Source organism: Rhinichthys klamathensis, unplaced genomic scaffold, assembly GCF_029890125.1.
Source record: "Rhinichthys klamathensis goyatoka isolate OS25496 unplaced genomic scaffold, OSU_Roscu_1.1 h1tg000040l_1, whole genome shotgun sequence".
Classification (NCBI taxonomy): domain Eukaryota; kingdom Metazoa; phylum Chordata; class Actinopteri; order Cypriniformes; family Leuciscidae; genus Rhinichthys; species Rhinichthys klamathensis.
The window spans coordinates 10,412,686-10,556,864 of record NW_026606587.1 but is presented as its reverse complement, the minus strand read 5'-3'; the positions used below and the strand labels follow the sequence as shown (position 1 = coordinate 10,556,864).

Here is a 144,179-nt window from a genome sequence, read left to right as displayed (position 1 = left end):
ATTTTTCACAAGTGGAGCCCCCTCTTAAATTCTCAATATGCTGTAGTCCCCATAGATATATAGTTGAAGTTGTTCAAATAATGCTAAGCAGCCGGAGTGTATTTGTAATATGATTTCAAAGCTCATGATTTGAAACAGCATGGGCTAGTTGTTGTTCTAGTTGTTGTTGGAGCCCTGAGGGCCGCTGTAGTCAGTGAGTTTGGGGCGTCTGCAGAGATTTGTCTCACCAGCTGTTGTGGAGCTTCCCAGTGACTCCCAGCGACACTTTTGCTCGATTTGCAAATCCATGTTGGCGTGTGTATCTCTCAGCTCAGCTGTATTCACTTCAGCACACACGCTTAGGCTCTTGAGCATGTATGTGTTTGTGAGCTTTGTGGGAATGCATGTCCTTAATTTGTGAGAGAACGCAAGATTTTCTCTTTGCGCGAGGGGCGGGGAGAGAAAAGAGAGGAGAACAAATCATTTGTCCTCATCATCATCATCTCGTTACATCATAAATGTAAAAGGACAGTTGTTTCGCATGATGAAGCGTGCCTCATGAGAATGCATGGGCTCATTTTGCCAACTGCTAACAAATTACTGACAACCTTTAACACTGTAAAATCCCATTGTTCATCATATTGTCAAATAATTGCAATTTTAAGAATATTTTCTGTATAATCGCAAAAAAGTAATGTGTGTTAATCTAATAACCTTAACAAAAAAACATAGCTTAAAGTTGCACGCATTATTTTGGTTACTTTGTTTCTATGGTCCACTTTAGACATTCTACTAAATATAACTATCTTTGAAACTACATGTCAAATAACTCTCAGAGTATTAGTACTCTGTAATAGACTGTTAGACTGTTAGGTCAGGGTTATGGTTAGTAAAGTCTCATATATATTCAAACTCCCTGAGCAATAGTAAAACAGATGGTTGCCTTAGCAAGCATCACTCATTACCCATAATACACTTAGGCTACTTAGAACACATTATTTCATATTTCAAGCTTTAATTTGTGCTCCATCCTAAAAGTTACTTCTGACATCCAATTATCCGTTTTCTGCGATAACCGTCAGCTAGCAGAATGCCTACACACTTCTTAAAGCAGCAGTTTAGGTGATTAAGTAGCTACTTGCTCTGATCTACGTTCCACATTCCATCCACTCAAAGCGCATTAAGAATCATGTGAAGGCAATATACGTTGCATTAGATGAACTATGACATGAGCTGAACATCTTGACGGCAAAAGTATTCCCTGTTTAACGTCTGGTGAATTAAAGAGTGATGAAGCAGCCAGAACATGAAATAGGGATTTAAGATTGAATTGCTTAATTATAGTGACATAGAACCATGAGTGTTTCATTGGCTATAGGTCAGACTGCTGTCATCTTCCCACATATCTAAAACTGAGGTGAATGAGTCAGACAGGCTTCATATTCCTCTCACGTTCACTTGTGTGGCATTGATTTATGGCCAGGGTCTTGGTGTGTGTGAGTGAAAGAGAGAGAGAGAAAGTATGATTATGTGTGCATGTGTGTGCGTGTGCTGCTTGTCAAAACTTTGAGTGACAGTCTCTATTAGCTGGCTGTAGAGAGATGTTGGACTCAGAAGATTTTCAGTCTGTAGTGAAGTCAGTCAGCTGTGACCATCAGCACCCTGAAACCACATCTGAAGACATCACCCACAGGTCTGCTTATCTCTCCCTCTTGGCCTCTCGTTCACATATTCTCTTTCTCTGCCTCTATGATTCCCTCCTTCATTGTCCAATTCATCCTTATTTTTCATTTTCTCATGTCTTTCAGTCTGTTGTACTCTCTTGTAATGCAATGTTTATAATGTTACTAGACCCAGAAATAATATAATTATTATACACTCACCTAAAGGATTATTAGGAACACCATACTAATACTGTGTTTGACCCCCTTTCGCCTTCAGAACTGCCTTAATTCTACGTGGCATTGATTCAACAAGGTGCTGAAAGCATTCTTTAGAAATGTTGGTCCATATTGATAGGATAGCATCTTGCAGTTAATGGAGATTTGTGGGATGCACATCCAGGGCACGAAGCTTCCGTTCCACCAAATCCCAAAGATGCTCTATTGGGTTGAGATCTGGTGACTGGGGGCCATTTTAGTACAGTGAACTCATTGTCATGTTCAAGAAACCAATTTGAAATGATTCGAGCTTTGTGACATGGTGCATTATCCTGCTGGAAGTAGTCATCAGAGGATGGGTACATGGTGGCCATAAAGGGATGGACATGGTCAGAAACAATGCTCAGGTAGGCCGTGGCATTTAAACGATGCCCAGTTGGCACTAAGGGGCCTAAAGTGTGCCAAGAAAACATCCCCCACACCATTACACCACCACCACCAGCCTGCACAGTGGTAACGAGGCATGATGGATCCATGTTCTCATTCTGTTTACGCCAAATTCTGACTCTACCATCTGAATGTCTCAACAGAAATCGAGACTCATCAGACCAGGCAACATTTTTCCAGTCTTCAACTGTCCAGTTTTGGTGAGCTCTTGCAAATTGTAGCCTCTTTTTCCTATTTGAAGTGGAGATGAGTGGTACCCGGTGGGGTCTTCTGCTGTTGTAGCCCATCCGCCTCAAGGTTGTGCGTGTTGTGGCTTCACAAATGCTTTGCTGCATACCTCGGTTGTAACGAGTGGTTATTTCAGTCAAAGTTGCTCTTCTATCAGCTTGAATCAGTCGGCCCATTCTCCTCTGACCTCTAGCATCAACAAGGCATTTTCGCCCACAGGACTGCCGCATACTGGATGTTTTTCCCTTTTCACACCATTCTTTGTAAACCCTAGAAATGGTTGTGTGTGAAATCCCAGTAACTGAGCAGATTGTGAAATACTCAGACCGGCCCGTCTGGCACCAACAACCATGCCACACTCAAAATTGCTTAAATCACCTTTCTTTCCCATTCTGACATTCAGTTTGGAGTTCAGGAGATTGTCTTGAGCAGGACCACACCCCTAAATGCATTGAAGCAACTGCCATGTGATTAGTTGATTAGATAATTGCATTAATGAGAAATTGAACAGGTGTTCCTAATAATCCTTTAGGTGAGTGTATATACATTATCAGTAGAAATGTTTGTAAAAAATAACCTGTTAACCATAAAAGTACATTTCACCTTACTGTATGTAGAACCTTTTTGGCATGATTCTATAGAAACCCATTGAACGTATTTTTCTGAGAGAGAGAGAGAGAGAGAGAGAGAGAGAGAGAGAGAGAGAGAGAGAGAGAGAGAGAGAGAGAGAGAGAGAGAGAGAGAGAGAGAGAGAGAGAGAGAGAGTAATAACTTGGCAAAGTTTTATAGGAACGTCTCATATTTCATGAATACTGTTCATTTGTTTTTGCTCTATTGGCCGGTGATATCTTCCCTACAGCACTCATTACATAAGTCCTGATGTCCCTTACAGAGGACATAAAAAATCCGGGAACTCAAAATGAATGTCCTCTGTAGAGGACAAAGGTGCATATGATCGGCGAAACAGTTCATTTCTAGTTTCCTTGCTCTTTATGGCCATTCCTTATTCCTCTTGAACCTAAAAATAGGTGAGCACATGGCATCCCTCCCCTACAAAGAGCATATTATGCCAAAATTATATTAGATTGTCACATTCTGATGCAATCAACCAGTGATGTAATGCATGTGATTTGTGTGTTGTGCAATAGTCTGGCAATTCTGTTCTTTACGTTAAAGTCAGTATGCATTCCCTTATTCACCTAAAAGTGTCCTGCACTTTTTGGCAGTGTTGAATTAATTACATCAATTATTTACTTGAAATAATACGCATACGGTTAGAATACTGCACCACATAACGATACATTAACAATATTGTTAAAAGCACTATATACTGTAAATGAAGGTGACTAAACGTTTATGTTCTGCGGTATTTACTCAATCAAATATATGCGAATAGAGATCAATTCGATTAGCATTTGCTCTATTGCTTTCTTCCTCTATTAAAGGTTTAGCTTCCTGTAATACAGCAGTTTACATGTTCTTTAACCTGTTGAAGTGAGTAGTTAAAAGCTTATGACTGGAATATTGTACTTGAATTTCCTTCAAGTGTGTGATCAAGTGTGATAAATCTGTCAAATCTTCCCAATGTTCAGCCAACACAGACATGAGAATATGTGTGTGTTTGTGTGTGTTCACACACATTTTTATGCGAACCAGTCTGGCCACCAGCTCCACAGAACAACTATCACTAACTGGGAAAGAAAAGCACAATTTATTACCTGTCTATATCACAGGTTCTCAACTGGCTTTGCTTCAGGATCCAAGCCAATACAGAATACAAAAGTAAACGAAAATGTTATTAAACTGCATGTGCCCAACAATATGGAACCTAACTAATTTGACTGGGGCTGAATAGGAAAATGTAGAATTTTGGAAATGCAAATAACAGCAATAACTGTTACAGATCAGCCAAGGCTCTCACACCAGGGGCCGGTTTCACAAAGATAGACTTTGACTATGGCTTAGATATAGTAGATAGTCAAGACTTCAGATAGACATCTAAATCAGACCGTTGCACAAAGCACTTAAGACTCTCACTCGCTATCTTAGGACTACACTGCAATGCATTCTGGGTAAAATAAGACACCTTTCAAAACAAAAAACATGGCGGATCGAGTAAGCGCATTCAACCGCTCAGTGCAGTTTACCCCAGCGGAAAATATGTGTTTGTTGGGGGAGTATAACAGTTACAAGGACATTTTACTTGGGAAATTTAGCAGAGAATGTAGTAACAAGAGGAAATGTTTAATTTGGAAAAAGATTGCTACGACAGTTAACAGTGTTAATCCGACCGTTGAGCGGAGCGTTAAAGACGTACTGAAAACATACAAAAACATGGTACAAGATGCCAAAAAAGAAATATTTAAGAGGAAATATCCAAAAACAGGAGGAGGACCCCAAGAGAAACTTAAAGACACTGAATTGGTGATGAATGTATACGGTGGACAGTTGCCTGTGTTTTCTTTCGGCTGTTTGTAATGTAACTGATTGTTACTGCTGGTTGCCAAGGTAACAGAGTCTTAGACCTAAGTTAGCCTGGGGGGAAGGTGACTCATTTTTTTGGTCTAAATTAAGTCAGTCTTTATCTTTGTGAAACAGTCTACATCTACTTTTAAACAGAACAATTCAAAACGAAAGAAAACAGACTACAGACTGCTCTCTGCTTATGTAATCCGTATGAAATGTGCATTTCTCGCGTGCATCCTGCGGAAGACGGAAGAGTTGCAGATGGTTCAGGATCGATATCGAAAAATCTATATTTTTGACAACACTAGATTGTAGGCTACTTAGTTTATTATTTCAGATGCCTTTATTATGCATTTAGTATTTTATTATTATTTATTATACTGTATTATGCTTATTTATTTAGCAATAACTGGATAAATGGAGATAATGCGCGCATCGCGCTGATGAGTCACTCAAAATTACCTCAATGGAAATTCCTTCACCATGACAGCCCTACTTATTGGCTATTGTGACAGTACTGACGTAATCACAATCTTGCTCATCCCGATAAATATCAAACATGTTTGATATGATCGGGGCGAGCCCGATTTGTGTAAGAGCAGATCGGGAGGTGCAAGATTCGATCTGTGAATGCCTCACATTACCAGATAATCTGTGCCGAACATCGGAACCGATCGAGGTCCTCGACAAGATTTTTTCTCCGATTCTCGGGAGGGGAAAATCGGGCATAAATCGGCCTAAAACTCCTGTAGTGTGAGCCAGGCTTAACTTGCATTAGACTAGTCTATGAGCACATTTTAGACTTGTCTAACACTATAGACCGGTCTAAGGCCCCGTTTACAAGAGGACGATTCCGGGTGAAAACGTAAAAATATTTGATCGGATGTGCCTTTCGTTTACACGGCAACGGCGTTTTGGGGACTTAAAAACGCAAAAAAGTGAAACCTCCCTCCAGAGTGGAAATCTTAAAAACGCTCCACCGTCGCGTTCCCGTCAAAACGATAAAAACGCAAATCTCCTCACGGTGGCTCTCGTCGCGTACGCGTTTGCGTCACATGCATGTGCCAGTACAGGAAAATAACAACCAACATGTCAGATTATTTCCATACGTCGGACCTTCAAGTTGCCCTAGCAGCTCTGAAAAACATACAAGAGTCTTTTCAGCAGTTGTACAAAATATTCTAAGATATTGGTGTTGTTTTGTGGCAGTGCTTCACATTGCCACCTAGCCACCTGGAGTGCATACTACATCGAATTTCACACACTTTTGCGTCACCATATGCACGCGGATTTCCCAACCATAACGCTCGTCTAAACGCAGAATAAAAAGTGACAACGCAACGCAACGCCACTTTTGCGTTTTCTCTTTAGATCGTTTCCGTGTAAACATAGCCTTAAATAGCTTTGTGAAACCGGCCCCAGCCAATCACAGCGCACTCCCTCACCTGAGTTCTAATCACACACACACCTGCACCTCATCATCACTATCATCACCAGTCCAGCACTATAAAGACACACTCTTCACCTCAGTTCACTGTCTGGTCTTGTTTAATCGAAGAGGACAACTTACCTTGCTATCACATACCTTGATCCTCCATTGTCTCGTCTCTCGTGTGTCTCCATTCCTGTAAGAACTATTCCAATCATCACCTGCATTCTGCTCTCCAACGTATAATTGTTCTATAATTGTAACAATTTGTTCATATCACTTACCTGCATCCTGTCTCCGCTCAGTGTTATCAAAAACTCCTGTTATTCGTCCATTAACCATCTCTTGAGTCTGCTTTCATAACAATAACGGTAGAAAGAAAATTTGCCAGCCTTTGTGAAATATTGTAGGCTATTAGTCATATTACCAAGTGACAGGGGAAGTTGTGCAAAATACCAAGAGGTAAAGCCTTTGTTGTCAATAAAACTTTCTTTTTAAACATCAAGCCTTAGTTTTTTTTGCTATTATAACAATGAATGATTATTTATTTGTATTTAGAATAGTTTTTTTTTTCCTCTGCTGTGTGTGACCCTATCAGGACAGACCTGTAACCCACCTTTTACCCAACCATAAGACTCTCCTTGAGGTATACAGCGCCCATCCTACTGCTGTTTCTCCTCATCCTCCGCTGGTTCGGTTCAGTTCATAGGACATTCCTGGCTCCATCCAGTCCCCCGGTCCTTCCTCCATACCAACTCTGCCAGACTTCCCCAGTCCTCCTTCGTCTATCATATATATTTCTCATCCTCTCCTCGGGTCATTTTCTTTTCTTTTTTAAATCGAGTGTTCATCGGAGTGAAACAAGACTTTGTGACTTTTGCCACACTTGAACTTGGGATACACAAAGAAAACGAGTTTTTGTGGTTGTAATAAAAATAGTAACCAATGTGAATGAAAGCATTTTTTTTTTATCTCAAAAATATTAAAAAAATCTGGCACAATCCAGAACAAACACACACACACACACACACACACACACACACACTCGAATGAAGGCATGCAGGGGTGTAGTACCAAATTTTGGGCCCTGGGTACAAACCATCTTGCTGGGCCCCCCGCGACGAACTTTTGACTTGAGCTCGGCGACTTGACATTTTTTCAAATAAAATCAATCAGTCACAATGCAGACTGCCCAAGATATTTACCATGCAGAACACAGGGGAATAGTTAATTTTCTCTATATAGAGCTATCACCCAAGACATCCAATGTGAGACTTTGAGCCCATTTAACATGTTTTTGCATACAGTTATTTTGTATTTAAGGTCCTTGTAGTCAATAATTTTATCCCTTAAAACTAATATTTTACCACCCAAAATAACATATTTAAACGGTTTTGTGTTTTCCTGTGAAAATGTTTTTATTCATACCTTAAAATAGCTTGAATGTAACTACACCCTTGCTTCATTTAGTATATGTTGATGCATGAATATGCAAATTATCCCCGCCTCCACTCACTCACAGCAGCTCAGAGATACACTCGGCCGGTCAACTTTACACTTGCTGCACAATGGAATCGCTCTGTACAACATCGGACACATAATGCCGAGTTCAGACTGCACGATTTTAGCCCCGATTTTGGCTCGCCGACAGGTTTTGAGAAATCGCCGACAAATGCCCGAAATCACAGGCAAATCGGTGCTCGTTCACGCGAGTGACAATCACGCAGTGTGAATGAGCAAAGATGCGATCTGAGAGAATCGCCGACGAGTCGCCGACGCCCGTGAGATATTTGGCATGCTAAATATCTGGACCTGTCGGCGATTCACAATCCTGCTGTGTGAATGTGTTCTGACTGAAAACTACATCGGCGATGACCGACAGCCAACGAGAGACCAAGATACAGGGAGGAGGAGGAGGAGTTATAGACCAGAATATCAGTATTTTAATAGATAGGCCTACATTTACAATTATATCAAAAAGGAAACAAAGCACAAACATTTGCATGACCAGCAGCAACAGCAGGACATTTGCAAAATTATTTATTTACCCCCAACTCTTTGCAAAACACAGTCCTTGCTCCCCTCGTCTTCCCAACCATTTCCTGCATAAACTGTTTATTATTTGTTTTTCATTTTTGCTACAAATCAGTGCACAGACAATTTGTAGGCTATCATTTTTAATAACAAATTCAGTGTCGCGCGAGAACTCCTGTCTCACGCACGCGTGATCTTCCGTTATTTCCTATCACTTCTCGCGTTTGTTTGGTTGTGAAACGTAGTTTGCGGACCAGGCAGAAGTTGTCGGCGATTCTTTCCTTTGTAAAGTCATACAGTGTGAAACCTCCTGTCGCCGATCCATCGTGCACTGTGAACACAGCAGCAACTGAACGTTACCCCAGATAGTCATGCAGTGTGAAAACAACTGTGACCCGATTATTTTGAAAATCGTGCAGTCTGAACTCGGCATTACGGTCGGTAATGAATATGATTAGCCTTTTGCTTGACGTTATCAAACAGCTAATAATGTTCAAACCATGTTCCTGTTCGCCATCTCAGTCAGACAGCTGCTTTCTAAAAATCAGCATCCTTAGAAACACTTTGAACAATAAAATAAAATAAAAACTTTAAAAAATCGCATTAAAAAAATAGAAACAATATCATCAAAATAAATTGATATAAGTTTTCTGGACAAAAAAAAAAAAAGTATAATTTGTGTGCGAGGGAAGGATTTGTTACAGATACGGGATGAGGGTTGAATTTCATGTATAAACCACTGAAATGATTGCCTTAGAGAAGCAAGAACAAGAGAGTTTAACCCAGAATATGAGTGAGCCAAGTACATGTAAGAAGGGGCACCTGCACCTTTAACCATAGACAAAACAGACACTAATTGCAAACGATATTTACAACAGATGTGTTCTGGGTCTTGTTGAGTGGTATTGCTAGTTCATTCCAAAATGTTCAAAATCACTTAGCTAACATTACAGCTGACAAAACTCCTTACCAAGAAAGGCAATACATCAGTAATGTTGAAAGAAAGCCCAGAAGCCTTTTCATCCGGTTCCAAAATTTGTTTCTTATGTGGAACAGAAAAGAAGATATTTAAAATTAAAGCTGCTAGCAGCATTTAGCGGTGTTCAAGCATTTAAGACAGTTAAGACAGTTAAGACAGTTAAGCTCAAAAGCATCAAAAGACATTAAGGTTTATGTAGCAAGCATTTAACCACTGACATCATAGATGGAATAGACCATGTTTTAGCATGATTTGCCATGATATACAACATTTCAGTGTGATTGTTAATGATTTACTATGTTACAGTATGATTTACCATAGTTTACTATGATATACCGAGTTCTAGTATGATTCACCATGGTTTACCCTGTTCTTGCATGATTTACCACAATTGAACACATTCTAGTAGCCTATGATGTAATATGATTCTAGCATGCTTTATCATAGTTTACCTTGATTTGTCTTAGTTTACCTTGATTTACCATGTTATAGGATGATTTACCAGGATTGTAACATGCTTTACCATGATTAATCACATTGCTAGCATGATTTACCATGATACACCATGTAATAATATTATTTACTGTGATTTACCATGTTTCTATCGTGATTTACCATGATTTACCACGTTGCTAGCAATTATGTGAAGCTTCAGAACAGTAAAGTGAATTGAAAGACAAAATATGATTGTGTTATTATAGTAATTGTCACATAAGGTTATTTTTTAGTGTCTAAATATATGAATGCAAAAGCACATGTGAAAAGACTATTAATAAGTATAATGTCCAGCAGAGGGTAGTAGAAGACCACTTATTGCTATAGTACCACTTTTATTTTGAACAACTTGGTTTAATCAGTATTGTGCACTAAAGCAAACCAGTCTTTCAATGTGAATTCCATTGTGCATGCTTACACACACACACACACACACACACACACACACACACACACACACACACACACACACACACACACACACACACACACACACACACACACACACAATTTTGGGTTATGATATTGTGAAAATCTCTTTTTGTGGTCCTTAAGCATTTCAGATATTTATTTGTGATGTAAAAATATTAAACTTTCTAATAAATCATTATTTAATATTATATTATTTATTATAAATATTATTTCCAACATAATAAATATCTTTAAGCATTTGTTTGTTAGCCATTGCTGAAAACTGGTTAAAAAGATTAAAAATATCTAATGCTGTTGCTCCCTCTAGTGGACAACAGCGGTTTTACAGCCTACATAAACGGTTGAAATGAATGACGGGAAATTCGTTTTTTTTTTTTTACTTATATCTCGGGAAGGAGAAAGTGAAAAAATCTGAAACTCAGAACTTAGATAGTGTTAGAGGAGCTCTGTTGATCAAGACCATCCCGGTGTTGCTGGGTGATTGGGGGCGGGAGTAATGTCCGTTTAAATGCATATCTTTGTGGGCTTATATCTCGGGAATGCCCAGGCCAAATCGCACCAAACTCGAATCGAAGCTAGATGAGGAAGGGCCCTTTCCAACAAGGATCTAGATGGTCTGGATCAAGAGTTACAGCCGTTTCAAGTTGGGGTTCTCACAGATTAGCGATCCGCGGGGGGGGGGGCGCTCCCAAGCCCCGCGACGATAGATTTGGATCAAGATCCCCGAGAGGACCTTACCATCAAAATTTGAGCGCGCAGAGACTTTCCGTTTTCGAGTTATGAGTGTATTTGTACTTGGGGGGCGTGGCCCAATGTTTTACTTTCGTTTTGAGGCTTCCTGTGACAATTAATTATAGAGGCAAATTTTGTCTGATTTGTCTGAAATTTTTCAATGCCGTTCAGAGTGATATTACACATGTTCTTGACCTTTTTAAAAGAAGATCTGAGCATTCATTTAAGAGATCAGCATTTACAGCCAATACAGGCAATTTACCATAGGAAATGTATGGTTTTAAAGCTTTTTGATAGTTATAGCGCCAACTATGGTCCGATCTCCATGAAACTTTGCATGCTTCTTCACCATGTTATGACACATATGCTCACCAATTTTTGTGAAGTTCTGAGTTTTTATTTATGATTTATAGGCTTTTGTGTGTATTTGACACACCCCTTTTCTAAATGACTCTGTTATAGCCATACGAAAAATGCAAAGGTTCATGATTTACCACAATTGAACATATTCTAGTATGATTTAATATGATTCTAGCATGATTTACCATGTTATAGGATGATTTACCATGATATACCACATTCTAGAACAGGGTATCTGCACACTTCTTAAAGCAGCGCTCAGTAAGAATTCCGTTTTTGTCAAACAGCGACCCCTAGAGTCGCTGTGGAGCACTTGTACTGTCGTGAATAGCACTCACGCAGAGATGGCTCGCACTCACGGCCGGATCCCCTCCCCCTGTTCACCGGTACCTGTTCAGTGGGATGGACGCTGTAACGAGTGGAAATAAGGTATGGCCCCTTTAAGAGCTGCGCGCGCCCAACACCACATGTATACGGCGCCGGGTTATTTCTGTTTGATGCTCATTTTATCAGAATTTTATCAGATCTGTTTTTTTGCCGTAAAGCAATTTGTTACCTCGCGAGACCTGATATCACACGATACTTCCTAACACTCAGGCCGGCGGCTCGCCGGCCCAAAGTTGCAAGGGTGGTTTTGCGGCTCACAGGCACCAGGGGGGTGCGAGACGACCACCATTCAACACGAAATCAGTAATATAAACATTACAATGACTCCAAAGCTGTTCGGTTAAGGTAAAAAAGTTACTTAGTTCACCTTTAAAGTTAAATTTAAGGCTTTTTAAGACCTTTTTAAGACCTGAAGAAATCAAAATTAATACCTTACATTAGGGGTGCGCAATATTTTAAAAAAAATGTCTCAATATTTTCAAAGTTTTGTTGATGATAATTAGATGATATTTTACTGATTGTGTTTGTGTACTGGTACCATGGCTGGTTTAGGCCTGTTGTTGACAGCTGACTCACGAAGATATTCATATTTTTCATATTCTATGCAGTGGTCAGTTCACAGCAGTGAAAGGAATTAACATTTTTTTATTAAAGGGCAATATTTGCAACCTTAAATTGAGTTCCAGGGGCATTTTCAGCCATATATGGACTTTCTATTTTTTTTTTTACTTAGAGGTATGCATCACCTTTTATGTCAAATTCTAACATTCAAATTAAATTATATTAGAATAATAACACAATACCACTGTTACCAGTTATATTAAATCATTAAATCAAAATCCATCTTTGCAGTGCAGAGGAGACACAGAAGCAGCATCAGAACTGGCATTAATATATTTATACTCCATTTACAATTGCATAAATAAAGCTATGATATATTCAATTCTTTCAATTATTAATTCAATATTTAAATATGAACTGATTTCTAATTGTAACATTTTAATTACAGGGTACTTTAAATGTGAAACTAAACCCGCCAGTAGGTGGCGGCAAGTCACTGTCTCAGGGAGTCATTCATACAAACGATTTGTTCAAACGGCTGATTCATTCAGGAACTGCAAGTGATTGTTCATTGAATCGTTAAAATGATTCGTTCAAAACGCGGATTTCAGTCAAGAAATCATCGCTGTCTTTTGCATTGAGTCTCTGCTACGGTTTCATTTTGAAATTCTCGTCAGCGAAATAAAGGGAAAACAAACAATATTGACAATATTGTTTATAAAATGTAACAATGTTAATTTAACTGTTATAAAATAAATATCATATTTGCTATTGTGCACGGGAAAACAGCCCTCTTGCTGATGTAATATTGATAACAACATATGATATATAAAATACAAAAACTTTATACGTCTATTAGGGAACATACCTATAACTGCACTGACACATCACGCAGTGAAAGCAAGCATGAGAGACAAATGCGATGTCAGCTCGCAGTGCGCCCTCGTACATAGTTAACGTTAAAGTAAAACAATGATTACAATATCATAATAGACAATACACATCGCACACCACTACGCACATAAAGAATGAACTTACAATTGAACTGAAATTAACCAGCTTTCTTCTCCTCTCCTGCTGTTTCGCGTGCAGGAGACAGACATAATGCTGGCGCGAATGTGACGCGAAATGTCACGTAAACGAGCAAATCCACAAAGAACGAATAGTAAATAAAAAAGTACGCTAATTAGATAGTTTTAATTTGGAAAACATTTAGATATGTCTAACTCAAATTGCCATTGAAAATTTAAGACCTTTCATAAGTCAAAATAAGACTTTTTAAGACTTTTTAAGGCCATAAATTTTTAAAATCTAATTTAAGACTTTAAGACTTTTTAAGGACCCGCGGATACCCTGTATGATTTACCGCAGGATTATAGCATGATTTGCCATGATACACCATGTAATACTATTGTTTACAATGATTTACCATGTTTCTTCTTCAGAACCGGTGCCCAGTTAACCAATTCCCTGGAACCGTTAGTATGCCTGCTTAACGATTCCGCTTATCGGTTCCGCTCGTTGCAAATGTGTCATGACGTCACACACGAGCTGCGTTATTTTGATTCAGAACGCATCAAACATAACATCGAGGCAGAATCGCTCGTTTGGTTATATTTCACGCGAAAAGACGACAATATATGAGGTGCCGTCTAGGGCTTAAATCAAACTTCATTCACGCACACAAATATGAAACACTTGCATATACACGTATACTAAGTAGTCAAACATACATGTATACTGCTGAATGCTCAAACAAATACATATGAAATGCACAACGACACACCTAAAGTCGCTCACGCATAGGCTACATGCAAACTCTACACACACGAGATGCGCAAAACTCTCCAGGCACATACTCATTTGAGACGCGCGCGCGCACACACAACTTAAACTGGAATGTCACTGTTTCTGTCACTGCGACTTCACGAACGGGTGAACACGCGCACACACACACACATCACTTTTGAAGTAAAATTGAGGATGCAGTGCATGTAGATGCATCGAGATATCAAATTGAACTGAATCGATAACATGATAATCGTAATCGAACCGAACCGTGAGACCATTGTAGGTTCACACCCCTAATAATCTGTGCTGTGTCAGCGAGTTAATAATAATTAACAAACAAAATAAGTTATAAGTTCAATAAGTTAATACAAACAAACAAATTTGTACTTATTCCCTCACCCAATGAGAATCGATAAGAGAATCGACAAGGAATCGAATCGATAAGCAATATCGATAATGGAATCGGAATTGTTAAATTCTTATCAATTCCCATCCCTAATCAAGTGTGTCAAAATGAAAGTGAGCCAATAAGTGGTCTTCTACTGCCCTCTGCTGGTCACACAAGAGCTTTTCCATTCATATGTAGACATATGCTTACACACACACACACGGGATATGTTATTGTGAAAATCTCTTTTAATGGTGTATAAGCATGCATTTAACATATTTCTTTGTGATGTAATAATATAAAACTATATTAAAACTAATAAAAAAATAGCTTTAAGCGTTTGTTTGTTAGCCAATGCTGAAAGCTGATAAGAAAGATTAAAAATGTCGGTAACACTTTACAATAAGGTTCATTTATTAAACAGTAGTTAATGTATTAATTAACATGAACCATGAGCAATACATTTGTTACTGTTTTTGTTCATCTTTGTTAACATTAGTTAATACAAATCCAGCTGTTCATTGTTAGTTCATGTTAGTTCACAGTGCATTAACTAATGTTAACAAGATTTTAATAAAGTATTTGTAAATGTTGAAATTAACATTAACAAAGATTAACAAATGCTGAAGGAGTATTGTTCATTCTTAGTTAATGTTAACTACATTAGTTAACATTAACTAAGAATTCGTCGCGGGGGGCGTTCCCGAGCCCCGCGACGATAGATTTGGATCAAGAACCCCGAGAGAACCTTACCTAGCGTGCAGAGACTTTCTGTTTTCGAGTTATGAGTGAATTTGTCCTTGGGGGGCGTGGCCCAACGTTATACTTTCGTATTTTAGCCTTCCTGTGACACAATTGTAAATAGTAATAAATAAAATAAATAAATGCAGTCCATAATACTCCAATAGATGAATTTGGACAAAATGTGATTGTAAATGTTAAAATAATGATTTAATAAAGTCTACATTTCAATTATATATAACAATATTAGGGAGTAGTATGATGAAATGACAGCAGGGGGCAGTAAAATACCACTTATTGGCTGTTATAGCCATCCAAAATGTTACAGCCATCCAATTTACACTATTATAGCCATTCAAATGAAGAAGTTCAACCTTTTCTGATAATTATTGATGTAGAGAGTCCAGAGAATTGTACTGCACTGGTTTTAAACATTAAGATTTTATGATCATAGATGGAAAAGGCCATTTACAACCAATACAGGCAATTTACCATAGGAAATGCATGGTTTTAAAGCTTTTCAACAGTTATAGCGCCACCTATTGTCCGATCTCCATGAAACTTTGCATGCTTCTTCACCATGGTATGACACATATGCTCATCATTTTTTGTCAAGTTCTAAGTTTTTTTTTATGATTTATAGGCTTTTGTGTGTATTTGACACGCCCTTTTCTAAATGACCCTGTTATAGCCATACGAAAAATGCAAAATTTCAACTTTTTTTCAATGATTATTGATCTAGAGAGTCCAGAGAATTGCCCTAGACTGGTCTGGTTCTGATCGGGCGAAAATCCAGGGACTAGTTCGCAAAAGTAGGTTTTTAACATATTCGTGAATATTTAATGAACGATTTGATTGACAGCAATGGTTCTAGAGGCAAAGTTGTTCAGCCTGAGGAGATCTATCAAATGATATGCATATTTTGGGGATGTGTGCAACACCACGTGATTACAGAGCCATAAAACTTGTTAGCGCCAACTAGTGGCCAATTTCTTTCAAAACTCTTACAGACCTCTTGGGCCATGAGTCAAACATGCCCATCGAGTTTCGTTCCGATTGGCCTCCGTTAACCTTGTCTAATAGGTGCTCAAATTCATTGGCCGATGGCGGCCATGTTTTTTGAGTTATGCCAATTTCCTCATACACATTCATGGCACCTTGGACCAAGACACTGCATACCAATTTTCAAGTCAATCTGACTAACGGTCAGGTGGTCATAGCCCTTTATATGTTGATTTAATGTTATAGCGCCACCTAGTGTTAGATCGACGCGGTTTTTTTACTGTGACCTCAGACTGTCCTCATACACATGTCTCTTGAGATTGGTGAAGATATCTCATTTACTTCTCGAGTTATAGCCATATTAGTAAAATAGGCTCCTCCCACAACGATCATTTTACTCCCCCTAGCAACCGTGAATCGAAAATTCAACGTTTTTTCAATGATTATTGATATTCAGACTCCAGAGAACATGTATGCATTTGTCTGGTTTTGATCGGGCGAAAAACCAGGGACTAGTTCGCAAAAGTAGGTTTTTGACAAAATTCAAAATGGCGGAAAAATTTGCATACCGGAAATGAAATCGGAGATATACGTTTTGTTCTTCAGGCCTCCAGCTTTCCAATGATATAAGACACTTGAGTCTACGACATACGGTTTAGGAGTTATGAGCAGTTTCGCGCAATTGATTGCTGTAGCGCCACCTATAGGCCAATCGGGGTCATACTTTCTGAGGCTCTCCTCGATTTTTGTACTACCATCTGACAAAGTTTCAGAGCTCCAGCACTTACGGTTTGTTCTGCACGATGCGTTTTACGGCAGAAGAATAATAATAATAATAATAATAATAATAATAATAAAAATCAGTACAAATACAATAGGTTTTCAGCACTTCGTGCTTGAACACCTAAAAAAAGAAAAAAAAGAAATGCAAGTCGATACACCTCTGCGCGTTCACTCTTTCTTCTTTCCAACGGCGAATTGACACACACCTCTTCACGGTGCTTGTTTAAAGGCACGGACTGGAGCCAGCGTTTTCAATTCATTACTAGCGTGAAGCTCAACTTCCAAAATTCAGCTTTGCATTACAGGAAGTACAATTTATTATAAATTACAAGCTATTGAACGTTTCCCCTGTTTTAGGGCATGCACAACCAGATAACGATAGCACATATTGGCATGTAGTGAGGCAAGTTGCCATTAAACAGCCGTTTAAACAGTAAAACAAAAATCAAACACAATTTATGAAACATCAAAAATGTAACAAACAAAAAAAAATCGAACATTTTTGAATGAAGAAATTTGGATAAATTAATAGCATTAATTATATATAGCCTACATACATATATACAAATAAAAAATACTCTGGTCCTGAGAATAGTTTTTCCTTTTCATTAAAATCTACTTTCATTAGATAGTTGACTCTTGTCTGAATGTAGGCCGGTGCCAGTGTGGTTTTATTGTGTTCACAGTACAGCCATACCAAACATAGGATAACGTTGTAATTTTATTTTAGAGGACAGAATTGACAAACATTATTTGAATGTCTGAGGGGTTTGAAACCACCATACAAAACATGAGATTAAACTCAAATCCTGATTATAGACCTTTCCCTTATGGCTTATGGCGTGATTTATTTCACGCTTATGGGTGCAATCGGTGCAATGCAAGGATACAAATGTCAATAATCCCGATGCTGATTGGACTCTCACTCAGTTTTTGAATGACCAGATGATTATTTCATCTGTTTGTGTAGTTCTCTAGCGCCCCCTGCAGGCGAGGACTGCAATAACACATACCTGTCCTAATATATTCATCTACTTCTGGTCATCTCAGTTCATAATCCAAATATATAATTGGACCTGTAGTATTATATAAAATTGGACACTCTAGCAATTATTGCAGTGAAGTTTTATAATAAATATTTGTATAATTTTTTTATTTAGGTTTCGATACAATGACTTTTTTCACAATGTCAAATCTACTCTTTTTCAGGCAAATGAAAACAAACAAAAAGGACAACAAATAAGGAAATAAATAAAAATCGATTATACTAGACTATCATGTTTCATAGTTATAGGCCTCAAAAAAAAAATTGGGGTTCAAAAAAAGTTAGAACGCCTGTGTACTACAAGATAATGTCTATTTTCTTTTTTTCTACATACATATTTTAACATACAATTATGCTACAAATACAAAACAGTTCCTAAATAATACAAATATCAAGTACACCCACATTTCTGTTCAAGCATTCTTTTAATAAGCAAATTCGATACTGTCTCTTGACATATCAGAATGTTGCTATGCAACAAAAATAACAATCCCCATATGGGAGCAGCAGTGATGTGCTTTCCACATTATAGTGACTGGAACACTGTTGACCAATCAGAAGTCAAAACCAGAACTTGGCTTAACATTTATTTATCATTCATATTTCCTGTTTTAGATTTCTTTTCTTTTTTTTATTAAATATTCACAAATTTGATCCTCTATAACAGGGTAGCCACAGACCAAATAGTGTCTACATGTAAATGTGTATATTAACATTTTTGAAGGGTGATTTTTATAGACCGTAATAAAAATGCCTTTAAAAATGTAGGTTTTTTTTATATTAACATAATTTACACTTATATTTATCAGATGATTTTATCTGAATGACAAACAAGCAAGTCATCTTTAATCGTGGTTCAACACCACTGACAAAAGAGCACTACAGCTAATGGTGAATGAAATGTATTTCTTATTTTTTCATTTATAGTGTATTATTCTATGAAACTGAATCTCTATTAAATAACTAATGAAACCATGATAAAATCCATATAGAATCCATTTAGCATGAAACCAGTAGATTTCTTATAAAAATATCTACACGTGTATTAAATTGCATGTAATTTATTCACATATACACAAAATTCGGATTTTTATTTTAACCAGTGCATTGAGAGACGATCTATAAAATATTATGGGCGACCAACCCAACCCAAAACCTGTAACGGCACCGTCCAAACACTGTCCAAACATGTAGGGTAAAAACACTGCACACCTTAATATGCCTCTAGCTAATATATGCGTTTACAGAGTGTGAGGACACACAGATTTGTCCTTACAGCGATGTAACTGTCTCTAGTAAACTCAAAGCTCCTTCTACATGATTGGACACTGAAGGGAAAGGGGGGTGCTGGGTAATTGATTATGGAGATAGGAATGCCATCAGATGGCACCCTTTTCAACATCCACATCCTCTTCTTTCACCTATAAGATTAAAGGGACAGCAGATTAGCTGAGAAACATTAACATATTCCCTAACTTGGTGTGAAGGAATTCATAGGGCGCATCTTTTTGTTTTAAAGTGCCCCTATTATGCTTTTTCAGATATAACCTTTCATGCATGCGGTGTGTTACAATAGCTGTTTGTGAATGTAAAAGTTCTGCAAAGTGCACGATAAATGGAGTTATTGCCTCCCAAAAGAAAGAATCGATTCTGAACTGCCTGAAACGAGTTGTCAGTAATTCCAGTCTCACTTCCTGCGTGAACCTACGTAGGTTTGTAACAAATTTGCATAATGGTCTTCATTGGCTGCCTGTGAACAACGACACCATTGTTATGGTTTGTATTACTCTGCATACAAGCGCTGAGAAAGATCTGGAGCTGAAATTCAGATATGGTAATGGCTGTTACGTTTCCGACATGTGCTGTAAATGGTAGACCAATCACAACAGACTGGGCCATCTGACCAATCAGAGCAGAGCAACTCTCTGAAAGAAGGGGTTAAGAGAGACTGAATCCTTCATCAAACCATTTCAGACACTGTGAGAAAGGAGCTGATGCTGCAGTGTATATTATGAGAAAGTGAAAGTGTTTTTTTTACCTTTGATGCATGTAAACCTATAGGAGACCTCCAAAATAGCATAATAGGGGCACTTTAAGAACATGTGTTGAGAATAGTCCTTAACTGCTCACCTGCTCAACTCCTTCCACCTCGGGGACATAGAACTGCAGCATGTTCTGGATGCCACTCTTCAGCGTGACGATGGAGCTGGGACAGCTAGTGCAGGAACCCTGCAGCTTCAGCTTCACAATACCGTCCTCAAAACCATGATACAACACGTCACCGCCGTCCTCCTGCACTGTGGGCCTGAGGAAGGACATGCAGACAGAGGAAAGAAAGTTGCTGAATTAAGAACAACATTATTAGTCTTACGACTTCTGTGTAATCAAAGAAGTGTTGATTACAACATTCCATTTAGTTTATTCCTGTTGAGTCCAAATGTACTATTTAGAATGAAACGGTTCAGAATAATTACACTGACGTTCAAAAGTGAGGGGTTTGTATGATTTCTTGGTCACACTTTAGATTAAGGTCCAATTCTCAATATTAACTAACTATTAACTACAACTTTTGCATCAATAAACTCATAATTACTGTTTATTAATAGTTAGTAAGGTAGGTAGTTGTTAAGTTTAGGTATTGGGTAGGATTAGGAATGTAGAATATGGTTATGCAGATTAAGGCATTAATATGTGCTTTAGAAGTACTAATAAACAGCATATATCCTAGTAATATGCATGCTAATAAGCAACTAGTTAAAGGTGCACTATGCAGGAATTCCGTTTTTGTCAAACAGCGACCCCTAGAGTCGCTGTGGAGTACTTGTACTGCCGTGAATAGCACTCACGCGTAGATGGCTCTGCACTCACGGCCGGATCCCCTCCCCCTGTACACCGGTACCTGTTCAGTAGGATGGACGCTGTAACGAGTAGAAATAAGGTATGGCCCCTTTAAGAGCTGCACGCGCCCTGTTTAACTGTCGGCAGTCTATATTGTATGTGCGCCTCGAACACCACATGTATACGGCGCCAGGTTATTTCTGTTTGATGCTTATTTTATCAGAATTTTATCAGATCTTTTTTGCTGTAAAGCAATTCGTAACATCGCGAGACCTGATATCACACGACACTTCCCGCCGGCTCAAAGTTGCAAGTGTGTTTTTTCCGCTCACATGCGATAGGGGGGTGCGAAACGACCACCATTCAACCCGAAAAGAGTAATATAACCATTCCAATGACTCCGAAGCTGTTCGGTTGAGGTAAAAAACCTGCATAGTTCACCTTTAATAGTGAGATTGGACCCTAAACTAAAGTGTTAATGATTTTTTAGTGTTTTTGAAAGTCTTTTATGCTCACCAATAGCCTGGGAAAACCCAGACAACTTCCGGCAAATTTAAATTTGCTCTGCAAGTTAGTCTGGCGAAGAGCTCATTCATGCCCATTTCCAATCCGTCGAAATCGAGGCACCAATCAGAAACGTTGGGGCGGGCTTTACACGATGACGACAGCGCTGGGATTTTGAAGCAGATTTTGTAGCCTACATTACAAAGATGGATGCCGCCGTCGAACATCACTCGTTCGAATCAGCTATCGCGTCTGTTTTAAGCGATTTGAACGTTTCCTTTTTGTTAAAAACCGAGCAAAGAACAACACTCGGAGATGTTTCTCCGCCGCTCTGCATACGTCATCTCCTTCATCGCTCTGATTGGGTTTAGGTCTATCCGTGACGTCCGTTGGTGACGCCCCTCTGGAAATGATTTGTCTATGACGCTTTTCCAGACCATAACTCAGTTACAACTGAGAATGGTCTGGTTTTAACCAGGCTAGCTCACCAAAGCTGCATTTATAAAATATAAAGTAAAAAAAAAGACTTGTGAAATATGAGTACAATTTAAAATGTTAAACAATATAGCATGTTAAAATTGAAAACTCTTTTTGGAAATAAATGTTGTGATGTTATTTCCAACAAGAGGCGCATCAATTTATGGTCAAGATCTTGTATTGTCAATGCAAGAGTCCAGCTCTCTGAAAAGTCTCCTCCAGCACATCCCAACGACTTTCAGTGAATTCAAGATCTGGACTCAGAGGAGCCGATTCATGTGTAAAAATTATTCTCCATGATCATCCCAATCATTCTTTCACAATCTGAGCCTGATGAGTTTTGACATTGTCATCCTGGAATATGGCCATGATGTGTCTTCCTACGCGGATGTTGAAGAATTGAAAAGCTACACACTCCATCAATTAGGATTAGAAGAACTTAACCAAACATATAACATGCTAGAAACATAATAATCACTGCAATAATGATCCAATCATAGACTCGTAAGCATTTGCCTATTTAAATCCAAATAGTGTCTTTTTTTTCTTCTTTTTTTTGGCCTGGCAGTGTATTTTAGCTGAATATTGCTGCCATATAGACATAACTTTGACACACTCATCTCTGGCTGATGACTGAATACTTTCTAAATTGTAACACTGAAAAAAGCATTTTCTGTAAAGCTGCTTTGAAACAATATGTATTGTGAATAGCGCTATAAAAATAAACTTGAACTGAATTGAATTTGAAGGCTGCATTGAATATAATACCAAAAGTTAGGGGTGTAACGATACACAAACCTGACGGTTCGGTTCGTCCCACGGTTTTGAGGTCTCGGTTCGGTTCGGTTCATTTCGGTGGGGTGGGGGGGTTTAGAAAGCTAAAATTGCTTTTATTTTTTATTAAACAGTGCTTTAATGAACAAATTGTGTCCTTGTCTTTAAATTAATTCAATTACAAGTAAACGTTTCTCAAGGATAACAAAATTATCTGCTAATGCTGTAAACTACAGCCCTTACTTGCACATTACTATAACATTAAAGCTTAACAACAGAGCCTAGACGTTTAGCCTAAATGATATAATAATAATCAACACTCAAATAACAAATTGTATGAAAACATGTAAACTGCACATAAGGCAATTTTTGCATTAACATGTTTTTACTCTAATTTGTTATTGTTATATAATAATTTACACAGTTGCTGTTAATTTCATGACAACTATTTTAAACATACATTAAATAATCAAGATATCATAAACAGGTTAAGTAAAATATAATATATAGGCTAATATATAGCATTTATTTAGTGAAAGTGTTAGCAAACCAGCAAGCTGTGGACACTGCATGACTTGCCTGAGGTAAATATAAAGCTATGTGAAAAACTAAGCGTTTTATTGACGTATTTCCGCTGTTGAAACACTGATTGAGTGTTTACACGAGTTATGATGCCTTTCATAAGTATACTGTATCTTTCAACATACCTTCGAGTGTCCATTCATGTTTATTCTGTAACTGAGGAAGAGATGACCGCGCTGCCGCATGCATACAGTGATATCTGTCACGCCACATCTAAGAGCGCCAAAACGGCATTTATTGTTTGCATTTCGTGATCAAATAGACATAATTTGAAAGATTACACCTTGCTTATTATCAAAAGTAACAAAACACTGAGCTTATTGCGATTATATGTGGTTAATGGTGGTTAGGCAACAGCCCTGTATTCGTTGTGTACACATAACACATGAGGTGCAATGAGCCGGGGCTGGGCGGGGCAGCAGGGGGCGGGGCGTGTTCGGTTCGCCATGAGAGTATCGCGATACGTATCGTGGGTGGTGTATCGCGGTTTTTCGGTTCGGTTCAAATATCGTTACACCCCTAAAGTACAGAAATTTACTGTAGTACCTTATGCGTGTGTCCAGTAATTCTTTAATCATGGCCACCACCTCGTCATCATCCTCCGAAGGAGCTGCAGGAGTACGACATGTACAACATGTGTAAAGATCTTGAATTTAGTGATGATGTCAAGAGAACAAGCATGAGGAGAAAAGAAGAGAACCTGTGTCGGCACGTGGAGCATCTTCTTCGTTGACAACAGGAAGTCCAGAGGTGAAGAAGTCCATAATGGTAGCGAAGACGTCTGGTTTGAGCACCTTCCACTGCGTTTCGCCATCAGCCTGAATGAAAAAAGACATTTAATGCCTAAAAGTTCAATTAAAATAGTGTTTAACAGGGCTGGTAGTTTACCTTAGTAATGGTTATGAAGTCAGGGCCGAAGAAGACACTCTTGACTCCTTCAATTCTGAACAACTGTCTGAGGAATGAAAGATTTGTAAGCATTTTTTTGGAAGACCACACATAAAATAAAGCCAACAGCCTGACACTCAAATAGGCGTCCTGAGAAATCAGTTATCAATCATTAGTTGTGTTTGCAAACTAAAAAGTCAAGCATCAATCTTACTATTGTTCATGTGTCATTCTCAATATAATTATATCATATGATAATTATATTTATTATAACTTTTTTTTTCAGAAGCATCATATTTTCTCCATTAAGGAAAAGCACATTATAATCTCACACAAATATTTGATGCACCCTGTGTTTCTGGGTCACTGTGATTTTGCCAAGTAAGACATGTTTCTGGATCAACTTATTTTGTTGATCCTAAAACAGCATTCCTGTCTGAATATTTAGTCCCAACCCTATTCCTAACCCTAACCCTACTAACCATAAACCTAACCCTCTTACCCCTAAAATCAGAGGGAAATGATAGGTGAACAGCACTGATGTAGAAGCACCTAACCCTGATTGTAAGTCTCAACTTCTAAACTTAAACTGTAAACTGAATTAATTCTGATTGGTTGATTGGAATGTTGTTCCAGAATCAGCAAAGATCCAGGAACAGAAATTACGTACTTCTATGTTTCTGTTTGCTTGAAATAGCCTTGATGTCCCATACATTACAGTTTTTGTAGTGTTTGTTTTTTAATTGAGTGAGTTTAGTATTCAAAACAATTTATTTATTTCTCAAATCTAAATACTTCAGAAAATGTAGATATTTTTTATATTTTAAACTAGATTTTGAGTTTAAAGTCAGCATGAAAGTTGCGTTCTTCTTTTCTTAATCTTTTCTTTTCATAATCAACCACAACTTTAAATTTAATTGATCTAAATCTAAATTAAATGTATCTAAATTTAAATCAAAATTTAAAAAAAGCTAAAATGATCACAACACCATGCAACCAGCATCATATTATGTTATTTTTATATCTGCTGGGCATTTTTGAACATTATTATAAGTGTCCTTTCTTTTTTTTTCTCTTTAAAAATCTGCAATAGCTTATTGTGAAGGGTACATATTAATTGATGGGTACATTGCTATGGTTTATAAAAAAATTTTTTAATTCAACTATATTTTTTTCAATTTGAGGTTAAGAATAATTTGAGGTTAAGATCAGGAAAAGAATATATGTGTTTGGCCAGACAAGGCGTTTCAAAAGTCAATTAATGGTCAATTTGTGAACTGTTACCTGCCAACTAAGTTACTCTGCAGAGCCAATAAGACCAGAATAACAGAGTTGAGAATAAATTGTTTGGATTTGGGACACTAAACCACAACATACAATATCCTAGCATCATGGCACAAACTTTTGAACTAATTGTATAAAATAGGCCCATATGATTTACTTTATTCCTATGAAAATTAATAATATTTGCATAATTAATTATTTATAATATAATATAATAAAAACAGTGTTTTTTTATATTCTATATTCTTTACTCTCTGTCTACCAAACTGGAAAAGGAGACACATAGAAATTCTCAAAGTGCTTGAATTTCCCAAATTTGGATGGCAAATGTGACTGAAATTTAATTTGCACAATTATTGCGGTTATCTAAAACAATGGCAATTAGAACGAATAACCACGATCAGGTGATTAATCAATAATCATGACAGGCGTACCGCTGACATACTCTTTAGAAAATGATTTTTTTTTTTTTACGTGATTTTGCAATGCCATAACTGGTGAAATCACTTATATTGACTTTAGCTTGTTTACTATTAAATAATAACTTATCCTATAGATTACTATGAATCGTGATTGATAGTAAATAGCATAAGCAATTAGCACAGTCTCCAGAAAATAAAATACAGTGAAAAACCACCTTGCCAAGGGTGAACAATAAGCCTCTCTGGGTCCAGCGAAATCCATAGTCCCTGATTCCATCACCATGCGACCAGGGAGAAACTTCAGGCTGTTTGGGTTTGGAGTGTCTTGGGTCTGAATAAACATGTTTCTGACTGATGAGATGAAAGAAGCGTTATGATCCATGTCAACCAAACACTTTATCACAACGTGCAAACCTGAATATTGGTAATACTTACTAAACATAGTGGTTGTTTGCTGTGGAATCTGCCTTCTGCCCACTTTGTGAAGAGAGGGTCTGTAGAGCCCTGCTCCATGGTAACTGCACACATGATGCCTTTGAGCACAGCAAATCATCGAATTATTGATTTTTACATTTTCCTGATAAGTCTATTAACTTTTCAGATTTTTGGAGCCAAGGTGTACCGACTTTTCCCCCTTTTTTTTTACATTTTCCTGATATGCCTTACTAAAATCAACAATAACATATAAAGTTCCCTCTCAAAAATTATTATTGTAATATTATAATAGCATAACACTATTATATAATATTAGTATTGTGTGATACCATATTAATATAATATAATATATTATTGTTGTTTGGTTTTGTTGTTAATGGTAGACAGTTTATGACCAATTACTACAGTTATTGTTAGTAGAATAAAACTATGGTAACTTGCATGAGAGCAAGGTTCTACGTTTGAAGAAGATATCGTTATTTCGGCGTTTTTTATGGTTTCAGCAATTGCTGTGGTAAAAATATATTTTGATGGCGGTTATGGTCACCGTGGTAACTTAATTGTGACGAGAGCATTGAAGTAACTAGCTTTTGCACTAACTATGCCATAAGTTAGTATCGAAAAGTACAAATATATATATAACCAAAAGTGAATAACAGTGGTGGTAACAATGTGTTAACTTATGAAAATTCATGACATTATTACTCCAATAAGTACCCTGCATCTGCGTCACTCAAGTCAGACCTTGTCAGTGACACTGAAAAATATTATGAAACTCTAAACCACTCAAACGCTTCGCCCGACTCTAAGCAATCTGAAAGACATCACTTATAACTCCTCACTGACATAGGAACGTATAGTAAAAAGCGTAGTACAGTAACGACTCACGATCTCGTTAAAAGAACAGCTAAATTCCTTCCAATCCCGAATCTCCTGTAAGCGGCCATGCTCGTGAGGGGCGGGCACGTAATCTCTGTTACGTCACTTCCTGGATTTAATGCGGGGCGGAAATCAGACGGGTTTTCTGTCCGCTTATAATACTATTTGTTCAAATATAAAACATATAAAAAAATACTTTTTAAATCGATGTATATATATATATATATATATATATATATATATATATATATATATATATATATATATATATATATATATATATATATATATATATATATATATAACACATTAGCATGTCCGTAAAATCTTGTTAAAAATGTAGTTAAAAACTCTTTGAAAATTCGTTGAGATATCCATATGGTTTTATATATTTTTGCTATTGAAAATAAATAGGCTACAATTTTCAATAACAAAAATATTGCTTAGGCCATTACGTTTTCTGTCTCAGCTGCCCCAAAGATTCTTGCCACAGGAACCTGTTATTTCATTTTAAAAAAACATTCATGTTTGGTTAATAAATATTTTTTAAGGGTGTTAAAATTGCTCTGGGTAGGGTAAATCAAGCAATCAAGGAGCCGGTGCAGAAAAAAACTATACTCAACTTTTTCATCAAATGTAGCCATTTAGAAATAAATAAATAAATAACTTATATTATTTAAGTGATTCATCTATTTCAAAATGTAATGCAAAATCATGTAATTATGCATACGATTAAAAGGCAGAATATTTTAAAATAAAAATACAATTTATAAAAAGTTCAAATGGACACCTTTAAAATAAATTAAATAAATTCTAGTTCTTTTGAGTTTTATTAACTTAAATCCCTTATTATTATTATTATTATTATTATTATGTTATATATGTTTATTTGTTATTTTTAAATGTATTATATGTATAATACACGATATTAACAAAAATATAAATCAAATACAAAAATGTTATATATATACAGTATATATATATATATGATTCATATTATTTATTGTGTTTTTGTTGCATGTCTAGTGGTACTTATTTGCGTTTGTGGAGCAATAAATGAATGAATGAATGAATGAATGAATGAATGAATGAATGATGGAAAAGACAAAAAAGTATATATATATATATATATATATATATATATATATATATATATATATATATATATATATAATATATTTAATTTATTATAATAAATAATTATTCATTATTGTTGTTATTTATTATTATATTTTGTTTCATTTATATATAAATTATTATTATTCATAATAATTAATTAATTCGTTATTGAATTATAACCCATTTTATTAAAGCAGTGCAGTGTGATAAGGAGTGCAGCTGTGAAAGAAGCACTTCCCTCAGACAGCATGGCTTGACCGACAGATGTATTGTATTATCCCGAGCGAGCGAGCGAGCGAGCGGGTGTCATCAGTGCTGTGACCCGGATGTCTCCTCTCGTCTGATCCTCTTATCAGCGACAAGGGGACCGAGATGGATGTTGTTAACCAGGTAAGGCATTCAATCACAGCTATTCACCTAATAAATACTCTGCACAGGCCTCACGCTTATTCGCGTATAGGCCTAAAGGCAAACTGTTATTTGACTGACTAACATTGATTTTAACTGGACAGATAAAACGGAGTTTAAATTAATGACTTAACGTTACAGGACAAGAATACCTAGAGACGACGTCTCGTTGAGTTTCAGGGAATCTCTGTTGGATGCAACCAAATAAAACACTACAGAAAACCGGTAGCAATTCAAGACAATTCGCGTAAAATAACAATAGGGTACAAGCAGTGCATTGCGACTGTGGTATTTTATACTGTGGGTCGGGATATATATTATTTAGTATGAATGACTGAACTGCGCAACTATTTTCAAACGGGAGAGTTGTATGATTCGGCTGATCAAATAACTTAAAGTCTTTATTTTCATGTTCCCTCTTTGAGATGAGACATAAAAGGACATGAGCCGTCCACTGGTTATCTGTATTTGCGTTGATTGTCCAATTTGCGAACGAATCGTCTTTTAAACCGGTTCTTTTTAGTGATTCGAACGAACCGATTCATATAACGGTCGTAAATCATTCGACTGTCTAAGGGATAACTTTGGTAGTAAAACCGTGAGGTGGGTGACATGTTGGAACCATAAACAATCTATATAGCCTAACCCAAACTACGTTTTAAAACCCAAATCTATATAACCCAAACGTATTAAATAAAACAGTCCGAGAGAACCGATTCGCTCCAATGAATCGGACTTCAGAATACTACGTTAATTATTCAGACAGTGTCTGTCACGTATTACATTATTATACTAGAACAGGGATATCACAATCTGGATTACTATAGATGGCAAATGGTTTGCATGGGCACTAAAGAGTAAAGTGAAAAAAGGATTGTGCTATTATCTGCAGTGGGCCGCATTCACTCGCGTGCTCTCTGGCCTTATGCCCGCTGTGCGAGTCAAATAAATCGGCCTGTAGCCTGCAAATGCTCGCCAGTTGCACTTTCATAAAGGAAACGTTGAGATAAGCAGCTTTTACTAATTCTAATGCTTGCAAAGTCTCCCTCTCCTCGCATGTGCGCTCTATTGGTCGCTTTGGACGCTGCTCTGTCGTCATCACTGACGTAGGTAGGGACTTATGACTCTGTGTTCAGAAGTAATAAGCTGAAATGACTCTACATTCTACAACAGAAAGGCAGACAGACAGGTATATACTAGACACAAAGATAGATACTCTTGTGAAAAAGCAGTGTGCATAATTGTGTTGAATGAGGACAAATCAGCTGTGAAAGCTGTAAAATCAAGGAAATATACCTTATGAATTAAGCAAAAAAAAAAGAAAAAAAGTAGAATGAATAACCACGTTTGATACCACGACAAGTCAAATTGAATAACTCAAATATTTAAGTAAGCCAATTTAAAAAACAATATTTATGAGTTATGTGAACTTATTTCATGTTGTGCTCACTAATATAATACTTTTAATATAAAGCAGCAAGCAGTTAGACAGTCTTTAAGTCTTATTGCCTCTTGGCCCGTCCTCAACCTAACCATCTTGTTAAAGAAATGTAACAAAAATAATGAGAATATCTTAAAATATAATTTGTTAATCAAATATTAATTTCTTTTCGTGAAGAAAACTTAAATAATGGATGTAATTTTTAGACCAAATATACTGTTGAATTTTTGGCATTTATTTTGGTATGTCCAACTCAAACCATCACATAAGTGATATTCAGAGATTTTACTAAAGGGATAGTTCACACAAAAATGAAAATTCTGTCATCATTTACTCGCCCTCATGTTGTTCCAAACACGTAAGACATTCGTTCATCTTCAGAACACAAATGAAGATCTTTTTAATGAAATCTGAGAGATTTCTGTCCCTCCATTGACAGTCTACGCAACTACTAGAATGTAGTTTTTATTACTATATCTTAACACACTTAAATAAAGCAGGCGTGGTGGATATAATCACAGCCATATTAACTTTATTATCCAAAACCAAAACAATAATCCAGGATAACAAGAACAAACGCAGCATCTTTTTAAACAGTGGTTAAGCTGGACAAAAACTAGAACCAAACTGAGAGTTTAAATACAAAGGATATAATGAGGAGGGGCAGGTAAACATAATTGGTTACCATGGTAACACTTGAGTGGTAGGAAACATAGGGAACAAAGGAAACAAGAACAAAAACACAGGAAACAATGAAAACCAACATAAACCTAACAAACTGATTGCATTTAATATTATTTTAAACTATAAAACATTTACATTTAATTGCAATCGCAATTACATTCGTTCCTGTTTACACCTGGTATTAAGATGGGTTTTGGCCAATCGTATCACAAGTAGACGAGGGAGACACATTCCCGTTTACACCTGGTGTTTTAATCCGTCCACTTTCAAACACTTCTATCTGATGTCTTAGAGGGGAGGCTCTATGGGCGGGTGAATGAAAATGAATGGGTTTATTCAGATCTTTTGATCTAATGGACAAAATAGCCCGTCTGGCTAGCGCGCTTCCCATAATGAATGCATTAAGTCAGTAGGCGGAGAGAAGACGGTCTATTGTGGCTGTTCGAACACATTCGACCACATGAGCGTTTACATTACGAAAGCAATCCGGTCGAATGCGTTTTCGACTACCTCTGGAAGTGGTTTTTAGAAACCGTTTACTCCTGTATTTAGGGTCGTCAACTTGTGATGGGATTGACCAAAACTCATCTTAATACCAGTTGTAAACTGGGCCTCAGTTTGCTATTATATCCATAATAGGTTCTCCTAAAAGTATGCCAAGTTGTACTTCTTTTTCACATATCAGGTTTGATGGTCTTTATAGCAGTAGTTTTTGCATTGACATTATCTGTTGTTTATTTGTTTTTCAGTTGGTCGCCACAGGGCAGTTCACAATCATCAAGCAGCCATTAGGATTCATTAAAATCTTACAATGGGTGAGTAACTATAGTTCATGCAGTGTGTTGTTTTTATCTTGCAATCCATAACTCCTTTTCTTTCCTCTTTCCTTCATATTATTTCCTTCTAAAAACTGTAATCTCTTTAAATATGTGGGGTTGCAACTTTTAAAACTGTATTTTACCAAAAGCACTGGTATTTCCTACAGCCAGTGCGAATCTAGTTCAGTTTCTCTTAATTATAGCTGGCAGTAAACACAACACACACACACACACACACATGGTATTGTGCACAGCTTGTGTGGGTGGCTGTGAACAGTCACTGCTGTTGCTTACATAATGAGAGGAGCCTGACGGTATAGTTTACAAGACAAGTGATGGTAAATCAAGACTGTCATTTACAAATCTTTAGATTCTAAGAGTTCAAGTGCCCCAGTATCTTTAGAAAATGTATTTGCAAATATGTGTGTTTTTGTGCATGTTTAAAGTTGTAAAATAGATTTGTAGGTAGATAGGTGTAAGCAGGGCTTGACATGAACTGTTTTGCTCAGCAGCCACTGTGGCTATAGTGGTTTTCGAAAGTTACAAGCCACTCAGCATTTTCACTAGCCACAATTCTGACATCGATACCATGGGAAAAAACTGCCATATAGATCTTTTTAATATTATCTCATAATTTGGCAGCAGGTTTATCAGGCTGATGTCACTTTAAGACCTGACGCACGGATCCATTACACGTGCGTTTTCTTTCTCAACTGTTTACATTCACTTAATACATAACTGACTGTTTACATGAATACTCGCCAAGTCTGGCATTTTGATATTATTTTGTGTGTATTTGTCTGTTTAAGCAGGGAAAAAGAACTCAATTTAGTGCTGAGAGGCGGCTTTATGTGCGCGCACTTTGGGTGTGAGAACAAAATCTGTGGGAATAAGTCAAATTATGCACAATCCCATGCTGAAATTCAAGCCCTGTTACACCAACAATATTCATCTGGAGTAAATGAAAGGAGTGAGTGAGGAGAGCCGGGTTTGTGTGTCACTCGCTGTCGGAGAAATTTTTAACAACACTACATTGCACTTAGTTTATTATTTCAGATGCCTTTTTAAAAGACTACAATTGAAAAATGTATTCTATATACAATTCAACCCTCCAAAGTGGCCAGTAGTGACTGCGTTACACGCCACTGCTGAAATACACCCACATTTCGAGGTTTGACGGTTGTTAATGTCAAGCCCTGTGTGTAAGTATTGAGATATTGTTTATTTTATTAATTATTTTAAAATCGTAGATTTTACTGAGAGAACATTTTTATTATATATAGTATGATATGAAATTGTGATAGTAAGTTACAGTATGTAAGTTATTGTGCTTCAGTGCAACGGTAAATTTCTTCTGAAATGTTTCCATTTAAGAAATAAAACAGTAGTCACTTTATGGGTCCTTTTGAAAAATAAGAGACATTGATATTGTAATGTTGAGGCAGGAGTGAAGCGGAGAGAATCCAAGTGCAAGCATTAATTTAATAAATAGGTAATCCAGGGCAAAACAACAGAACATGAACTCAGGACAGAACAAGAAACAGCTACAAACAATAACGACCGACAACCAACAACTGAAGCACAGAGGTTTGAATACACAGACAAACAAGCTTAACAACATAACAAGGGGGCGGGGCTAATTAGAAACACCTGGAGAGACTAATAAACAAGAAAAACTACAAAGGACTACAAAACTGTGCCATGGCACAGAACAGGAAATAACAAAAGTTCACACAAGACAAGGAAAACACAAGACAGGAATCATGACAGATATCTAATCTGTCACATCTGTAGATTTAACAGCCTGCGCTTTGGTTAAATGTGATATGTCATGAATTTGTGCCCATTTCTGTCTAATTTTCTCTTTAAAGCTTGCTCTAATTAATTGCTCAGAATTAGAGAGAAGTGTATAGTCACTGGGCCGGAGCTGGCCTGCATCCTCAGTTAACATATGGTCTCAGTTCTTCTCCAGCAAAAAAAGAAAAAGGCCAATATTTAGTGGATGTTATGATGCCTTTATTGCACAAATACATTTACTTGCTATTAAAAACGTAAATCCCATTTGCCAGGCGCTGTGTAGGCTGTAGTGCACGATCACAAAGGATAACAAAAGGAGTCTTTAATATTAGATTCCACTAGGAACATTTTGTCCCATTGCCAAAAAATCCAGGTCTGAACCCAGGTTTGGAACGAAATAAAAAATTAAACTTGAAGTCACATAATTCCTTATGACTTTCTTTCACCATTCTTCATTCATTTATTCCATAATAGTTGAAAATCCTTAAGGAATGCCTACAAGAAATTTGAAACCCATCCTAAATGGCAATTATCTTACAGCAATTAATTCAATTCAATTCACATTTATCGCATAGCGCTTTTTATACATATCGTTTTAAAGCAGCTTTACAGAAAATGCACATGTCTACATTACAATTAAGAGTGATCTGTTATCAGAGAAGTTATATATTTCAGAAATGTACACACAGTTAGCTAACAATGTATTAATTTAAGGCAGAAACAATGAGCTTGTTAAAGTAAAGAATACATGTTGGTAACAAATGATTAGGATCTATAGAAAATTTTAAATCTACAGCATCACAAAGCAAAAGCCTAGATGGGAACACATAATTCCCAACCGGACCAGCAGGATAAAATGCTGCCGTTTCAAAAGGAATTGAAAGAAAATGTGTGGGGATTTTAAAACTCTTAAAACTCCCTCTGGGATTTCCTTGAGCAGATCCGCAAGACATTATTCCAATACAACCCAAGCAGCTTTCTGTTAAAGATTACACAATATCCAGTAGGATTCTAGGAATCAAATAAGATCCTGCTGGATCTTAAATTCCTATCGGATGTTTTGATTCGTTTGATTTTTGGAATTTACGAGTTATTTTCAACATCCGTCAAGCTAAAGTAGCCCTGACTTTATTAAAGTAAAAGTGTTTTTTTTTACTTTCTGTTGTATTTTTGTATCTTTCTGATTATCTGCCATGTTGCCTTCTCACGAATATAATCACTCAGTGCAAGTAATAACCCATTTCCTGAGACACAATGAAGTTTTGTGTTTATTTGATCTGGTTGTCCCATAATACATCAGTAACTATATGTGTGCTGAGCTTCACAAGCTGCCTAGAAAATGTAGGGACATTTACCGTATGCTGCATTGCAATTAAAAATGCACAGGGTCAATACTAAAAAATATTGTTCAAATTTGGTCAATGTAATTTAAAAATTGAGCAAGTGACCAAACGTATGATTGTGATTGAAATAATAACAGTGGTTGTTTCAATGTTGACAAAAATGTTCAAACAACATTTAACGAGGAACGGTTAAGGTTAAACAAAACACTAATAAATCAATGGTAACATTTTAACTCTCATATGTTGAAAGTAAAGTGTTGAAACATCGCATTTTTCAATTTGATTTGAAAAGTAAAAACGTGCATTCGATCTTTATCCATGTTGCTGATAAATTTTGGATATAGTTCAACTAAGAATTCTGTCATTGTTTACTCGCCCTCATGTCGTTCCAAACTTGTGTGAATTTCTTGATTCTGCAAAACACAGAAGAAGATATTAAAAAACTGTGGGGGTTTTTGTCCATACAGTCCAGGTCAATGGGGACCAATGTTGTGTTCTTTAATGCTTATTAGTGTCACGCCATTAGCTTAGCAACATGCTAATACCAAACTCCACTGAAATAAACGGAGGGCTATTTGTGGCACGCAGAGATGCTGCCTTTGGAGAGCGTTCCTAATCGTCACTTATTCAATGGTGGCTAGGAGGCAGCTAGGCAGCTCACTGTGTTTTGGAACAGAGCTTATTTGTGTGTATGTGTGTAAATGTGCGTGTGTAGAGTGATGTGTAGTAGATCAGCACAGTGTGTGTAGTGACAGATGGTAAAGCACCTCAGTGAGATTAATAGCCGGATTTTCTATTCAATCGGATCTTCCTGCAGTGAAGGGAGGGTGTGGTAAAAATACTCTGACTAACTAATCTGTGTTTGTGTGTGTGTGTGTGTGTGTGTGTGTGTGTGTGTGTGTTTGTTTGTTTGTTTGTTTGTGTGTGTGTGTGTGTGTGTGTGTGTGTGTGTGTGTGTGTGTGTGTGTGTGTGTGTGTGTGTGTGTGTGTGTGTGTGTGTGTGTGTGTGTGTGTGTGTGTGTGTGTGTGTGTGTGTGTGTGTGTGTGTGTGTGTGTGTGTGTGTATGTGTGTGAGCATGTGCCTGCATCATTGTGACACCAGTGCTAGTAGGTGTTATTGTGTTAATTGTGATAATTTGTTAACGCCTCTTGTTTGTCACCTCAAGTTTCCATGACAACAGGTGCAACAGTGACCTGGATGCAGCTGCATTTCTTTGAACTGTGTATGCTTGTGTCAGCAGCGATTGGGTTAGCAGATATTGTATTTTATATTTTATATTGTGTGTTATACAACAGATGGTGAATTAACACATAATTATATTTCAAATTACATTTGATATGAAACTCCCATATTTTTATTGACATTATTAAGTGAAATGTCTGAAACCATGTTTTTTATTTAAATGTTTTTACCTTCATGTGATGGTAAACAACACTATTCAAAAATTGGGTTCTGTAAGAAATGAATACTTTTATTCAGCAAGGATGTATTCATTTGATCAAAAGTGACAAAGATATTTATATTGCTATATATTTATATTGTCAGAAATGTTTCTTGAGCAACAAATCAGCATATTAGAATGATTTCTGAAGGATCATGTGACACTTTTAAAATATATTCAAACAGTAAACAGGTCTTTTAATTTGTAGTAATATTTTGTAGTCTACATATTTGCATATTACTGTGATGTCTTTTAATATGATCAAAAAAGCTTTTCCTAACCAGTTCGCACTGTGCTATAGGCTAAACTATATTGCGTGACACTAGAATTATAGTTAAAAGCTCATATCCGGCCTGGAATAGAGTTTGGTTTATGGTTAATGGTTAGGGTTAGGGTTTGGAGACACCATTTTGGAAATAAATGTAGTAGCCTTGATCTGCCAGTCGTGGGTCTTTCATTCAGAGACTCGCCCATTGTGTTTGCAATTGCAATGATGCATTTAAAAGTCAATGACCAAATGTAGTATCTATACAAAAGTTCACAATCCTGTTGCAGATGAACTATAATGTGGATAACATTGAATAAATATATTTTCGTCAAGTTAGACAGTGATTATTAATCACTCAGATCACCCCTTTATCTAAACCTCTTAACCTTGGGACTCACACATCCGCCATGTTTGTAGTTTTTAATAATTTTCATGTGTTTGTAGTTCTAATTGAATCCTTGTCCAACACGCAATGGGTTTGTTGGCAATATTAGCTGTTAGAGGTTGCACGGATCTGCCATCCGAGTATCTTTTATCAACATTTCAACATACTACGATTTGGGACACACACTAATTCTAATTTTGAATACTATTTAGGACGGACACTATGCGAATTGGGACACAGCAAATTAAGTACTTATGAGAGAGTCATTGAATCATTAATTCAAACTATTTTTTTTTATATATATATATAATGCATTCAGATTCATTAAACATGTTAAATAGATTGCACCAATTACCATTTTGACAAAACCTCCAGTAAATTACATGTTATTTTGTTTAGTTGTCTGCTCAGAATCACGGGAGAAATTATGATCTCTTTTTAAAAACAAAAAAAAATTGTGATTCTCAATTTATCCAGAATTGTGCACCTCTAGCTGACAGGAAAAAACAAGTCTATTTATGCTAATATAAAAAATGTTTACGATTTATTTGTTGGAAAATAGGATATTTATTATATAGATTGTACGTTGTATATGGGCGTTTTCAGTACACCCGTTTCATGCTAATTGCTATTCTTCACTTACACATACACACTTATTTATTATAACAACTGACTCTTTCTTTCTCCTTCTCAGTTCTTCGCCATCTTTGCGTTCTCCACCTGTGGCGGTTACTCTGGAGTGTTTCGTCTGAGCGTGGAGTGTAAGAACCGCACAGAAAGTGACCTGAACATTGAGGTTGAGTTTGAGTACCCGTTCAGGTCAGTGTTCCACTGCCATTCCTGCCATATCAGATCACAGTATGATATGCATATCGTATCCTCAATACATATCCTCAATACATATCGACAGAGTTCCATTCTTTAATTGATGTGTTTGATTCACCTAGTTGTAAAGAAAGATTATATCATTTCATTTTTATAGTTTTTTTCTCTATTTTTTAATGCAATGCTTTTGGAGATTTTTTTATTTATTTATTTACCTGTAAATTACTAGATTTTATCATTAATTTAATTTAATAATATAATTTAAGCACATTCTTTCCCTTAAATACAAAATAACCAGTCCCTCCAGAAAAACGCGATTATGCGATCGCTGAATTCAATGCATAATCAGCCAAAGTCCCCATATTTATGCAGGGGTCGCATTTTTTCAAATACTCCACAATTTCGCCGCATAAATTGCTGATTTTTGCGCAAAATATGCGGTGCTTGCTTGATTTCATAATCCCCGCATTTTCGTCGCAAAAAAGTCACATATATCTTAGCAGAAAGTTGGAAAATGTTGCGTTTGCTTCACACAAGAGCAGCCGTTTCCTCCTGTTGCCATGGGAAAGTTGTGAAGTGACGTAATTACGCGACGTGAACATCATCGAAAAGCTGTAAAACAGGAGCACACTTTATTTTTAAATATTTAATTTATTAATTTTTACTGAAGTTGTAGCATATTGCTCTAGTGAAGCTACAGAACTTGTTTGACTCATCAATGTTTTGTAAGTTTGATGTGTTTATTAAGGTCTTGTAACGCGTTGTGTCGGGAAGAAAAATAGGGATAGCTCACAGCTAAAGTTATTGCAGAGGCCAGACAGACTCACGGAGGCGATTGGCATCTCACAACTCGCACTTTATTCCCAAATCGAACTCGTATAACTGTCTGTTACACGTTCTACCGTCCACATCGTTACTTAATAAACAAAATAAGATAAAAGAAGCAGCATCCAACAGAAATTACCCGCACACACATGGGGTGTTCGAGGCGCATGGCACATACAATATAATAACGTTACTGCAGACAGTTCAACAGGGAGCGCGCAGCTCTTAAAGGGGCCACACCTTATTTCCACTCGTTACAGTCTGAAATAAAACAAGATGAGAAATTAAATATTTCCAGCACTTTCTGTGATGTAGTATGCCTGCTTATCATAGGAAGTAATAAGAAATGACTCTTTACATTAAGGTAGTAGCCTAGTGAGAACAGGGTGTTGGGGGAATCACTTTTCTTTTCCCTTTTTCATCAAACCGCAGTTTTTGCAAGTTCCCGCAATTTTTGCAAGTTCCCGCAATTTTATCGCATAAAATTGCATAAATATCCCGCATATTCCATCGCATTTTTAAAGAAAATGGGCCGCATAATCAAGGATTTTTGCCCGCAACAATCACAAAAAAAACCCGTGTTTTTCTGGAAGAACTGAATAATGCTTCATTACATGCAAAAACTTGTTAAAACAGCTCAAAAAGTCTCATATTGGGTGTCTTTGCTGACCTCTTGTGCAAAGAAATATAATTATTGCCACTAGATGGCCTTATTGCTCTCTATGGAGCAAATTAACTGTTCCCCTGGGTCCTAAAGTCAGTTTCTCTTATAATATTAACATTTTTACCATTTATTTTGCATTTGTGTGCGTGTTCTGCATTGTAAATGTGTTCAAATTTAACCACGGGATTGTGCCATTCTTTATGTGATTTTTTGATAAATAATAAAGAAAATTCCCCATTTCCCATTCATTCCTTTGGGGGTCAAATTGACCCAAGAGGGAAGGATTTGTTTTTATTACAACCACATATACTCCTCGAATCCAGTAAAAAAATTGTGTGTGTTCCAAGTCCAAGTGCGACAAAAGTCCTACGGTCTTAGACCACTCCAATGAACACTACATTTTTATTACAACCTGCCATAGTCTAGTTTTATTTTGTGTGAAACGCGTCGAGATCCACCAATAGCAAACCTCAACCACCCAACAATCCAATTAATTCATAATGGACAAAATCAAGTCCCGCACTACATTTTTTCTTCTTCAAGAAACCGTTTCACTCGGATATACAATAGGAAAGAAAAGACTATCGCAACCTTCGTTTTAAATACCCGACTAAAATCCATGGGTGATAGGGCCTTCTCGTCGAATGCTCCAAAACTTTGGAATTCCCTGCCTATTGAGATTAGGCAAGCCAAATCTCTTAGTGTTTTTAAAACATCACTTAAAACTTATTTGTTTAGGGTAGCTTTTACATAATTGTTTATAATTGTCTTATTATTATTATTAATCCTATATTTTCATAATGTTTTTTTTTTTGTATTTTATTACGTTTTTCTGTCAGAAATGCATAGTTTGTTTAATTGTATGTTTTATGTTTTTATTCTTGTGAAGCGCTTTGAGATACTTTTTAAAGGCGCTATATAAAATAAAGTTTATTATTATTATTATTATTATTATTCGTTTTACACCGACTTTAAATAATGTCTATAGGGGCTTTCGCATCGGAGATACCTTTTCATAGTTCCCAGAACTAATGGTGGAAGTACCTGCTTTTTGGCGTTTTCGCACCGCAGGAACTGTGAATGATTTTAGTTCTAGGAACGCCTTTTGGGGGAACTAATTTAGCTCCTACTTCAGAGTAGGGACTAAACCAGCACTATAGGAACTACCAGTGACGTTAGTGTACGCTGATTGGCCGAACACACGCGAAACACCAGCACCCGCCATTTTAAAAAAAGCTGTGTAAACACACACAGATTATAGCCTATATATTTACTCCACAAACTAACTCTACGAACATGGAAAACAGTGATAGATGGACCTCTTAACCTTTACGCTAAGGATAAAATTCAACGCAACTTTGAGGGGACCAAGCGAAACATGAATGTATTTCTCCTCAGATAGCGACATGGGGCATTAACCACACGGCAAACGCTAATACTTAGATAGGATTTTTAAACAGATCAAAATAAAAGTCACACCAACAAGCATGGCTTACGTCACTTGAGAGTTTCTACTGCCGATGTGAATGCAACAAAGAAAATGGCCCTAGGGGAACCGAACATTTATTTCTCAGGGAACCACGGTGGCTAGTTCCTAGTTCCTACATCTACCGTATTTTCCGCAATATAAGGCGCACTTAAAAGGCTTTAATTTTCTCAAAAAACGACAGTGCGCCTTATAATCCGGAGCGCCTTATATATGGATCAATTGGTTAGTTGGATCAATTGGTTAATAACGCTCCGCGTTATTAAATTCGCCCGCGAACTCGCCCTCGTGTCCATCTTATGCCCGCTCTGTCACACGGCCAGTTCAACCTCGTATAAATCAGGTTATGTGTGTAAGTCACGTGCCCGCTCACGAGCGCTCACTCTTACTAACAGACACACTGTCCCTGGCGCTGCTCGCGCATCACAGAATGTTCATAAAGCGCTCCCCGTTCACAGTAACCGGGTCGTCTCATTCAAAACAGCCAGCTGTTGCTGTCAGCGAGCCGCCGCACATGAATACTCATATGAGTCAGGCTGCGAATGTAAGTTACGTGCCCGCCCCAGCGCGCTCACGCTTACTAATAAACGCCTCGCCTCCGGCGCCGCGCACTCGCTACATTCCCTTTAGCACATCTAGTGGATGCATAACGCAAACCCAGTCAAACGTTTGACTGCAGTATCGTATGTGCCTTATAATCCGGTGCGCCCTATATATGAAAAATGTTCTAAAATAGGTCATTCATTGAAGGTGCGCCTTATAATCCTTAAAAAAAATATATATAAGAAAATACGGTAAGTTCCTAGAACTACCCAGTGCGAAAGGGGCTTATGATTACATAGGAGAACCTTTTAAATTGTTTCACGTGAATGCGCACACACTCTCACACATTGGTCAAGCGATTTAAACTTCTGACAGACATTTACCAAGTGTCTTTCTCCACAGACTGCACCAGGTATGGTTTGATGCTCCTTCATGTAAAGGACCGGAACCTGAACGTCTCTTTCTGGTGGGAGACAACTCTTCCTCTGCTGAGTTCTTTGTCACCATTGGTGTCTTTTCCTTCCTTTATACAATGGCAGCCATGTCCGTGTACATCTTCCTCCTGGAGAAGTACCACGAGGGAAACAAAGGAGCTCAGGCTGTGAGTCTTCTTGCAGTCTCTTTCTTGTGAAAATTGAAATTTCAGCTGGTATACATTTTCTTTGAGCATAATCAGCATAAAACTGAATGACTTAAATGAGAGAAGAAAAAAACAAACAAAACCCTGCAAATTAGGTTCATTGGCAAAATTTGCAGACTTTCAGCTGTTTGCAATGAACAAATCAAACAAAAGTAAATAGCTCAGCACAACAAATCAGCACAAAAAAGGCTACCAAGCCTTGGTAGAATTTGAGGTATGATTTGGATCATTGTCCTGATGGAAGGTCCAATAACGCTCAAGCTTCAGCTTCCTCACTGCCGGCATGGCGTTTTCTCCCAGGATTTCCTGATACTTCAATGAATCCATCTTGCCTTCCACACGCTGCATGTTTCCAGTGCCAGAGGATGCAAAGCAGCTCCAGAGCATCACCGTGCCACAACATGCTCAACTGTAGAGAGTGTTATTTTCAGTATATGCTGCAATATATATTCTTCTTCCTGCAGACATACTGCTGATCCATAGGGCTGAAGAGTTCTAAGGCTTATTTAAATTATTTTGAGCACTTTTCTTGTTCTTTTGGGTCAGTAGTGGTGTACGTTCATATATTTAATGTGTTCTAGCTCAAGCACACCTGGTGCAAGTAATGAAGCCCTTGATTAGTTGCATCAGGAGTGCTTGAGACAACATCTGTTTTGCAGAGTTGTGCTGTTGTGAGGGGTTCTATTCAGGTGGATGAATCATTTTGAGACTGCAGAAGTCATTAAAAGTTGCATTTTCAGTTGAAAGTTCAATTACTTTTGTTTGATTTGTTCATTGCAAACAGCTGAAAGTACATTTTGCCAATAAACCTGATTTGCAATGGGGGTTGAATGATTTTGATAACAACTGTATATCTTTCTTAATGTTAGTTTATAAAAATACAACTGTTCTTTGTTAATGTTAACAGATACAACTTTTGATTTTAATAGTGTTTCAGTAAATGTTGAAATTAACATTAACTAAGATTAACAAAATGCTCTTAGGCCCATTCAAGACTATAACGATAAGGATAAAGATTATGGGTCTCATTCACTAAGCATGCATACTCACAAATTTGTGTGTGAAATCTGTGTGTGAACAATTTCACGAACAAATCATGATTCTCCAAAAATGTTCGTACTAAAATTAATGAAAGATGTAGGAACAACTGAAACCACACGTACTTTAAAAAAAAGCACGTTCTCTCTCCGGCCTTATAACTGTGTTAACAAGTTATATTTCATCTTAACACCACTATAATTATATTATTAATAAATAATGCCATTTAATTTCATCTTAAATACATTTCATCATATACCATGAAAGAGTTAGAAAAGCTGCGTTATAGCTTTAGCTGCGAGGTTTCTCTGAATAACACAGATATATGCGAATGTACAGCTGGCTAATGAGAGCTCTGTAATCTTGGTCTGTATAAAAGGTGTTTATTGTGTTTGAACTGGTTATGAGAATTACACACTTGGCATTGCTCGAGGATCTGGCAAGAGCGCGTCTACAGAGAGCGCCATATGTTTGACGAGAGTGACGAAAGGCTGTAAAGGAAAGGTTGTGCGGAACGCCCTTTTTTGGAGATAGTATGGGCGTGTTTTATGCTAATGACTAACCTTGTGCACAAGGCTGCTCATTTAGAATACTCAAAATTTGCTAACATTATAACGAGATTAAAAATAAATGTATGTGCGTACGCATATGTTGGGAATTAGGCACAGATTTTTTCGTGAGAAGTTTTCCTGTGTTTTAAAAAATACGTAATAATCCATGCAATTATTAGTAAATGAGACCAATTGTTTTGAATTGTTCTAAATCTAAAAGTATCAGTATCAGCCATTCAGAATCTATCCTGCTTTAACTTCTTAACCCGCATCGGCCCGCGAGCGGGCCGTCGAGGGCGTGGCTATACTTTTATTACCTTTTTTAAGCTTTGTTTTATAACAAATATTCATCTGACTATCATAAACTATGCATCATTTGAAAGCTAAAACACTCAAGAACCATGTTCTAGACTTGTTTTTGCAATCAATACACCAGAGAGGAAAGGGTTAAATAAAATGCAAAAGGACTGCTCATTTGAAAATGAGCAAAATGAACCGCTATACTCATCTTTCATCTCGTATGGTTCAGATCAGTTCGGAAGAATCCAAGAAACAACAGCATACATTTCAATGTAAGGGTCCACTCTTCAAAATGCATCCCACTTTTTAATCCAAAACAACGAAAAATAGGGGAAAAAAATGAAATATCCTCCTTTGTTTTCATGAGCGTTTTCGAGATAGAGTTCGCATCATGTTCATTTTCAAAGAAATATCGATTCTAATCCATATTCCAACACTCAAAAGCCATCTCACCCCCGCAGTTTAGACTCTTCCGGATCGAATGATACATCCTATTTCTCTCTTGTTCAATCACAGGCTCTGTTACAGACCAAAACAGTAAGAGAGTCCCTGACAGGCTGAGCGCGCTGTCCATCGCGCAGCTGGGCTTTCGACTGGATAAAAGCCTGGATAATGCTATCCAATGTCCTTTGAGCTACGTTTTGATTGATGGGAGTATTAGCCAACTAAAATCGATTGCAGTGATAGACAGTTCATGCAAGCACATTCGTCAAATTCAACTGCGCAAAGTTTTCATTCACATGTGCGCTTTCGCCACGCGCGCAGCACGCACACATAGTTAGCCGACCAGAATGTAAACAGACACATAAACGCGATGTTTTGACACATGGAGCTTGCATAAATGCACGGATTTACTCTAAAGCTTATATCTGAGCATCTGTATCATGGATCGTCGACTACAGAAGAGATTTGAAGGTTTTTTTGCAGAAAATGACGAAGAGCAACAGGAAGTAATAGGATATTCATTATAAGTATCAGTTTATTGCAATTTATTTGGGTAAAAACCACGTTTGTAATTACAAATGTTCTAAAACATTTATGTTTTTCTTTTTATATATTTTATACATTAGTTGGAAAATGAACACTTCTGCAATGTCTATACATGTAGTGAGAAATCACTGTTTTTGCTATTAGAATTGTTCAAAATAAAGATAATTTTGGTAAAATGTTCAAATGTTGTGCTGAAATCGTTTTTTTCTTGTGTGGTTTGAAGGGCATAACAGTTCTGAATTGTTGTTGCAGACCTATAGTGTTTACTCCCTATGTAAAGTGTTTGGGTGCCAGGTGTCCATTTGGAGTCTCCAAATTGCATTTTGGAAAGGACGCCTATACTTTTCTTGAATAAAAGCTTACAGAAACTACATTTTTGGGAGTATCATCCTCAAATTTGAATCTAAACATGGTCAGACATTCAATTTTATCTTTATGGTGTTTTCAGGCCCTTAACATAAAAGTCTGATCATTTTTTCCCTAAGTGAAGTTAATTAAAAGAAATCGTGAGTCACATTCATGTAAATTTTACCTTGTTTTACTCTGTTCCTATGCTACTTTGAGTAATAATGACTCTTGGGTAACAAAGTTTCAAGTGTCTAGTTTAAAAAAAGATCAGAGTTATGAATGTGGACCATAGGGTTTAAGAGCTACAGACATTTGTATTTGGGTATGTCATTTTCAGAAAATTCTCAAAAAATGGGGCGCTGGTTAAGAGGTTAAAGAGCATGTGCATTTAAGGCGAAAGATGATAAAACTTCAGCATGCTTATAATAAACAGAACGTTAACCTGCGTGGGCGTGGACGCTAATATAGTTTATATAGTAATAGTATTTGTAATTTATTTTAGTTCACGACACGTTAATATAGTAAACTAATGTTAACAAATGTAAAAAGTGTTACCAACAATTTTAATAACCTATGATTTTGTTAACCCTTGTTGTATGTTTTGTTAACCGTGTTACATTCATAATATAATGTTGCAACACTGAAGATCAGTGGAAAGTGTCTAACATGCCTTAACTAACAAATCTGTTTGGATCATAAAGTCTATCCCTTTAAATATTAAAGATTTTAAAGGGGGAAATGTCACTGCATTATAGTGTGGCAGTAAACGCATAATATTTAATTTTTAAATATCATATAACCCATTCAAATATAATGGTGATTAGTATTCCAATGACATTTTTTTTTAAATAATTTGTTTGTGTTTTCTACAGGATTTTGTGGTGACAGCTATTTTTACCTTCATGTGGTTGGTAAGTTCAGCGGCGTGGGCCAAAGGTCTCTCGGATGTTAAGAGGGCAACTGACCCCGATGAGGTCATCAACCTCATCGATGCATGTGATCGTGAGGAAAACCGCTGCAAAGAAATCCATGAGCCTGTGGTTTCCGGCCTAAACACATCTGTGGTGGGTACAGTCACTATAAATAATGTTATTATGCGTATGTATTAAATGTATTTCTAGAATTTTATAATGACACGTGGGCCGGTGAGAAAGGTTGGACATTATGTTAATAAGCAATGACAAAATGATGTTACTCCTGTAAAATACTGTAGTCGAGCATTGATAATCAATCATTATGCTCCATTATACTCTGTTATATACAAACTCAGCCGGCAAGTGACCAACCTTCAATGTTGAAATGTGGGTAAATAATGTTATACATGTTTCAACATTTAAAGTACCCCTATTATGCTTTTTCAGTTATGACCTTTCATGTAGTGTGTGATATAACTGTTTATGAATGTAAAAGCTCTGCAAAGCTCAAAGTGCATGATAAATGGTCTGGGTTATTGTCCCCCAAAAGAAAGAACTGATTTTGAACTGCCTCAAACGAGTCGTCAGTAATTCCAATCTTACTTTCTGCAAGTGCCTCCGAAGCTTAAATGAATATATGGTAATGGGTGTTTTGTTTCCAAGGCGCTAAAAGTGGTAGACCTTCTGACCAATCAGAGTAGAGCAGGCTCTTGGACAGTTTTAGAGAAACCTTTATCAAACCGTGAGAAAAGAGGTAATTCTGCAATGTATATTTATAAATTAAAGTGTTTTTTTTTTTTTTTTTTTTGTAGATGCATGTAAATCTATTGGAGGATACCTCCAAAACAAAATTAGGAAACTTTAAAATAGCATAATAGGGGCACTTTAATGCTAAATAAAGGCAAAATATTTACCTGTACAAATCAACAATGACATTTTAATTCACCCATGTTAAAAATATCAACGTTGATCCATGTTTTGAACAATCATCTAAATTGTTTTCATTACTTGAAAAAAAAAAAAGAAATAAAATATATACATATATATATATATATATATATATATATATAGTTACGGTACACGGTGGTAGGAAGCACGAGGAGACGAAGAATAGAAGTAAACAGGATTTAATTCCAAACTCAGGACAACACTGTAACTTTACACACCAAACACAAACGAGAACGGACCAGGAATGAGGGAGAACGCAGGGTTTACATACACAGAGAACAGATAGGTGAAACAAGATACAGCTGGGGCAAATGAACAGATAATGACAGAATAACAGGTGAATAAACTAAACACTAACGAGGAGCGGGAAACTGGAAACAGGACTGAACCATATATATATATATATATTAGATAAAAAAAATAAAAATAAAAACTTAATGTAGATTTTGCGTAGGCAACTAACTGAAAATAAACCAAGATTAGTTTCAACTTCCAGTGATAAAAATCAGTATGTATGCTTAGTCTAATGAAACTGGCAGTATTTTCATCAGGTAAAACAGGGTGTAGATGTTTTTGGGCATACAAATGAATGCAAACAGTACGTGCAAGTAACCATTTGGCTGGTTTCTCTTATACCTGCAGGCGTTTGGGTTCTGTAATGTGGTGCTATGGGCAGGGAACCTGTGGTTCGTCTTTAAGGAAACCGGTTGGCTTACAGCCTTTGCTGGCACTTACGCAGCCTCTGGAGAGAAGCAGCCAGCACCAGACTCCTTCGGCCAGGGTGGGCACAACTAAAAGACTGAAAATTAAAGCATGGAATTCACATAAATTCTTATGCTCTCAGCGCATAAGTTCATATAAGCTTATCTATTATTACTATTACTACTAAGATTTTTGTTGCTGTTATAAACATTTATATGTAGGTTAATGTGAATCTCAAGAAGAAGTGAAGTCAGTATTTCAGTAATGAGGATAAAAGAATGTGATTTGATTAATATGCTTAATTGTCATTATAATAATGTCAGTGCAAAAATTTAATTAGAATGATCCTACAAATAGGCTTATCTTCTGTATCCAAAGTTTAATTTAAATTTTTAATTTCTGACACATATTCTTGACAAGTTTTATAAGATTCACCCTAATAAAACTTTCAGGATAATTGTCATTTGAAAATTTTGACATTTTAAGGCTTGCAAAGGTCATCATCCTATTTAATTATATTCTCTTTTAAATGTATTTTTCTAGGCTATGGACAAGAAGGTTATGGACAGGACCCTTACGCTGGCTCTCAGGGCGGTTACCAGCCCGAATACAGCCAACAGGGCGAAGGTGGCGGTTACAACCAAGGAGTGTATGGTCAGGGTGAGCCCACCTCCTTCTCCAATGAGATGTGAGCCCGGCTCTGCTGGCTGAAGCTCTGCACTGGTGAGTGAACAAGCTGTAAGTGTACAAGACGTTCCCTTTCAAAGTGGAACTTTGACGCTGCGTCATGTAGTTTACACTATAGGGAACATCTTGGTTAATATTGTAACGTCCGTTCCCTGATGGAGGAAATGAGACGTGGTGTCGATGACTGACACTAGGGGTTGCACTAGGGGTGGACATGCATTTTGAGCATAAACCGCCTTGGCAGTTTATATATGCTATACGAGTATGTAGCCAATGCTAAAGCAGTCTCATATGCATCAACCCGAGCAGCACGACCGAGGACACCATATGCCCCAGGAGCCTCTGAAATTGTTTCAGTGGAACCGCTGTTTTTACTCTGAATGTCTTTAGGGAGTTCAGAATTGTGAGACGTAAAGTCCACCTTAATCCTGAGAAAAGAGATGCTTTGCACTGGGGAGAGCTTGCTCTTTTCCCAGTTGACCTGAAGCCCCAAACGGTTAAAGTGTCTGAGCACCAACCCTAATCCTGATATGACACCATATTGCTCAGAAAATACAAACGGCTTGATTATTGAGAGTGTTTAGGCTTTTTGAGGATTAAAAAAAAGGAGTGAATTGATTTTTTTCATTGTATGGGCATACCTGTACAAGGTCCTCCCTTTTGGGCTGTCCCTGTCACCTGAGTCTTCACCAAAGTCGCAGAGGCTGCCCTTACCCCGTTATGACCAAAGCGAACCGAAGATGTTAGGATGTGCTTGTATGATAACATCTTGAATGAGAGCTTGTGCAGCAACTGATTCAAAAGTCGGAGGTCTAAGATTGGTCGTAACCAAGCGTGCCGCACAAGCCCTGAAAAGTGAAGCCAAAACGTTTCGATTGCCCCCCCGGTGGCCGGTCCTAGTATAGGTCATAAACCCCGCCTCCCCATGTTATTCAACGGCACGTGAGACCAACTAAACAATTCAATTACACTTCAAATACTTTTTTTCCCAAAGATGGTTTCTGTCATTTACTGTAGTTTTTAATCACGCTGATGTCATTTCAAGTGTTTGTTTTTAAAATAAGTTTGTTTTTAGTTAGTTATTAGATGCGGTGGTGGTGACGTCATGATTGACAGGTTCTCTGAGCGAAGTAGTCACTGAAGCACCAACAGACTTTTTTTCTGGATCTTCGGAGGACTGAGGAGATTGGAGCTTTAAATTTAATATCTAAATTTCTATAATTAATTTTAAAAAGTGCAGGAGCGTGTGCTTGCGATTGATTCTGCGAGAGTGAGGCCGGGCGTTGATTTCGCGGCTTTACTTCCTGCTCACGACTGCGCAGGTCTGGTCCCGAAATCACCTCTGCGCAGACTCAAGTACAAGATGTCAGCGCCATATCGGGACACTCGCGGCTTCACTTCTGACCAATGGAAGAGAGTGAAGGGGTGTCATCCATCTTTTTTTACAGTCTATGGTCGTAACCCACCGGCTTTCTTTGGTACGATGAAGTAAGGGTTATAGAAACCCTTCTTCATCTCGGATGGAGGGACAGGCTCTATTGCGTCCTTCGGCAGTAGGACTGCAGGTTCTGCACGCAGGACAAGGGCATCTTTGCCTGCCACTGAGGTGAAGAGAGCTCTAAACCTGGATGGGGGCCTGGCGAACTGAATCGCATAGCCAATTCTGAGCCAGTACAACCGATTGGAAAGTGCTAACTAGGCCTCCGAACTTTGTGGCTGTGGGTGTGGGTGTGGCTGTGGGTGCTCCGTAAGTTCCAACTGGAACCGGCCTGTGACGGTTGAGGAAGCTGCCTCTGAATGTGCTACACTGACCTGTGCAGTGATTTGGGTAATTCGCATCCACACATGAGTAGGCAGTAAGTCTGTCTATCATGTCCGGGCTGCGAACTATGTGACCCAGAGAATGGAGAAGTTGCTCTTTCTTTGAAAATGTGGGTACCGCTGCAACTTGGGTGAGTGGCGGAACAAAAAGAAAATGAAACCAAAGATTCTCCACCTTGTCCTCCACTGGGGGAAGGAGTTGTGCGTGCACATCATCCTGGGCAAGAGTAGCTTCTCTCATCTCTGCAGGCAGCTCGACGAGCAACTGAGGTGACTCTATCTCTTACAAGAAAAGAGAGTCGCCATCCCGATCATATTCTCGCAATAATAATATGAGCCACCCACGAAAGCTGTCTCAGCATGTTTTTGACCCAGACACATGAGACAAAGATTGTTGCCATCCGAGGCCAAGAGATATTGGCCACACCCAGAAACACTCAGGCGGAAAGACATCTTTACAAAGATGCTCTTCGTCTGTGCTTGCTCTTTTAGCGGAAAAGCTCTTTTAGAGGAAACTGCTCATTTATGCTTGCTCATTTATGCTTATGAAGCGTCCAAGTAGAACTTTCTCTGCACTTATCCATGCCCTTTTCCACAAGAAAGTCCACTGCAATGCGCTGTAACACCAGCAATTTGCTTCCTTTTCAGAGGATGAATGGATTGAGCTTGTGTATAGATGACACCCACTCGGCTCCAAAAAACAAATCTGAATGAGTGCTGTGAATATGCACAAACATAAAGGGCATAGCATAAACTGACTCCACGGATTACTTGTCAAGAGTTAGAGTACATTAACCCCAAGGGATCATCCAAAATGTAGACTGTATAGTGGTGGCATTCCCTAAGCCAATATCTTCCAATAGTAAGAGAAGATACCCAAGCTTCTAATCTCTATAGCAAGGTAAGACCTGGTAAGTCTAATAAAGGGAGTATATCAACTACAACCTTTGATATTACCACTACTTCCAAGGGGAGAATGCAAACTTCATGAGAAGGTATGCTGCGACAATGCTCCAGTTCAGGGAAGAAGGAGGTGGGAACGAGTGAACATTCAACGTAAAACTTTAATCACAAAATAAACAAACAACAAAACAAAACGACTGTTGGTCTCACGGACAACCGTCACATATAAACGCAATAAAACACAACATAAAGTCCAGGTCTGGTCCACTCTCATCCTTCACTGTCGTTACTCCTCCTTTTATCCTTCCGGAGCTCCTCCGTGGGACTCGAGCACTGCTCAGCAATATGAAACAAGCGACAGAAAGAGCGATTTCAGATTCCTGATTTTCCTAACCGAAAAAACGCAAACTAAGCGGCTCCTGAAGACAAAAAGGCTGATGACATGTATTACAGGTACCCTTTAATACTCACAGGCGCTCCACATGACATCGTGGACTGGCGTCTGCCAATGATTATTGGCTTTTGTTTACACATGCTTCAGACATGGGTCATACTAATGGTGTCAACCATAGTGTCAACTCCATGACGCAGCGCCGAAGTTCCACTTCGAAAGGGAACAACATATCAAACAAGTAACATTTTGGTATTTGATCTACTTTCAACATTTTTACTGCATACAGACGTACATGCATACCATACAGTGTGGTCCAAACATCTTTGTCCAATACTAAAGATGCATGCAACATTTTTTTTTAATATAATTTAATAAAATGTCTTACATTTTTTTTAATTATATTATCAGCATAAATATTTGAGTAAAAAGTATAATTGAAAAATCAACATGTATTTGTTATTTGACCTTTTTTAATGATGGCAGCTTTGAGCTGCATGCCTGAACTCCAAATATCTATTTTTTTTACTTTACAATCAACATTTTATAGGGGTCATATTCTAAATTTTACATTGTACACTACCGATCAAAGTTTTGGGTCAGTAAGATTTTTTTGTTTTTGATAGAAGTCTCTTATGCTCACCAATGCTGCATTTATTCGATCTAAGAAACAGCAAAACAGTAATAGTGTGAAATATTATTACAATTGAAAATAACTGTTTTCTATTTGAATATATTTTAAAATGTAGTTAATTCCTGTAATGGCAAAGCAAAACTTTCAGCATCATTACTGCAGTCTTCAGTGTCACATGATCCACATGATCAGAAGAAATCATTCTAATTGTTGCTCAAGAAACATTTCTTATCATAATCAATGTTGAAAACAGTTGTGTTGCTTCATATTTTTGTGGAAATCATAATACTTTTTTTCAGGATTCTTTGATGTTTAGAAAGGTCAAAAGAACAGCATTTAATTGAAACGTAATTTAATTGAAATTTTTGTAACATTATAAATGCCTTTACTGTCACTTTTGATCAATTTAATGTGTCCTTGCTGAATAAAGGTTTTGTTTAGCCATTATAACTTTTAAGAAAATGCCCAGTATGCTGAACCTTGTGTATATTGTACACTACACTGTGCACAGTACACAAAAAATAGTATGTATATAGTCATATATTTTTAAATTGAATACAATTATGATGTTTGTATTTTGTTGTTTTAACATAATTGATAAAAATTGTAAACATTTAAACGTGTTGTCTTTGCAGATCATAGCAAGAGGACGTCGTGTGATCAGCCAGCATGGAAACTACTAGCTATGTTTCCACTGTCTTCAGTTGGTTTAAAGGGAAGGGGGTGGGTGGTATTAAAGCACAAATAAGAAACATTTTCAGGGTTGATATTAACATCATAACCAAGAGGAAACAATTGGGACCCATGAGAAAGTGAGACCCTAATTTCAACATACTATTACATGGAATCCAGCTGGAGATTATCCATCCTATTATAATGAGGAAAAAAACTTGAATATGCTACCAAAAAAAATGAATGAAACCTATGATGTATATGTTATGAACGGGGAGCCGTTTGAATGAATTATAGTAATATTAAACTGAATGTGTTTTTCTGTGGTGTAAATATGAATTAATTAGATATACTGTATTGTGAATTTAACTTATTGTTACTTTTTTTGTGACTCCATTTGTAGTCCCCACATTTGTTTTTATTTCCCCTATATCTTACCACTTCACCACCTCAATCATTCAACCCATGGTAAGAGATCTGACCTTCAACCTCCTACTCAATGTTTTTTCTTTCTTTTTTTATTTGTGTGAAACATTTGAAAGGTTCGTAAGAACACAAAGTTTAAGTAGTATAAAATTTGGTCAAGTGTTAACAAAAGTCAGTAGTCTTAGATAAAACTGGTAGGGAGAGAAACCGAGTAACAGAAAACCTTAAAGTCCCCGTGAACCGGAAGTTGCAAACGAATTTTCTCCAGTGTTGTGACGTATTTCCGAGAAAAACGGAATACTAAATGAGGCAAAATAGTGGGCGTGGCTTTGTTCCAACTAGCACCTGATTGGATGTAGAAAAGAAGGTGTTTTCATTCAGCCTGTCTACTGTCAGTTGGAGGGGCGTGGTTACGGATGTTAAGCAGACACCCAAACCGTCAAACCTACGTCATCAGGGAAGGTCCTCCAATGCGGAGGGGAGGGGAAATTTCAGATTTTGATTAAAGATTATGAAGCCAAAAAAATGTTTTTTTGTTGGATTGACTTGCATGGATGAATTGTTCACCACAAAACGATCAATTTAGGCAAACAAAGTAAGTATGGTCAATTTTGAATTCATGGGGGCTTTAAGAACAAAGTTAAACAAAGTACAGGCCACTATTTTTCAAAATTTGAACAAATAATGCACATGCACAAGATATATTTCCTTTTATGTTTTGGTCCAAACCTTTTTAAGCTAAAGCACAAATTGGTGCATAAAAACGGCTTGTAGGACAACAGTGAACACTTCACTTCAGTCATGGGTGCTTAAGTACTTGATTGTTTTGGTTTTCTAGTTGTGTGAAACGCCACTGATGCTCTTATTCAGACATGAGTGTGAATGACCCCTTTATTTTCTTTCTGAAAAGATTTCCATGTGTTTTGGCTTTTTGTTCACACTGATATGTATATGTTTTATGCTGTCTCTGTCTCTCTGCCTGTACATGAAGGCCCATATTGCTTTCTTTCTCTCCCTCATTATACCATCTGATAATGCAAAATAAAATAATGTTAGAGAATGACGAGTGATGACATTAATGCTCCAGTGTGTTTGTTTTTAGTAGCGCTTTTATGAATTCCAATGTCTTACATTTTTGTAGGACCAGTACATATATAAAGCTATTGTCATTTCACTATGGAGTTAGAGAGAAGTGACAAGAACAAGGATAACTTTTGGTTAAAATTATTATCTTAAGGTTGAAACAGTTCGTGAATGCAAGATATATCATATCATATTCCTGATCATACTACAGACATTGTCGACGCCTTTTACGACCAGAAGAGGGAGATGTTTAGTAAATTACATGACCTTAATGGAAATTTGGCTATGGAAACTGACAAAAATAAATATGCAAAACAAATTAAAAAGATTGCATGTTAGAAATTAAAATAGAAAGTTAGTAAATAAGCCTACTTTATCAATGCAGTTATTGTGCTTTTTTTATATAGTACATTGCCGTCTTTTTTTTTTCAGCTTGAACAAATTAAATTAGCCAAAAATTGCAGTAAATACATTTATAATGTTACAAAAGATTTTGATTTCAAATAAATGCTGTTCTTTTAAACTTTCAATTCATCAAAGAGAGTGTATTATGGCTTCCACAAAAATATAAAGCAGCACAACTATTTTCCACATTGATAATAATAAATGTTTCTTGAGCAGCAAATCATCGAATGATTTCTGAAGCATCATGTGACACTGAAGACTGTCACGAGTGAGTGATGATGCTGAAAATTCAGCTTTTAATCAGAATAAATTATATTTTAAATATATTCAAATAGAAAACAGTTCTGTTAAATTGTAATAATGTTTCACAATATTACTGTTCTACTGGATTTTTATTAAATGCGGTAGTGTGTGTACCATCTGTGTTACTATTATTTGACTGTTTATATTCACTGTAAACCTGAATTAGTGTTTCTTTTAGATTAGTGTATTTAATTAGGGAACTTTAAGGAAAAGTTTATCTAAAAATAGCTTGCATGAATGTTAGAATTGCTACAGTATAGTATTTTTTATCCATTCAGTGAGGGAACAATGATTGATGTCTTGATGGTTTCTTCTTATATTTTCTATGCATGTGTGTTTTATTTGATCATTTCTGAAATAGACCTTAAACCAGAAAAGTGTGGTTCCCTGCAGCCTACCCTTCCTGCAAAACATTTGTTATGATCACTCACTTGTGTTGCCAAAACAAAGCCCTCTGTGTATGTGTACGTGTGTGTGTGTGTGTGTGTGTGTGTGTGTGTGTGTGTGTGTGTGTGTGTGTGTGTGTGTGTGTGTGTGTGTGTGTGTGTGTGTGTGTGTGTGTGTGTGTGTGTGCCCACATGGTGATCTGCTAGGGAGAGCCGTCAAAAGTGACCCAAAGTTCTTATGGCACAGAATATTTCCACATTGTTACCTATAAACTATAGTTTCCATGAGATCTCTCTCTCTCTCTCTCTCTCTCTCTCTCTCTCTCTCTCTCTCTCTCTCTCTCTCTCTCTCTCTCTCTCTCTCTCTCTCTCTCTCTCTCTCTCTCTCTCTCTCTCTCTCTCTCTCTCTCTCTCTCTCTCTCTCTCTCTCTCTCTCTCTCTCTCTCTCTCTCTCTCTCTAAATCATGTAAATCTACTCCCTGTAAATCATGAGAAACACATTCCAGATGTGAAGCATTATTTCCCCATTCAAACCCATTTGTCACAACTCTTCACTGCTCCTTCTCCCTCTGCTCTTAAACTGTAAACAAATGAGCAAGAAATGAAGGGGAGGAAAAATCTATCTATTTATTTATTTATGTGCCCTGGAAATAAATAAAATATATATTATATTATATTATATTGTATTGTATATACTGTAACCATAGTATTATTACCATAGTACCATATCCAAATAGCCATGGTAATACACACATATAGAAAAAGATAAACTAAACTTAACATAGGCCTAGTATACATAATATAATAGCCTATAATATATTATAATATAACATAATATAATATAATATATTTACAAAGGGGCAAATGTGGTTTCCTCTTTGAAAACGTAATTAGTTATGAACGTAAAACTGTCTTTCAAAGAAAGCTCAGCAGTCAGAACTGCTGAATGAAAATTTCCACAGCTCAGTCACAGCAATGAATTTTCCGGCTGTGTGTCAAAACCGGTCAAACCCTAGCGCGCTTTTTTACTTAGACAGCATTTGTGGGCAGTTCTAAGCCGGAATACTGTCAAACTGCTGTTTAGGTAGGAAGCTCACTAGCTTTTAAAACTAGGGTTGTAGAAACTCTCCCTCTAGTGGTTTTAATTTCCGTCTCCGTGATTTACCCTCAAGAAAGTGCTACTATACTAAAGCCTTAGCCAACGCCCCGCGCACTCACTCTTTCCTTTCGCAGTAACCGAGTCGCGCACTCGCAGGAAGTTCATGAAGAAGCTGAAAGCTGCGTCAGAGTTCACGGATTGAATCAATAACTACTCTTTCATTTTCACGCTTTCAACGTTTCAACGTTCACTGTTTGCTGATACGGACACTAGGCTTCCTAAGAAGGCGTTATTTCATAGGAATAACTTACATCTGCAGAATGGCAGAAACTGAGGGGAGTCCGTTCGGAGGCTGTTTGGAGAAACTGAAGAATTATGTGCGAACTCGGAAAGGAACGATACTGGCTGCTGAAATAGTAAGTTATTAACATGGCTGTGGCTTTAATTGTTCTACAATTTAATTTTTGTAAGACGCTAGCATAACATTGCGAGAAATAACGTCCGTTATTCATTTGCTTCATCGAAAGTGTGATACGCAAAATGCTGGGTATGATATAAATGAACTGTTGCTATTGCCATGGAGACGCTCCCACTCGTTAAGTAAAAATAATTCACCTGTTGATTCACACACTTGAGTCAGAGAAAGTGAGAGATTTTTTTTTTTAATAGACAAGACTTACTGTATGAATATTTACATTACTGCATTTGTTTTTATTTCATACATCCAGTGTTCTTCTGAGTCTGATGACTTAACGTTAGCTGCTACCCCCAAACAGGAGCAACGTTAGAATTGTTACGGAGCACTTTTGAAACATGCTATAGAAATAAACTCATGTTTATAATCAGTTCTCATAAAGTTACCAACCCGTTAGTCATATGTTAAGTATGTTTTTGAGCTATTAAAATGAGACCCCAAACAGAACATATGGGGTAAACATTGTTTAATATTGTTTAAAATATCTCAAATGTTCACTTAAAAAATGAAAATTGTGTCATTATTTACTCACACTCGTGTTGTTCCAAACCTGTATGAGTTTCTTTCTTCTGTTGAACACAAAAGAAGATCATTTAAAGAATGTTTGAACCAGACAGCTGACAGCACGCATCGACTTTCATACTATTTTTTCCTACTATGGAAGTCAATGGGTGCTGTTTAGTCACCAATATTCTTTAAAACATCTTCTTTTGTGTTCAACAGAAGAAAGAAACTCATACAGGTTTGGAACAACATGAGTGTGAGTAAATGATGAATTAAGTGAATTATCCTTTTAACTCTTAACCTTTGACCGTAAACCACATATACTTTCTACTTTTAAAGCTAAAAAAAATATGTGAAGGAAGTGTCATATTTGTCATCCAAGCAGCTGTGTCCAGTATAACAAAAAGTGACTAAGATGAAGTATGGAACGTAAATTCAATTATACAACTGCAGGAATTCAGTACATCGACCTCAAAACATTCAAGTATTTCTTATTGTGAGAATATGGCTACAAGTAACAGAAGTGGGTGAAAAGAGTATTAATAGTGCTGTTGAATGAAATACCTCCCACCACGGAGCCATTTGAAACTTCACACTGACACATAAGTGTGTGTTTCTGGGAGGAGGTGGCATGGAATGCAGACCATGTGCTTGATGGTGTGAGGTCAGAGGGCATGAGGTTTCACCCATCTGCTGGAAAGATAGAGGACAGCCTGGTGTGTCCGTTATCTTGTGTCAATCCTCAGAAAGGAGAAGTTGCGGATGATATGGCTAAAGATACAATGATTTTGGAACTTGGCTGACAAAATTCTATACCAAATAACTAAATTGAAAACAAACTCTATCTATCTATCTATCTATCTATCTATCTATCTATCTATCTATCTATCTATCTATCTATCTATCTATCTATCTATCTATCTATCTATCTATCTATCTATCTATATATTTAGTTCATTTAAATTCTACTTCCTTACATTCTAATTAAAATTGCTCTCCATCTTGTATGCTAGTTCAAATTGAATAATGGAATTTGAATTTAACATTCACAATTCTAAATCTAAATCAGAGTCTTGGAACAGATTGAAATTTAAACGATTATTCACTGAAATTCTCAAATCTCATTCGCACTAGTGCATAATAGTAATACTTGTCGGTCAAGACATCAAAATAGTGAAAAAAAATTGTGTCAAGTTGTCAACGTTTTTTTTTTTTTTGGAGCTTGACAGAACTTGGTCACTATATGCTTCCACTGTAATCTGTAAAACTTCCGTAGAATTATGAATGAAAGAACGCAAATAAAACAGGTCTAGAACGACATAAAGATGAATAAATGTTGACACAATTTTAATTTTGGTTTGAACTAACTAACCTATAGCTGGTAGCGGGACACTCAATGTGCTTTTTTATTGCCTTATTGCCCTCACATATCACATATTTTAGTAATAATCATAAATTAGGTATCATTCGAAAGCTTAAACACTCAAATATTTATTCTGTGAAAACCATTTTGTTAAACCAAAATTGGACAATAAGTTACCATGCATGTAAACAGTACTTTAAATTCTTTTAGCTGGCTCAATTTTATTTATTTTTTTGGGAACAAACTTGGTTAGACATATGGCTTTGATTTTCTAGCCGTTTTACAGTCCAGATTATTTTGTAAAATATATATTTTGTATGAAATATAAATAGCTTAAGAGTAAACTTAAACCTATAGCTAACTTTTTTACGCTTTCACATTTTTGAAGTGCTTTCCCTTCTGCAATAATCTGCTGACGAGTGTCTTCTTTAAAAAGCCAAACCAACCTTATGTCTGTATTTGCAAGCATTCATGAATCACAACCGTTGAAGTTCAGATCTGCTCAAATTGGGGGTGACAGTAAACAGGTTAAACTAAAACAGGCATTTCTGTAATAGGTCTTAGTATTCTAAAAACTTTTACAGCAAATTAATAACATGGCTATGAAATTAGCAAATTTGTTCTGGGTGAATGATTCAAGCAGGAGCTGACAGAGGGATTTTAGAGACATAAACTCACCATGTCTTTGCATACAATACATAAACTATTAGAGAAAACAGTAATAAAGGCCTGAATGATAAACCAGCACCCCTCTATAATTTATTATTATAATGAATCTTATATGCCCAACTTACTGTCTCCTGCATAAATATGACATCCGCATCTTATCAAAGCAATCTGAATTTGTTGCTTGGCTATATCTCCCGATCAGACGATGGAATGACGGCCTTCCTTGAGAAGCCATTGACTATTAACTAACACAGAGTACTGTGGTTCCAGGAGCAATAATAGCATGTTATATAACTAATTGCTGGTTAAGGTCATGGACGTTGGACACTCATGATACACTCATTTTCAAGAGTTTAGTTTTGTCATGCAGACACACCCACAGCTAAACATGTAGAGTCACGGACTCACAGTCACTTAAAATGACACGCCTAGCGTCTTACAGTAAAGGTGATGATATACAGGGCAACTTTTTGAGCAATGTTGCTGGGCAATGTTGCCGTCAACGGGCAACCAGATGAGACACAGGGCCCACGACCTATCTAAATAATCCAGATAGAAATGTATTCCCCATTTTCAATGTTGTTGTCCCAAACAACAATCGCTCGGCAAGATTGCCCAGCAACATTGCTCAAAAAGTTGCCCTGTGTATCATCACCTTAAGAAACCATGCATGCTGGGACTTTTACTGATGTACTGTATAGCTCTATTATATTTTGCTGTTTTGGACCGAAACAAACACATGCAAGAATGTGTGCTCTAGTGTGACGTGAACAAGCTGTAGGTGCCTTGCCATCACTAAGTGTGTCTTTGTGCGCCTTTGCCAAATGATCAGTGTTTGGGTGTTGAATATTCTTCATTGGAAAGTGGTTTGTATATTTCACTCGTGTTTTATTATTATGTGTATGCTGTATTGTTAAGATGTTAGTTGATGTTTTTCGTGTATGTGCTTTTACAGTAGGTATTTTGTATTTCTGGTGTTTCCTCATTTCTCTGTTCCCCACGTGACCCTGTTCAGCTCGAGCCCTCAGTAGTGGGTGTTCTTAAAGGGGCAGCGCCGCATCCTTGAATAGAGCTTCATTGTGCGCTGGCTGGAGTTCAGTCTGCATGTGTGAGGCTCATAGAGGCAGTTTGTGCCAGTCCCCACAACTCATAAAGCTCTGATACATATGTGCATGAAGGAGGAGTGCCTGATGACATCATGCTGCCCGCTCCTCCTCGCCGCCCACAGGCGTAAAGACTCGCCTCTAGTTCAGTCAAGTAGATTTCATGATTAGTACATTACTTTGTAGTGCTCTAGGAAAACTTTTCAGCGTAAGATTAAAAAAAATTTTTTTTTTAGATAATATAATTAAGTCTGTAAAGCTACTGCTTTTCTTTAGGCATGTTCATGCATACTTTATATATAAAATAGTGTAATAAAATTTTTTTTTGCTTTAAAGCAGACCTATTATGCAAAATTCACTTTTACATGGTTTGAACATAAGTGTGTGTCTGCAATGTGTACACAACCACCCTATAATGGTAAAAATCCACCTACTCCTTTTTTCATAAACAGTGTCTCAAAGCGAGTCATTCTGGTTTTCTATACATTGTGACGTCACAGTGTAACAGGCTCCGCCCACGACAGGTGACAGATCTGGTCTATTTAGCTTAGCTCCTCCCCTGAGTGAGCTGTACAATCTCCTCGCTAGAGCAGCTAGTGTGGAAACACAAGAATGCCTCCACTAAACAGATCCGCTACAGATCTACATGTTCTGTTGTTGGCTGTATAAATGAAGACAGAAAGCGTTTTTCCATTCCACCGCGCTACTTTTCCATTGTGCTAGATTAACGTGTTTGATCGTTGCGCTCCCGTCTCGCTTCTTTTACAGCGTCTCGCACAGGAAACTGCGTTCTCAAAATGCTGCTCTCAAGTTAAAAGAAGTTTAAAAGAAGAGGGGCGGGGAGCATCAACATATTTGCATTTAAAGATATACACACTAAAACAACTTGTATTTGCTTCCAGCCAAAAAGGGGCATTTTGGGCATGGACCTATATAGATAATAAATGATCTGTGGGGTAATTTGAGCTGATACTTCACAGACACATTCTGGGGACAGCTAAGACTTATATTAGTGTAACGAATAGGCAGGGACGAAGCAGAGAGAGAATCCACATGCAAGCACAACTTTAAAGGTCCCATGACATGGGGTTATTTTATTATTTTATAATGCTTCCTGGGTTGCCCTTATAATGTTAGTATGTTTTTTAGATCAAAAATAGTCATAATTTAGAAATAAAAGGCATTTTTCCTAGCCTGATTTTAGCCTCTGATTTGAACGCTCTGTTTGAAGGGGCGTGTCTGCTGTGGGATTCAGTGTAACAGCCACTGCTGTGATTGGCTGACATGCTTGCATATGAAATAGCTACATATTACATGTGAAACTCTCTCAAATACTTTTACTACAGCTATTGTACGTTTTTACTATTACAGCTATCGAGATTAACGAATCGTGAGAAGTTTTTTAAGTATTTAGATCTATTCCCAATCCATCACATAAAATGTTGCCATGATGAGCATTGAGGAAACAGATGACAGTCTGTTGATCGCGAGAATGAAGATCTTATCATTGCAACGCAGTTTCTGCACTCTCTCTAATGCTTTCACCAATGCAAACACGATGATGTACATACAGTAAGAGCTTCGTTGTGCAGTGTAACGTGCGTCATTGATTTCTTAACGAGTTGTCCAGATAAACTCGCGCTGTGTGGAAAGATTGTTCTTTGATCGCTTTCTGTATAATTTGTTCACAATTTAAATAAGATTATTTTCATCCTACTAAAAGAAACGATGTGAAGTTGATATTTTAGTCACTGGCTTGACTTACTGATGCATAAACAGTATTGAACGATTTTGAGAGAAAGATTACCTGTCTGAACTCGAACAATTACACATCAGAAATTGTTGCTTGGTAGCTCGATGATTTATTTTCAGACGTTCATCGAGGCCAGCTCTGTATTGGCCCAAGTTGAGGAAACAGTCGTCGGTGAAATGTTTGGACCATACAAAACTTTGGGAAGTTGTGTCGGCGCATTTCCAGAAAAAATAAAATTAACCCATTGTTTCTTCAGAGGCTCAAATGAAGGAACTAAAAAATACTTTTGTGTTCATTTGTACATCCGAACACTGATCAACTGCCATGCTTCGCTCATTTGCAAGCCATGATATCTCTCAAGGAAAAACTCAAATCGCGTCCGTACTTCCTTGCTCATTTTCTCATTGGCGAGCCAAGTTCTCTGGGCGGGCAAAGCAGAGAAAGCAGAGGTTACCTTTCCTCCGTATGACGTCATACGGAGGAGATTCAAGATCAGCCCGTCTGAGCTTTCATTTTCTCAAAGGCAGAGAAAGATAGCCAAAGCTTGGTTTACACTGATTGAAATTTATAGCCACTGGGGGACCATATACAGGCTAGGGGAACTCATATTAATGTTAAAAAACCTCGGAAAGTGAGGTGGCTCAGGAACAGACACCGGCTCAGGAACAGACACCGGCTCAGGAACACACACCGGCTCAGGAACACACACCGGCTCAGGAACACACACCGGCTCAGGAACACACACCGGTTCCGGCTCAGGAACACACACCGGCTCAGGAAAACACACCGGCTCAGGAACACACACCGGCTCAGGAACACACACCGGCTCAGGAACACACACCGGCTCAGGAAAACACACCGGCTCAGGAACACACACCGGCTCAGGAACACACACCGGCTCAGGAACACACACCGGCTCAGGAACAGACACCGGCTCAGGAACACACACCGGTGTCTGTTCCACACCGGCTCAGGAACACACACCGGCTCAGGAACACACACCGGCTCAGGAACACACACCGGCTCAGGAACACACACCGGTTCCGGCTCAGGAACACACACCGGCTCAGGAAAACACACCGGCTCAGGAAAACACACCGGCTCAGGAACAGACACCGGCTCAGGAACAGACACCGGCTCAGGAACACACACCGGCTCAGGAACACACACCGGCTCAGGAAAACACACCGGCTCAGGAACACACACCGGCTCAGGAACACACACCGGCTCAGGAACAGACACCGGCTCAGGAACACACCTACTCAGGAACACACACCGGCTCAGGAACACACACCGGCTCAGGAACAGACACCTGCTCAGGAACAGACACCGGCCCAGGAACAGACACCGGCTCAGGAACACACCGGCCCAGGAACAGACACCGGCTCAGGAACACACACCGGCTCAGGAACACACCGGCTCAGGAACAGACACCGGCTCAGGAACAGACACCGGCTCAGGAACACACACCGGCTCAGGAACACACACCGGCTCAGGAACACACACCGGCTCAGGAACACACACCGGCTCAGGAACACACACCGGCTCAGGAACACACACCGGCTCAGGAACAGACACCGGCTCAGGAACACACCGGCTCAGGAACACACCGGCTCAGGAACACACACCGGCTCAGGAACACACACCGGCTCAGGAACACACACCGGCTCAGGAACACACACCGGCTCAGGAAAACACACCGGCTCAGGAACACACACCGGCTCAGGAACACACACCGGCTCAGGAACAGACACCGGCTCAGGAACACACCGGCTCAGGAACACACACCGGCTCAGGAAAACACACCGGCTCAGGAACACACACCGGCTCAGGAACAGACACCGGCTCAGGAACACACCTACTCAGGAACACACACCGGCTCAGGAACACACACCGGCTCAGGAACAGACACCGGCTCAGGAACACACACCGGTGTCTGTTCCACACCGGCTCAGGAACACACACCGGTGTCTGTTCCACACCGGCTCAGGAACACACACCGGTGTCTGTTCCACACCGGCTCAGGAACACACACCGGTGTCTGTTCCACACCGGCTCAGGAACACACACCGGCTCAGGAACACACACCGGCTCAGGAACAGACACCTGCTCAGGAACAGACACCGGCCCAGGAACAGACACCGGCTCAGGAACACACCGGCCCAGGAACAGACACCGGCTCAGGAACACACCGGCTCAGGAACAGACACCGGCTCAGGAACAGACACCGGCTCAGGAACACACACCGGCTCAGGAACACACACCGGCTCAGGAACAGACACCGGCTTGGCGGCGGCCATCTCGGGCCGAGACGAACTCTCAGGCATTGCTGACCGGGCGTGAACAGTCTCTGGCTGGGCAGGCATGACGTGAACAGTCTCTTGTGCGGCGGGACCGACGTGAAGCAGCCCAGGCTCGGCAGGGCCGACGTGAAGCAGCCCAGGCTCGGCAGGGCCGACGTGAAGACACTCAGGCTCGGCAGGGCCGACGTGAAGACACTCAGGCTCTGCAGGGCCGACGTGAAGCAGCCCAGGCTCGGCAGGGCCGACGCGAAGACACTGAGGCTCGGCAGGGCCGACGTGGAGCGCTGGCATGACGTGAAGATCAGGCTGGCCAGGCGTGACGTGAAGATCAGGCTGGCCAGGCGTGACGTGAAGAAGCTCAGGTTCGGCAGCGGCCATGACAGGATGAGACTCTGGCTTGAATGCGCTGGCGATTGGTGTAAGTACGGGAGTTGCCAACATTAGAGTGGTCATGACAGACATGCTACATTCAACCTCTGCGACTCCCACAGTGAAATCAGAGCTGCTCAGCTGTAATGCTAAATCAATGAAATGTTCAAGAGTCCAGCAAGGGTCATGCAATGGCATTAAGGAGCTGAGCGGCTCCTCATAGACAGGGGGCTGATGAGAGACAGGTGTTGGTGATATGTTATGGCAACTAATAAGGGTAACTATGGTGACAAACAAGGTACGATGCAAAACAGGAATCAAACACAGGAAGTGAACACAGAAACAAAGGGGAACTAAGAATATACTTCAACGTAAAAGTCCTACAAAATACAAGACAGTACAGGGATCGTGACAATTAGGCTACATCTTGTAAAAATGTTGAACATCTTGAACAAAGTTCATCTATAACTCATCTATAATGCTACAGCATTTCATACTGCATGTACATAATGCATGAAATCGTGATTTAAAAAATGTTTTTTTGTGTGTGTAAATGAACTATAATAATCTGATATGAATTGCAATCTTGGATCTATTAATTAGCAGAAGTTAATACTCCACCAACTGCATGTGATGTTATAAACAATATATTGTCGAACCAATGTGGTTCAAATAGAGGTTCGCCATGTTGGTTTTTGGAAAGAGTCGCAACTAGCTTGTCAATTTGTCCAACAATTCATTGCACTATGGTAGTAAACCTGTGATTTACGTTGTTGTACAGGAAATGCACCCCAGATTAGTGATCAACTAATATGGATTTTCCTTTGGCTGATTCTTAAACTATCACCGGCAAATGTAAATATGGGTTACTAAACCAACACTGAACCCTAAAAAGCTGCATTATTTCAAGGCCACCACAGGAAGTTAGAATTTAAATGGATAACAGAGTAAATTCTGGTCACTTAGTTTGTGTGTCTTGAATAGAAAAAATAAATATCCTATGTTTCAAAACCTTCAGCAATGATGCATTACATTGATCAAAAGTCATTTCAAATACATGTGCCATACCTCTTCAACCCTGTTACATTCAAAATGTTTTAAGGTCACCATGCAGATTTGCTGCTATGTAAAAAATAAAATGAATTAAAACTTAAAGTTCGGGACAGTTAATATTTGCAGAGGTTGTAGTCATGTAGCATGGGCACATCTGTGTAGAACTGTGAATGTAGTGTTACACGCTTGTCAAACTAAGTACAGTGTGTTGAAGCCAAACAGCAGTCGTTCTGCTGGCAGGAATATATGTGCCCCATGCTGGCTTCTTTTCAAAGGCATGGAGAGATAAGATTGTGCATGTTTTCAACTGGCTTCCCTAATGGAAAAAATGCCTTTCTCGGCTCTTTCTCTGGTATTTTGACATTTTGAGCTTAGCTGAAAATGAAAAGTGTGTTAGAAATAGTTTAAATTTATGTTCTAGCCTGGGTAGCATTAGGCCAGAACTAACCTTTTGCACTTTTGACTGGATCTGATATGCAATATGTAAACGCACTAGTAGTTGTTTTCTCTTTTGTATATAAAATAAGGCCAGTAAGGGTCACCTCAGCAACATCACCTCAGGGTTCATTTCACGGCCCAGAATCTGGTTTCAAGGGGAAGGAGAGGTTAGCGTTTTTATTTGTTTATTTTGATTTATTATAGTTGATATTGAAGGTACATCTGTGTCCATCATGACACCTGCAGTGTTTACTGAGCTTTGATGACTGATTATTCCAAAATAACTATAAAAAACAGCTGAAATTAACAAATAAATATAGCCTAGCCTAAATGAAATATGAAATGTGTTACTGCGTTCTTGTAGTGATTATTGTGGAACAAATGTAACAATGATGAGAGAACTTCATGAGAAAAATAGTTCATCTTAATTAGAACAACAATTATAATGCAAAAATACCACAAAAAAATCACAATATTATGTATGGTAGATGGTGAAAATGTAGGGTATTTGCCTCTGTCACAACTTTTTTTGGAGAGAGTAGCAGCCATCAAAATCAAAAAAGTTGTTTAGAAATCTTTTCTTTGTACTTTTGTCAGTCAAATAAAGTTGAAAGACAATTAACAAATCACAGATTCTTGATTTCAGATTTTGGTTTGGATTGTTTTGGTAATGTTTATTTAACCTGAAAAATGTTAAGTGTAACTGGAACATGAATTTACATAAAAAAACAGTGAGGATCCCTTTCAGGGTTTCCTCATTTCATGGATAATGCAAATTCATTTTCCACAGCCATTGCTTTAGCTTGTGCTGTAGAAACCTCATCTTTTTCCAGGATTCTTTGATAACCAGAAAGAGTATCAGAAAAGTATCAATTTCTAAAAAAAGTCATGTACCAGAAACCCGTTCAAAAAGCCCATTGATTTCAGGACGATGGAACTGGAAGTGCTAAAATGTTAATGATGATTTTGCCTTGACTTTAAAATCACAATGAAACGCAAGTTGTGACAGACCTTTTCTTCCATATTGTTACGTACATCTGAGTGAAACAAATTATCGTAAAAGAAATCAAATGTGGGACTTAGATTTATGCATCGGCTGGTGATTGTATGGATGCAAATCAGCTGAATACAGGTTTGCAAGGGCCGGGGCTTTAGCCGACCTAATGGTTGGAGAAGCCCTGCATACACCCCTAGATAGAAGTCTGTCGTTTCACCGGATGATTGAGTTATGAGTAATTAAATAGGATGAATTTTTCATGTTTGTGCTTGATATTGCCATGGTAGCATAACTTTGTTTGCCCAAGTGATGATAAACAGGAAACTTGCCTCCTAACACATTGAGAATCTTCCTGTTTGAGAAGATAGTCTTCACACTTGTGTGTGTTTGAGCCGTTGTTACTGTGGAAGCAGCAGCACATTGCAAACACAAGGCACAGGTGTTTCAAGGTGGCATGTGGACAAGCCATTAGTACCACGACAAACCATGGCAACCTAAATAACACTTGAAGTGGAACTGCACCCTGTAAGAACATTAAATAACACCTGTACTGTCCTTGATACAAGTATTATGGAAATATGGGTATTAGTTGTGTTTGATAAGGCATACGTTTTTAGAAGAAATGACCAGAGCCATATCAAGCGACCAGAAGTGATGCAGTGGTTTTGGATGCAGTTTTGTATTATTGTAAAAAAAAAAAAAAAAAAAAACTTTCAAGACAAGTAAAAGCTTTTTTTTTTTAAACACAAGGGGGTATTACTGATGTATTTTATGTCATTAAAACAAAATGTGAAAATATCTTGAGCTTGTGTTAACCACAGACCTTATTTCAGACATTTAAAACCCATTCAAAAATACCCATTGACTTCAGGACGATGTTTTGTAGGTCTTTACCTGGAAATGAGTTAGCATCATGTTAGCACTTCCGAACTGGAAGTAAATGCTTACTCATTTCCAGGTTAAGGCCTACAAACACATGTCATCCCTTCAGTGCTCTATGTAATGTACTGATTTGACAGCAAGTAACCGCCTAGCAACCACTCAGAACACCTTAACAACTCAGCAGCCCAGAAATTCCTAACATTGTGTCAGTGAGTGTCGCACCACTCACATTTCCTACATTTCTAGCCACCAAAATTAAGTCTGGTTACTTTTTCTTTTCTTTTTAAAATTATTTTAATGTTTTGTTAGATTTAAAATTTTGAGCATGTTGAAATCTTAAGGTCAATAATTTTTTGTCAAACTGTATACTTGCTTTTCTTTTATCGTTCTTTAAAAACAAACCATAGTCATAGATTATATGCTACAATCTGAGTTCTTGAGGAAACAAACCTTTCTTAGTAGTAGTTGCTGGCAGTGTTTTTTTGGATATTTTGTTGCATGGCAGGTAGCAGGATCAGCAAACGCGCGTATCAAGTGTTTGACTTTAAGGGCTGATTTGATTACACATTCATAATATTTCTGTTCTCCCAAAGGTATTCTTATAATAGTTCTGTTTATAACCATATAAGGACCTCGTCTACTGCGCTCTGCATGAATTGCGCTGTGTTTACAGTTTACACCCATGCTGTATTCCTATCTTTTAGTCCTCACCACATGTTTTAGTAATCAAAGTTCAAAAAGCTTCACAAACTCCAGAGGGATGTGAGAAATTTAGAGCTCCACTGTTAACTGACACCTAGAGCAGATGGTGCGTTCAGATGAATTGTGGGTAGTGAACAGTAGTAGAAAGCTTTGGTGATTTGGCAGCAAACATGGGTGACGTACTTGCGCGGGGGAAATTTCCACACTAAAAAGCCAAGACATTTGGGAAAATAGTAAAGAAAACAACCATACACACTGACTCTTTAAGAAGCTTTAGGTTATGGATAGTTTTCAGTCTTTCATTGTTAGTTTTAGTGTGTTTTTTGTTTTTTTCATAGTCTCACTTTATAAAGTTTTTATTGTAGTTTTAGAATTTTATGCTGGTTTAATTGAAATTTCTTAGCACAGTTTAGTGTTATTCTGTCTAGTGGTATTTTCATGTTTAATGTAGGCCATTTGAAATGGTTTCAAGTTTTATAATAATGTATCAAATTACCATGTATCAAAAAGTTTCTTTAATTTGTGGCCATTTTTAAATAATTTTCAATTTCACAGTTGTTGTTTTTTCCAGTTAACAAAACACAAGTTTTATTTTAAATTCATCATCTATTTTTTTATAGATGTTATAAATCTTATTGTGAACAATTCATCCATATATGTTTTTCATGCTTGTAACAGTTTTTTTTTTTTACACCATAATGTTTAGCCTAACTGATCTTCCGATCCTGATCTTCCTTCTCCAATCAATCAGCTTAAACTCTTAATCCACAATTGACTGCAAAACTCCTAAAATTCAATCAATAACCGATGGATAGACCCAAGTCTTGCCCTAAAAATGATTCTTTTCGATAATCTGATTCACTCCGATGCATGTCACAATATGGAAGAATAGATTTGCCACTAGTTCAGCATCATCGCGACTTTAACAATAGCAACACTGCAATAGAAAAACAGGCTTTTTGTCTGCAGATTGGGGCCTAACTGCTAATGCTAACCAGCTAACACTTGACTTCCTGCTCAAAACCATGTTCACGTCCTTTCTCTACACATTCTACACTGATGTGATCAAGTTTTTGAAACTTTCTGTCTGTCTGTTTTCTTGTAGCTCATCAGCTTCATCATCCTTGTCTGTTACGCCGCATCGATGTATGGAGGCTATACAGCTGTCGCCATCTGTGAGATGGTCTTTGCCATCATCTTCTTCATTGTCTACATGATGGAACTGGACAAACAGTTCCTGGTGGTCAACTGGCTCTGGAGCGTAAGTATGAATACACACACACTTGCATCACGGTCCACCCTAGCATTGTGGTGGCGAGTTTTTCACGATCAAGTGCCATTCATATTTTCTCTATTTGCCCCGCCAGGATCTGTTCCGCGCTGCAATCGGTGCAGCGCTTTATCTCATCACCTCTCTCATCTGTGTGATCGGTGGAGCTGGGGACGGGGCTCGCATCGCTGGTGGGGTGAGACATCCAACGCTCAGCATCAAAACATACCATACTTTCATCTTTATGAACAAATCTGATTTATTAGGGCTATATATCCATCACTCTGCTCTGCTGACAGCTGTTTATAACAAAGCTCACCTTCTCTCTCATAGGTGTTCGGTCTGCTGGCTGGGATCTTGTTTGCTTATGATTCCTACACACTCTTCTTGGAAATCAAGAGCAGCAGACAGCATACAGCTGCTCCCACAGGTGCATGAACACACTCATTCATTTATTTAACATGTTAGAAAGTACAAAAGGCCTCAAAAGGTATTTAGACACTCAAACCACATTTAAAGGGGTCATGACATTGATTTTAAAATGGTTTTAATATGTTCCTTGAGGTTCACATACTTTTGCACAAAAGATTACTTTCAGCCTCTGTCTGAAATGATCCGTTTTTAAGGGGCGGCTCCTTTAAGGCTTGTCAGCAAACGGCCACTGTTATCAATGCATAGGAAACAGTATCAACGCCCACTCGCTATTGCATGTGTAAGCACTTAATACTGTAATTTACAGACAAAGCATTAATCATTTACGTATGGTTTGTGATGCAGCTGCTGTCAGATCAGTTGCTGCTTCATCTGTCAACAAAAGTTTCTTTGCGAACTCTCCATTACTCTGAGCCTTGTTTACAAAACAAAATGCTCCGAACAAACATATAAACCTCCGACGCGATCTGGGACGCCATTAAAATACACCATTCACTTATTTCCATTCGCTGAGATCCTTTACAGAGACACAAGCCAGCTGTTTAAACTGGACGCGTCAAAACAAACGTTCTTTCACTCTTCCATTTGTCCTGTTGTCGGCAGACTCAAGCACGGAGAGCATGTTAGAAACTGAACACGCATCTGTATACTGTATCCAGTGTAGACAGCGTCAGTGATTATAATGGGTTTTTTACTTTTGACACGATTTGACGCTCACATCCAGTGTAGGGAAATGTCAGCCGCTAATAAGCGACTGAATGCCAGTGGGCGGGGCCTATGGTGCGATGATGTGTGACTGTTCTTCAATGTCTTGCTCTGGAGGCAGTCATATGTAAATTAGACATGTGCCGGTATTCGGTAATGCGATAAATCGCGGAAATGAATATGCACGATATTGTTATCGCGGGCACTTCAAAATACCGTGAAAAATAGTAGATTCGAATTTAGACTTTTAGAACGCGCATTAGCTTATTTTCCATCAACCGCTTAAACACTGCGTGTATGCTGCGCAAAACACGTGCGCACTCTGATGTAAACAATCCCCACATGTACAAGCACTGTGTGCATGCGGCGGCAGTGCGCACTCTAGTCTAATGTAAACAATCCTCACATGGAGTAGAAGCATGGCGGAAGGAGGAACGCTGCCGACGATTTACCCCCCGCAGGGCTGCCAACTCTCACGCATTCAGCTTGAGACTCAAGCGCCTTTCAGACAGAACGCGGAATACGCGCAGGGACGTTTTGTTGCTGCGTCGACCAAAGCACGCCGGAGTCAAAGTTCAAAGTAGTTAAACTTTTTATTTGCAAAATAGCAAATCGCGTTTCGCGTCCTGTCTGAAAGGCGCTTTACGCACCGACAGACTAGACAGAGCAGGTTACTTTTGATATGAACAAAAAAATAAATAAATCAGCTCTTAGGTTCTGTCCATTGTGACAGATCGCTGCGCCTCAGTTCAAGTAAACCGATCATCTATTACTTTTTATTTAAAGACACAGTACAACTTACCGTAAGGTATATGCCTCATACATAATGTCGATCAATCAGTGTTTTTCAAACACGGAAAGAGGTCAATAAAACTGCAGGAGAACAGAACTTATGTCACAGAACGTTACATTTACCTCAGGAAAGCCATTTAATGACCAGCACATTAGTTGACTAGAAAAAATAGCGAGGAGTATTTTGCTAAATATGTGCACTATATTACATATTTATTATATGTTTACTTGTCATTACATAATTGTTATTATAATGAAAACCGCATTATATTTAATTTCTCTCTGTGTGTTTACAGCATTATGTGAGATATATTTTTTTCTTGAGAAAAATTAACATGCAGACTGTGGCCTACCTAATATTTATCCAAATGAGTCAATATTGAATTAAGATTAAAATCAAATCCTTAACCAGGTTTTTTTTTCCTGGTTAAATAAAGGATAAAAAATAATAATAATAATAAAAAAATCCAAGAATTTAATTGAATAATACAAACAGTAGCCTACCAGTCATTGTACCATGTAAACATTGTAACATGTTGTCACTAAATCAAATTCTGTTTAGTTACCATATGTTTTGAAAATCACATTGTGATGCAAGTTTTTTTTTTTTTTTTTATACCCACAATCCATCTGTTTCTCTTGAGCAATAGCTCCCGTGCTGTAGCCGGAAAAGGTAAACAATGTCCAGGTGGGAGGAGCCATTTCTTCTTCACTTGTAAGCAACTCTGATCATAACATCATAACTCGTCGCACATGATCAACGCTCCTCCCACCTGGACATTGTTTACCTTTTCCGGCTACAGCACGGGACTGCAGCGCGAGACTACAGCTTGCCGTCTAAAAGACTATTTAGGTGAGTTGAAACAATGGCTAAGTTGCTAAACGCATCTTGTTCACATGTAGGGTCCCTGTTCATGTTGGACAGACATTTTAATTGCATTTTGTGTCTGTTAAGAGGCTTAAAAACGCTCTTTATGTCGATGCCCCCATAGCTGCCGTTTTAGCTGGGTGGGAGCTCTGGGCATTCGCGGTCGCAGCTCCGCGTAGCAAGCACCAATCCGGTTCGTTTTTTTTCCTATAGTCAGTACTCACAAAGGTCTAACGATCAAGATTAACTTAAAAATTGCCCGGAGTTCTCCTTTAAGTGTGACGTCACCGATCCCGCAATATCAAAACGAGCTGTTTTTATAATAAGTAGGACGTTTTAAGCTATGAAACCTGCAGGATTTTTTAATGGTACAAAGACCTCTTATATGTCAAAAGATCAAGGATAATTTGATTTCTCATGTCATGACCTCTTTAAAAGTCATTGCATTAGACAAAATATCAAACTTAGTGTCACCAAATGCTGCAGTATCATTCAGTGGAGGGACAGAAATCTCATTAAAGATATCATGATCTGTGTTTCGAAGATGAACAAAAGTTTAAAGGGTTTTGAATGACATGAGGGTGCTTTTCCTTTTTGGTTGAACTGTCCCTTTAAATCTGTTCCCCCAGCAGCCTTTATTCCAGTTGTTTGACGATGAAGGCCGAGGTTTAAGCCTCTCCCTAGATTTGAACTAAAGGTGACACATGTTGTAACTCTCTTTGAACAGGTCGCTGACGGCTTCTGTGGGATGTTTACAACTGACATTTGGCATTTGAGCCAAACAGTTATTCTGGTAGAGACGCCAGTGGCAACACTGGTTTCTAACCTAAAGCTATGCCGTTTTACATGCCCGCTCTTCGTTTCGTGTAACTATAACAACTTAACCTAACTAACTATTCCCCAGTTATTTATTTTGCGTCTCCCTTTTTGTTTTCTCTTTGTTTTCTTAACAGATGACACAGTTTGAAAGCTACTTTCCTCACTACAACATTAACAGCAAACCAAAACATGGAGAACGATTCTAAAAATGGCAAAAGGAGGGACATTCCTGAGAGTTATCGCAAAGTTACCATGACAGATGAAGACCAGAGGAATGCAAAAGGGTTGAAACCATTGCACAGAAAAGAAGTGTAAGCACAAAAGGGATTGAAAAGTGAACTGTAAGATTAATGAACAGCTGTTAAAGAAGCCACAATATATGAAAGCTGTTGGCATCCAAAGATTCATTACCGTCGTTTTGGTTAGGTGGCTTTTGTTACCACAAATACTTTGTCAGATTGGTTGGTTACTATTACAAAAGCATCATCACAACATTTAGTAGGAGATGGGGCTAATAAACATGTCAGATAAAACTGACAGCTGCAAAACTATTATCAAAAGAGTTGTCTTCCCATTCTTTACTAGAGAAAGACCCAGTGAAGTCATTTTATTATTATTACGTTGTGTTGGAAAACTGGATCCAATTCAGTCTGGTGCTGTTGTGTTTTTTTTTCTGAACCTTTTTATGGTGTAAAACTTCACCATATCTTGTAACTGTAACTAAATTCTAATTACTATTGATTGTCCTTGTGTTTTGTGTCTAAAATAAGTTAATTGTATACGTTTTTAGTGATTTCAAACAGGATTTGTGTCAGTCTAACCATATTCTACTCAGGTGCATGCAGTCTAGAAAAAGTTTTCAGTCAATTTAAAGGGATTTTCTCATTGAAAAAGAAGGAATCTCAACCCTAATATCTTCTAAGGTGGGACAAATTTGTACTATAACAAGATGAGATGTCATTGTGTTGGTATTAGGGGTGTAACAATATATCGTGTCACAATATATCAATGCAACAATATGTATTGTAGATAGTGACAATATGTATTGTGTATACAGTAATGACTCAAAATAAAAATTACTGTGCGTGAAAAAAATCAAGTTTTAGCATCAGTACTACAATAAACTACTATACATAATGTTGAATATAATGTATAATAATACAATGGGGGAATATTTGTGGGTCCAGATAATGCCAAATGTCCGATGTTGCCAGTAAAAAGTGGCCTACATTATTTTAAATATATCTAGTCAGTGAAAGAGTGCAAGCATATTCGTCTAAAAATAATTCTTTATTTTCAGCTTCAGAATCATGAATATTTTTATTCTGGTGTCACTATTGTCCTGTGCATTGGGGTTACCAGCACTAAGTCCAAGCCTATTCATTTACACACACAATGTAATATCAAATTTAGCATTTTAATCAACAGTTAATTTTTTGTTAACCTTTTACCATGTGTCTTGGAGTATCGCAATAATATCATATCGTGAGTTCAGCATCGTGACATGAGGGTATCGTTACACCCCTAGTTGGTACAATATGTTCATTTTTATTCATCTTTCTTACATTTTGCCATTTAACTGGTTACCTCAAAGGTTGCTCACTATCTCAATGCCATAAGTGTGCTCTTTTTTATTCTAATAATAAACGATTCATATATTAGACATGCCTTCATTTACAGCGTCTAAGTCCATTCAACCCTATTGAGTAATGTAGAGTAAGAAATACTAAAACAGCTCTAACAGTTTGTCATCATTTTCAGGAAATATCATGAATAAAAACTGTTTACTCAACTGTGTAATAAGAAATGATTGTTTTGACGTGCCTTGAAAGAGATCATTGAGGAGTATTTGGACTGCCAGCTACTTCAGTTATTCTAATATGCAGTTGGTCGTCTTCACGCTTAAATAAGCAGCACTTCTGGAACAGGAAACTATCATTCTCACCTCACCTGATTGTTGTAATGCCATATGCACAACAGTTGTAATTTTACTGTAAAACATGGGGAGCTTGTCTAAGTCAGAGATTCATAAATCGTACATTTTTGTAAAACCATAATCTAGAGAGTAAGCAAGTGTTTTTTCTTTACCATTTATAGCATGTATCAATTGTTGTAACAATTTATAAATTCGAATTTGTGAAGACTGTTCGCCTGTTTCCTCTCATGTCTATTTGTTTTTGCAGCCTCAGCTCTGACTGCCTGACAGCATTTATTTGTGAGATGGTCAGAAATGCCATCAGTTCTGTAAAAAAATGATTAACTCAGGATGTTCTGCTCTTTTAAAACAAACGTATTTTTAGACTTTTTTTTTTTTTTTTTTTTGCATGTTTGTTGTTCCCGGAAGTACAGCATGTGGAAATAATTCTGCAGGATTTAAGTCTCTGTCTAAATTGGTGTTGCTGGTATTTTTGGAGTTCTTTCGATAACATTCAATAAAAGGCTGTTATAACGTATTCAACTTTTAAAAATGTGTGTGTATCCTTTCATTTGAATGAAGTGAGTGAAGAATACTGTGCGCGCAGCGCCACCTGCTGGAGTGTTACGAATGATTTCGACTGCCAATAATAATACATTTGCTACACAAATTTACTTTATATATAAAAATGAGAGAGAATGATTTAAAAGAAAAGAAGAATTCACTATATTCAATGATTGACAGCTATTGGAGAAAATGTGACAAATATGTGTCACTAGATGGCAGCATTTACGTACATTCATTGAAATACTGAGGAGTTTACTGTAGGCTTTTCTGCAAGGTAAAGACTTGTGAAAATGCTATTCATGTATTTTGGGGGAGAAAAGTAATTAAATGGCCTACATTTACAACTTTTTAAAGAGATAGTTTAAAAAAATATAGGCTACAATACCATTCAAAAGTTAAGAATGATGATTTTATTTATTTATTTGTTTGTTTGTGAAGCAATACAGAAGGATTCCAGGATCATGTAACAGTAGACATGAGTAATTGCCGATACAAAGTATATATTTTTTAAATATACAAATTGATAGAATACAAATGTACAACATTATTTTAAAGAATAATAAAAAAGTATAGTCTTTTAACTATTTTTGATAAATGCTACATTTAACTGAAGCATCAATTAAAAAACAGTCTTAGTAGCCTAATTCCTCGATAGATAGATAGATGGATAGATAGATAGATAGATAGATAGATAGATAGATAGATAGATAGATAGATAGATAGATAGATAGATAGATAGATAGATAGATAGATAGATAGATAGAATTATAGACAGACAACAGCAGATTTAGAAGGCCTATGAATAAAACTGAATAACAAACCGTATCACAATACACTTTACTATAACCTACACACAATATACGTATTTGTAATACCTAAAACTAATCAAAAACCAATGTGCAGTAGGCTAAGGGGTTTCATTGAGAAACAGAATGCTTTTGTGATGGGAGTATGAGGTACAGTAAGGGGTGGTCCTGACTCCTGATACACTACAGTTAAACACTTGTCCTGTAGGTGTAGCCCGTCTGGTTACACGCTCTTACGGGCAACTTCTGGAGGAGTTGTTACCAGCACAGAGATCTACAGGCCAAAAACCAGACCCTCGAGACGAGCGAGAAGAAGTCACGTTAGGTTCAAGGAAACTTCAGCGGACACATGAGAGTGCTCGTGTGAATCGCCACAGCCGCCGACATGTTCACGCGCGGATCAAAGAAGCGACGCTCCAATCGCTCGGTAAGTCGCTCTCATGTCGTGGCATCCCGCTTTTAACATGATCTAAAGGGATTTGATCCTTTTCTACAGTCTGTCCTCATGTATTTGAATGAACGCAGCATGGTTTGGTGTTTTAAAGGTCATTTTAAACCTATCGTGCTGCTTTGATGGTCGAAAGTTACTTTTGTGTCACGCACTTCTTTTACCTGAGGAGACTGTTTTCATCGGGCACGGAGTAGCCTATAGGCTTCATATTAAAACTTGCACTCCTATATTTACGTTTAATTGTATCCGCTGCAAGTTTTGCATGTAGCCTATAGTTATCAGTCATTATTTTACCCTTAACCATTAATGTGACATTTTTTGTGATCATGTTAACTATTGCATTGTGGAGGCGTGGCTTGTTTGTGTTACGTCACCGTTACCTGTGCAGGTGACGACATCGTTTGAGGATACCGTTTCATAATAATAAATGTTTTAGTATGTCAATTTATTACACTGAATTTACCCAAATAATGTGTTTAGTTTATGTCTAAAATAACAAATAAGGTCCAATCCAAACTTATTCTTGAAATGTTATTTAAATAGTCTACAAGAATAGAACAAATTATAGCACGGATTCATTTTACAGTCTTGAATTTTTATGTGTCATATTCTACAGTTAAGAATATTACAAAAACGTTAGCCCTGAGATTCATACCTAGTAGATCTGCATCAGTTAGCAAGCATGCTAACGGAATGCTTCATGTTACTTTTGTAATGTGTTGTTTTCCTTTCTGAAGGTAGTGGTTAGCATTGAGGAAACATTCCTTAAATGTCTGGAAAGGGAAGACAAAAAGTAAACACAACCTAAAAACATCAGGACATGCTTAGGGCAATATTCATTGAAGATGCTAATTGGATTAGAATATTGAATAGATTAGAACAGGAAACTCTTTGTTTCCTGAAGCTGCTCTCTGTAATGTTTTGATTCAGATCTGTACCAGATGGTCTTAATGGTGAACTAAATCTTGTAGTTATGTATCTTAAAATGAAATTTTGTCCTTTTAAATTTGACCAGGATTCACGAGCAAGTTTCTTTGACATTCAGCCATTGTTTTCTTTTCTCAAACACCCCCTTGTAAGTGCCATGCTAGTTCTTATTCCGAATGTCCTACTCGGGACAGACCACTGATCTGAGCATGAGGAAACAATGATGGTGGGCCTCTAAAAAAAGTGGCTTTTAAAAGCTTTTGACCTCTTGTAACTGTTGTCATGGTCACAATCGAGAGGAAATTTCCCCTGAGGGTGTGGACAGGAAGACACCCAGAGAGCTTCCTGTCTCACCGCAAGAGACGGGACATAAAACCGTCAGGTCATCGTATGTTTCTCCGCATAGTCTGTACACGTCATAGTTTGTTTTGATTTATGCTTTTTCACGTTATCTTTTCTCTGCAAATGTCTACCCAGTAATCTGCACAATAACCTCTGAGAGATAACTCTGCTAAACTGACTAAGTCATTGTTTTGTCTTTATGAAAGTATTTTTTTTGTACGTTCGTTGCCCTCCTTGCATGCTTTACTGTTTTTTCATTTGTTACATTCTGTCCTTCCTTTACTTGCATTTTTATCCTTTACTTTGCATTTCACACAGAACGCATTTTTCCGCCGCTCTACTTTCCCATTGTTTTTTAATGTAAACATTCACTTTTGCAGCATCTTGCGCATTACACGGCATTCTAAAAAAGCAAATTTTAAAGTTAAAATAAGTTTATTTTTGGTAGCCCAAGTGTTACTAGCACTTTCAATACTTGCATTACTTTCATTACTTTTAGTTGCTTTTAGCACTTTTATGATTACCTTCCTTATATTACTTTTTTGTTACTTTCCTTATTTTACATACTTGCATTACTTGTGCTACTTTTAGCACTTTTATTACTTGCATTACTTATACTTTCATTCATTACTTTCCTTACTTAACACACTTGTGCTACTTTTATCACTTTTGCTTATTACATTACTTTGGTTACATTACTACTGTTACTTTACTTACTTTCTTTTCTAATTCTGCATGTCTTTTGTTACTTTTTGTACTTGCATTACTTTTGTAACTTACCTTACCTGTGTTACTTTTTGTACTTGAACTTCCAAATTTGTGTTTTGTCCTTTGTTTGTGTTTGTCTGAGTACTGGTTCTTGCAAGGGTAGGGAATTGCAAATCGATTTCTATTCTGGAATCGAATACTTGAGGTCAGGAATTGGATACTTGTTATACAATTTAAATTTCGATTCCTTTTGTGAGCATTTCAATGTGATTTTAAACCATTCAAGCACAAGACTACTCTTTTTAATTACTGAGTGTTTACTTGTGTTTCATAATGCTAGTTGTTTTTCTATGGTATTTTTAAACCACAGGCAAACGTTCCTTCCTTGTTCTTTAGCCTGTTGATTTTTGTTCATGATATTCAGTTACAATTAAATGTTTTGGAATAAGACTAAATGTGAACGAAATCTAAGGTTTTAGTTTCTTTACCTTATTGGAATCGGAATCGTTAAAATTCAAACGATACCCAACCCTAGTTCTTGCTTTAGGCATAATAGGACAAATTACCTTCTTTAATAACCATAGTTTTGTTTTTTCCCTTGTGTTACTTTTAGTAGGCCTACGTTTGTTACTTTCCTTATTTGCATTACTTTGGGAATTTTGGTTATTTTCAGTTCTTGAGTTACTTTAGGCCTTTTCACACATTAAATGGTTAACCCTGGCTCATTCTAAACAGCAGGTAAACTGAATTATCTTGCTTTGTTTCACACTGCTCATAAAATACCCGGGGTTAACAATTAATCCTGGGTATTCATAAGCTGACTTTTCACATTGTACATTCCTAAACCCCAGGTTAACGTTCTTATTTGCATATTTGCCGGGTCAGATTGGATGAACGCAGCAGGCGACCTGTTTACATTACTCTAGCATTGCGGATCCTCTTATTGCCGACTATACTATTGAGTTTATACTGATTGGATGCTTACTTTGGACTATAAAGGTAAGAATTAATAAAAACAGTCTCTTTTTTATCAAATTGACGCGTTTTCTGTCAGTATTTGATATTTTTCCTCTCAAATGCTGAATTTACTGTTTATATAAAATGCACAATGTTTCCGTGACTGTAGGCTTTTGGTTAGTCGAGGTTTTTTTTATGGTTGTTTGTAGTGTTTGTTGTTTTTATTTTGGGGAATGTATTTAAATTCTTTAAGTTCTTGTATTACATTTTACTGTGAAGCACGTTGTGATGTCTATCTGTGAAAAGTGCTATATAAATTAGGGGTGTCAAATGATTAATCGTGATTAATCACATCCAAAATAAAAGTTTTTTTTACATAATATATGTGGGTGCACTGTGTATAATTATTTTATAAATACACACACATGCTTGTATATATTTAAGAAATATTTTCATGTATATACGGTATATAGATTTATATATAATTTATATTATATATAAATATAAATATTTTATATATAAATAATATTTTTTTTCTTAAATATACATGCATGTGTGTGTATTTATATATATATACAAAATAATTATACACAGTGCACCCACATATATTATGTAAAAAAACTTTTATTTTGGATGTGATTAATCATTTGACAGCCCTAATATAAATACATTTTACTTACTTACAAAGCACGCAAATATGTTGGCGATTGGTTATCTCTTAGTAAGCATCTAGCTTTAACGTTATAACACCGCATAATTTCACACTGTAGCCTACAAGTTTGGCACAGCATTGCAGGGTTAAAGCCTAATTTATACTTCTGCATCAAACTCACGCCGTTGCTACGTCGTAGGCTGTGTGTAGCACGTGTAGCCTACGACGTACCCCTCTCCAAAAATGTAACAAAACGTTTTTCTACGCGGACCGCAAGCGCTGTGATTGGTCTGCTAACCCCTCCCTCGGGTTTCACATGCCCCCTCATGCCCCCTAATTGGCTTTATGCCACAGCTTCACTACTTCCTGAACTTCAGCCAGCCCTTTGTTTCCTGTCTGTCATTATTGGACAAACTGATTAATTCAGGTGTGCCTGGCCTCAGTAACAATAATCAGGCACACCTGGATTAATCAGTTTGTCCAATAATGACAGACAGGAAACAAAGGGCTGGCTGAAGTTCAGGAAGTAGTGAAGCTGTGCATAAAGCCTATTGCACAATGCACATCAACGCAGGCAACTACACTATAGCCTACCGTTAAACTTCAAATAATAGCCGAGTCCCAAATAGACGCCTGTCTCTTTTACACGCCTGGTGTGGCTGCAGGTTTGGGTAAATAAAGGCCGGGTCTGTTTTTTAGTTTCGGGTTCTATTTAATCTTCTAAAACCGTCAGATCTTCCGCTTTTTGGCGGCCCCCAACGCAAATGTTTGTCCTGCAAAAGCCTTTTTTTAATGCTGCGCTTGACAGGGCGCGAGCAGATAGAGCGCTCCGGCCGCGCGCGCGCACTCTCAAGCCTTGTTTATACTCGACGCGTCCGCAAGAGCGCGAAGGTGCGCGCGGCAAAAATGACGTAATTGCGGTGTGGGCGGTCGTGCGCGTTGGGTGCGCAAGACCCCATTTCGCCTGGCGGTGTGCACGGCACTTTTTGTAACATCGCGCGCGGCGCCGCATCCGAAGATGAACGACTTCGAGCCGAATCTGGCCGAACTGGTGCGTCTGTATCAGCATGTTTATGATCCTTCTATACACAGAGACATTTGCATTGATGGGCGACCATAAAAGCCTCTCATTTTTTGAATAGGAACACATTTACATTAAGCACCCAGTTTGCACTCTAAAGTAACTGCTTATATTTACAAAATAAGCCTACAATAGCAGAAGTAAGCCCTGCTGATGAAATTAAGTTTTAAACACTCTTCAATAAGGCTTCAGTTGTTTACTAGTTTACATGCAGTGAACGTACAATAAACCTACTGCATTTATTACTCTTTTTATATGAATCAGAAATTAATAAACTACTAATAAATGGCAAACTACTTCTTCACTGCTGATTCCTGGTGGTTTAGAGGAGAATTACTCCGAGTCGTCCCCTGTCGTTTCACAGAATAGCACAACGGCGAGCGCGTCAAGTATAAACGCCTCGTCCATATGGAGAGGTCCGCGCGCAGTCAGCGGAGACTCGCGCTCGTGCGGACGCGTCGAGTATAAACAAGGCTTCACGTCTTCAAACAACACGAACGCTATCGCGCTCTCCCTCGCGCTGTCGCATATTAATCAACATCAGTTGACGCGATAGTAAAAGGTCGGAAGTTTCACGTGGAGTACTTGGGGGATTTTTAGAGATTAGAGACTATAGGCCTACACTCAATGAACAACATCTCAACACTAAATTATAAAGGCCTGTCTCATATAGACGCCTGTCTCAAATACAAGCTGGTGCAGTTCGACGATTTGGGAAAATAAAAGCCCGGGCTACTATTTGAAGTTTTACGGTAGCAGTAAATGAAAACCTTCGCGTAGCCTACAGTGTAGAGGATACAGCGTTGGTCTGACGCAGAAGTATAAATCAGCCTTAAAGGTGCTCTAAGCGATGTCACGCGTTTTTTAGGGCAAAATTTTTTTTGTCACATACAGCAAACATCTCCTCACTAACCGCTGGCTGCCTGTCCCCTGAACACACTGTAAAGAAACGCGATCTCTGTAGACAGCCCAGGCTCCACAAACAGCAACAAAAGCAAACTGCAGCGACCCGCTCCCTGAAACATAATAAACTATTCCAGCCAATGACCGACAAGAAGGGTTTGGGGGTGTGGTTTGGGGGGTTAGTGTGCGGATGAGGAGGAGGGAGGGTCTAGCTAGCCTCCGTTTTGTTTGACAATAGTTCGAACGTCAACAAGAAGTGACGTCACCCAGGATCGCTTAGAGAACCTTTAACACTGCTCCGGAAGAGGGGGTTTCAATGGTTTCCTGTGTGAAAAGCAGTAACCCCTCTTCTAAATTACAAGTGTGAAACGTTCCTTTACCCAGGGTTAAAAGCGGTGTTTAGAACGACGATAAACAAGGCTTAAGCGCAGTGTGAAAAGCCCTTTTGGGTATTTCCCAAAAGTCTGTGTAACACCGACTGACTTTTGCTTTAGATTAAGTATATTGGTCTGGGATAAATGTCCCTGATATATCTATTTAATAATATCAGTTTTATAAATACAAAAATTAATGTAATTCAAACCCACATTTATGCATTGATTGTTGTCTTATATACTGTAACTGCAATACAATGCAGCCTTTAATTCTTTCAGTTCATAACAGTACATTAAAATCAAATTCTTGAACACTACCAGCTTTGGACCTGAATGGCAGGTTTTTCTTTTTATAACCCTACTAGTTTGATGCCAGATCTTATTTTGTGAACGTGGCAATTTTGTTTTTCTCAGAACTCTTGGACTATCTACAGTTTTGTCTGTACAAGGCGACACATAATAAACGCTTGTGAGATTTTTTTTTTTTCTCATACCTCCCCCTTCCTTCTCTCCTTCCTTCTCTCCTATTCCTTCTTTTAAACAGGCTAATGCAATTAACTATTCAGAGAAGAAAAAACACTCAAAGATCCTGTCCCCTCTCTTTCTCAGCAGTGAATAGCAATGCTCCGGTCTCGGTTCAGTGAAGTGTTAGAGTTCACTGATCTTACAGGCAGTGTTTGTTTTAGCACGCGTGTTTCCATAGATCTCTCGTTCCTGGCGACAAGAGGCCGCCGTCCGGCTGCAGTCCGGCTCTCCCTCACGCTCGCTCATCCTGACGGCGCTTTCATAGTACACAAAGCTTATTAGTGTTCCTCCTCTGCATTAATCTTCACTAAGATCTTCAAATTATGTTTAACAAAAGTGTATTCTTGCATTTCATTGTCACGACATATGCACTAACTTGTTTTGTCAAATTAAGTGCGTAACAGGTTTTCATTTCATGCTTATACTTTGTTCTCAACAAATTGTACCATGGTACAGTGAAGGTATACTACATACTATATTATACACAACTTGATACCTATTTCTGTCGTTGTGTAGCCTATCTGAAGAACAAAAAGCATCTAGCATGTTAAGACTCTGGGTTCGCCCTCAGTGTGTGTGAGAGAGCAAACCAGGTGTTTAAGTTTTATGGCTGTTGTCTTGCCGTATATAGGCACGTCAAAGATTTCAAACACCCTAATCGCGTCACTTGGAGGTTTTGAAGAACAAGTTCTCAGTTTTATTGCTTTATTTGTTCCCACAAACAAGCAGAAGACCTTGAGGCTAAACACAGCCTGAAGTGGAGTTGTACAGTAGATAAATCTACTTCTGCTGCATTTCACCGTCGGTACTGTGTGTTTTGTTGGAGAAATGAGTGTTGGATTTTAGGCCTGGATTAAAAACACACTGGGTCTATAGCAAACACAAGGGCCCCCTTCACAGTAGCCTATCTTGGTGCCACAACGCTTTCTACCACAGGAAAAAATAGTATTTAAAAACAAATCAAATCTCCAACATAAGAAGAGTGTCCACACCAATTATTCTACTGTAGATTTAGTCGACTAAAATCTTATATTTAGTCTACTAAAACTTAAAACAATTCTAATCTGATGACTAAAATATGCAGTTTACATGGCCGGAGCTATTCAATCTGGTTTCAGCTACGTTTACGGGACAGTTCACATGAATTCAAATGGGTCAAGTGACTGGCGCTGGTTATCACTTCAATAGAGAGGCAAAAGCACCAGTCCAGCTGTTCTCACTGCAACTGCTGGATGTGTGTGCGGTTTGATCAGATACCGCAGATTCATCACTTGGCTTTTGGTGTTTGTTTCTCATGCGCTCCAGTAAATACTAGAACTTAATATCCAGTTCTGGTGCTCCTGATGGCGAGTTAGGCTTCAACCCCGCCTAGCCCTCATGCTAATCCGGCCCTGTTGGACTCGCAGACCTAGAAAAACAAATAATCTTATTTGGGATATTATATGCGTCACCAGCACATGATATTTAAAAAAAAAAAATACTAGCAACTTGTCTGCAACACCAATAAAAATAACCAAGTACTAAAAATACTACTATAATACTAAAAAGTCGTTGTTAGATAAAAAAAAAAAAAGTATGAACCATGCAACACTTTTCAAATAAAATGACCATAATCACCAAGAAAGTTTAATTGTAGTTGCAATGTATTTTTTTAAAGGGATAGTTCACCCAAAAATGAAAATGTATTTTGAATTTCTTTATTTTAAGATATTTTTTTGTACATGGGGGTGTTATGATTGTTATGATACAATGGATGTCAATGGTCACCAAAAAAAATATTCTTCCCAACATCATCTCTTGTGTTTCACAGAATGTTTGAAACAACATAAATGAGTAAATGATGACAGAGTTTTGATTTTTTTGAGTGAACTCTCCCTTTGACGACATCCGAGTGAATTATTTACCTGGTTGTTTTTAGTATGTTTTAGGTCATAAAATACACGTCAAAGTCAGCTGGATGTATATAGTATGCCAGAGATTGTATTTATACAACACACATGCATGCACTCCCCACATTTTTTATTTTAACTTTATTTTAGCTTAATCTGATTCCGTAACATTCTCTGAAAGTACACATTTCCACAAGTTTTTGTTATGACATCATCAGCAGAGAGATTCACAAAATGCAACCTGCACTCATGGTGGGACATCATTGTTCGTTTCAGTGCCGGTCCTAGACTTCTTGGGATTGCGCTCTCATGCTAATTTGCCCTGTTTAAAAAATCTGGCCCTATAAATTATGAAGTAAATAATATTGAAAATGTGTGTAATTCTCTGTGTGCAGACCGAGGATGAGGATCCGGACAGGGGGCAGCCGTGTATGCGCTGTGGAGAACAGTGTCCTGGCTTCCGCATGCACGGATGGAGGTAAGACAGGAGCGCTAAAACTGCTCCATACTAGATGAGGAAAAATGTCCTTGTCCTTTCTTTTTATTCACATGAAAATTATGAGAGCCAGATTCAAATGAACACATTTGTTATGAGCACAAAAGCTCAATCATGTGTACTAACCGCTAGGCCACGGATCCCACCCTCGACTCACTTTTGAAGGACATTCGTCCCAGGCCTGACAATCTGCAGACGGAAACATAACATCCTCAGACATAACATCTCGGATTGTTGTTTTAGTTATGCGTTTGTTTTGAAATTAAGTTCCTAGAGGAAAAGGAAAGCATGGAAGACAGTGCTGATTAACTGCAGTCTGTCAGGGAAAGATTCGTGCGCGCGTTGTGTGTGAGACCTGGGATTCTTGTGTGTAACGCAAGACGTCTAATCATATTTCCAGAGCAGGTAATGAGAGCCGCACAGTGTTTACACTAACCACTCTTCACTGTACGCCATTAGACAAGCCAACATTATCCACACTTAAAAATATTCAGATAAGTCCCATAATGTGGAGTCCCATTGACCAGTAAATACAATATTTCTGAAGTCATGGCCACAGGCACACTATATATATTCAGTATGTATATATTTCAGAGCTGTAGATTATGTTTCCATCAGATTAATTTTAGATGTCAGAAATAAGAATCCAAAGGGCGGTTTGTGACGTTAATACATGCCAGCTGTTGATCTTTTTTTCTGTGTTTTCTTAACAAAAAAACAATCACAAATAGACCATGTGACTGCTGTTTAGCTGTGTTTGATGTCTCTTTTTTCAGAAAGCAGATGAATTGACTGATTGATAGTTTGATTATGGCAATTACTTCTTGTTGTGCACCAATTTACCACTGTAAAAATCCCTAAAGAATTGCCCAAATAGCACTTTATCTTGTCATGGAGTCTAGAAAAGCTGTTTTATTCTCCTCTTATTGGTCACATGACCAACCGAATACCAGATGCTTTGTCTCAGTAACCCCCCCGGTTATAAGACAGTTTTGAATGCGGCATACAGCAAACTTCACACGTGAATATGGCATCAGAAAATGGCATCTGTTTTTGGAAGCTTTTGCTTTTGTGTGATGCTACATCCACACATCAGTATGCAGTCCAAGACTGTATCGGCCAGCACAACATAAAATATAACAAAACAGTACTTACACACCTTTAATATGTATCTGACTGAAAGCACAGTAGTCAACATTTGAAGTGGATCAAAAAAGTTTATCAAAGTTGTCCTAAGACAAAATTCATGTAGCCTATAACTTTGATGAAAGGTTTTGATCCACTTCAAATGTTGACTACTACAAACATTTGTCCTCACAGTCAGGTCAGATTTGGACCATGTTTTAAAACACACACACACACACACACACACACACACACACACACACACACACACACACACACACACACACACACACACACACACACACACACACACACACTCGTATACCTCAGAAACACTTACCTTCAACTGCCAGCGGGTGTGTGAAGAAGCCAGACAATGACCTGGAACGAATGCAAAAGGACATGAGGCATTCCAGTGTGTGTGTGTGTGTGTGTGTGTCACATAGCTGTATGTTGGGGGGAAATTGTCTTTAGAAGTTGGATAAAATCTTCAAAGTTAAATGATTAATGAATTAAGTAAATAATAACTCAAACTATTTAAAATTGGTTTTGGCAATTGAAATAAATCTGATGTATTAAAATAAACTTAAAAATGTTGCCTTGACAACTTACTGAAATGAATATCTTTAAGTTGAAGTAAATACTAAAACTAAAACTGAAATAAAAATTAAAGTATAAATATATTAAAATATATTTTAAAAATATATTAAAATAAAAGATAATTAAACTCATGAAAGCTTGATATAGCATGCAAAAATATTGACAGATCTAGTAACAGTCTTGGAGATTGTATCTTTCAGATGCACAAAATAGATTTTTGCAGGATTGCCTAATGAATAAATAATTTCTGATATAATTTGGTTGTGCATCAATGAACTACTAAAGTAATTTGGGGCTTGAAAATCAGATTTATTTTTTTGACCAAACTGCGAGGCATTGCCTTTAATATGGTAATGATCATTCTTTTTACTAAAGTCATACTGCAGTTTCATGTAACACACACACACACACACACACACACACACACTTAAAGATAATGAAGGGAGAACGAAAAAACTGTATCTCTCCTTGGTTTCAAACGGATTACATAAACTGGAAATATTTTTAAAAAAAATAAATTACTTCATTTAAAAGAAGAGAATTTCAGCTTCATAAAGAGAAATCTCTCGTATCTCTGTGACAAGTATTGACTGAGTTACAGTTCATTTTTCGGACGCGTTTCAGAATGGACCTCACTGACAGAGAGAAGGCAAAACGCGCATCATGTTTATTTTTGTTTATTTGACGAAAAGCACAACACTTTGTTTTTATTGTGAGTATCCACAAAAAAATAGACACTTAACAGGATCTAATGATGTACAACACTTATATGTAAGATCAAAATAAACTGAGTAATTTGATTCTCTTTTGCACTGATAAGGAAAAAACGGCCGACCCCAGAGGGTTAAAGGGGTCATATAATGGTACATGCACTTTTTCAAGTTGATTGTACTGAAATGTGTGTTGGCAGTGCCTGTACACAACCATCATAAAATGATAAAAATCTATCCAGTGTTTTTGTTTTAATCTCCTTATGTTTTCCCCTGCCTCAAATCAAGCCGTTCGACCATGTGACGTCACACGGTCGGAAGCCCCTCCCACGATTGTTGATTGACAGCAGCGTTTCAACACAGACCTGCCCTGAGCGAGCTGTCATCATAGTCCGTCATTATTGATACACTGGAGCAGAATGGCGTCTAAGCGATTGTGGTGTTCTGTTCTTGGGTGTAATAACGAACACAGCAGTCATTTTAATGTTCCTAAATCCGAACCGCTGAAGACACAGTGGCTGAGTTTGTTTTCGAAGGGAATATTCCCCACGAGCAACGTCAATGCTTTCATGTTTGTGCGATTCGCGAATCTTTTCTCAGCAGACTGCTTTATAAACGAGGGTCAGTATAAAGCTGGTTTTGCTAAGAAGCTGCTCCTGAAAAAAGAATCGGTAACTATTCGTGTTCCTGCTGCACCTCCAGAAGAAGTGAGTGTAAAATTGTATTAACCTTTATATTAATCTTTGCAAATCGCTTGAGAGCTCAGACACTCCCGCTGCCATTCTTTCTCCAAAATATACCCTCAACTGTTGTCAAGGCAACACTCCACGTGCGATGTGTCAAAATGCCCCACAGAACAGAGGGGCGGAGTGAGCGAAGCTCATTATCATTTAAAGGCATATGCACTGAAACGGCGTGCTGAAAACAGAGCTGTTTTTTACCAGGTAAAATTAGTGTTTTCTTACAATACTAACGAGAATTTTTAATTAAAGTATTTTACAAACAATTCATTTAGACCCTAAAGAATCAAATTAACTTGTATGAAAATGACATTATATGACCCCTTTAAAAAGAACAACATTCATTTGAAATAGATTTTTTTTGTTACAATGTAAAAGTCTTTACTGCTTTATCTATATTTTTTCTTTATTTTTACTTCAAATAATTACTGACCCATATATATATATATATATATATATATATATATATATATATATATATATATACACACACATTTTTTTGCTGTATTTATAATTGTAGTATTTTTTCATATAGGCATATATATATATATATATATATATATATATATAAAATCAAATAAATACATCAAATAAAATGGTATTTATAGAGAGCAGCGTACCACATGCAAAAGCCTCTTTTTAAGGGATGTATCAGGGTCCTTCTGCTGTAAATGAATGTGTGCGCGTGACTTCTGTTCTCACTTTAAATTAGTGGGACAGCACTAGCTTTTGGCATTGTTGGTCTATTTAACTCCCCAGTGTGTGTGTGTCTGTCTGCTCTGTGTAAATGAACAGAGCAGAAAGTCCCCATAAATCTTCTTACTGCACTCTTCACTCTCATGCCTGCGCTTCTGTCCAGAGTCATACATCAACATCATCCAAATCTAATCTGTTGCCCATTCTTCAAGTGAATCACTATTCATATGCTACAATCTAATCCAGAGCACAGAAACAATCACATCTAGATCTGCACTACATCATTTTAATCTGACAATGTGTTGCTTTAATCCAGTGTTTCCCAACCTTTTTTTTTTTTTGCCACAGCACAGTTTTGATATGTAAAAAATCCCACTGCACACCACTAACCACTAAAGTACGAAAATTGCACAAACATGCATTGCTACAAATGTCATATTAAAAGTATATATTACTCACATTTAATGTGAAACTTGAGCTTAAATCAAATATGAACACAATAAGGTCATACGGGTAGTTGATAAAACAAAAAATTTACAAATCGTCGCTGTCGGGTGGAGACCTCATGTTTTTTAAATAATTAAACAGTGTCATCAAAGTTGGTATTGTGGCTTTATAATTGGTCAGACATGCATGTGTCATTATAATAATAACATCTGATGAGAATCAAGCTTAAATGGAGTTATGAGGTTTTTGACCAGTGAATTACAGAAGTATATGTATATATAAAGTTTATTGCTATGTGTGCGGTTTTAAATCTCATGATATAAAAGATGAAGCGCTAGCCTATAAGCAAAGCGCTATATGCACAGGATATTTAAAACAGTATATTGGCTACAACTAGACTCTTCTCCTCTCTTCAAAATACAAAAAAAAACATTAGCTTTTATAGGCAGGGCCCTATTTTAACAATCTAAGCGCATGGTCTAAAACGCACAGCACAAGTGCACTCAGTGTCTGAATCCACTTTTGCTAATTTAACGACGGGACAAATGGTCAGCGCACCCGGCGCATGGTTTAAAGGGTTGTCCCTATTCTCTTAAAGCAGCACTAAGTAGGAAATCCGTTTTTGTCAAACAGCGACCCCTAGAGTTGCTGTGGAGTACTTGTACTGTCGTGAATAGCACTCACGCAGAGATGGCTCGCACTCACTCGCACTCACGGCCGGATCCCCTCCCCCTGTACACCGGTACCTGTTCAGTAGGATGGACGCTGTAACGAGTGGAAATAAGGTATGGCCCCTTTAAGAGCTGCGCGCGCCCTGTTTAACTGTCGGCAGTCTGTATTGTATGTGCGCCTCGAACACCACATGTATACGGCGCCGGGTTATTTCAGTTTGATGCTCATTTTATCAGAATTTTATCAGATCTGTTTTTTTTGCCGTAAAGCAATTCGTTACCTCGCGAGACCTGATATCACACGATACTTCCTAACACTGAGGCCGGCGGCCTGCCGGCCCAAAGTTGCAAGGGTGGTTTTGTGGCTCACAGGCACCAGGGGGGTGCGAGACGACCACCATTCAACACGAAATCAGTAATATAAACATTACAGTGACTCCAAAGCTGTTCGGTTAAGGTAAAAAAGTTACTTAGTTCACCTTTAATGAGTAATGGGTGTGTTTCGGGCGTAACGTGCAATAAACCAATCAGAGTCTCATCTCCCATTCCCTTTAAAGACAGTTCTGCTCGCGCCATGGCGGATTCGCTATTTACATGACGGTATTTGCGAGCGGAAAAACTGAACGCTTCTCTAGCGAGGAAACGGATCTGCGGGACAAAGTGTTCGGCGTTGTGGACCCGCCTATAGGCGCATATTACTAACCCGCTCTTTAAATAACAAAAGAAATATTGTGCCATTGACTTTAGACCAGGTTTCAGTCGGTCAATGGCGCAGTCTATTTCAGTTCCTCAAATAGCAAAAAACACTTGGGTGTATACACTGGGTGTATGATAGGGCCCGTAGTGTTTCTTGATTAAAGAAAAATCAGTACTTATTCAGACATCAGTGCTTTATTTACCTTTGCATTGCAAACAAGCAGAGATCTCTCTCCAAACTGCGTGCAGCACGAGGTTACGAGGTTTAGTCACAAGCTCTTTCCAATAATTTTCATTGGTTAAATATTTGTAAAACCCACATACAGGCGTAAAGGATGACCAATAGCATTGAATTTTAAAAACAAATAAATTTACGAAATATAGAGACGAGGTTTCGGCTTGACAGCGACGTAGCATTTATTATATTTTTTTTTACCTTTTGATCATTTTCCACGGCACACCTGACAACACTAGTGTGGTTGGGAAACACTGCTTTAATCTATGTAAAGAGCCTATTCAGATTGTGCTCAACAAGCGTTGCGTAAAAAATCAACGTTCGTTGCAGTGACGTTATTGTCCATTGCGGTAACATTTCATTTTCTCAGATTCTACCCATTCTGATTCAGTTCTTTTCTTCACAGACTCTTTCCCCCATGTCCACCCGTCTGGCCCCCTATTTTGTGTCCTAATTCCTCCTGTCCGACTAATAAGATTAGTCCTTTCAGGTCCTTCTGCTGCCAAGACTGCAGGAATGGAGCCATCAGACTCTCACACTTACCCTCCTCTCTGCGTTTCCCTCTTCTGTCTCAGTGCTTCTTAATTTAATCATTGTCTTGCTCTCTTTTACTCATTCTCATTCCCTTTCATTATGTCACACTCTTTTCATCTTTCTTTAGGTTCGAATCAGATCATGTGTTGGGGAGTAACTTAAAGTAGCAATGCTACTTACTGTATTAGCAACATTTATCAGTGTGTTTCCAGTTGAGCTTTATTCAAATTTGAATTCCAAAGTGTTTTTATTTATATACACACTACCGTTTAAAAGTTTGGGGGCGGTAAGGTTTGTTAATTTAGTCTCTTATGCTCACTGAATTTATTTGATGAAAAATACAGTCAAAACAGGAATATTGTGAAATGTTATTACAATTTCAAATAACAGTTTTTTTTTTTAATATATGTGACCCTGCCTGGATCACAAAACCAGTCATAAGTCGCACGGGTATATTTGTGGCAATGGCCAACAAATACATTGTATGGGTCAAAATTATCGATTTTTCTTTTATGCCAAAAATCATTAGGATATTAAGTAAAGATCATGTTCCATGAAGATATTTTGTAAATATATAAAACATTTATTTTTGTGAATGCACCACAATCGCGAACATGACAATTTTAAAGGCGATTTTCTCAATGTTTAGATTTTTTTTGCACCCTCAGATTTAAGATTTTCAAATAGTTGTATCTCGCCCAAATATTGTCCTATAGCCTAACAAACCATACGTCAACGGAAAGCTTTCATGTGATGTATAAATCTCAATTTCAAAAAATTGACCCATGTGACTGGTTTTGTGGTCCATGGTCACATATTTTAAATATAATTTATTTCTGTGATGGCGAAGCTGAATTTTCAGCATCATTACTCCAGTCGCAGTGTCACATGATCCTTCAGAAATCAGTCTAATATGATGATCTGCTGCTCAAAATGCATTTCTTATTATTATGAATGATAGCTTTAAAAAAAGTTTGTGCTGAATATTTTTTGTGGAAACCATGATAAATTTTTTCAGTATTCTTTAATGAATAGGAAGTATAAAAGAACAGCATTACTTAACAGATAGAGAAATATGTTGAAATAAACTGCTGCTGTTCATTATGTTTTTGATCTAGTTATAAAAAAAATGTATATATATTTTGTAATTTGTTAAAGGTATGTATTTTGTTATGCGTTTTTGTGATGGTCACCTGAATGGAAACAGACAGTTGAATAATTTAAATAACTAATTTTATTAGGCCACTAACTAGCACTCTAAAGGGTGGCTTGACTGTAGTTGAACTACTAAATGATCAATAGCTTGTAACTCAGCAAAGTAGAGTTTCAAAGTAGCTCCTCAACACAGGTATTCATATATAAAATCTGATGTTTTCTTTAAAAAACATTCATTATATCTAACCAGGTTTCATATATAATTTTCTCCTTGTCGTAAATGCGAACGCCGCTGAGACCGGAAGAGTACGAGCGGAAATAAACATGCACACACTCGCATTGCCGAAGCTCACAGGCGCCATCTTGTGCACCTAGCCCATAACTCGCTGAGATCACTCAAATGCGTGGCAGACTTTTCTTATTCATTTTATGTTTTAAAAATATTTTAGTTAAATGTAATGTTACATTTTACATTGTTTATGATTGTCACATGTCAGCTACCTAAAGGTGCGGTCACATTTATGGTTGTTTGGAAAATTTTCACAAGTGAAATCTAGAAATTTCAATAGTAGCCTAATCTGGAATTTCACGTGAGGGCAAACGATTTCCTCATTCGTGGAAATGGTTCTGCAGTCGTGGCCTAATGGTTAGAGAGTCAGACTGGTAACCCAAGGTTGCGGGTTCGATTCTCATTACTGGCAGGGAATGACTGAGCAAGGCACTGGGCCTTCAATCGCTCCCTGGGTGCCATAGCAAAAATGGCTGCCCACTGCTCCGGGTGTGTGTTCACTGCTCACTACTCCTTATGTGTGCTCTATCTTGGATGGGTTAAATGCAGAGGACAGAGGGCCTTCACATGTCACACTCACTCATTCTAATTTCACAATTGGTTCAAGTTGGTCACTGGTACTCTGTTATCTGCTAAGGGTTAGCGCTGTCAAAATAAAAGTCCCATTCCCACACACATCAGCCAAACATAAACATTTATCAGCTGATACTAATTATCAAAAAATACCAAATATCCGCCAAAGTTGATAATATATCTGTCTTATTCTAATACAAATAATATATTTCTGTATATTATGTAGGCTATATAATATGTATTAAATGTATTATATTCGGTTTTGGCAGAGGGCGGCAACCTATGTCACGCGTGCCAACAGGTGTATGTAATAATAATAATTATTATTATGTATTTCATTCAGTGTTTTAATAAAGTATAAATTGTTTTATTAAGTTAAGAGTTATAAATGGCCTGCTATTAAAGTTTGAGAATTAAACCATGCAAGTCAGCTTGAACATTAATGCTATACATTAATGTGATATTCAACCAAGAATATAGAGGCATATTAAACATTCCACACACATAAAAATGATAAAAATGATAGCGGATAGCTGTCCAATTGTGGAAAAAAAAACCAAGGGGTAAATGCCCTCCGAAAGAGATGGAATTTTTTCCCATTCCAGATGAAACTGGTTGTTGAAGCCACATATGTAAATTTAACCCTTCCCAAAATGGTAAAATATAAAGATGCGTGTAATAACGGCTCCCGCTAGCCAGATATGACAGCGTTAGAAAATCCAGCATTAGAATTAGATTTAGCAGATTAGATTCATATTGGTTTTGTGGAGACATACTTATGTTGCCAAGTGTAAAGGGAACAGTTTTAACAAAAAGGATAGATCCGATCAGTAAATACGCATGAATGACCAGGTGTAAACAGGCCCATTGGAAATTCAATTCAATTTCAACTCAACAAAAATGTATTTTGGCGCTCATAGACAATTTTCCATAGTAAAGAAAAAATATACATAATAACCGAAAGAGGTGTAGGCTGAAGCCTTTGCTTATTATGCCTACCCTTTATACATATTTATCTAATGAGCATCACTCTTCTCACTGGATTTGATTCATACAAGATAAACAAACAGTTACATAAGACATTTTCCAAAATGTACATACATGATTACAAAGGTACACATTTCAGATATTGTTACAGTAGTTTAAATATTACATACAAAAATTATTCAAATTGAGTTTATAATTATTTATCACGTTTGTTTTTAAACATTTTCTTGAATTTACAGAGTGAAATACACACTTTTAATTCCTTATCACAATTATTACATAGCCTTTGACAGATATACATCTATTTTTTGTATTAGTTCTTGCCCTTATTTTTTTAAACATATAAAAGTGTAATTTAAACCTGAAAACAAACAAACTAAAGGAAAAATGTCACTTCATGTCAAAAAGGTTGCCGACCCCTCCAGTATGGGACCATCAAAAAATGAAATGTAGGTGCCACAATCTGTGATTCATCAGCAACTGTGGATGGAGGAAGAAACGTTCATTTCCCACCCTGAATTTATTAGCATGAACTGAAAAAACCTTAAAATCATAATTGCATTATTTACTGGGCCAAAATTAATTTTGAAACACACCAAAAGTCCATATTTTTGTGACTTGGGTCTGATTTAGCTAGAAGGTTTTTGGATTTTGCATGCCAGGATGATGAAAAGCCTGTGAATGATAGATTGGTCCCAGAATCTGTGCCAGCTGAGCACAAGCACCGGAGAGAACGTCCATCTTGTCATGCGTGTCTGCTGTAGTACAAGCTGTGCAAGTACAGTGTCTGCTGTAGTACAAGCTGACAACTGTCCAAGGCAGTTGTCCTGGAGGTTGTCAAGCTCTTGTGAGAATTTGATTGAGTTACCAGTGAGCTCCTGGCCATGATAAGAGAGTCTGGCAGGATAATAGTAGTTGAATTACCAGTGAAGAGCCAGGCAGTTATTACTCAACCGCTTATTGCTGCCACCATGAAACCCGCACCAGAAAGTGTCCATCTGTTCTTTAAACCGGATCCTTTGATTACTCACTTTTACGTTTGCAACTCTTCAGCACAGCACTATGGAAGCTTGTTTCCGCCACGGGGTAAAACAATTTAAAAGATAACTGCGACTTTTTATCTCACAATTCTGACTTTTTTCTCGCAATTGCGAATTTATATCTCACAATTCGGAGGGAAAAAAGTCTGAATTGTGAGATAAAAAGAGCTAGAATATTTATGGAAGATTGTTTAAATAATCATTAGGGATGCACAATATATCGGCCACCATATCGGTATCGGCCGATATATGTTCATTTTTAATGTCATCGCTATCGATAAGAAATATCGGTCATATATTTGGTCAATATATTAAAGCCGATAAATAATGGATTGTTTCCTTCAGCTGAGACACTTCATCCATGATGGTGTCGAATTGCTTGAAATATGATTGAAATCCCTTCAAAAAAGTCTGTCATATAGGTTACATAAAATTATAATGTGAACATTATAATTGTGTGCTTGGGACATGGATTTTAATGGTGAGACTTTGTTTTTGTAATCAGGCTCTTAAAATGATATAAAACTTTGGATTTAGATGTATCAGCCAATATATCGGTTATCGACTTTCAAAAATAAAGAATTATCGTTTATCAGTATCGGCCTAAATTTTCATACTGGTTCATCCCTAATAAAAAAAATTACTGTAATTTTAGGGTTTATAGCATTGTGTTGTCATGGCAATAGAGGTGTAAAATTAGATGTTACTTTACACAGAAAAGGTTAAGTGAATTTTTCACTTGAAAACGATATAGTTTGAAGTTTATGCATAAAGTTTACATCTAGTGGCTCTACTTGAGTATTTTACTGTTTACGAATAAGCCTTTGCTATAAACCTTTTTTTTTTAAGAAAAGGAGGGACAAGTGGAAATTAGTTTGTGTGGTAAATGATGTCCAGTGAGCTTAACTTGTATTAAACCCAGAATATTCTTTTAAGATGAAAGCGTCAAACGAGACGCAGCTTCACACTGTACGTCCTTCCTATCACATGAGCTGTTATAGAGAACATGTTTGAAAAGGGAAATCTGAAACATGTTGGTGAGGGAGGAGACCGAGGGGAGGGCTTGTGAAGGGAGAATCTATTGTTTGGGATCAGTGTTGGCTTTAGCGGCCTGAGGGGGAAGAGTCGAGCAATAGAGACCACTGTTATTTGACTCGGCTCCAGCGGGATGACGTTTTGTTCACTACCAGGTCATTGAAGAATGGCTAACTTGCTTTAACCACCTTAGGTCTGAACAATTCAACATATTACAACTCTTAAAAGGGGATTTTGCAGTGTCAGGATTACAGGTAATATACTCAGTACTGATCACTTAGTGTTCAGTTACCTATGATCTTGGGAAGTGTTTCAATTTAGTTTTGTGTTTGAACTAGCCTGACAGGAAGTTTGTACAGAATGTCAATCATAATGGCAATAGCAGTGATGATGATGATAATTATAATGTGTATCGGCGTTAGTTTGGCAAAAGTGTGTTTATGGGCTTGTAGGAACTTACTTTGGAGTGTTTATTCAGTTTTAAAGAATGTCTCAAATTTTGCAAATATGCGTCCTCAGATTTTGCAGATAAGGAGCTTTTTAATACAGCTTATACGGACAGAAATATTTAGCTTTTTTAATAAGTTAAGAGACTATTGTACTGTGGTGAAAATAAGTGTCTGAAAGTGGGAGACATTATCATTCACATTAAAATGTTCTAATTTCAATATCTTTCTTTGACAGTTAAGTTGCATGATTATTGTACTTTGGGGGGAAGTGTCTAAAAGTGGCAGATCATCATGATTCCATCAAACTAATGAGGTAAAAGATAAAAATATCAGCGTTTAATTATAGTTAGAAAGATGCCAGCGTTTTTCTGTACATGATTTGTAATCTTAATAAACAGCATTATTAGTTTGCAGAATTGGTTCTGGTACAATACAATTGTTTTATTCCTTAACCTTGATTCCTTAATATCCTTGTATAATAGTCTTAAATCTAATTCTAAAAAGTTGTATGGTTAGGGACGGGTTTTAGGATTTTTTATTGATAACTGCTGTTGTACCCTATATTCAAATTGTTTAATGCACACAGTAAAATAATAATGTTTTTAAAAAATCTAATTAATTATGGTATGTTTTCACAGTTTGTCGCTAAATTAACACAGAGAATAATTTTTTGTAATTATTTAAATGCCACAATATAAGAAAACATTTTAAAGTCTGTAAAAGAAAAAAATTAGCAATGACTAACAATAGTGTGAATCAGTTTTTTTTAAATAATTCATTTAAAAAGTTTGAAATAACTCATTTGCTTATATAAATAGCAATTTTGCTAACTTATTTGTCGCTGAGACACAGAAAGGACACGAAAGCTTACTTCCTACTGGAACGATTAACTTGCCAAATAAAAACATGATTAAAATCATCACTATATGTTGGATAATTCAGTATTGAATTTATTGCAAGTATTCAAATATTGATCTGTGCCAATGCGCTAATAAAGACATCGTTCAGCCATTAGAGCATTGGAAAAGTTGGACTTCATTCCTAATAGTGTTGAGCATACCCATCGTCTTTGATTCATCATAGACGGTATGGCACAATATTACAAATGTTTTCTGTGTAAATATGTGTGCATATATAGGATAAATGACCGGATTGGCAGATGTGTGTGACATCAGTGTCTTCAGGACACATCTGGCAACAGATTGCATGTTGATCTTGGGTCAGGATGGCTTTTGCCAGCAGAGCTTAACCAGCATGGTGAACCAGTTGACCAGTGCTTATGCCTGAGCCGTGTAGTTTCCACACTGTTTTTGAAGTGTGCTAATCTTTGTTTGTCCCTTCTGGGAACAATAGGACAAAATATGCCATTTATGTAAGCTTTCCTGTTAGCTCTCATTCAGAGATTGTGTGGAGCTGTATGAATATTAATTATTATTTAATATTTATATATTATTATTATTATTCAAGATTTGTGTGATGTACTCTGAAGACTGTAGTAACGATGCTGAAAATTCAGCTTCAGATTTTAAAATATTGTAAAATATAAAACCGATATTTTAAATTGGAATACGATTTCACCATATTATTGTTTTAACTGAATTTTTTATCAAATAAATGCAGTCTTGGAGAGCAGAAGAGACTTTATACACAAGCAAGTTGGGCTGGGGACTTCCATGTGTGGCAGCTTATCAGGAGAAGAAGGGATTGGTAGAATGGAGTGGTGGATAGGTGGAGGAAGAGAGTAAAATCAGTGAAAAGCAGCTTTTGTCTTCCATCTGTGCTTGTGCGCGTCCATACCGCCCCTGCCACCAAAACCCATCTGAGGTGTTATACAATATACGCACTGATATAGTGACATTGTTTTAGTATGCACTCATCTGCGTTCGTTGCTGTCCATTAAAATGAACTGATGTCTGACTTTAAGAGAACAGTAGCGCTTATCCCATAACTGTACTGAGAAGGATTAAACCCCCACCCCTTCCACACACACACACACACACACACACACACACATTATTCCCGTTCACCTCCGTGTGGACTTGAAGACCGGGCTTTGACCTCATTTTCAGCATGAGATAGAGAGAAAACTGATCACACAAGTGGTGTGATATCATCAGTGCCGCCCAATGAGCGGGTCTTCAGCCTGTGACACGCGCGTCCGCCGCTCATCAGTCTCTGGCAGCGCTCAGCCCGATGACGAGGATTGTTGTGTTGTGGGACAGGATTAGGATTAGAAAAAAAGTGTGTCGCACCTGGACATTTTCTGGATGATTCTTGAACTGTATTCCGTACGTATTTGTTCATTCTCTTTTAATCTGTTGTTTTAGAGATTATTGTTGTTAATTTATTCAAGCAGTAAGGTTGGAGAGATGTGCTATATTTTATACTGCTATGGCTTTATAAAGATCTTACTGCAAAGTTCAAATAATAAAATATTACAGAAAATAATTCGAAATTCTTATTGTTTCATCAAGGAAATTCAAGTGATATTAAAACATCTCAAACTGTACAGGCAAGCCAACGTGCGAATAACTTTTACATCATTTATAATAATTCAATATTATATATGTGCATATCATCTCACATATTATTGGGAATTTAATAATTTCATCTTACTTTTTGTCCATACCAGCAACTTCACCTTATTGCATATTTCTGCTTAGTTTGGGCATCTGAATGTTTTTTTCCCCCTCCTCCTCAAGTATAAGCTCCATATTCTCACTATATCATACTATATGAGCCATAAAATCCTGATATATTAAATATGGCGCAAACTTTGTTTAGATTTAGTGTGTTCCATTTCAAAATATTCGATTTTTCTGACTATTATTTCATATGTCATGCATTACAGGTATGTTCACCTAAAGTTCACCTAAAAATAAAAAAATCATTGATAATTATTTACTCTTCCTTTTGTTCTAAACCTGTATGAATTCCTTTATCTTCAAAAAAATATATATATTGAAGAGTGTTTCATGTTTGTCCTTACAATGAAAGTCAATGGGGTCCAAAACAACATCGGCCCCTACTGACCTACATTTTTTTTCTTTAAGGTTTCACAGGTTTGGAACAATGATGTAAATGATGACTGATTGAATATACATATTTTCTTCACATCTTGGTTCTATACAAAATAAAGTGAAGGTTGGTTTGGTTATGATTTTAATCGTGTGTAAAGTCATTTGGTGTATGTTTGTGGTTTAAAGCGCTTTTGTTGGCATGAGTTTGGCTGTGTAGTGAAGTGTAAGATCCGTGACTCTGCCATTGTTCCAGTAGTTGCCATGGATGAACCTGCTGTGCTGGTCTTCATCAGAAACATTAGATCACGTTGTCATTAATAGATGCCATTAATTAAATTGCTGTGACAACAGCAGGTTAATTCAGGGTGAGGTGTGAAACCAATGCAGTGGGACAGGCCTGTCTGCATGCACAACTTGTGTGTGTGTGTGTGTGTATGGATGTTTGCATTCAATGCAGTGTTATTCATTTTAAGATTTTTTTGTGAAATGTGTGAATAGCTATAATCGTGATTTAATGTGCGATTAGATGTATTGTTAGATGTTTGATTAGGTCTTATTTATTTTGTGGATGTTTAGGACACCAACATGTAGGAAAAAAAGTCATAGCATAGGCAAACTTTTTTATTTAATTTTGATGAAGACAAACATTTTCTTTGGCATGGTGTGCTGAATGATAGTTCACAATAAGACCAGTAACATGTGGAATGTAAAGATGGTCATTTTGGTCGCTTTCAACGCAGTCAATGAGTTGATGTAACATCTTTTAGGCTTGAATCACCGGCCTGAAATGATTGTCTGTTTTGAGAAGTAATAATAGGTATCATGAACATCGGTTGTGTCAGCTGATGCTCAGGAATGTTGGTGACAGGGTTTGACCAAATTCAGAAATGAAGAATGGGATTCTTTTTAATTCATGAGTAATGTTTGACCGATAATGATTTCTTTATTCTCCATCTTAGAAAGCAGGGTGACCGATGGCTGATATAAACCTGATTCATATGTCAATGTCAATGTTATATATATAGCACCATTATACACAACCAGGGTTGACCAATGTGCTGCACAATATAAACCGAACAACTTGACAATACAATATAATTACTAAAATCCAATGCAATAAAACTTCCTCGTTGATTATAAGCCAAATTAAAAAGATAATTCTGATTTAAAAACAGATAGTGATGATTTTTATGAAACATTGTTGTATTCATTCTAGGACTGCGTGATATTTCGAAATAAAAGTGATGTTGCGATATGGGTTAGTGTGATTGCCATTGTCATCGTGCAGGATGCGTAAATATACAGTATGTGCTAGCGGTTTCAAAGTGTGGTTCATGATAGTGTTTCAGAGACTCGGAACAGTTGAATCATTTACTGTGAATCAAGCCGTTCTGAGATGTAAATGAACATACAGTGCCTTCACTCTGAAACTGGCAGCACATGTATTTATTTGCCTGCAACCCATCAACATAAAAGCTTGATGGTAAACCATTTGAAAATGAAGAAATATAGGGCCAGATTTACTAAACAGAGCAAATTAGCGTCCCTTAAAAGCGCCGATGGGAGTGTAAAATTCTGCGCATGATCTACTGACGACAAGCAAATTAAAGAACACAGATGCAGTCGGATCATTTCCATAATGACCAACTCAATCTACCAAGAGCAGCGCAGATTAGCGCCTGGTTTAAGACGTGCTTTTTTTGTGCGGTAAATAATGGCAGACATACTAGTAAATTGACTAGCACAAACCTTAGTAAATCACCTTGCATGATTCATTTAAATACTCTCCACCCATAAATATTGAGTCTGAAAGGGAAACTCCTACAAATGCATATGCAATAAGGTCAGCTGCAAAAATAACCCTGTCCATGTCTTTTCAGTGTTCATTTTTCACTGTGTCTTCTTTAGTAAATCCTGACAGTAGTTTTTTAACGCCAAAAGAGGGTTTGCACTGTTGCAAGCTGTTAGTAAATATGGCCCTAAAGGCCCTTGCACACTGAGTCCGAAATTTTCGTATGCATTTTTCGTATTCGTGATTCGGTGGCTCTGAATTATCAAAACACCATTCAAACTGCTTGCTACGGATGCGAAGAACGCAGAAAATTTAACGCGATCCAATTTTTTTTTATGACGGACGAAAGTTTCGGAGGCAGTGTGCAAGCGTGATTGACATAACGTGAGGTCGTATTTATTTTTTAACTCAGTGCAAGGGCCTTTAGACGTAAATATTAGTATTGTAATTTTATTAAAATAAAGTATCAAAAAATAAATAAAGTTTAAAGTAAAATAAAATGTATTATTACAATATTTTGTGTTAATATATTTAATAATAATCACAATTAAATCATAATTATTGTTATTTTATAATCGCATTGAATTGGTCAAAAATTGTGTGAATGTGGCCTATAAAAACTCAAATGGAAAGAGTTTTATTTTTTATTAAACCAAAAAAAGTATGAACACCCAGATTTTAAATCATTCAGCCCTAAAAGGATTTCATGCTTAAAACCATTCTTCAGAGTAAAAAGTCATTTTTCAGCTCTCAAAACCACCCAAATCATTCCAGAATGACTCTTTCTTTCCAAATAGAGCTATTCAAATCACTATATATATATCGCAGAAAATATTGCGATGTCAGTTTTATTTTTCAATATGGTGCAGGGCAAATTCATTCCCTTATTTCCCCCCCAAATCCTAAACAGTTGTGTTGAAAGTGTCATTTTCAGTTGTGTTGGATTGTCAGTGTCCAGCCTGTCCACTCAACACCCCTCTGCTGACCTGTTTCCACAGGAAGATCTGTGTGCACTGTAAGTGTGTGCGGGAAGAGCATGTGGTGCGCTCGGTGCCCGGCCAGCTGGAGAGAATGATGATGAAGCTGGTGTCAGACTTCCAGAGGCACTCCATATCCGATGACGACTCGGGCTGCGCCTCGGAAGAATACGCCTGGGTGCCGCCCGGAATCAAGCCTGAACAGGTGAGGAGACCGTCTTCAGGAGAATCTATAGATGCAATGACGTCAAAGTAAAGCGTTAAGTGAATCAGCCAATCACAGCCTCTCTTAAATCCACTCAAGCTTCTCTTTTTCATACAATGAAACAAGACTGTCAAGCTTCAAGAAGGACAAGAAACATCACCTCAGCTGTCCTGTGTAGCGCCAGTGTTGATGTTCAGTTCTGCATTTCATTTTATCCTGGCCAGTAACTGCCCATTTAGACCATTAGAGATGCAAAATCACCCACGCTTGCTTTTCTGTTCAAATGAAACTGGTTTGCGAACTGGTTTAACTTTAGGAAAAATATTACTATTGAACAGTAGAATGTATTTCTCAATTTAATAATAATAAAACTATTAAAACTTAAAAATCAAATCATTTGATGAAAAAAAAAAAAGAATTTTGGGAAAAATAACGGAATTTGGGGAAAAATAAAAAGGATTTCATAAGGACCCAGACATAAACTGTCACACTATTATATGTGTGTATTTGTGTTCTTGTACGTACAGGTTTATCAATACTTCAGCTGTATTCCAGAAGACAAGGTTCCGTACGTGAACAGTCCAGGAGAACGATACCGTATTAAACAGCTCTTGCACCAGCTGCCGGCCCATGACAGCGAGGTACAACCCCTCACATACTTTTTCATGAATTCATCATTCATATTGGCCTGAATACATTAATAGCATTGTAAGAATGTCATGTTGTAAGTCTGTGTTGGTCTTGCGTGAGCTGTAACAGTATTGTAAATGTATGTGTGTGTGTGTGCATAGCCTCAGTACTGTAACTCTCTGGATGAAGAAGAGAAGAAAGAATTGAAGTTATTCAGCCAGCAAAGGAAGAGAGAGAATCTGGGCCGGGGCATCGTACGACTTTTTCCAGTCACCATGACCGGAGCCATCTGTCAACAGGTAGAGAGAGAGAGAGACAAAAACGGCACAGTCTGCTGATGAGATCAGTCCGGATGCAACTCTCCGACTGTAAAATCACCTTCAAATGTGAACTTACTGCTTCCTTCTTCCAGAAATAGTGCATACTTAGCTGAGTACCACTTCAGCTCAAGTATAGAGTGTGCATAGAACTACTTGAGCGGAAGAGGCACTCGTCTGGCATGTGGCTTCTGGAAACTTTTTGATATGCTGTGATAAATTCAAACTCCAGTCTGGCCAGTGCCAAGTCAGATACCATATGCACTAGATAAAACCGCATACTTTCCATACACCCCCTGCAATATTTCATGTGTTTTGCCACATTTCAACACCCATAATGCACTCCAGATGATGAGTAGCTGCCAAGAGGGTGTGACTGTGTTGAGGAGAGGCAGATTATTACAAGTCTTGTTTTGTTGATTTATGTGAAAACCCAGTTTTTTTATGTCATCAAACACAGAACATAGTTAGAATGTAATCTTTCTTTCATATTTCTACTTGTAAAGTTTTTAATTTTGACTTTATAATAGCTTTTAATTATGAGGTGTCACCCTGCTAAAGAACAGGGACGTGCTGTTAAAGCAAAGTTAAAGGGTACTAGACGTGTATTGAAGCAGAATTCACCCTTTTACTCATGGAAAAAACAACCTTGTTAATGATTTTTTTTTTATGTTCAATAAATAATTTCAATTATTGAAGATAAAAATCAGGAGGATAAACTATTATTTAGTCTAGGAATGTCCACCTAGTTGAACTAAATTCTGTTTTATATAAACATTTGAAATGTACAGTCATTTTCATAAAAAGAAATTGACAAAAATGTTTATGACTCATCCTGCACTTTACAGGTTTTTTTGTCCAATCAGATTCTCTGTGGAATGAAAATGTCTCCTGGGGACAGGGGGCATGAAATAATATGAATTATTATTATTTGAATGTTTTTTATTTTATTAAAATTATTTAAGAAAACTATAGTAATAACACTATTGTACTATAACATATATATTTAATATGTAATAATAATGCATTTGTTACAGTAAAATTAATAATATTATTTAAATACATTTTATTTATTAAATTATGAAAAAATTAAGTACATAAAGAAATATTAATTTACTATAGTAATAATTGTATTGTATTGTAAAACAAGATATATAATATTATATAACAATATTTTATAGTACAACAGTAAAATGACAATACCAATATGTATGATATTTATCTTAATTTCTTTGCTTTCAAACATTACATCATAGAGCTTTATTTTGTTATTATATTATTGTTATATTGTTTTCACTGAAAGGTGATAATTCTTTATCTCTGAAGCAGAAAATCATGAATCATCGTTATGATATAAACTAAAGGCTAATGGCTAATAAAAAAAGGGGGGAGTTTTTTCGATGTGTCCTGCAATAACTTCCTGTTTCAAGAGGAAATAAATCAATACAGGGAAGAAAATTGCACTAATCAAGAGATGTCATGGGATCTTTAACTGTTACTGCTATCTTGGTTGTTATATGACATCACAGCGGTCATGTGGGAGCGGTCAGGGCTTCCATAAAATGCTGAGTTTCCAACTTGTAATTATGACTTTCTAAACCTCTCTTCCCATCCTACTCTTTTCTCTTTTTCCCCTTCCCTCTCCTCTCTGACTGTTGATCAGTGTGGAAGGCAGATTTGCGGCGGTGACATAGCGGTCTTTGCGTCACGTGCGGGTCACGGCTCCTGCTGGCATCCTCAGTGTTTCCAGTGCGCTTCCTGTAACGAGCTGCTGGTAGACCTCATCTACTTCTACCAGGAAGGACACATCTACTGCGGGCGGCACCACGCTGAACACATCAAACCCCGATGCCAGGCCTGCGACGAGGTGAACGCTGCACTTCAACATGCAAGCTGTACAACAGCTCTTCGCCCTCTATTGTTCACGCAGTTTCTATTTTCATTTATTTGGTGACAGAATTCGTTGTGTAGTGTTTATCACACATGTGCCTTAGTGCTCACAGGAGACACGGGTTCAATCCTGGCCTACAACAATCCCATTTTATTATATTTACTAAAATTGAATTTGATCCCAGCCCTGCATTACTTACTGAATGGAACAGAAACAAGAGGTGGTGCCACATGACCTTAGACTATATCTCCCTCAGATCATCTTTGCGGACGAGTGTACGGAGGCCGAGGGGCGGCACTGGCACATGAAGCATTTCTGCTGTTTTGAGTGTGAGGCGGCGCTGGGGGGTCAGCGGTACATCATGAGAGAGAGTCGGCCCTACTGCTGCCGCTGCTACGAGTCGCTGTACGCCGAATACTGCGACACCTGCGGAGAACATATCGGTGAGGACAGACAAACAACTCTCTATAACCATATATGGTAACACTTTACTTGAAGGGGTGTGCATAAGACTGACATGACACCTTCATAATCATGACATGACACATGTCATGAATATGAAGGAGGTTTCATGCATGTTTTCATGCATGTTACAACTGTCATTAAGTGTCATTCGCTCAATTATGACATTTTTAATGCAAATATGACATTGTTTGAGATGTCTTGGTAATGACACCTTGACATAAACCAATACATCATAACCTGCCGTGTGTTTGTCATGACAACTTGACATTACTAGACAACACAACCTGTCATAAATATGTCATAGCTGATTAATTATCAAACTTAAGAAACCACTTAGCTTTATGGCTTAAAGCAACACCAAGGAACTTTTCCTCAGCGGTCGCCCTACAGGTTGGAAGCGGAATTGTCCATTACCGCTGTCGTAAATAATTTGGCCTACCGCAGCCTACTGTCGCACGCGCACGCTCGCTGTTTATCCAGCACGGCTTTGGAATCAACAATGGCCACAGACAAGGTAGAGTATTATATATTATATATATATATCACTCACCCTTTTCCTTTTCCGAGTCTCCTCCGACAAAACCTTTGTCTTCTTAGTTTTTGTTACTGCTTCGGCCATACCAAAAACATAAGCACGGAAGCCAGAAAATAAACGCTGGTTGGCCTCTCACGTCCGAATTTGAGGAAGTGGTGGGGGAAGTGACGTATGCCGTAAAGCAGTCGAGTTTTGTAGTTCTTTTTGTGCTCCGGTTACTACCCGAAACCCGAAGTTACATAGTGCGAGTAAAAGCGATGTAGACCACGTCAGGCTATGGCAGATGTGTCATTTAACTTATTGTAAGTCGATGTACCATCACAAGAGTCTTGTAAATATATTATGAAGGTTGAAAAACTACATAGTGTTACTTTAACATTACATTAAACTGTCAGGTGGTTGGTTTTGACATTGGCTGTCATGAGGCCATTATAACATTTTAATGACAAATTCAATTAATACCACTGTAGTTGAGGTCAAGAAAAATATTCATGACACAGTTATAATGGCCTCATGACAGCCAATGTCAAAACCAACAACATGACAGTTTAATGTAATGTTAACCCATAAAGCTAAGTGGTTTCTTAAAGGTGCTCTATGTAACTTTTAGCGGCCTCTAGTGGTGATGTTTCAGATTGCAACCAAATTTTACAAGAGCGCTCGTGCTCGAACTCATAGACAATACCGTCTATTACGCAAATATCTCGCGAATACTAGACGGATTTGGGGAGCACCGAGCTCGTTGGGACCATCTAGTCGAGCTGAAAAGAACCATATAAGTTCCATAGTTTTTTGGGGGGTGTTTTCGCGGAGATATTAGCAGAAAACCATCGGGCGCGCTGCAAAATTGCGGACGCCGGTGACGTCACGATCTCAGAAGAAATCGCTCGTATCTCTGGAACGCAAAGACCCAGAGAGCTCAAATTCGGGGGAGGAGGTCCCAGGGGAACCCTTGCCCGAACGCTAGAGTGGCGGGCCTCGGGGATGCCCCCTACCGGATCGCCGTTCGCTGGGACCCCCGTCCCAGCGAACGGCTATAACTCAGGGAGCCGGGCGAGTTGGACCTCGGGGGTGGGCTCGTTCGAAAGGCCCCGTCCAGCACTACGAACGATTAGAGTCTTGGGAATATTGATCAAAGATTGACTGAGATATAAGCCGAAAAACGTGCGCCTTTAACCGGACGTAACTCCCTGACCGTCTACAATAGACTGTATATAAAAAGGAGAGAGGCTCGGGAGCGCGCATGCACGTCACATCTGTTGGATTTCGCGGTAAATCCGACCCGGAGACTTCACATAGAAATAGGAATTCTGGCCTTCAGAGGTAATAGCAAAAGTCGACAAGTGGATCATTTTAATGTGTGATTACAACCCCTTCACACAAAAAGGATTAATTTTTAGTAAAAAAGTTACATAGAGCACCTTTAATTTTGATAATTAATCTGCTAAGTCATGTTTATGACATATTTATGACAATTTATGTTGTCTTGGTAATGTCAAGTTGTCATGACAAACACATGGCAGGTTATGATGTATTGGTTTATGTCAAGTTGTTATAACAAAGACATCTCAAACAATGTCATATTTGCATTAAAAATGTCATAATTGACCGAATGACACTTAATGACAGTTGTAACATGCATGAACATGCATGAAACCTCCTTCATATTCATGACATGTGTCATGTCATGATTATGAAGGTGTCATGTCAGTCTTATGCACACCCCTTCAAGTAAAGTGTTACCCTATATATTCTTAAATATCACTAAAGTGTAAACCATTTTGGCAGCATCAGTCATGCATCAGCGATTCAGGGGGTTTAAGAGCTGAATTTGTTTAAATGTATTTATCTCAACAACAACAAAAAGAAAAAAGAAATAGTATTTTGCATTCAAAATGTAGCTTTTTTAGGACATTAAGGTGTTTGTTGCATTTTGACATTATTGTCATTACAATTTAGTTTATCTTCCACTTATCATCACCATAATATCACATCAATATAAAGAATACATAATGTGAAGTAAAAAATAATTTAAATTAAAGGCAATGCAACAATACTACTATGATGTATAAAAGGGATTTAATGAATATATTGTTTTGCATTACATTATTGAGAATGGGGGAAATGTACCTCTTTGTCATTATATCAATTAGGCTTTAATTTCTTTATGCAGAATAGAGTCTGTGGTGTATGTATGCATGCATACGAGAGCTTTCTGACCCCACACAGGCAGCAACGTACGTAACCACCACTTTCAAGACCCAGAAAGGTAGTAAAGACAGTTAAAATAGTCCTGTGACTACAGTGGCGACGAGAATACTTTTTGTGTGCAAAAAAACGAAACACAAAAATTACGACTTTCTTTTAAGAATTTGTTCTCTTCCGTGTGATTCTCTGACGCTGTTCACGTGAGCAGCACGACGTGTGTGTGTGATGCTGATGCAGGAGCCGGCCAATACTGAGCCGGTGTTCTGACGTAGAACCAGGAAGTGCTGCACTACAACGTGAATGGCATCAGAAACAAATTTTGTCTAAATCTTACAAAATAGGCTCAGATGATCTTTGGACTGAGCTGCACAGAAATGACTGAACAGATTATTATTATTTTTTTCATCTTTGTTCAAAAGTTATGATGTCGTGCTCTTAACGAGGTCAACCCAAAATTGGTTCAGATGCTGTATCTCGGCCAAACTGGGTTCCGTGGGTTCGAATCCTGTTTGGCACATTACCCAGACCGCAAGAGGTACTCAGGCCAGTAGTGATGCAAAGGTTTCTTCTGCTCCAGACATTGTGTTATTCTGAAATTATTAAATATACCATCCGGTCCACTTAAATACGAAATCTCCATTTTGAGTTGGTTCTCAGTTGAACTATGGGACTTCGGCATCTGTGTGAAAACACGTCTTCCCAGTGGCGCAATGAGATGAGCGACAGGCGACTGACCCGCAGATTGTGGGTTCCAGTCCCATGTGGGGCAACCTTATAAAATTGTGTAATGTTGTGTCATTTAGAGCCAATAGCTGCGGTTCTGCCTTCAAAAACGTATGTCTCTGTAAAATTAAAAAAAACTGTTGTATGAGTGACATACTGTTAAAGCAACAGGCCAGAGCTTTGATGTTTGATCAAATTCAATGTGTAGTAAGTGTTTAACCATTGTGAAATGTTGCAATGTTCAAAGGTTTCCTAATAAAATCCAAAGTCCAAACATGTACATTTGGTTGTACCTGTGCCCGTTTGCCTGTGTTTAATTAGTCTCCATGGTTGTTAACCCCTTAAACCCGAAGTGTACCGGCAAGCTTTTTAATGCATCTAACCATTTTGATCAACTCTTAACGAGTGCTAAGTAGTCCCTCTAAAACAGCGTGTGAATCAGAAATGTTTCTTGAGCAGCAGATCAGCATATTAGAATGATTTCTGAAGGATCATGTGACACTGAAGACTGGAGCAATGATGCTGAAAATTCAGCTTTAATCACAGGAATAAATTCCATTTTAAAATATAACAGACAAGTCATTTTAAATTGTAATAATATTTCTCATAATTACGGCTTTTACTGTATTTTGGATCAAAATGCAGCCTTGAACATATAGATACTTCAAAAACATTTAAAAAGTCTTTGACAAACAAAGCTAGTTTATGCCTTAAGTGTTATATACTTTCAAAAGTATATAACAGGACATATATAAAATGTATAGAAATGTATATCAAAAGTATATAACAGGAGAACTGTTATATATTTGTTTCTCCATTCTGTCACTGATGGAGTTTTGGTTCCTTGCCACTGTCGCGTTTATCATCTTTGGCTTTTGGCTTGCTTAGTTGGGGACATTTAACTTAATATTCAACAGTAATATTGATCTGTCTGCATTATATGAGAACTGAACTGAGCTGGACAATGACATCGCGGTTTTCTCCAGAGCGGCTATATCTATAAATGAACTAAATGAATAACTTTTTTACAACAAAATTGAACCATCACTGAACTTACTGTGACGCTATTTTCTTCTGGAAACAAACTTTGTGGCATTATTTTCCTGTTATCTCTGTAAAGCTGCTTTGAAACAATCTATATTGTAAAAAGCGCTATAAATAAATGTGACTTGACTTGACAAAAGAATGACCTAGTTGCATTTATAAAACATTTATTCACTTGCCTGCTAGACCTTTGTAGGTGTGTTAACATGAACACATTTCTGCAGTCATTTTATGTAATTGCTAGAGATGCAGTACATTCCTTGTTAATTCTGGCAGTAAAAAGCTGAGCAATTACAGATTGAAGTGCTGTGACGTTTGATTTCTCTCTCTGTCTGCAGGTATAGATCAGGGCCAGATGACGTACGAGGGCCAGCACTGGCACGCCTCTGAAGCGTGTTTCAGCTGTGCCTGCTGTCGGCTCCCCCTGCTGGGCAGACCCTTCCTGCCCCGCGGCGGACTCATCTTCTGCTCACGCTCCTGCTCGCTGGGGGAAGACCCAGACAACTCCGACTCCTGCGATTCTGCCCTACAGAGCAAATCAGTGTCACATAAACTAATTCATAATCCGCAGCATAGTTCCACACCACGGCCACAGGGGGGAACCAATGTCCCTGCCGCCACCTCTAAAGTTAGCACAAAGAAGAATGCAGTCATAGCAACTACTACAACAGCAGATAATGGGTGTCATATTCCACTGAAGAGCAAAGGTACAGATGTTATTGTTTACAAAAAAAAACAAAAAAAAACTTTGCTTTTTATGATGCTTCACACATATACGTTATTTTTTTTATTTAAGCACAACATGGAAATACAAAATGTAGCTAAATCTTGCAAGAAATGTCATATTTTAGCACAAAATCAATAGAAAAATCAATGAATATTTTATGAGAATGGAGCCATGGAAAATTGTTGCATTGTGGCTCTTTGAGAAAAAAGCACGTTTTATTATTTTTTATTATTATTATTTATTCTCAGTGGTGATTGAGAATTTTTCTCCCTGAATTCTCATTCTTTAATTAAAAAAACAATTTTAGTAATTCTCTTTCATCTCAATGGTGATTTAAACACAATTAGGCACGTTTGTTCCCAAATTCGTATTATTGCAATAATTTTTTTATATAATTTTCTAAATTGTACAGTACATTTGTAAGTATACGTTATTTATTATTTTTAATATATGATAATTTAAAAAAAAATTCAAGACAAGATGATTAGTGTTTAGGTACAACAACAAAAAAATGACATCTGCATGTTGACTTCAGTATGTGACACTTGAAGACTGGAGTAACGGCTGCTGAAAATTCAGGTGTAAATTACATTTTTAAATATACAATAGTTATTTTAAATTGTAATCATATTTCATAAGTTTTTACTGTATTTTTGATCAAATAAATTCAGCCTTGGTGAGCATAAGAGACTTCTTTCAAAATTTACCAACCAAAAAGTAATGAACAGCCGCGCATTTTTTCAATTCGATTCAATTCACATTTATTTGTATAGCGCTTCTCACATTGTTTCAAAGCAGCTTTACAGAAAATGCAGAGTCCACATTACAAGTTATAGTGATCTGTTATCAGAGGTAACTGTCTTAGTTATGCATTTCAGAAATATACAGGTGAAAAATAGAATATCGTGCTGTAAATAACTTAAATCACAGTTAGCTAAAAATGTGCTAATTTAAACAATGTAAAAATTTAAGGCAGCAACAATGAGCTCATTGAAGAAATGAATACTTGTTAACAAATGATTATGACATAGAAAATTGTAGCATTGGTTCATGTTGATTCAGAGTTTGGTTCATCTGCAGTCCTCACAGATGACTCAAATTGACGCAAATTTTTCAATTTTGTCCTTTGGTTTTGTGGTGAACTATAACTTGTAAATTGGAAAAGCGCCCGCCGTACATACTATTGACAGTGTTTGTTGTCAGAAGCATCTCTAATTATGCCGTTGGTCATTTTGCAGGTGTTCACACATCATTCCCTCCTGTACCGAATGGCGAACCTCCACCGTATGGACAAACTCGCACACAAAACTCACATCTTTCCTCTCAGCTCTGTCTAGTAGCCAATGACAGGGCAGCATTACATTGCAAGGACCAATTGAGCATCAGCACACACCAAATGAATCGCCGGTCAGACAGTCCTTACAGCGCTCTGGAGTTTACAGTGGAGCTGAACGGATATGCAGAATTTGGTCCTTTCCCACCAAACTGCACATCTAGGGGGACTTCCACTGCAAAGGATTGTGGGAACATCGTCGAGATCGGTCGTACAGGTTTGCTTGATGTCATAGAGTCAAATTAATTCAAGCAATAAATCATTTATCAGGTCTGAAGCTGTATTTCTTACTTTGCTTCCTCATAGGAATTTCCTCTCAACTTGAGTCTTCAGATGCGTTTGATGATCTAAACGACTCCGACACCTTTCCGCCTCCTCCGCCCCCTGTTTTCTTCGATCCGTCTGATTCGCAGACGCCTTCGGATTCCCTTCCGGTTGTCACTGAAGACGAAGACCTCCCCACAACACCTGTCCGCAGCAGCACCGCCAGGGTCAGCTTCAGAGAGCCAATCAGCTGCAGTTATTCAGTGGAAGAGGAAGAGTGGGAGGAAGAGGAAGGGGTGGAGATGGAGCGAAGAGAGGGAGAGGATGAGGAGCAGGAGGAAGATGGAGAAGAAGCTGAGGGAAGCTTGGGACACAGGTTGCGCTTTTGCACTGAAGAACCATCTCAAATGGACCTGCTGGGTGAGATCATAATGCTTTCAGCTTTTGTCCTAAGATCCTAATAGCAATAACACAAAATACAGTCTTATGCACGTTAGATGCTACACACACACAAAAACATTTGTTGTAAAGCTACATGCAAAACCACCGCTAGAGAAAACAATCATTTGTTTAATTGGACTTTTGAAACAAAACCAAAATGTGTATTTGCATTTAGCTTAAAGGAACACTCCGACTTTTTGGGACTTTAGCCTATTCACCTTATCCCCCAGAGTTAGATAAGTCTATACATACCTTTTTCATCTCCGTGCGTGCTATAAGTCTGTTTGACGCACCCACCGCTAGCCTAGCTTAGCACAAAGACTGGATGTAAATGGTTGCAGCTAGCATACTAATCCAAATAAGTGACAAAATAACGCAAACCTTTTCCTATTTACATGTTGTGATTTGTATAGTCACAGAGTGTACAAAAAACAAAGTCACATGAGACACAGACATATTTTAACCGTATAAATACTGGGAACTATATTCTCTGAAGGCGAAGCACTGCTACTTGGGCGGAGTGATAACCGCAGCACCTGAGACACGCCGTGGTGAGGAGCAGAGAGTTCGTTCAGAGTGTTGCACTAATCACTCCGCCCAAGTAGCAGTGCTTCGCCTTCAGAGAATATAGTTCCCAGTATTTATACGGTTAAAATATGTCTGTGTCTCATGTGACTTTGTTTTTTGTACACTCTGTGACTATACAAATCACAACATGTAAATAGGAAAAGGTTTGCGTTATTTTGTCACTTATTTGGATTAGTATGCTAGCTGCAACCATTTACATCCAGTCTTTGTGCTAAGCTAGGCTAGCGGTGGGTGCGTCAAACAGACTTATAGCACGCACGGAGATGAAAAAGGTATGTATGGACTTATCTAACTCTGGGGGATAAGGTGAATAGGCTAAAGTCCCAAAAAGTCGGAGTGTTCCTTTAATCGTTCAACAAAGGTACTCAAGTTATTGTAAGAAAAAAATATTTAAGAAATAGAGAAAATATAGAAATGCTGAAAACTAAACTAGCCTGAGTGACAAATGAAGGTTTTATGGGAAATTCAAATGAGTCACTAACTACAAATTAACATTTTGTCCCAGTCTGATGTTTCTCAAGTTTAAGCATCTTTTCTAATTTGTTACAAAAACTGAACGGATTAAGCCTCCAAATGCCCCTTGGAGAATGACATGTGTGGGAAATGCTTAAGAACAGGGTTTCCCAGACCAGAGGTGCATAAGGGAACTGCAAGGCATTAAAATAAGTAACATTCAAATAAACCAATGGGGATGCACTGGTAATCAAAATAAAACTGAAGTAGCGATATACAGTGCCTTGCGAAAGTATTCATACCCCTTCATTTTGGTCTGTTGCAGCCGGATGCTAAGCGGCTTTAACTTTTACTTTTTTCCCCACATCAATCTACACTCCTCATCCCATAATAACAAAGCAAAAAAACTTTACAAATGTATTAAAAAGGAAAAACTGAAATGATTACATTGCATAAGTATTCATACCCTTAGCACAGTACTTAGTTAAAGCACCTTTAGAGAGAACGTTGTTTTGGGTATGATGCCACAAGCGTTGCACATTAGGGGGTTTTCTGCCATTCTTCTTGTCAGGTTGGATAGGGCCTGTCGGTGGACAGACATTTTCAGGTTTCTCCAGAGATGTTTGATTGGGTTCAAGCACAGGCTCTGGCTGGGCCACTCAAGGACATTCACAGAGTTGTCCATAAGCCACTCTTGCATCGTCTTAGCTGTGTGTTTAGGGTCATTTTCCTGTTGGAACGTGAACCTTCTGCCCAGTCCGAGGTTCTGAATGCTCTGGACTAGGTTTTCATGAAGGGTAACTCTATATTTTGCTGCGTTGAGCTTTCCTTCTACCCTGACGAGTCCCGCAGTCCCTGCCGCTGGAAAACACCCCACACCTCGATGCTGCTCCACCACACTTTCCTGTTGGGATGGTATTGTGCTGGTGATGAGCAGTGCCTGGTTTCCTCCATACATGACGCTTGGAACTGAGGTTCATGAGACCAGAGAATATTGTTTCTCACAGTCTGAGAGTCCATTAGGTGCTTTTTTGCAAATTCCAAGTGGGTTTTCATGCGTCTTCACTGAGGAGAGGCTCGAGTCTGGCCACTCTGCCATAAAGCCCAGATCGGTGGAGTGTTGCAGTGATGTTTGTCCTTCTGTAAGTTTCTCCCATCTCCATATATGATCATGGAGCTCAACCAGAGTGAGCATCAGCTTCTTGGTCACCACTCTAACCAAGACTCTTCTCCATCGATTGCTCAGTTTGGCTCTCGGAAGAGTCCTGGTTGTTCCAATCTTCTTCCATTAAGGATTATGGAGGCTATTCTTCTGTGAACCTTCAATACAGTAGAATTTTTATTGTAGTCTTCCCCAGATCTGTCTCAACTCAATCCTGTCTTTTACCCCTTTTCCACCAAAGCATTTTGAGAGCCGGTTCGGAGCCGATGCCTACTGGCGAACCAGTTCTTTGTGTTTCGACAGCCAAAGAACCGGTTCTCGGCGAGGAAAATTGGTTCCAAAGCGGCACCAACTCTTTGCTGGACCGTTCTTTTACCACGTCATGCTTACGTCGTTCGCTGGGCTCTCGTCAGTGGAAAAACAAACAGGTTCTGAGAAGGTTCGCAAGTTGAACCAACTTTGAACCAGAACCAGTTCCGAACCGGTTCTTTTTTGGTGGAAACGAGGTATCCGAGCTTTACCTGCAGTTCTTTTGACCTCATGTATTTTCAGCTGTTAGACCTTTTATTGAGAGGTGTGTGCCTTCCCAAGTCATACCCATTCAATTGAATTCGCACAGGTTAACGCCACTCGATGTGTAGTAACATCTACAAGCACAATTGGAAAGCTCCTGAGCTAAATTTCAAGTGTCCCAAAAAAGGGTATAAATACTTATGCATTGTTATTATTCAAGTTTTTAATTTTTTATAAAATAAAGTTATCACAAATCTGTTTTTGCTTTGTAATTATGGTGTATGGAGTGAAGATTGATGTGATTTTTTTTTTAATTTAAATCAGTTTAGCGTAAGACTGCAAAATGTGAAAAAAATGAAGGGGTACCAATACTTTCGCAAGGCACTGTATCTCATCAAACTGTGATTATCAAATCAAAGAATGCAATTTAACACGCTTAGTCAGTTAATTTAACAAGTATAGTCAGTTGCGCTGCGTGTTTGAAACATTGTCAGTAAGTAGTGATTCAGTAAAGACACTTTTGTCAAATTTTATTACAAAGAAACTGTTGGCATTTCAAGCCTTTAGCCATTTTCAAGAAACTGCTGAAAACTCATCTTTTTCATCATCATCATCACTTGACCAATTAATTCTATAATCTAAAATAAATAAATAAAACCTTGCTACATGTACTATGCTGGACTAGCTGGGACTGGTCACAGCACTAGCATATTGTTGCCCTATTGTTGGTTTGATTTGCTTCTATTGTTCTCCTCAAGTCTCTTTGGATAAAAGCATCTGCTAAAAGATCAAATGTAAGTCATTACCTGGTCCACTTTTAGTGTTTCCTGATGTTTCTTTTAAGTCATTATTCACTGATAATCTGATAAACCAGCAAACTAGAGAACTGGATCAGCCTGTTTCATGATCACTCCTACTGGTTTTTCTGAACTGGATTAGCATATTCACTAAAAAGATTTGACTCAAAAGAATGATTTGTTCATGAATGAAAAGAAAAATGTGAGGAATGATGACAAACGTTCATTTTTGGGTGAGCTGTTCACATTAAGTTATAGTGAAGTGTTGTTACGGCTGTTCATCTTCCCTTTCAGATGGGTCGTACCACCACAGTTTCCGTCGGGGAAGCGGTGGCCAGCTTCCCATGGAGAAGCACCTCAGACGATCCAGAGGTTCACGAAGCGACAGACCTCGTCTGGAAACTCTGGAATGGCGGGAAGGGGAGCGCAGGCGAAGTCGAAACGGCAGCCTGACCCTGCACTCCACCCGCTCCAGACACGAAGAGTCCTGCTCCACCTGCTCCTCTTCCTCAGACTCAGAAGAGGAAGGCTTCTTTCTGGGCCAGCGCATTCCTCTGCCGCCACAGCTGACGGGTGGAGAGAGAGCAGAAGGACAGAAAGAGGACGAGGACAAGAGCCGGAGAGGAAGTTTCAGGAGAAGGACACAGAGTCTCAGTAGAAAAGACAAGGACAAGAACTGCATACTGTCCTGAGAGAGACAGCCGTGAAAAATCACATCACGTTACTTACAACTCTCTGAACCAACAAGCTGCTCAGTCAAGAACAAAGTTTATGAGTCACATTTTGTATGAGAATCTATCTTACAGTCTGTGCATCTGTGTACCAGTATTTTTTATTGAGATTATGTAATATTATCCAATATATCAGTATCAGGATGCTTAGTCAAATTTACTTGCATTATTATTCGGGCAGAGGAACACTTCTGATCTATATTTTGTTCATTGTAGGTAAGGTAGGACTACAGTTTATACATGTATGCAAAAGAAATAGATTCATCTAGATAGATCTACAAACTTTCATTTTACATTTCTTTTCAGCTAAATCTCTGTTCACACCAACACGATTTTTTGGCATGTAAATTGGGTCTGATTTAGGCATGCGATTTAAGATTAGGGCTGGGTATCGTTCAAAAATATTCCATATCGATAGCAATACCGATACTTTGTTAACGGTTCCTAAACCCCAAATTTTTCGCAAACAATTTTATTAAATCCATTTTAGCAAGATTACATTACATATTACCTAAAAATTCAGTTTGTTGACTTTTTTTTTTTTTTTTTTTTTACAGGCTCAGAGTCATATAGGCCACTGGGGGGTGGAATATAGGCCACCAAGTCACAGTTTTATGTAACTGCTGCGGCTCTGGGCATTTGACTAAAAGTGCAAAAGTGTGAATCTTATTGGTTGGCCAGCTTAATTCGCATTGCAATGGAAAAGAGATTAAAATATCTCTTTGTTAAACAATTCCATTGAACTGACGGAACGTTTGTGTCCGGCCGAACAGACGCATTAACAGCCATTCATTTCAAATTAAATTATTAATTGCACCAAATTTTCACACAGCATATTTGCCTTGAATCAGAGCCTGTTTGGAATCACAGTATACACTGTGTCCTGCCTACTATATTTAAATAATAGTATGCAAAACAGTATTTTTGTTATGTAACAATAAACATTTGCAACACTAATATGCCTCGCATTACCTCATAAAAAGTTATCTTACATTTTTAAATCTAATTTTGTGTTCAAATATCATTTGCCGATCAAAAAATGAAGAAAAACTATCGCAGCAGATGTGACTTACAGTTCATTTCTCACACTGAACATGTGAGGTCAAGCACACTGCATACTGCACGTTTTGACAAATGTAGTACATCATTCAGGTATGCCATGCATTTGGAAAATATGAATTTCTATGCACAGTATACAGTGGTAGTGCGCTATTCCAAACACTGCCTGTGTGTGGGTGAAATCTATTTTCAGCCATTCAGCAAAAACATTATAAAATCACAGAAATAAATTATGTTTTAGTCCTTCAAGCCCCACATCTGCTAAAGCCAAAGTACAAGTTAACATCTGAGGTGCTAAATCTAAAACAAACTGCTTAAACAGGTCAATAGTCGTTGCTTGTTTGACTGGTTTTGAAACGGCTATGTAATTTGCACTTGCTTAAGGTTTAACTAAGTGAAACTTATTGAAATGCAAACACAAAGTTGTTGAGTTATTGTATTTGAGCATATACTGTAAGAGAAGTCAACATGGCCGTATCACAACATAACATACCGTCTCTTCATCAACTGTATTATATGTAAATATTGACATTTCAAACCTCTCCGTGTGTAAATGAGAGTTTAAATAAAGACACATGACTTTCACTTTGTGTGCTGCAAAATAGAGATCAAAGGATTGTATGCTAAAATTGTATTTTTATAAACAACATGGTGATGGTTTTATATTCTTTTCAAGATGCTTTCTGGCTGAATATAAGTTTTCGAAGCTTTTCAAAAGTTATGTCTTTGAATGAGAAAAAATAAAACACTTGAACCTGAACAATATGTTATTTATTTTTTAAAAGTACGTTTTTAGGGCTACTGTTTAAGCAAAAATGACGATTACATTCAAATCCTATTTTTTATCATGTAAATTTCGCTACAATGTCTATAAATAGCACTCAGAAATATAGTAGGCCTACCAGCATTGTTTTTCTCATTATCCTAGTTCTGTTTTTTATAAATAAATAGGAAAATAAATATATATGGTAAAATATACTGTTTGTTTTAAATAGGAATTCCTAAACAGACAAAAAATAATGTTGTATCATCGAAGAGGATTGACTAGCAGGTAATTTGATGTCACGCAGCTTCGAACTATCTCTTCTCTATTAATAGAACAACGCTCGGAGATCACAGACAAAAAGTGCCATGAGAGAATTGTTTCAAGGAAAAGGTTGGTCCTTTCCTTTTGTGATCAGGTGACCCTGAGGGCATATCTGGCACATACTTCCTGGTGTGGGAATGAGTTTCTGATTGGATAGGACAAGAAAAAGGGCAGGAGGAACGTTTGGGGAGAGAATCAAACCGGTCTGGCAAGTTTTACTTTTTCCTTAACTCAAACACACGCGTGCACCATCTGCCCTGCTTGCTTTCTGCTCTCTGACACACACTAAAGACATTGCTGACTGCATTCTGACTCTGTCCTGACTCAAACTTTACAATTAAAGAGGAAACCATTGCTGTTGAGTTTAGTGAGGCAACCACAGGTATGTGTTTTTGGTTGTGTATTGTCTATGTATGTGTCAATGCTATCTATACCTTTAAACAATGAGGCTATACACTTTACCGCTTCACTTTGTTATTTGTGTGATTCTAATTCCCTGTAACTGTTGTTTAGACATAATCCTGGATCATGTAGAGACATGCCGTATCGTGTCCCTGGAATCCGTAAGTGAAATCTTGTTCCATTTATTTATGTTGATCTTGTTTTTTCTTGCCTTGAGGGATTGTTTTCATATTTACTTTATCTTGACTTCTAACCAGTTGTTGTGTGTAAAACTGGAAGACATATAGGGAGAGTGTGGTCAGAAAGATTGACTGATTGATGGGAGAGCAAAGAGGATGGGAATAATGTTAGAGATTGTAAAAGACAGGAAATGATATAGAGCATGCAGTGCACTTTAACCTTAGGTGGAGCACTGGCTGTTATGTTAAAGGAATGATAAACGTTTAGTCAATGAGCTGGTGAAAGTATTTTCAGTTCATTGATAAAAGCTGCTGTCTGTCACAAACTGCTGTCATTTATTAACAAAATTGAGGGGAAAAAATCCAGTCTGAAACAAAAAGTCCCTTGAGTTAACCAGTGACTTCAGTGTCACATTCCTAGTGGGCATGTAAGTATCACAATCTTGGATGAATGTTTTCATATCAGTCAGGATGGTTTGCTAAATGGAGTCACACTGAAATGGGTCTTTAGCGTGATTTACAGTTATTTAAGGAAGTATTCAATTAAAAAATCAATTAAGTGAATGTTAGTTTCATCAATATTCTAGAAGAAAGTGGAAGTCTTTTAGCCACTGCTAATGGAGTCTGAGAATGGCTTCATAATGGTTTCAACTCATACTGGAACATACATCAGCCGCCTAAAGAGCTCATTAGTTTTGTTTGCTAAAGCTAGTATCACCATTACTATTGCTTCATATACTTTGGGTTAGGGATTTGATCAAACCCCAAGTATTTAATTTGGAAGCATAACTCACCCTGCATTGTTTGTTCTTCGACCATGAATGACAACTTTAATAGTGCTATTATTTTTCTAAGCAATTAAACTCATTTTGCATGTGATAAAACTGGTGGGGGAAAATCCCATAGACTTATTTAAGCAAGTACTGGAGCCATATGTAGAGACCAGAATTTCATATATTACTTTTCAACACATCAGGCCAAACGGTTACTGCCACTGAGTCATGGCGTCTATTCTGATCTGGGCTTGTTGACACTGTTGGGTTTTTTCGATTGTTGTGCTGCAAAATGAGGATTTTATCATAAGTTACTAATGCCTGGTACACATTGTATGATTTTGGGCTGTCCGAGATGAAAGATGACCAATCGTGGTGATTTCTGTGGTCACGGCTCATACACGGTCCTACGTCATACAGTGAGAGAGGTTTAAAGACAGCCATTGTCACGCTCTTGCCAAAATTAGCCTGTGATAATTTTCTGACAGTGTCAGAAATTCAGTATGATCATCTCACAGTGTGTTTGCTGCTACCACCTACGTCTACTGACTAGCCAATAAAAATGCAACAAGAAATGACGTATTGATCAACACGACATGGTGCTAAAACTTAAAGGGTTAGTTCACCCAAAAATGAAAATTCTGTCAGTAATTACTCTCCCTCATGTTGTTCCAACCCCGTAAGACTTTCGTTCATCTTCGGAACACAAATTAAGATATTTTTGATTAAATCTGAGAGCTGGATCACTCCTCCATAGGCTTCTAAGGGATCGAAACTGGCCGGCCCAAAAGTTATGAAAGACATCGTTAAAATAGTCCGAGTGACTACAGTGGCTCAATCTGAAGTTTATCAAGCGACGAGAATACTTTTTGTGTGCAAAACAAACAAAAATAACGACTTTATTCAACTATTCATTTCCTTCTCTGTGGGCCTTGAGATTTCACGTAGTGAAACTGCGCAAAGCTTCTAGGTTGAACGTCACACGTAGGCTCACTATTGGCCGACGCTGGTCATGTGTGTGATGCGTGTGACGTACAACCTAGAAGCTTTGCGTAATTTCACTACGTGAACTCACTCGAGACCCACAGGGAAGGAAATGAATAGTCGAATAAAGTCGTTATTTTTGTTTGTTTTGCGCACAAAAAGTATTCTCGTCGCTTGATAAACTTAAGATTGAGCCACTGTAGTCACACGGACTATTTTAACGATGTCTTTCATAACTTTTGGGCCGGCCAGTTTCGATCCCTTAAGCCTAGTTCACACTACATGATTTTAAGCCCGATTTGCAAATCGTTGAGCTCGCCGACAGGTCAGGGTGTTATCGCAGGGGATTAGCGGGCGTTGAACGCTCGCCAATCTGTTAGTATGAAAGAGCCAACAACGCATCAAAGACGCTCGCAGACGCGTCGCCGAGCCCAGAAAAATATCTAGCATGCTAGATATCCAGAGCTGTCGCACGACTCAAGCTCACGTGATGTCATGAGCTACAGCCAATCAGAGCAAGGCATGTTCGTGTGTTGTGTTCTTCTTCGTCTTCTTCGCTGGGTATTAGCGCGCGTGCTGTTTCGCGTCATTTCCGGTTCGTTTTATCGCGTGATTTTTCGAGACAAAACGTGGTTTGTAGACAAGATAGAATCGTAGGGTGACAGAGTTGTTGTCAACTCGTGTAGTGCGTTACCTCCTGTTGCGGATCAATCACGTTGTGTCGTGTGGTGTGAATAGCTCAACAACTTGAATACTCCTGATTTCACAGAGAGCAAGTCATGTAGTGTGAACCGCACAGTTCAGCCCGACGTTTTAAAATCATGTAGTGTGCACTAGGCTTTAAGAAGCCTATGGAGGAGTGATCCAGCTCTCAGATTTAATCAAAAATATCTTAATTTGTGTTCCGAAGATGAACGAAAGTCTTACGGGGTTGGAACAACATGAGGGTGAGTAATTACTGACAGAATTTTCATTTTTGGGTGAATTAACCCTTTAAAACTACTTGCCTCAAGCTTCATTTGCAAAATTGACATGCCAAGTTGGCCTCTTTTCCCTCGCCATGATGACCGCATCCATATTCTTCTCTTTCGCTTCATCCTCTCTTTTTTTTTTTACAGCGCACATAAAAAAAACACAATTGCCAAAGTGCAATCATGGTGCGTTCACGTGCTATGGAAAATATGATATTTTCCACTTGTGAACTGGTATTTACCAGTGTGTTGCGTTCAAGTGTTTTTGTTGTCGTAATGTGGTAAAAAGATGGAGATCCAGACCTGTTATTTAGCTAAAACTATTTTAGATTGCTTAAGTCATCTGCTACAGCAAGAAAATGATTTATCAAAACTCAAACAGTAAATAATATGCTGTATATTTTCTAGATCATGAATAGTACATATTTTTACCATTCACAACTCTTGCGTTGCTCTCCGCCATTTTGAAAAGGTCAAAGGTAATCTCATCTCGGCAACTCGTGCATCAAAATATTCTACGAGTTGCCCAGTGGAAAATACCACATGAGGGGGTGTTCATGTGCATTTTCCATGTCGGCTTTTGGTATTTACCATAATTACCATAGCACGTGCACGCACCATTAATCTTGCTCTATTTGTTTACACGAGCGCATGCTGATGACGTTTTATTCTTCTATACTAATTTGCGTCGTAGCTTACGATTCAATAGGTGTCATCATCGTACAGACTACATACATGTTGTACAGTGTGATTTGTAATGATCTTATAGGACTGCCGAAATCGTAGTCTGTATAGCAGGTATAAAACGGTTCAACTTGTACAGTTCTCTTATCCTAAAGTGAGCAATCCATGCTTAGGAAATCTGTGGGAGAGTTTATATCATACCATACTGAATCATGTTCTAATGGAAATGCTACTGGTTCCGTTACTCATCAGAACCGCTTGGCCTGATGGTGGAAAAGCACTTGCGTATCTGGTTGTTGTGAGGTGTCGAATTAGGGCTGCGTGATTCAGAGAAAATATATAATTTCTATTTTGTTTGTAGAAAATGTTTGCTGTGCTTTGTTTGTAGGCTGCACAATTTGGCCAAAATGTTATGATCATTTATCCATATGAATCCTTGTATATCATAGGGGTGGAACGGTACATGTATTCGTATTGAACCGAAACGGTACGGGCGTCACGGTTCGGTGCACGAATTTGCACGGAGAATACACGGTACAAATAAAAAATAAAATAAAAACCTCTTAAATAGCGATACATTTTGCTCTTGGTGTGACTGTGAACGCAGCAATGAACAGAGAGAGAGAGAGAGAGAGAGAGAGAGAGAGAGAGAGAGAGAGAGAGGAGAGAGAGAGAGAGAGAGAGAGAGAGAGAGAGAGAGAGAGAGAGGAGAGAGAGAGAGAGAGAGAGAGAGAGAGAGAGAGAGAGAGAGAGAGAGGAGAGAAGAGAGAGAGAGGGAGAGAGAGAGAGAGGAGAAGAGCTCGAACGAACAGTGTGTGAGAGAGAGAATCGCGCGATCGAACAGTGTGTGAGAGAGAGAATCGCGCGAGTCGAACAGTGTGTGAGAGAGAGAATCGCGCGATCGAACAGGTGTGTGAGAGAGAGAATCGCGCGATCGAACAGTGTGTGAGAGAGAGAATCGCGCGATCGAACAGTGTGTGAGAGAGAGAATCGCGCGATCGAACAGTGTGTGAGAGAGAGAATCGCGCGATCGAACAGTGTGTGAGAGAGAGAATCGCGCGATCGAACAGTGTGTGAGAGAGAGAATCGCGCGAATCGAACAGTGTGTGTGTGTGAGAGAGGCACGGGCGATCGAACAGTGGAAACATAAAAACATACTCCGTCATTTTTTTTCATACAGGACATCATTAAAACGGCAAATCGTTTACTTATATTTGTGTACACTCGCAATAAAACACAACATTGTGCTTTTGTCACACTCTAAACTCATGTCAAACTGTAACCTACAACTGTTAACAAAAGTTTTTAATGGTAGTATTATTTTATACGGAAATCAATTATTTATCATTCAGATGAGAATAAACTTAGGGTTAATTAAAATGAAGGAAAACAAATATATTGATCTGAAATTGCAAATTAATTTTAAATTCATTCAGGTACAATTACCAAACATATCATGGTCTTTTCGTCTTTTTAATAATTTTATTAATAAACTAATTATATAAAACTACTGTCGGTGCACTACAAATAAACTGGTTCTATGCCTTTTATTAATAAAACGTATATAAAAAATACAAGGCTTAAGACATTTATAAAAAAAAGCCTTCTGCATTTTTGTTTTGCTATTAACTCCATTGTACCGAAATCGTATCGAACCGTGATGTCTGAACCGAGGTATGAACCGAACCGTGACTTCTGTGTACCGTTCCACCCCTAGTATATCAATATGACTCTTTACTCCGTTTAAATTGAGATTACTCTCAGCAGCCATTACACTTCATATATAGCACACCTTTAAACTAAGGTTTTAAAAACTTAGTGTACACTACCTTCTCTGGGCTTACAGTGAGTGAGTGAGTGTATATTACTGTGTGTGTATATTAGCAATGTTAATTGTTTGCTATTGTGCTCTGAGGAAACAGTGCTGCATGATGTCAGACTTAACACACTGAATAGAGACTTGGGGGTGGGTTTGGGCCAGTAAGAAACCACCCAAACAATGCTCTGGTAACCAACCCACAATGCCCTAGAATTGTGGTTGTTGACTTATGCAGTCAAGCACCACTCCCATTATCCCCGGCAAATGTACTTCTACTTTATGAAATCATTACAATGTTGTTAAAAGTGTGTGTGCATAGAACAGTAGGCTGTCTAGTATGATGTCTAGCCATACTTTGCAATTGTCTGTTTGTCATAATCATTTCTGTTCCCCCAGGTATCCAAAGTGTTAATGTGGAAGTATACTGGCAATAAGTCCATTCATCTACTTCAAAGCAAACCAGTGCAGGAAATAAGAAACCATATAAAACCGCTGAAGTTTTTAATTTCAAAGGATGTCAAATGACGCCGTACAGCCCTCTCCACGGAGAATAATAAAGCTGGCTGCAACTCCTGGCACACCAAGTCGCAACCCAGAGCTCAGTTGTCCAGTCAAATCATCCCCAGGGATACGCAAACCAAGTGCGGTGGAACGTTTGGAAGCAGACAAGGCCAAGTACGTCAAGACTCAACAGGTGGCTTTGAAAAAGCAGCACCCAGTCACTTGTTCCTCCAACAACAACCAGAGTGGACAAGCTGCTCAACAGCCATCGAGGAAGATCCCTGTAAAACCCACCAAGTCCGAAACGCCACCCCTTAACCTGGAACATCTTTGCAAACTGATCGATGGAGTCGGCGATACCACCGTTCCGGTCATTTCTACACAAACCAACAGCACTGGGAAAGATCAAGATGCTACAGACACATGCAAGGCCAACTCTCCAACAAAAAGTCAGTTGGAAGAACCTTCTGTCGGGTCAACTTCAAGTCAAGGAAAAGCTGTAGTAGAAGCCTCTGGGGTTAACGGATGTCCTACCATGACGGTGCGGAGAGTCGATGTCAGACCGCAGTTACCTCAAATGAGGATGGTCGGTAGACCACAGCTACAGAACCGCTCACAGGTCCAACTGTCCACGTCGCAGGTCCCGATAAAACTTCTGCGCTTGCTTAGACCATACACACAGCAAAATCAGCAACCAATTGATTTCAAAAGGCTCTACAATGTCACAAACGTCAACCGAGGACCTATTAAACCACCAAACTGTGCTGCACAAACCTCACCTTCTTCTAAATCCCCATCTGGCCCTCTCCCCATAAAACCAAACACAGAACCATTATCGTGTACCTCTCCGACCCAAAATACTCCAACCTCCGTTGATTCGTTCCTAGCCAAAAATGACATCCAGTCCCCACCATCGCCAGCCATCACTCGGCTCTCCTCAACAAGCTCCAGGAAGCGTCCTTCACTGACGCGCTCAAAATCTGATGTCAGCGACTGCTTTTCACGAGCCGGGGTAGAGCTCGAGCGCTTCTTTAATTACTGTGGCCTTGACCCATTGGATTTAGAGGAGCTGGGAACACCAGGTTCTGACATTGTGTCCGTTTCACGTCTTCGTAGCGCCAGTGCCCCAGCATCCGAGCATACAGCTGAGGGTGAAGACGAGGAAGAAGAAGCAGCAAAAGATGAACGTCCTGTTTATGGCGTTTCCGTCATTGAAAGAAATGCTCGAGTGATCAAGTGGCTTTATGGAATGCGCCAGGCCAAAGAGAGTCCTAAAGTGGCCAATATGTAACAGGCAACAAGGGACTAACAACCACAATTAAGACTGAAATCAAACATGATGTACAAAGTGCTTACTGTGCTTTTCCCATTCAGTATTTTGTCTGTTATATACTTTAGAGTTGTCTATAGTTGAATCTACTGTGTTTGTGTGTCATTTATATTAATTTAAGCTTGGTGGTCATTAGCATGACTGTAGCCACATGTGTTCTCAAATACTGACCATGCTTTCATAGGGTAAACGCCAATAAACCTTTAAGCACAATGTGTTTTTTTGCATTGTCTATTTCAACAATGATAGGCTGTGCCTGACAGGCTGAATCAAATGACGGGGTTTTGGCAGAGATATCCAAAACTGATGCATGCAAAAGGTATTTGTGTCATCCAAAAATATTTTCTAAGTGGACCAAATATTTTTTTATATTTTAATAACTTGTATTTTGTGTCATTTGATCATAAAAAAAATATGTGAATTTAATTGTTTGTCACTGTGTTAAAACTCATTGGTTTACTCGGTCACCTCAGATCTTTATTATAAGATAGGAGGAAAACTTTGCTTTGGTACACAACATTTTGTACACTAAGGGCCAGATTTACTAACGGCTTGCAACAGTGCAAACCCTCTTTTGGCGTTAAAAAACTACTGTCAGGATTTACTAAAGACACGCAGTTAAAAAATTTGCGCTGAAAGGGATGGACAGGGTTATTTTTGCAGCTGACCTTATTGCATATGCATTTGTACGATTTCCCTGTTTCCCTTTCAGACGCAAAATTCATGGGTGGAGAGTATTTAAATGAATCATGCAAGGTGATTCACTAAGGTCTGTGCTAGTCAATTTACTGGTATTTTCGCCATGATTTAATGCCCAAAAAAGCAGGTTTTAACCCATTTTGCACCTGTGCTGTCAGTAGATCACCCGCACCCTTTTATCAGCGGCTCTGCTAGTTTGCGACCTTATGCTAATTTGCGCTGCTCTAAAGGTACAAAATTTTCGTATGCGTTTTTTCATATTCGTGATTCGGTGGCTCTGAACTGTCAAAACACCATTCAAACTGCTTGCTACTGATGCGAAAAACGCAGAAAATCGAACCGGATCCAAAAAAATTTATGACGGACGAAAGTTTCGAAGGCAGTGTGCAAGCGTGATTGACATAACGTGAGGTCGTATTTATTTTTTAACGTGCGAAAATTTCGAACGTGAATTTCAGACTCGGTGTGCGAGGGCCTTTAGGGGCTGTTTACACGACACCGTTTTCAACTAAAAACATAAAACGTTTTATGCGTTTTGGCCGTTCATTCAGGTGCCCATAAAATGCAAATTTATGAAAATGGGCAAGAGAGCCAGTTTTTCAAAACGGTCTGTGTAAACAACAAAAACACGAATCTCTGAAAACGATGACATCATGCCCACGTATTACGTGTTGAATCTATAGTGTTTCATCGCCATCTAATGGCTGGCAGCAGAATACAGAGTTTTTAGTCGTTTTCACAGATCCAGATTTTTACAAAGGTGACGTCTGCACCTCTATGGTCTGCACGTGGAAAACACAAGGGGAAAATGTTTTAAGCATATCGCTGTCGTGTAAACGTACCCTTAGTAGATTGCGTTGGTCGTTATGGTAATGCTAATTTTTCCTGTTTAGTAAATCTGGCCCTAAATGTGATGGTACACAACATACTCCAAATATGGAATCCTGGACAAGTGAGCAGATTTGATCTGTTAAGGGGTTTGTCATCAAATGGCAGTCCAAAAACCAGTGTCGTATTGTACTGACAAATAGACTGTTTTAGCAAACTTATCTTAAAGATTGAGATCTGTATGACTAAAAAGAATAAAAATGAATTTACCCATGAGCAGTTTTGTATTGTCATTGTATCCTATTTAACAGTTTGGGCTGTAAAAAACAAATGCAGATGTTTAAACTTGGGTGGTGTCAAAACTAGTGTTTCCTCTGGAATAAAAATAGCATTTAAAAGTATTTGAAGGTCACAACATTTTTCTATTATATTTTCACTTGATCATCATTTCCTGTTATTATAGCCAGGAAAACTAGGGGTGGGGTGTAGTTACTTTTTTGGACCATAGTTTTGACCTTACTATATTTCCATCAAAGTTCTAGAAAAACATGAACCTTTTTTTGTGCCGAACCTGTGCATCTCTTAATAGTTTGTGGATGGCAAAAGCACCATTGAGGACAGTCTGCCACAACGTGATGAAAACGGATCTCAGTAACTCTCCAGTTACAGGGTCACTCTTTCTTACCAATGAAACTGGGAAGCTTTGGTTTGCAAGGCCAGATTCACAACCTGTGGACCTGACTAGCTAAATTACTTTATAGCTTGACAAAAGTTTCAAATTAACTTCTCTAACACTGAATAAAACTAATTCACAGTAGTCAGTCCAACCTAAATCTCTCCATGTGATGCATACAATAATGTGTGCCAGCCATTTTGCAGTGTTGTTCAAATTCTAAACCATTTCATTCCCTATATAGTGCACTCTTTTACACCCGTAATGCACTCTTATGGTGTACAACTGCTATGAAATTATAATTTAGTTAAATTATTAGGGCCCAAGCCTTGAAAAGGCGAAGGCCCTATTGTTTTCCTTAGGAAAATGATTATTTTACTACCTTTTTGGCACTTTTGTGGCACTTAACGTACTCGAAAACTCTTGAAACTTTGCACACGGATCAGAACCCGCGGCCATCAGGGCCGGGCTGAAGTTGGTACCCGGGCGTGGCAGGGTGGCTCGACAGCGCCCCCTGGAACGGGGTCCAAAAACTTGGTCCATAAATCAAACATGCTTGCATGTAATAATATGAAACTCGGTACACTTATAGATCTCCTCGAGCCAAACAACTTTCATGCTCTAAGTTTTACGCCAGCCCAACAGGAAGTCGTCAATTTAGGGTTGTTTGGAAAACGCATGCAATGGAATTTAAAGTACTCCTCCTAGAGATTTCAAACAAATCCCACGAAACTCGGTCAGCGTGAAGTCAAGACATAGAGGACGAAAAATTGCCGTGGTGAGGAAACAAAATTATGGCGAGAAACGTGAAACAGGAAGTGTGTTATAACTTCTTCATACATTAACTGATCTTGATGAAACTTCAGCAGTGTGTTCATTGTAAGAGGCCGATTACATGGATGTGACTATTGTGAGTCAAAGTTATGGCGCCACCAACTGGCAGCAGAAAGTGTATCACTTTCAAAATGCTTTGAAATCACCCTCTTATTTTTACCCGATTTGCTTCAAACTTTATGTGTATAATGTAAACACACGCCAGATGTAGACCTGTGAAGGATTATTGATATCTTAGATACTGGCAACGCATCAAACTTTAATATTCTTGTTTGATGCTTTTGAGACTCTTAGCATGCATGAAATTGCATGAAACTCGACAGACACATTACATTTATTAGCTAGTAGACGTGAAAAGTTTCCGAAACGGGCGTGGTGAGGGCTTAGTAGTGCCACCTTTAGTCAAAAGTGGGGGGGTTCGTTTTATCTACAGTAACAAAACTCAGAACGTATATTGTACTCCTCAAGCCGGACAACTTTCTAATTTAGAATCATTAGCTCCGACCAACAGAAAGTCAGATATTTTGGGTTGAATGTGGTCATTCTCTCTCTGAGCCTACGTCTCTGTGTCTGTGCCTGTCTGTGTGTGTTTGTAGGGGGAGGGGGAGTGGGGCTAGATTAACCATTATTATCAATATAAGTTTTTTTAAAAATGGGATGAGATCCATTTTTATATACTTAAAAGTTGTCTTTTTGTCTCGGACTGAAACAATTTATGATTTAATTTAATCAAATCTACCAATATCTTACACTAATCTTTTTTTTTTACTCTCAGTCTCCACAAATAACATGTACCTAACAAATGAAAGTTGATTATGAAAACTGGACTGAAAATATCTTTTTCAAAAACTTCGATGTTCAACAACTCTGTAAAAGAAGTCCTTATGTGCCTGACAGCGTCTCTTATTACAGTGTGCTGTTCCCGTGGGAGGATCCATGGACTAGTGTCACTCTTCTTAGGAATAGGCACTAGTGAAACCAGCAGAGTGAGTATAAATTCAGTTATGATTTAAGACTAAAAACAACAGACCACCAAAAATCAGGCCGAAAGCAGAGATGGACAAAGTACACAACTTCCTTACTTGAGTAGTCAAATCTTACTCCGTTACAAATAAAAGTTGTAAAGACTGATTTTTGCTTAAGTAAAGAAGTACTTGTTTTTAAAAGTTTGTAAATATCAAAAGTAAAAAGTAAATGCACATTTTTATATAACATGTTAATTCATGTGTTGTCCTGGATATATAAACAAAAACACAGTTTATATACACTCACCGGCCACTTTATTAGGTACCCCATGCTAGTAACGGGTTGGACCCCCTTTTGCCTTCAGAACTGCCTCAATTCTTCGTGGCATAGATTCAACAAGGTGCTGGAAGCATTCCTCAGGGAGTTTGGTCCATATTGACATGATGGCATCACACAGTTGCCGCAGATTTGTCGGCTGCACATCCATGATGCGAATCTCCCGTTCCACCACATCCCAAAGATGCTCTATTGGGTTGAGATCTGGTGACTGTGGAGGCCATTTTAGTACAGTGAACTCATTGTCATGTTCAAGAAACCAATTTGAAATGATTAGAGCTTTGTGACATGGTGGAAGTAGCCATCAGAGGATGGGTACATGGTGGCCATAAAGGGATGGACATGGTCAGAAATAATGCTCAGGTAGGCCGTGGCATTTAAACGATGCCCAATTGGCACTAAGGGGCCTAAAGTGTGCCAGGAAAACATCCCCCACACCATTACACCACCACCACCAGCCTGCACAGTGGTAACAAGGCATGATGGTTCCATGTTCTCATTCTGTTTACGCCAAATTCTGACTCTAACATCTGAATGTCTCAACAGAAATCGAGACTCATCAGACCAGGCAACATTTTTCCAGTCTTCAACTGTTCAATTTTGGTGAGCTCTTGCAAATTGTAGCCTCTTTTTCCTATTTGTAGTGGAGATGAGTGGTACCCGGTGGAGTCTTCTGCTGTTGTAGCCCATCCGCCTCAAGGTTGTGCGTGTTGTGGCTTCACAAATGCTTTGCTGCATACCTCGGTTGTAACGAGTGGTTATTTCAGTCACTGTTGCCCTTCTATCAGCTCGAACCAGTCTGGCCATTCTCCTCTGACCTCTGGCATCAACAAGGCATTTCCGCCCACAGAACTGCCGCTCACTGGATTTTTTTTCTTTTTCGGACCATTCTCTGTAAACCCTAGAGATGGTTGTGCGTGAAAATCCCAGTAGATTAGCAGTTTCTGAAATACTCAGACCAGCCCTTCTGGCACCAACAATCATGCCACGTTCAAAGTCACTCAAATCAACTTTCTTCCCCATACTGATGCTCGGTTTGAACTGCAGGAGATTGTCTTGACCATGTCTACATGCCTAAATGCACTGAGTTGCCACCATGTGATTGGCTGCTTAGAAATTAAGTGTTAACGAGCAGTTGGACAGGTGTACCTAATAAAGTGGCCGGTGAGTGTATATTTTTTTATTATGCAAAATGTGCCAAAACAATATATATATATATTAAACATTTAAAACATTACAAAAATTTATGAATATGCTGCATAAATATAGCACAATTTCTTAAAGCTGCCTGGTTCTAACTCCTGGTCTTTGACTTTGATTGCCAAGCGGGGCATTTTTTGTGGAGGTGACTGGTCCACACCTGCATTGTCCTGTTGAAGGAACACACATATCATGTCACACTGACCAGATTTAATGAGTGATTCTTAGAGAAAATCATAATACATGTGTATTTCTACAATGTCAATGTGAGGGTTCTATAAACTGAAAAGAATATGATACTAGTCATGTATTAAATTATTAAAGTGTTTACATTTTTAAATCTGAAAAAAGGAGGGAACTTACCAATGCTCTCTTCCGGTTCATCTGGGACCTGGGAGGAATGCTGCTCTGATCCAGGTGTGAAGTCTTTATCCGATCCGGGCTCCTCGGTTTAGTATTCAGCTGCACCTTCTTGTTAATATCCACACAGATTTTATTTTTTGGAGGTGGCTGACACACACCTACATTGCCCTGTTGAAGAAACAAATATAATCATGTTGGGCAGTTTAATGAGTGCTTGTTAGACTAAATCTAAACATATCTTTCTAAAGTTTAAAAATAATATATGAAAAGATTTGAATAGAGGACCTAGAAAACATAGAAACATATTTGAAGTCAATGTTTTTTTGTTTGTTTTTGAATAAATCTGAAAATGATGATGGAATGAGACTTACAGAAGCTCCCTTTGGGATATTCTGCTCCCTCTGCTTCTGCCTCTGCTTTTTAGGGATCTTGAGGCTTTCTCCCAGTTTGGGGGAATCTGAAGGTACAAGTGATCCCTGTGTGGTCCCCGAATGCACAAGCATACCTTTTGGGATCCTTGGGGCCATATCTTCTCCCTTCGGAGCCCCAGAGGGCACTACCGCTTCCTGTGGATTCGCTTGAGAAGACGCTTGAGGCCTCCTCTGCAGCAGCTCCCCTCTCAGAGGCTTTGGGGCAGGCACAGATGGTCTCTGTAGAGACTTGAGCACAGGTGCTCCCTGTGGAGACCCAGAGGGCACAGGTGTTTTCTGTGGGGACCCAAGAGCCACTGGTGCTTCCTCTGTCTTTTTCTGCCTCCACTTTCTCTGCTGATGCAGCTGCTCCTGCTTAAGAGGATCAGGGAAATTTAGATTTCGCCAATCTTGAGACTGGGGCACAGGTGGTCCTAGTGGAGACCCAGAGGGCACAGGTGTTTTCTGTGGGGACCCAAGAGCCACTGGTGCTTCCTGTGTCTTTTTCTGCCTCCACTTTCTCTGCTGATGCAGCTGCTCCTGCTTAAGAGGCTCAGAGAAATTTAGATTTCGCCAATCTTGAGACTGGGGCACAGGTGGTCCTAGTGGAGACCCAGAGGGCACAGGTGCTTTCTCTGGGGGCTCAACAGCCACTGGTGCTTCCTCTGTCTTTTTCTGCCTCCACTTTCTCTGCTGATGCAGCCGCTCCTGCTTAAGAGGATCAGATAAATTTAGATTTCGCCAATCTTGAGACTGGGGCACAGGTGGTCCTAGTGGAGATGCTATGGGCAGAGGTGCTTTCTGTGGGGGCTCAACAGCCACTGGTGCTTCCTCTGTCTTTTTCTCCCTCCACTTTCTCTGCTGATGCAGCCGCTCCTGCTTAAGAGGCTCAGAGAAATTTAGATTTCGCCAATCTTGAGACTTGGGCACAGGTGGTCCTAGTGGAGACCCAGTGGGCGCAGGTGCTTTCTGTGGGGACCCAACAGGCACAGGTGATTCCTGTTGGGACCTGGTGGGCACAGGAGCTCCCTGTGTCTTGTTTTGGCTCCACTGCTTCGTCGACTTCAGGGATATGGGGCGTGGAGGCCAGGTGAAGTCGCAATACTCTGGCTCCTCAGAGATGGGACTTGAAACCTCCATAATAGCCCACCACTCCCCTGCAGCAAGGGCCATGGTGAGCTCATCTGAGAGTTCAGGACCTAAGGACTGCTCTGCACTCTCAGTAAAACCGATAGGAAAGCTTGCCATACTCAGATTGATTTTGGATATGATGATATCTAAAGAACTGAACAATACTGACTTTCTGCAATCTCTATCTGTAAAACACTGTGAAAGACAGAGAAATGGAAGAGATGAGTTGAGCAAACACATACAAACCTGGAAGCTGATTGTCTTATCAAATTACTTGAAAAAATTAATTTTCTACAGTGTATGCCCATGGCTGTCAATCAGAAGAGGCAAGGGAGTCCAGTCCAAAAGCCTCCTTCAAATCTATTCAAAATTAACAATTAAGCTTCATTAATTGATAAATTATCAATTTAACTACTAATGTGGTCAACTAAGATACATATAATGATATATATATATATATATATATATATATATATATATATATATATATATATATATATATATGGTTCAATTTTCCATAATTATTGTATGTCATAATGTCAATATCAGTATTTGCTTTCTACCATGCACAATTAAAAATGTCACTGAACGTTTGCTGTTTAATTGTAACAATGAGCACTCAAACACACCAAACCAACAATTACCAAAAACACACACAAAAACTGATTTTGCACGGGCACTTTGGACTAGTATATAAAATGTCTATCATGCCTGGTAGTCAAGGCACATTTTATTTACTGCACGAATAGAAGAGGATGACAGCAATAAAGACTCCATTTAACAAACCAATGAGAATAAATTTTCAAATGGACATTTGTCTGTCCAAAATGGCAATTAAAGGCATAAGGAGTCCAAATGAAAATTACCTCCTTTTTTGCATACCAGTTACAGTCAGAGATACAGAGATAACCATTAAGGCCAATCAGCTTTCATTATGTGTCATGAGATCTGCAAGTTTGTCAATGTAAAGGATCTCAAAGCAAGAGAGATTGAAAAGATAAGATAATGTCTATGGAGCTCTCCATGTGCATAAATGTTTAAATCATTTGTTGATTTAATGTGTTGTGTTGATTATGTAATAATGTGTCATTAATTATCAAGAATATAGGAGGTTATCATATGTGTATGGGAGCAAATCAACAAATAGCTGGCGTTATATTAAAAACATCAAACCCAATTTACATATTAAATTGTGCACACAAATTAGGCCTACCACTGTATATCGTCATTTATCTGCATCGAGTCAATAACATTCTATTGTTTAAGTAGAGTCTAATCTGATCTGACTAATGCAATTATGAAATAAAATTCAAATATCCAAACCCTGAGTAAAAAGCAGCCTACTCACCATCACTCGCCGACTCGCTACAAGTTGCAAGATAACTTTGCACTCTATTGTCTCAGCGAACGTTCTATGACATCACAATAGAGCAAGGCGCTCACTGAAATCAAGTATTTGTGAGTGGCGGGAAATCTATCCTGTTTCGTTAGAATAAAACTGAATATGCAATACAAATACAAAGAGTGATTAAGTATGTTTAATTTATGATTGCTCATTTAACTCTAGTAGCCTATACTGACATTTTTTTTCAGGTGCTTTGCTAAATAATTCTAACGGCTTCTTAATCCTACGTATTTTTTTTTCCCTTTGATAAGTTGCATAATTATTATCTCTATCAGTTTTCAAATGTATTTCTGTGGTTTGCATGTGTTTACCTTAAAGAGATTGTTTTCAGATTGATTTATTATTATGAATGTTTTAATCTAAATGTTTGTTGCAAATATTTTGGGTTGTATAATAAGCATTGCTTATTATTGCTTTGTATAATAAGCATTGCTTTTGTATAATAAGCATTGCTTAACTACATTTTTCAGTAGCTTGGCAGTAGCTCAGTTGCTTTTTAAGCAGTGTAGCTTTTCCAGTAGCTAACTACTTTTTGCAGCAAGTAGCGGTGTGGCGCGAGCAAAAGCTACATTGCGTTTTGTCGAGCCTTCGCGAATAAGCGCGATGCAAGGATATTCTTCTTCTTGTTAGATTACAAACTAATTTTTTGCCATTACCGCCACCTGTTGTTTAATCACGCATTTTGCGGCTAACGCCCGTTTCACACATACTCCGTGTGCAGTGCGTGTGCAGTGCGTAGCCTGCGGTACAGGAGCAGCTTTCACATATGTTGCAGTGCGTTCCCATAACTTCCAACATTTGTGTGGGCAGCCAGATAATTACAGCATTTCACTCGATTTGTAATATAAAAGCACTTTTGACAAACAGTCTGAGATTTGAGTGTTGTGTGTAATAAAACAATACTCTTTGAAATCATAATTGTATTGCATTGTTTTAAACACTAAATATTTTACTTAAAACATTCCTCAGACACTTATTCAGTTATTTATAATATACGTTGTTCAAAAAAAGCTAAAGTAGTTTCAATGTAGCTAGCTACTTTTTGATAGTAACTTGTAGTGTAGCTAACTACTTTTCCAAAAGGGTAGCTTGACTGTAGTTTAACTACTTTAACTTACGAGTAGCTTGTAAAAACTACAGTTTCAGAGTAGCTTCCCCAACACTGCAAATTTGCGTCATTGCGTAGGCTACATTTGTAGAGGGATTTCTTGCAAATAGCGAGAGGCGGAGAGCGCGCGCGAACAGTTTACTGTTGGTAATGTGTTGTGTAGCGTCGCCGTCGCCCCTCGCCGCATCCAATGTAGACAGCATTGCTTTCGTTTGAGGGCGCTTAACACACGCAAGCACCCCGTAGAAACCGGCCTGGCAGCTCGCGCCATCTAGACACGGTGAAAGTTTCCCGATTGTGAAGGATAGCCGAATTTACTAGACACATTATAAATTAGCATTATAGATGCAGTGCCAAAAGAGAAGATGAGAATTGTGGATAAAGACAGAGGTAAAGTGATGTAATGACGAATGAACAGTTTATCTGCATAGTAGTAAGATATATATGTAGCCTACCTTAAACTTTATGCTAACAGTTGTTCTGAGTTCTCCAGAGGCCCCAGTCAGTGATTTGTAAATATAATAAATATATAGGCTACAGGTTTATTAAAAGTAACAACGTTTTATGTAAAATTCACATTAAAGAAGACATTTCGCAGTTTCATTCATGGTGAAAACATGAAACGTGCCATAGTTTAGTGGAAGATTGCTGCCATCGCCGATCGCCCATCAGTCTGTCAAGTCTGAGGATTTGACATAGGCTACATATTGGCTCATTATAGCCGAATCAGACTGATTTTCCTGGGCTTGGAGTTGAACGCGAGCGCGTCTCTCTCTCTCTCGAATGAACTGTCTGTCGCTGTCAGAGGGCCCTATTTTAACGATCTGAAACGCAAGTATCAAGCGCGAAGCGCAAGTAACTTTGTGATTAACCATTTCACTGCTGTGTGTTTTGGCCTGCATTAAAAAAGAAAATAAATGTCTTATGCCTTGTATTTTTTAAATACGTTTTTTTTTTTTTTTTTTTTTTTTTTTTTTTTATATATATAAAGTAAAGGCATATAACCAGTTTAATTGTTGTGCATTGCAGGCTTGTGCAAAATTCAGAATTGGCCTCCATTCAATTCATGAATTGGAATTTGAATTAAATTGACTCCGCCCCCCAGGAAGTTGAATTGGAATTGGAATTGGAATGACAGGAAGTGGAATTAAATTCATGGCAATTCAAAGAAATTCCACAGAGTCACACAACAGAAAGAATGTGTTGAATCTCGCATAGGGGAGAGCGGGGCACAACGTAACGCTTTTTGACTTTCTCACTTTGTGCAAATCTATTTAGAGTATTTATTTTTTCCCACATTAATTTCCCACATGTCTAGTACAATTATGTGGTTTTGTTTTATTAATACAGTGTATACTTTTTTCTTGATTTACCCTGAAAGAAATGTTGAAATGTGACAACATGCCCCAAAGGGTGGGGTACATTGTAACATTTTAAGCTGTCACCATAATGACAGCTTAAAATGCTATCTGATCTAATAAAAAATAAAAAAAACAAGTCAAACCAAAATATGTTCTTAATAAAATACAATTATTAACTTTTTCATATAAAATAATGGCATTTTTTAATAATTAAAAATAAACTAATTTTTGAGTTTGACAACAAACACACGGGAAAACACAGCATCATAGTTGTAAAATAATAATTAATAATTTCTGAACATTGACTCTCGGTCTTTATTTACATGTTTCTCATGTTTTCTCAATACAATTCATTCATAAAAGTATAGACTAATATTGTATTTCTAATAGGCGCACATTGTAACGCAGTGTTACAGCACGCCCCAACTGCACAACTGGGGTTTAAACCCTGCTAGTGTCTTCTGCTAGCGAAGCATTAAAGAACTATATCAACTGTTAAACAACAGATTCGAGATTAAAATAATATCAGATTTGTCTAATTGTAATTAAACAAAAAAATAGAGAGAAATAGAGATAAAAAAAAGTTATCTTAAGTAAGAAATGTACTTTTGCTATGGTTAAATAAATGTTCAGTGATATCTTACAAAGATTTCTGAATTTTGGCACAATTTTTTCTTTATAGTGTTGAAATGGCAACAAGTAAATACACCAAGTTTTGTCATGCTGGCATGTGTGGAAGTATTTAAAACAAGTGTGTTACAACTAGCCCTGTGCTACATTCAGTGTTACGAAGGTTACTTTGGAAATGTAATTGCTCACTGTTATAAGTTACCCATTATAAATGTGGTTTAGATTACTTTATTTGGATTACTTTATCAATGTAAAGCAATTTCCTTTTAATTTGATTAGTAACTAATTTAATTACACATTTTACCTCAGTAATGCAACTAAATACAATTACATTCATTTTGTAATTCAATAACATAATTTCATTACAGGTAAGTCACTCTTCAACCCTGCATACATTTTGTTGTAATATATACAAATGTCCACCTCAAAAAAAAAAGAAATTCCGTAAAGATTTACAAAAGAAATTCTGGGAAATGGAGTTAACATAATTACAATTACAATAAATCAAACTTAATTATTTGTTCTGTGACTAGAGCTTTTAACATTCATTATTGTTATTGAATTGTAATTCTGCTTCCTTTAATTCAAATTCGAATTGTAATTCTAGTTCCTGTTTTTGACATAAATTCAAATTCAAGAATTGAATTGGAATGCAGTAGTTATTCTCAATTCAATTCTGAATTGTGCACAAGCCTGGTGCATTGACAATAGTTTTATATAATTAGTTTACTAATTTAATTAACCTGGTCCGTAAACTTGGTCTGAAAATTTGGTCTATAAATCAAACACACTTGCCTGTAATAATATGAAACTCGGTACACATATAAATCTCATCGGGCCAAACTACTTTAAGCCAGCCCAACAGGAAGTCGGCTATTTTGGTCTGAATGTGGATGTTTAGCAAAACCAGCCTTTACATTTTTACTTACTCCTCTTAAGTGGTTTATTTTATTCCCACCAACCTTTTTCAACATGATGAAAATACATTAAAGATGCTCAATTGTTAACGGATATTGAACATCTCAAACGGTTTTGCTATGGCGAGGGATTATGTAAAAAAAAAAATCAGGAAACGTCTCATATCTTCTAAAAATGTAATTATACACAATTTATTTTTATATAGAATTATACAAATATTAGAACTAGACTAATTTTATTCTATTTGTTTTTCAATTCAAGTAGCATGAAAAAGTTTAAAACAGGCTATTTAGTGCTATGTGGTTAAACAAAAAAATCATACATAAGGCCACAACATACAACCTCTTGTGTCCAAAATGATATTAACATAGTACATTAAACTTTTTTATCAGGTATGGCTATTGTATTTATATATAAATATATTAGGTATGTGGCTGTGAGGATATTTTCCCACCGGTTAATCGATGTGTGACACCAGCGAGGGCTTTTAAACCGCTAATATAAAGGTGAAAGTAAAGGCGCTTTTACACAAAATATTCCGTCATCATCTTTTCAGTCAGCTCTTCACTCTGGTGATTAATGAAAGTTGACTCCTGTTGCTGATCTTTGCTGCAAAATTACAAATAATTCATTTCTATATAAAATAACATACTGACTAAAAATACTTTTGACGTTTCTTTTTTAATCAATTGTAGAATGTGTAACTTAAAAATAAACAGATTAGTGCTCTGTTTGAGGACAATCCTGTGTGGGGAGGGGAGGGGAGGGCAGGGGGATTTCTCTGTTGGGTGAGAATTAATTTAATTGAATGTTTTTCAAGGTAGCATTCTAATCAGGTAAAACAAGTAATATTCTCTGTGTTTCTATAAATATTATATATATATACTGTATATATTGTTATCTATCTATCTATCTATCTATCTATCTATCTATCTATCTATCTATCTATCTATCTATCTATAAATATATATAGCTACGAATACGAGCAGCGATTACGGCCCCAAGCCGGTGGCACCGCAACCCCGGTTATAGCACCTCCAACTGGCAGCAGGAAGTGTGTATCTTTCAAAATACTTTGAAATCACCCTCTTATTTTTTACCTGATTTGCTTCAAATTTCATTACTATAATGTAAACACACGGCAGATGTAGACCTGGATGTAGACCTGACCTTTCAGAAGGTTGTTCACGCACTTTGTGGTTGATATGTGCCCTCGATGCGCACTTTTGCAGAGCCCACACTGATGCAAGCTCTTCAGCACACTTCTTTTCGACAGTCAAAGCGGGGTTACGTTATTGCACGTCGTGCACAATAACCCTAAAGGCACCAGGGTGCCGGTGCCACCGGCTTTTTATATACATATATTTATGCTTAACTTTTTAGTGTGATTACAACCAAATAATATAGCTTGGCCGTGCATCGCTGCTCGCAGCTATATTATTTGGTTGTAATCACACAAAAAAGTTAAGCATAATTGTTCATTTTTTTATCTGCATTTTTTCTGATTAAACATTATGAACTATATTAACTGACAGTATGTATAGTTACAACATATTTTCAAACTTTATTATTTGACAAAGAAATTTAGTTGTTTCTGTTGGGTTTCTCCTGCATGGTTTACATCATCAATTTAATTCGTTTGCAGGCAGGGTTATTGGTGACGGAAAATATTAACAAAACATTAACAAAACACAAAAACAAATGATAAAAACTAATTTATTATCAATATAAGTTTTTTTAAAAATGGGATGAGATCCATTTTTATATACTTAAAAGTTGTCTTTTTGTCTCGGACTGAAACAATTTATGATTTAATTTAATCAAATCTACCAATAATATCTTACACTAATCTTTTTTTTTTACTCTCAGTCTCCACAAATAACACGTACCTAACAAATGAAAGTTGATTATGAAAACTGGACTGAAAATATCTTTTTCAAACACTTCGATGTTCAACAACTCTGTAAAAGAAGTCCTTATGTGCCTGACAGCGTCTCTTATTACAGTGTGCTGTTCCCGTGGGAGGATCCATGGACTAGTGTCACTCTTCTTAGGAATAGGCACTAGTGAAACCAGCAGAGTGAGTATAAATTCAGTTATGATTTAAGA

At 38.0% G+C, this 144,179-nt stretch overlaps 6 protein-coding genes across 9 annotated transcripts; 4 read left to right on the top strand and 2 right to left on the bottom strand.

The window, feature by feature from the left end:
- Window positions 1-19,147: 19,147 nt before the first annotated feature.
- Window positions 19,148-27,339, bottom strand: nfu1 (NFU1 iron-sulfur cluster scaffold homolog (S. cerevisiae)). Its single transcript, XM_056246837.1, has 8 exons — window positions 27,252-27,339; window positions 26,364-26,461; window positions 26,144-26,279; window positions 24,223-24,289; window positions 24,035-24,152; window positions 23,881-23,944; window positions 20,290-20,464; window positions 19,148-19,580 (listed from the first exon to the last, which is right to left on the bottom strand). Exons 1-8 carry the CDS (start codon window positions 27,308-27,310, stop codon window positions 19,539-19,541), a joined length of 759 nt encoding a protein of 252 aa, XP_056102812.1. The 5' UTR covers window positions 27,311-27,339; the 3' UTR covers window positions 19,148-19,538.
- Window positions 27,340-28,636: 1,297 nt separating this feature from the next.
- Window positions 28,637-53,194, top strand: sypb (synaptophysin b). The gene is made up of 8 exons (XM_056246836.1): window positions 28,637-28,751; window positions 31,644-31,709; window positions 37,642-37,766; window positions 41,693-41,891; window positions 46,030-46,221; window positions 47,662-47,800; window positions 48,265-48,444; window positions 52,793-53,194. The coding sequence occupies exons 1-7, from the start codon at window positions 28,734-28,736 to the stop codon at window positions 48,411-48,413; spliced, it is 888 nt and encodes a 295-aa protein (XP_056102811.1). The 5' UTR covers window positions 28,637-28,733; the 3' UTR covers window positions 48,414-48,444; window positions 52,793-53,194.
- Window positions 53,195-56,581: 3,387 nt separating this feature from the next.
- Window positions 56,582-74,500, top strand: plp2b (proteolipid protein 2b). 2 transcript variants are annotated; one of them, XM_056246839.1, is made up of 5 exons: window positions 56,582-56,947; window positions 70,248-70,403; window positions 70,510-70,608; window positions 70,746-70,842; window positions 73,937-74,156. In XM_056246839.1, the coding sequence occupies exons 1-5, from the start codon at window positions 56,852-56,854 to the stop codon at window positions 73,942-73,944; spliced, it is 456 nt and encodes a 151-aa protein (XP_056102814.1). In that variant the 5' UTR covers window positions 56,582-56,851; the 3' UTR covers window positions 73,945-74,156. The 2 variants fall into 2 exon arrangements, with proteins under 2 accessions (XP_056102814.1, XP_056102813.1); XM_056246838.1 differs by lacking the exon at window positions 73,937-74,156 and adding an exon at window positions 74,163-74,500 and having other exon boundaries at window positions 56,593-56,947.
- A 3,014-nt stretch (window positions 74,501-77,514) lies between these two features.
- Window positions 77,515-119,394, top strand: prickle3 (prickle homolog 3). Of its 3 annotated transcripts, XM_056246829.1 has the most exons (11): window positions 77,515-77,743; window positions 86,521-86,603; window positions 104,414-104,597; window positions 105,125-105,238; window positions 105,389-105,526; window positions 107,208-107,411; window positions 107,692-107,878; window positions 112,749-113,117; window positions 114,376-114,687; window positions 114,777-115,154; window positions 118,983-119,394. In XM_056246829.1, the coding sequence occupies exons 1-11, from the start codon at window positions 77,702-77,704 to the stop codon at window positions 119,378-119,380; spliced, it is 2,409 nt and encodes an 802-aa protein (XP_056102804.1). In that variant the 5' UTR covers window positions 77,515-77,701; the 3' UTR covers window positions 119,381-119,394. The 3 variants fall into 3 exon arrangements, with proteins under 3 accessions (XP_056102804.1, XP_056102806.1, XP_056102805.1); XM_056246831.1 differs by lacking the exons at window positions 77,515-77,743; window positions 86,521-86,603 and adding an exon at window positions 98,234-98,408; XM_056246830.1 differs by lacking the exons at window positions 77,515-77,743; window positions 86,521-86,603 and adding an exon at window positions 100,792-100,891.
- A 2,369-nt stretch (window positions 119,395-121,763) lies between these two features.
- fam110a (family with sequence similarity 110 member A) lies at window positions 121,764-129,421 on the top strand. Its single transcript, XM_056246833.1, has 3 exons — window positions 121,764-121,947; window positions 122,079-122,128; window positions 127,774-129,421. Exon 3 carries the CDS (start codon window positions 127,892-127,894, stop codon window positions 129,167-129,169), a length of 1,278 nt encoding a protein of 425 aa, XP_056102808.1. The 5' UTR covers window positions 121,764-121,947; window positions 122,079-122,128; window positions 127,774-127,891; the 3' UTR covers window positions 129,170-129,421.
- A 5,367-nt stretch (window positions 129,422-134,788) lies between these two features.
- On the bottom strand, window positions 134,789-136,765 carry LOC130081782 (basic salivary proline-rich protein 1-like). The gene is made up of 3 exons (XM_056246485.1): window positions 135,479-136,765; window positions 135,108-135,275; window positions 134,789-134,914 (listed from the first exon to the last, which is right to left on the bottom strand). Exons 1-3 carry the CDS (start codon window positions 136,763-136,765, stop codon window positions 134,789-134,791), a joined length of 1,581 nt encoding a protein of 526 aa, XP_056102460.1.
- Window positions 136,766-144,179: the final 7,414 nt, after the last annotated feature.

What these genes read in the sequence shown, in the direction of transcription:
- sypb (XM_056246836.1), top strand. An exon ending in GAGTTTGAGTACCCGTTCAG is followed by an intron (nt 37,767 to 41,692) that starts GTCAGTGTTCCA and finishes CTTTCTCCACAG; the next exon opens with ACTGCACCAGGTATGGTTTG. An exon ending in ACCAGACTCCTTCGGCCAGG is followed by an intron (nt 47,801 to 48,264) that starts GTGGGCACAACT and finishes GTATTTTTCTAG; the next exon opens with GCTATGGACAAGAAGGTTAT.
- nfu1 (XM_056246837.1), bottom strand. Translation starts at nt 27,310, where the DNA reads ATGGCCGCTTACAGGAGATTCGGGATTGGAAGGAATTTAGCTGTTCTT. An exon ending in TATTGTTCACCCTTGGCAAG is followed by an intron (nt 24,290 to 26,143) that starts GTGGTTTTTCAC and finishes TTCATTCCTCAG; the next exon opens with ACAGTTGTTCAGAATTGAAG. An exon ending in AGGTGGAAGGAGTTGAGCAG is followed by an intron (nt 19,581 to 20,289) that starts GTGAGCAGTTAA and finishes TTAATCTTATAG; the next exon opens with GTGAAAGAAGAGGATGTGGA.
- LOC130081782 (XM_056246485.1), bottom strand. Translation starts at nt 136,765, where the DNA reads ATGGCAAGCTTTCCTATCGGTTTTACTGAGAGTGCAGAGCAGTCCTTA. An exon ending in ATATCCCAAAGGGAGCTTCT is followed by an intron (nt 135,276 to 135,478) that starts GTAAGTCTCATT and finishes TTTCTTCAACAG; the next exon opens with GGCAATGTAGGTGTGTGTCA. An exon ending in TGAACCGGAAGAGAGCATTG is followed by an intron (nt 134,915 to 135,107) that starts GTAAGTTCCCTC and finishes TTCCTTCAACAG; the next exon opens with GACAATGCAGGTGTGGACCA.
- prickle3 (XM_056246829.1), top strand. Translation starts at nt 77,702, where the DNA reads ATGTTCACGCGCGGATCAAAGAAGCGACGCTCCAATCGCTCG. An exon ending in TTCCGCATGCACGGATGGAG is followed by an intron (nt 86,604 to 104,413) that starts GTAAGACAGGAG and finishes CTGTTTCCACAG; the next exon opens with GAAGATCTGTGTGCACTGTA. An exon ending in ATCTCAAATGGACCTGCTGG is followed by an intron (nt 115,155 to 118,982) that starts GTGAGATCATAA and finishes CTTCCCTTTCAG; the next exon opens with ATGGGTCGTACCACCACAGT.
- plp2b (XM_056246838.1), top strand. Translation starts at nt 56,852, where the DNA reads ATGGCAGAAACTGAGGGGAGTCCGTTCGGAGGCTGTTTGGAGAAACTG. An exon ending in CGATACTGGCTGCTGAAATA is followed by an intron (nt 56,948 to 70,247) that starts GTAAGTTATTAA and finishes GTTTTCTTGTAG; the next exon opens with CTCATCAGCTTCATCATCCT. An exon ending in GGGCTCGCATCGCTGGTGGG is followed by an intron (nt 70,609 to 70,745) that starts GTGAGACATCCA and finishes TCTCTCTCATAG; the next exon opens with GTGTTCGGTCTGCTGGCTGG.
- fam110a (XM_056246833.1), top strand. Translation starts at nt 127,892, where the DNA reads ATGTCAAATGACGCCGTACAGCCCTCTCCACGGAGAATAATAAAGCTG.